General features: G+C 37.1%; 1 protein-coding gene across 2 annotated transcripts; it reads left to right on the top strand.

The window, feature by feature from the left end:
- Nucleotides 1-41,011: 41,011 nt before the first annotated feature.
- Nucleotides 41,012-98,982, top strand: MSR1 (macrophage scavenger receptor 1; the record flags this gene model as incomplete). 2 transcript variants are annotated; one of them, XM_082608758.1, is made up of 9 exons in its annotated part: nucleotides 41,012-41,114; nucleotides 42,659-42,772; nucleotides 48,505-48,917; nucleotides 53,233-53,419; nucleotides 63,052-63,132; nucleotides 66,017-66,106; nucleotides 71,484-71,537; nucleotides 88,513-88,701; nucleotides 98,774-98,982. In XM_082608758.1, 9 exons carry the CDS (start codon nucleotides 41,012-41,014, stop codon nucleotides 98,905-98,907), a joined length of 1,365 nt encoding a protein of 454 aa, XP_082464884.1. In that variant the 3' UTR covers nucleotides 98,908-98,982. The 2 variants fall into 2 exon arrangements, with proteins under 2 accessions (XP_082464884.1, XP_082464885.1); XM_082608759.1 differs by lacking the exons at nucleotides 88,513-88,701; nucleotides 98,774-98,982 and adding an exon at nucleotides 75,204-76,245.
- Nucleotides 98,983-144,179: the final 45,197 nt, after the last annotated feature.

Genomic DNA, 144,179 nt, shown 5'->3' with positions numbered 1-144,179 from the left:
GCTAAAAATTTGGATAAATACCCAATTTTGAATCAGTTGATAAAATAATAGAAAGTAAAATTATGCTGCAAATTTTCACTTTAATAAAAGTATGAAGGAGCAAATCCAGATTTCTTTTTTTTTTTTTTTTCATATTTTTATTTTTATTATTATTTTTTTTAATTTTATTTTTTTTATTTTTTGCTTTATAACAAATTTAATCAGTTATACATATACATATGTTTCCATATCCCCTCCCTTTTGCGTCTCCCTCCCACCCCTCCAGGCGGTCACAAAGCACCGAGCTGATCTCCCTGTGCTATGCGGCTGCTTCCCACTAGCTATCTACCTTACGTTTGGTAGTGTATATATGTCCATGCCGCTCTTTCACTTTGTCACAGCTTACCCTTCCCCCTCCCCATATCCTCAAGTCCATTCTCTAGTAGGTCTGTGTCTTTATTCCTGTCTTACCCCTATGTTCTTCATGACATTTTTTTTTCTTAAATTCCATATATATGTGTTAGCATACAGTATTTGTCTTTCTCTTTCTGACTTACTTCACTCTGTATGACAGACTCTAGGTCTATCCACCTCATTACAAATAGCTCAATTTCATTTCTTTTTATGGCTGAGTAATATTCCATTGTATATATGTGCCACATCTTCTTTATCCATTCATCCGATGATGGACACTTAGGTTGTTTCCATCTCCGGGCTATTGTAAATAGGGCTGCTATGAACATTTTGGTACATGTCTCTTTTTGAATTATGGTTTTCTCAGGGTATATGCCTAGTAGTGGGATTGCTGGGTCATATGGTAGTTCTATTTTTAGTTTTTTAAGGAACCTCCATACCGTTCTCCATAGCAGCTGTACCAATTCACATTCCCACCAGCAGTGCAAGAGTGTTCCCTTTTCTCCACACCCTCTCCAGCATTTATTGTTTCTAGATTTTTTGATGATGGCCATTCTGACTGGTGTGAGATGATATCTCATTGTAGTTTTGATTTGCATTTCTCTAATGAGTAAAGATGTTGAGCATCCTTTCATGTGTTTGTTGGCAGTCTGTATATCTTCTGTGGAGAAATGTCTGTTTAGGTCTTCTGCCCATTTTTGGATTGGGTTGTTTGTTTTTTTGTTATTGAGCTGCATGAGCTGCTTATAAATTTTGGAGATTAATCCTTTGTCAGTTGCTTCATTTGCAAATATTTTCTCCCATTCTGAGGGTTGTCTTTTGGTCTTGTTTATGGTTTCCTTTGCTGTGCAAAAGCTTTTAAGTTTCATTAGGTCCCATGTGTTTATTTTTGTCTTTATTTCCATTTCTCTAGGAGGTGGGTCAAAAAGGATCTTGCTGTGATTTATGTCATAGAGTGTTCTGCCTATGTTTTCCTCTAAGAGTTTGATAGTGTCTGGCCTTACATTTAGGTCTTTAATCCATTTTGAGCTTATTTTTGTGTATGGTGTTAGGGAGTGATCTAATCTCATACTTTTACATGTCCCTATCCAGTTTTCCCAGCACCACTTATTGAAGAGACTGTCCTTTCTCCACTGTACATTCCTGCCTCCTTTATCAAAGATAAGGTGACCATATGTCCGTGGGTTTATCTCTGGGCTTTCTATCCTGTTCCATTGATCTATCTTTCTGTTTTTGTGCCAGTACCATACTGTCTTGATTACTGTAGCTTTGTAGTATAGTCTGAAGTCAGGGAGCCTGATTCCTCCAGCTCCATTTTTCGTTCTCAAGATTGCTTTGGCTATTCGGGGTCTTTTGTGTTTCCATACAAATTGTGAAATTTTTTGTTCTAGTTCTGTGAAAAATGCCAGTGGTAGTTTGATAGGGATTGCATTGAATCTGTAGATTGCTTTGGGTAGTAGAGTCATTTTCACAATGTTGATTCTTCCAATCCAAGAACATGGTACATCTCTCCATCTATTTGTATCATCTTTAATTTCTTTCATCAGTGTCTTATAATTTTCTGCATACAGGTCTTTTGTCTCCTTAGGTAGGTTTATTCCTAGATATTTTATTCTTTTTGTTGCAATGGTAAATGGGAGTGTTTCCTTGATTTCACTTTCAGATTTTTCATCATTAGTATATAGGAATGCCAGAGATTTCTGTGCATTAATTTTGTATCCTGCAACTTTACCAAATTCATTGATTAGCTCTAGTAGTTTTCTGGTAGCATCTTTAGGATTCTCTATGTATAGTATCATGTCATCTGCAAACAGTGACAGCTTTACTTCTTCTTTTCCAATTTGGATTCCTTTTATTTCCTTTTCTTCTCTGATTGCTGTGGCTAAAACTTCCAAAACTAGGTTGAATAAGAGTGGTGAGAGTGGGCAACCTTGTCTTGTTCCTGATCTTAGTGGAAATGGTTTCAGTTTTTCACCATTGAGGACGATGCTGGCTGTGGGTTTGTCATATATGGCCTTTATTATGTTGAGGAAAGTTCCCTCTATGCCTACTTTCTGCAGGGTTTTTATCATAAATGGGTGTTGAATTTTGTCGAAAGCTTTCTCTGCATCTATTGAGATGATCATATGGTTTTTCTCCTTCAATTTGTTAATATGGTGTATCACGTTGATTGATTTGCGTATATTGAAGAATCCTTGCATTCCTGGAATAAACCCCACTTGATCATGGTGTATGATCCTTTTAATGTGCTGTTGGATTCTGTTTGCTAGTAGTTTGTTGAGGATTTGGCCTGTAGTTTTCTTTCTTTGTGACATCCTTGTCTGGTTTTGGTATCAAGGTGATGGTGGCCTCGTAGAATGAGTTTGGGAGTGTTCCTCCCTCTGCTATATTTTGGAAGAGTTTCAGAAGGATAGGTGTTAGCTCTTCTCTAAATGCTTGATAGAATTCGCCTGTGAAGCCATCTGGTCCTGGGCTTTTGTTTGTTGGAAGATTTTTTATCACAGTTTCAATTTCAGTGCTTGTGATTGGTCTGTTCATATTTTCTATTTCTTCCTGGTTCAGTCTCGGCAGGTTGTGCATTTCTAAGAATTTGTCCATTTCTTCCAGGTTGTCCATTTTATTGGCATAGAGTTGCTTATAGTAATCTCTCATGATCTTTTGTATTTCTGCAGTGTCAGTTGTTACTTCACCTTTTTCATTTCTAATTCTATTGATTTGAGTCTTCTCCCTTTTTTTCTTGATGAGTCTGGCTAATGGTTTATCAATTTTGTTTATTTTCTCAAAGAACCAGCTTTTAGTTTTATTGATCTTTGCTATCGTTTCCTTCATTTCTTTTTCATTTATTTCTGATCTGATTTTTATGATTTCTTTCCTTCTGCTAACTTTGGGATGTTTTTGTTCTTCTTTCTCTAATTGCTTTAGGTGCAAGGTTAGGTTGTTTATTCGAGATGTTTCCTGTTTCTTAAGGTGGGATTGTATTGCTATAAACTTCCCTCTTAGAACTGCTTTTGCTGCATCCCATAGGTTTTGGGTCGTCGTGTCTCCATTGTCATTTGTTTCTAGGTATTTTTTAATTTCCTCTTTGATTTCTTCAGTGATCACTTCGTTATTAAGTAGTGTATTGTTTAGCCTCCATATGTTTGTATTTTTTACAGCTCTTTTCCTGTAATTGATATCTAGTCTCATAGCATTGTGGTCAGAAAAGATACTTGATACAATTTCAATTTTCTTAAATTTACCAAGGCTTGATTTGTGACCCAAGATATGATCTATCCTGGAGAATGTTCCATGAGCACTTGAGAAAAATGTGTATTCTGTTGTTTTTGGATGGAATGTCCTATAAATATCAACTAAGTCCATCTTGTTTAATGTATCATTTAAAGCTTGTGTTTCCTTATTTATTTTCATTTTGGATGATCTGTCCATTGGTGAAAGTGGGGTGTTAAAGTCCCCTACTATGATTGTGTTACTGTCGATTTCTCCTTTTATGGCTGTTAGTATTTGCCTTATGTATTGAGGTGCTCCTATGTTGGGTGCATAAATATTTACAATTGTTATATCTTCTTCTTGGATCGATCCCTTGATCATTAGGTAGTGTCCTTCTTTGTCTCTTCTAGTAGTCTTTATTTTAAAGTCTATTTTGTCTGATATGAGAATTGCTACTCCAGCTTTCTTTTGATTTCCATTTGCATGGAATATCTTTTTCCATCCCCTTACTTTCAGTCTGTATGTGTCTCTAGGTCTGAAGTGGGTCTCTTGTAGACAGCATATATATGGGTCTTGTTTTTGTATCCATTCAGCCAATCTGTATCTTTTGGTGGGAGCATTTAGACCATTTACATTTAAGGTAATTATCGATATGTATGTTCCTATTCCCATTTTCTTAATTGTTTTGGGTTCGTTATTGTAGGTCTTTTACTTCTGTTGTGTTTCTTGCCTAGAGAAGTTCCTTTAGCATTTGTTGTAAAGCTGGTTTGGTGGTGCTGAACTCTCTCAGCTTTTGCTTGTCTGTAAACGTTTTAATTTCTCCATCAAATCTGAATGAGATCCTTGCTGGGTAGAGTAATCTTGGTTGCAGGTTTTTCTCCTTCATCACTTTAATTATGTCCTGCCACTCCCTTCTGGCTTGTAGAGTTTCTGCTGAGAGATCAGCTGTTATCCTGATGGGGATTCCCTTGTGTGTTATTTGTTGTTTTTGCCTTGCTGCTTTTAATATGATTTCTTTGTGTTTAATTTTTGACAGTTTGATTAATATGTGTCTTGGCGTATTTCTCCTTGGATTTATTCTGTATGGGACTCTCTGTGCCTCCTGGACTTGATTAACTATTTCCTTTCCCATATTAGGGAAGTTTTCAACTAGAATCTCTTCAAATATTTTCTCAGTCCCTTTCTTTTTCTCTTCTTCTTCTGGAACCCCTATAATTCGAATGTTGGTGCGTTTAATGTTGTCTCAGAGGTCTCTGAGACTGTCCTCTGTTCTTTTCATTCTTTTTTCTTTATTTTGCTCTGCAGCAGTTATTTCCACTATTTTATCTTCCACCTCACTTATCCGTTCTTCTGCCTCAGTTATTCTGCTATTGATCCCGTCTAGAGTATTTTTTATTTCATGTATTGTGTTTTTAATCGATGCTTGATTCATCTTTAGTTCTTCTAGGTCCTTGTTAACTGTTTCTTGCATTTTGTCTATTCCATTTCCAAGATTTTGGATCTGGGAAATAGAATCTTGGATCATCTTTACCATCATTATTCTGAATTCTTTTTCAGGTAGACTGCCTATTACCTCTTCATTTGTTAGATCTGGTGGGTTTTTATCTTGCTCCTTCTCCTGCTGTGTGTTTTTCTGTCTTCTCATTTTGCTTATGTTACTGTGTTTGGGGTCTCCTTTTTGCAGGCTGCCGGTTCGTAGTTCCCGTTGTTTTTGGTGTCTGTCCCCAGTGGCTAAGGTTGGTTTAGTGGGTTGTGTAGGCTTCCTGGTGGAGGGGACTAGTGCCTGTGTTCTGGTGGATGAGGCTGGATCTTGTCTTTCTGGTGGGCAGGTCCACGTCTGGTGGTGTGTTTTGGGGTGTCTGCGGACTTTTTATGAGTTTAGGCCACCTCTCTGCTAATGGGTGGCATTGTGTTCCTGTCTTGATAGTTGTTTGGCATAGGGTGTCCAGCACTGTAGCTTGCTGGTCGTTGAGTGAAGCTGGGTGCTGGTGTTGAGATGGAGATCTCTGGAAGATTTTTGCCGTTTGATATTATGTGGAGCTGGGAGGTCTCTTGTGGACCAGTGTCCTGAAGTTGGCTCTCCCACCTCAGAGGCACAGCACTGACTCCGGGCTCCTCAATTTGGGATGATGTGTTGTCTATTCATGTATTCCACAGATGCAGGGTACATCAAGTTGATTGTGGAGCTTTAATCCGCTGCTTCTGAGGCTGCTGGGAGAGGTTTCCCTTTCTCTTCTTTGTTCTCACAGCTCCTGGGTCTCAGCTTTGGATTTGGCCCCGCCTCTGCGTGTAGGCCGCCGGAGGGCGTCTGTTCTTCGCTCAGACAGGACAGGGTTAAAGGAGCAGCCGCTTCGGGGACTCTTGCTCACTCAGGCCGGGCGGGGGGGAGGGGCACGGAGTGCGGGGCAAGCCTGCAGCGGCAGAGGTCGGCGTGACGTTGCACCAGCCCGAGGCGTGCCGTGCGTTCTCCCAGGGAAGCCGCCCCTGGATCCCGGGACCCCGGCAGTGGCGGGCTGCACAGGCTCCCGGAAGGGCGGTGTGGGCAGTGACCTGCGCTCGCACACAGGCTTCTTGGCGGCGGCAGCAGCAGCCCCAGCGTCCCACGCCCGTCACTGGGCTCCGCGCTTTCAGTCGCGACTCGCGCCCGTCTGTGGAGCCCCTTTAAGCAGCGCTCTTAATCCCCTCTCCTCGCGCACCAGGAAACCAAGAGGGAAGAAAAAGTCTCTTGCCTCTTCGGCAGCTCCAGAGTTTTCCCGGACTCCCTGCCGGCTAGCTGTGGCACATTAGCCCCCTTCACGCTGAGTTTTCGCCGCCAGCCCCAGTCCTCTCTCTGCGCTCTGACCGAAGCCCGAGCCTCAGCTTCCAGCGCCGCCCGCCCCGGTGGGCGAGCAGACAAGCCTCTCGGGCTGGTGAGTGCCGCTCGGCACCGATCCTCTGTGTGGGGATCTCTCCGCTTTGCCCTACCCAGGTATGTGGGGAGTTTCTTGCCTTTTGGGAGGTCTGGTGTCTTATGCCAGCGTTCAGTAGGTGTTCTGTAGGAGTTGTTCCATGTGTAGCTGTATTTCTGGTGTATCCGTGGGGAGGAAGGTGATCTCCGCGTCTTACTTTTCCGCCATCTTCCACATTTCTTTACTTCCTGGGATCAGTTCACTTTTCCAAATCAGTCCTCTTAATCACCAGTTGCTTATTCTTGATGATAATGGGAAGGGAACATATAAAGTACATAATCCCATAAAAGATTGTCATTCTCTATGAACATGAAAGAAAATTACATTATGATTCACTTTTATCTGATTCTTTACATTTAAACCATCCCACTAATGGTTTTCACACAAAATCAATCAAAGAGCTAATAGGCACTCTAGCAACTATGTGAAGACATACTTTGGTCTAAATAACAGATTTTTATAAAAGTTTTGAAAGTTGCTTCTAGATTGATCTTTACAGAAACTTTCACAAGTAACTTTCACAAAAGCAGACACCCAAAAAAGGGAAGAGCGCCATTCAGCAAAAGTTGGAGGCAGGTTTGTGTGATTCTAGGCCAAAGAAATTTTTAAGAGGGAATGATTAACGGGTCAAGGATGTGACATTAAAGAGCAGGTCTCGGGCTTCCCTGGTGGCGCAGTGGTTGAGAGTCCCCCTGCCGATGCAGGAGACACGGGTTCATGCCCCTGTCTGGGAAGATCCCACATGCCACGGAGCAGCTGGGCACGTGAGCCATGGCCACTGGGCCTGCGCATCCGGAGCCTGTGCTCCGCAACGGGAGAGGCCACAACAGTGAGAGGCCCGTGTACCACACACACACACAAAAAAAGAGCAGGTCTCAACTATATTTAAATACAGAGGGAAGACTAAGCAACAGTAACAACTGCCTGGTCTCCTCACCCCACCTCAATTCCCTCCATCATCTGCTGAGTCCTTTACAGGTTCCACAATTTACAGGTTCTTCTGCTTTGGGTTAAATCACTTGTGCTCCTCCCTGCACTTCTGCCAGACAATAGGCCAGGGCAACTGGGCAACCAGGCGACCAGATTCCCCTCTCTCAGGGATCATTGTCTTGTGCTGCCTTGTGTCTATTATCTGAAAACTCTTTTCATGTATTTTATCTAGTTTTGCAGTTGTTTCAGGCAGGAGGAGAAATCTAGTCTCTATTACTCCATCATGACTGGAAGCAGAAGTTCTATTTATTTCCCATCTTAGGAAAAAAAGAAACAAGAGAAAATTAAAATTTACATCTGTGTTTTATATTCATATTGAAACTGGCAGTTTCATTTAGTCCTTCTGTCACATGCTGTATCAGGGGTTATCTTGAGATCAAAATGTTTCTTAATGCAGGGGCTTGGTGGTGGCCTTATTTCCTTTTCAGAGTATTGAAATTAATATAACATTTCTGATTAAGAATATCAGGAGTTTCTGTTCTCTAGTTTTAACTACCGTGAATGGCCGAGTATTCGAAAATATTCACCAAGACAAACCATATATTGAAGATCATTAAGGACAAGGGAATAATTTTAAAAAGTCTTTTGTTGTCATGTCTGCTCTAAGTATGAACTCTTCATCAGCCTCATTATGAGGCAAAAACCTTGATGACCTAACTGAATATGAGAAGTTACAAAAAAATAAATTATCGAGTGTTCTGAAATACAAAATTGCACTTATTATTGTGGAAAATAAATTGGATTGTGAATGGCTTCTGTGTTTGAGATATTTGCTAATAATACAATGAAAACTTCACGATTAGCAAGATATTTAAAGAGTATAACAAAAAGACCAATAAAACAGAACACTGTTTTAAATTATACATACACAGAGGGTCATTTGATCTGTGACACAGGTTACAATGCGGTGCTGTTGGGTAAAGAATATCTTTTAAATAAGTGGTACTAGGTTAATTAGATTTCTACATGGAAAAGACCAAATCAAATCTCTATTACACAAAATACAACAATCAGTTCCAGCTGTATTATACAGCTAATATTGAAATAAAATAATAAAGCTTTTAGGATAAAGCATAAGAGAATACCCTCAAGACCTTGATGCAGGCAAAGATTTCTTCCAAAAGCTACAAAGTTAAAGAAGAGTTAAGAGAAGAGTCAACTACTCTCCTGAAAGAAGATTATTTTCTATATATGTTTGACAAAGGACTTACATAAAACATAGAAAATTTCCAATAAATCAAAAAGGCAAAGTATCAACGCAGTAGAAAAACAGACTAAAAACTCAAATAACATTTCACAGATGAGGATATCTGAAAGCCAATAAACATATAAAATGGTGCTCAAATTGGTTAGTCATCAGAGAAAGGCAAGTTAAAGTCATACATATAACAGAGTGGCTAAAATGAAGGCAGAAAATACCAAATTAATAAGAATGAAAAGCATCTGAAAACTAACTTTCTGATAGCATGGGTGCAAATTGGTACTAATAGTTTGGAAAGTTGCTCATCATTACCTACTAAATCTGAATATTTGCATACTCTGTTATCTATAAATTTCACTCTTTCGTATTCACACACACAAAATATGTTAGTGTTTATAGATACTTTTTATCTCGAGATAACCCCTGATATAGCATGTGACAGAAGGACCAAATGACACTGCCAATTTCAATATGAATGTAGAATATAGATGTAAATTTTAATTTTCTCTTGTTTCTCTTTTTCCTAAAATGGAAAATAAATAGAACTTCTGCTTCCAGTCATGATGGTGGAACATACCAAAACACATATACAATAATCTTTATAGCAACATTATTTATATTAACCCCAAATGAAAAACAAAAACCTAAAAGTCAATTTAAAAAAATTATACAACAATTCAAATGATTTCATTCATTTAATGGAGAGATTAAGGACAATTTAAATTATGTCACAAATTTATAATCTGTAAGCCTCAGTAAGAAAGCCAATACAAATATCTATAGTAAAAAATGCATAAAATCAAGCTATTAACTTTGAATTCTAGCATTCTTTTGCAAGTCTTTGATTCATTTTATTTTTTTAATTTAATTTATTTTATTTTATTTTATTTGCTTTCTTCAAGCCAAGTGCTGAATAAACATTTATAAAAAACATCTCTAATAAAAACAAAACAGTAACCGTTGACACCGTAGCTATTTCAAAAGTAAGTAAAGTAGTAGAGAATTGTCTCTTACCCAACTTAATTGGACCATCTAGACAAGGCAGAGAAAAATCCAAACCCAAGGTCAATGTACTTTCTGAAGGCCTCAGGATGAATCTATACACACGTAGAATATGGATAGAGTGCATATTTATACGAACTATTCAAGTATATGTGTACTTTTGTTCTATTTTCTATTGAGTTATGGAAATAATATGCATTAGGACAGCATTTCACATGCTTATTGAGGGTCTGCTTTTTTTTAACGTATTCAATTGTGGTTCAGTCTGTAAAATGGACATAGGTATATGTTCTTAGGAAGAAATGCATAGATTGGAAGTGGAAGGCTATTAATGTTATTGAATTTGGTGTTCAGAATAGTAGAGGGAATCTTTCCATAGGTGGAGAGTTAGAGATCCTTCATGGGTACAACCAAGAAAAATAAGTATCAAGCAGGGGCATCTGAGCTGAAGTTGAAAAATGTTATATGACAATGTGGGCTTGAAACAAAATGTTTTAAGAGAACCATAATATTTTTAAATATTATAAATGTATTAGAATAGAAATGTGTAAGAAATAAAACTTTGTTTTTAACTTATATTGTAGTTAGTTAGAAATAGTTGTTTGCATGAAGAGATGAGAAAATGAAAAGGCAAAATTAATGGTACATTTTCTCTGACATGGGTTTCAAAAATAAAAATCTGACCCCTAACACCTGTGGATTATATCCTACATTGAGTTTGATCATATGTAAACATGGAGTGAATAGAAAAGGGACCAGGCAACAGCAATATGTCCAAATTTCTAGAGAAGAGCTAGATGGAAATGAGAAGTTTGGTACTTCAAGTGTTCTGGTTTCTTGAGCAAACTGCCTGCTGTTAGTTCTGTTTTGAGTCAGAAAATAAAACAGCCTGGAGATGGGACAATTTACATGGAACTGTGGAACAAACTAAATTATTAGACTCCAGTGCTAATCTTTCCAACTAATATATTTGCTGTGATTCTTGCTAATAGAGAAATGGTCTGAGACCAGTGTCCCCCTCAACCTTGCCTCCTTTTTTTCCATCTTCTGTACATGGGATGAGGAAGATTTGGGGAAGTTGTATAAAAATGAGAATCAGGAGATACAAATCAGGAGTGAAGCTAAAAGGAGGAGTTCTAAAGATTAATTTGGAGAAAAATGACCCAGAGGCATTTGATCCACTTAAAATACATCTATTTATATGTGTATAAAAATACCTGAAATACAGACAAAGTTCATTGCAATAGTATATTCTTAGTAGTTTTGTGGATAATTTAAATTCACTTGTTTATAACTTCTCTATTTTCCAAATTTTCATAAATGAAGAAAACAAGAAAGGTTACAAATGTTATTTTCTTTTCTCATCCATTCATTGTATATGAAACCATAAAGACTTGGAGTGAGTATTAATATATACTTTCTTCACGGTAAGGCGAGTCAAGACAATTGTCTTGGGAATAAAATCTTAGTGTAGATATAGATATCTTATACATTTTGTATGATTTAGCATAAAATTTTTATTTTTTCATATTCTTTTCCATTATGGTTTATTACAGAATACTGAATATGGTTCCCTGTGCTATATAGTAGGCCTTGTTGTTTATCCATTCTATATGTAATAATTTGCATCTACTAACCCCACACTCCCAATCCAACCCTCCCCCACCCCCACCTTGGCAACCACAAGTCTGTTCTCTATGTCTGTGAGTATTTCTATTTCATAGATAAGTTCGTTTGTGTCATTCCACATATAATTGATATCACATGGTATTTGTCTTTCTGACTTACTTCACTTAGTATCATAATCTCTGGGTGCAAAATAAATTTTTTATTGATTTTAATTTTTAAATTGTCACATTAAAGTGCAGTTATGGTGTTTTAGGAATATTGAACCATAATAAGCTACACATTAGCCAAAAGGTCAAGTGTTTTACTTCCATCCTAAATTTTTGTGTAGACTTGGCCTCATTGTTCAAGTTATTTTTTTTAATATTTATTATTTTATTTCTTTATTCATTTTGGTTATGCTGGGTTAGTTGTGGCTCTCGTGCTCCTTAGTTGCAGCTCACGGGCTCCTTAGTTGCAGCTCATGGGCTCCTTAGTTGCAGCCAGTCAGCTTCTTTAGTTGCAGCACATGTACTCCTTAGTTGTAGCACGTGTACTCCTTAGTTGCAGCTTGTGGGATCCTTAGTTGCAGCTTGCCGGCTCCTTTAGTTGTGGCACATGAGCTCCTTAGTTGTGGCAGGTGGGCTCCTTAGTTGCGGCTTGCAGGCTACTTAGTTGTGTTTCACAAGCTCCTTAGCTGTGGCATGTGAACTCTTAATTGTGGCATGCATGTGGAATCTAGTTCCCTGACCAGGGATCAAACCCAGGCCCCCTGCACTGGGAGCATGAGTCTTAACCACTGCACCACCAGGGAAGTCCCTGTTTAAGTTATTTTGAGATTAAAGATCCATCCCACTACATATACATATATATTTACATAAAGCTATATGTGAATATGCATAAACACTCTAATATGGTGACTAATTCTGCATAAAGTTAAAAACTTTAAAAATTTTCATGTAGTGATTCTTATTCATGATGTGGTAATGCTCATTCTTCATCAAGGTGGAAACTTTGTTATTTATACCTTGCAGTTGCCATATAAGAGTTCATAAATTTAATATGACAATTTTGTCTGTACTAATATTTTAAGATACAGTTTCCTAATTGCTTACAGTGTATTGCTGTCATGTTTCTAGAGTGACACTTAACCCCAAACAGTTATAGCCAATTACAGTAAAACCTATTGAAGCTCATCTTGCTATCTTCAATAAAGAAGGGGGGTAATGAGGGAAGAAGACACTCCATGTTCTTCTCAGAAATTTTCCTTCCACCTGGACTATCATTCAGTGGAGGAAGAAAACTTAATTTAGCTCCTTGCTGCCTGTGTGACTACCTAAGATCGAGTACAATTATTTTTTGATCCATTCATTCAAACATTTGTCATTAACATTTACTCTGGATTGTTCATAAAGAAAGGTGAAAGATTAAAAAGATATGGGCAGTATAGCTGATAGTCTACTGTTCACCTTGAGACAAAGGACTTCCCTAGCTCAGCAAGTGAAGAGCCAGTTGACACAGGCCAGATAAAAGTGCAGGGAGGATTTGAAACAGTGGGAGAGGAGGGCACAGCAGGAGTTGTCTGGTGAGGAAAGATTTCAACTTGATAAATAGCTTGTGATCATTCTCATTCATTCTTTAGTTTCAGCTTCACCTCAGGCAGAGGAATAAAATGTGCACACAGGGAGCAACTTAATGCCATTTACTTTATTTTAGCTGCCCTCCCCCACTCCCCATGCCCAAGGTAAACCTGATACAAATGCTCATGTGCAAGCAGTTTTTTGTTTGTGTTTGTTTTAGTTTTAGTTTTGGGCTGATCCTAGGAAGAGGCCTGGAAAGAGAAAAAAGGAAGGATTTAAAACAGTACAAGGATATTTTATCAAGTTGGCCAGTATTATAGCTATGTCTATGAGACTCAAGCCCAGACCTGAAGAGACTTAAATAATGTGTCTCAGAGTAGTCTACCTGAAGAAAGGAAGAAGACCATTTAACCACCAGTTTCTGTCCCTGTTGGTCAAAGCTAACCTTACTTCCTTAAAGAACCCTCCAAGGTTCCAGGTAGCCCTTGTATCAGAGTGACATCAGCAGCAAAACTCTGGGATAGAAAGCAAGAGGTACCTGGTAAGGGCTTTCGGCAAATCTGGAGGGGTGTCCAGTTTGTGGGTAAAGCCCACTGTGAGCTGGTTGCTTCAGTAGCAGCCAGAGCAAAAATTGCGGCCCAGACTGTGCACTGGTGCACAAGAGGTATCTAATGAAAATTTCAAATATTGTACATAAAGCATTACTTTTAAGAGCATACCTCTCTAGTAAAGAGAAGCCTAATAGAATATTATTTGAACTTAATATGAACTTAGTATGATTTTGTCAATGTGCACATTAGGGTGAAGGAAGAAATGGGAAGGGAACAAGCCCTATTTCCACCTCATAGTTTTCCAAAAATGTGCCTTATTATTTTCCAGAATGATTTCTAGACTAATTTAAATGTCCAAACTGGGGTTTAGAATTGAATAAGTCAGATGGTGCCACATGTCTTTGTTTTTCTTTAAATTTAGACAACATAATGTGCCATACACATTTAGAAATTGTAATAAATTTCAAAACAGAAATGCTAAACCAGTTATAATAAAGAAGCCTCAGATCTAGTCTATTCAAATTCATTTTCAAATTTTAATAGGAGTATAAGGAATGTGCAGTGAACCAGAGACTCAGATTACAGAAGTGCTAAAAAGAGCTTTACAATTCTATGACATAAAAGCAGGCTAGGGACAAAGCAATCTCATAAGCTAGGGAATTAAAACTCACTTGTCTTTTAACCTATGTGCACACATTTGCAAAATGCAGAGCAAATGCTATAGTGGTACCATGGGAAATTGTCAATATTGATACTGCTTATAGATAAAGGGAACTCACAATGTGAAAACAGCCTCAGCAAATCAACTTAACTATGTCAAAGAATTCCAATTAAATCATTTTTGAGAACTCCATTTGAATATTCACCATGCCTTTGATTAAATGTGTCATTAAATCTATATCAGTTTAATTTAATTATTTATAAATTGTTTGATTTTAAAAGTGATATGTTTGTATTTAGTTTCTTGATCACACTGTTTCAGATCACAACTTATAAAATGGTACCATCTTGCTGGCAGTGTTCAGTGAATCAGAGCAATGTGTTTAGAGGTTTTTTTTCTGTCATTATGTCTGATACTTTAGAAGGAAATTGTCTACAAATAACATTTTTCTTCATGTAGACTATCATTATCATATCTTAATTCTGTTATGTTTTCACAATATGTGCAAACTGTCAATTGGATAAAACACCATTTCACCATCTTATAAAAACACCCACTTAGGAATATAGACAGTGCTCACTTTGAATGGTAGTGTGGGACAGTGAAAGCACTGTGACAGTTGAAAATGTTATGAGCAAATTTAGTTAATGAGAAAAGATACAAGAGTTCCATTAACTTTATGCTTTATTTATTTTTTTTAAATTCTGAATGTCAGCTATAATACTTGTTAACATTTTTGGAACTATTTCTTTATGAATTTTTTAAAATTATTACCCTCCCCTTCACCCATTTCTACCATCACCCACCACCCACCTCTGGCAACCACCAATCCGTTCGATGTATCTACATGCTTGTTTCTTTTGTTTTTTGTTTTTAATAGATTCCGTATGTAAGAGACCACAGTATTTTTCTTTCTTTGTCTGACTTACTTCACTCAGTATAATGACTTTGAAGTCCAGCCATGTTGTCATAAATGGTAAGATTTCATTCTTTTTATGGCTATATAATATTCTATTCTGTATATATACCACATATTCTTTATCTGTTCATACATTAATGGACACTTAAGTTGCTTCCATGTCTTGAAAATTGTAAATAATGCTGCAGTTAAAGCAGGGGTGCATATGTCTTTTAAACTTAGTATTTTTGTTTTCTTTGGATAAAAACCTAGAAGTGGAATTGCTGGATGATATGGAAGTTCTATTTTTAATTTTTTTAAGAACTTCCATTTTGTTTTCCATAGTGGCTCCACCAATTTACATTCCCACTAACAGTGCATAAGGGTTCCCTTTTCTCCATATCCTCACCAACACTTGTTATTTCTTGTCTTTTTGATAATAGCCATTCTAACAGGTGTGAGTTGATATCATACTGTGGTTTTGTTTTGCATTTCCCTGGTTATAAACAATTAGCATCTTTTCATGTACCTGTTGGCCATCTGTACATCTTCTTTGGGAAAGTGTCTATCCAAATCACCTGCCCATTTTTTCATCAGATTGTTTTTTGCTGTTGAGTTGTATGAGTTCTTCATATATTTTTGGTTATTAGCCCCTTATCAGATATATGATTTGAAAATATTTTCACCATTCAGTAGGTTGCCTTTTAATTTTGCTGATGGTTTCCTTTGCTGTAAAGAAGTTTTTTTACTTTGTTGTAATCCCAACTCATTTATTTTTGCTCTTATTACTTTTGCTTTGGGGGTCAGATTTAAAAAATCATCTCAAAGACCTATGTCTAGGAGTTTACTGCCTATGTTTTCTTCTAGAAGTTTTATGGTTTCAGGCCTCATGTTTAAATCTTTAATCCATTTTGAGTTAATTTTTGTGTATGGTTTAAGAGAGTAGCCCAGTTTCATTCTTTTGTATGTAGCTGTAACTGTAGTACAGTTTTTCCAACACCACTTATTAAAAAGACTGTTCTTTCCCCATTGTATATTCTTAGCTCCTTTGTGGTAAATTAATTGACGATATATGTGTGAGTTTATTTCTGGGCTCTCTATTCTGTGGCATTGATCTATGTGTCTTTTTAATGCCAATACCATACTGTTTTGATTACTATAATTTTGAAGTATAGTTTGAAATCAGGGTGCATGTTGCCTCCAGCTTTGTTCTCCTTTCTCAAGACTGCTTTGGCTATGTGGACCTTTTTGTGGTTCCACACAAACTTTAGTATTATTGTTCTATTTCTGTGAAAAATGCCATTGCAATTTTTATAAGGATTGGATTGAATCTGTAGATTGCTTTGGGTAGTATGGACATTTTAACAGTATTGATTATTCCAATCCATGAGCATACAATATCTTTCCATTTATTTATTTCGTCTTTAATTTTTTTCATTACCATCTTATAGTTTTCAATGTATAGGTCTTTTACCTCCCTGATTAAATTTATCCCAAGGTATTTTATTCTTTTTGATGCAATTGAAATGGGATTGTTTTCTTAATTTCCCTTTCTAATAGTTTGCTATTAGTGTATAGAAATACAGCAGTGTTTTGTGTATTGATTCTGTATCCTGTAATTTTACTGAATTTGTTTATTATTTCTAATCATTTTTTGATGGAGTTTTTATAATACCATGTCATCTGCAAACAGTAGTAGTTTTTTTTTAATTCTTTATTTTATATTGGGGTATAGCCGATTAATAATGTTATGATGGTTACAGGTGTCAGCAAAGCAACTCAGGCATACATATATATGTATCCATTCTCCCCCAAACAGTAGTAGTTTTACTTCTTCCTTTTCAATTCAGATGCCTTTTTATTTTCTTGCCTAATTGCTCTAGCTAGGACTTCTTTTTTTTTTTTGCAATACGCAGGCCTCTCACTGCTGTGGCCTCTCCCGTTGCAGAGCACAGGCTCCAGACGCGCAGGCTCAGCGGCCATGGCTCACGGGCCTAGCCGCTCCGTGGCATGTGGGATCTTCCCAGACCGGGGCACAAACCCGTGTCCCCCGCATCAGCAGGCGGACTCTCAGCCACTGTGCCACCAGGGAAGCCCTAGGACTTCTAATGATATGTTAAACAAAATTAGTGGGCTTCCCTGGTGGCACAGTGGTTGAGAATCTGCCTACCAATGCAGGGGACATGGGTCGGAGCCCTGGTCTGGGAAGATCCCACATGCCGCAGAGCAACTAAGCCTGTACGCCACAACTACTGAGCCTGCACTCTAGAGCCCACGTGCCACAACCAGTGAAGCCCATGAGCCTAGAGCCTGTGCTCTGCAACAAGAGAAGCCACCGTGATGAGAAGCCTGTGCACCGAAATGAAGAGTAGTCCCTGCTCACCGCAACTAGAGAACAGCCCACACGCAGCAACGAAGACCCAATGCAGCCAAAAATAAAAATATATATACATTTAAAAAAACAAACAACAACAGCAAAAAAGTGGTGAGAGTGGACATCTTTGCCTCGTTTACTGGACATTTACCAGTTGATTAAAGCTGGATAACTTTCCTTACATGGAGCAAAGAGAAGTCTTGGAGCTGGGTTAGGTAACTTGTGCTGAGCAGGCAGTTGCTGATTGGTTGACATAGGACCTCCTTTTCTGCGAGAGCTGAGCATAGAAACTTGGTTAAATTTTGGTTTGCTAATGTGGGTCTTAGCATGAATGACTTCATCTTGTCCCAATCTGGTTACTTTAACAATGATAACTAGAAATCATATCAGAATCATTCAAAGTGAAGATGACCCATACAAAGACACTAGTAGGTTAAAAGTTAAGGGATAGACAACAATATTCCATGTCAATACACACAGACACACACACATGCACGCCTGCACATGGACACTGGATATAATAATATCAAAAAAAGTAAATTTTAAGAAATAGTAACAGGCTTAAGAGAGATTGTTCATAATAATGTCAATTCAGGACATAAAAAACATAAATATGTAAAATCTAAAAAATGCTACAAAATACATGAAGCAAAATCTCTTATATCTGGAAGAAGAAATAGATAAATCTATAAACATAGAGATTTGAACATCACTTTCTCAGTAATTCAAAAAAATAGAAAATTGGTAAGAACATTTGAACAACAGACCTAGTTGACATTTATAGAATAATTCACCAAACAGGAGAATACATATTCTTTTAAAATGCACACAGATTATGTACCCAGATAGATGATACTTGAAACTGTAAAACAAGTCTCAATAAATTTATAAGTATTGAAACCATAAAAATATGTTCTCTGAGAGCAATAGAATAAAAAACAAACAAAAAAGAATGTCACTAATATTCCCAATACTTGGAAATTAAACAGCATGCTGTTGCATAACTCGTGGGTCAAAGAGAATATTAATGGAAAATTAGGAAATATTTGGAACTGGATAAAAATGGAAATACTACCATCAACAATTTGTAGCATGCAGCTAGACAACATCATTAGAGATAAATTTGTAGCAGTCTACATTGTATTTAAAAAGAAGGGCAAACTTAACCTGAAAAATAGGAAAGAAAAGACTAGAAATTAATGAAATTGAAAACAGAAAAACAGTAGAGAAAAATCAGTCAAACTGAAAGTTTTTTCTTTGAGAAGATGAATAAAAGAATAATCCTCTCACCAGACTAATCAGTATAAAAATGGAAAACACATTAAAAAAATGGGTGAAGAGGGTTAAAGATACAAACTTCCACTTATAAAATAAATGTCATGGGGATGTAATGTACAGTATGATTAACAACACTGTATTGCATATTTGAAAGTTGCTAAGAAAGTAGATCTCAGAAGTACTCATTACAAGAAAAAGAAATTTGTCACTGTATGGGGATGCATGTTAATTAGACTTATTGTGATGATAATTTTGAAATATATAGAAGTACTGAATCACTATGTTGTATACCTGAAACTAATATACTGTTATATGTCAATTATACCTCAATTTGTTTTAAAAGTCACTGGATACCTAAAGAAAAGTACTTAATCCTAGTAACTTCGTCAATCTTCCTTACCAAAAAAAAAAAAAAAACCAAAAAGGGAAAACACAAATTATCAATATCTATCATGGTATCTAGCAGTCAAGGTCTAAAGACTTTAAAAAATAAGTGGGAAATAATATGAATATCATTAAGACAATATATTTGAAAACTTAGAAAGAATAAATAAATATCATAAATGACACAAACTAACAAGCTTCACAGTGGAGAAGATAGATAACCTGAAAAGCCCTATACCCTTTTTTAAAAAAAGCTGAATATAGTTGATGTACAATATTATATGTTACAGGTAAACAATATAGTGATTCACAATTTTTAAAGGTTATACCCCATTTATAGTTATTATAAAATATTGGCTATATTCTCTATGTTGTACAATATATCCTTATAGCTTATTTTATACCTAATAGTTTGTACCTCTTAATACCCTACCCCTACATTGCCCCTCCCCACTTTCCTCTCCCCACTGGTAACCACTAGTTTGTTCTCTCTATCTGTGAGTCTGCTTCTTTTTTGTTATCTTCACTTGTTTGCTGTATTTCATAGACTCCACATATGTGATAACAAACAGTATTTGTCTCTCTCTGTCTGACTTATTTCACTTAGCCTGTAATATTTATCTTCTAATCAACTAATTTTAATAAGCATAATTGTTGCTTTTATTACGTGATCAGGTGGATTCTCAATATTGGCTCACTGAAAGTCTGTCCATTCCGCCCTTCTTCTACATGAAGATATTGAAAGTAAAAAAAAACACAAAAAAACTACATTTCACATTTTCCAGATTCCCTTGCAGATTGAGCCTGAGTAAAAATTATCCAATTAGAATAACTCTTTTGCAAATTAGAAAGTACAATGAGATAGAGCCCATCTTCCTGGTGTCCTTGCCCTTTGCTTCTGAGAAGCAAACACATGGGGCTGTACAACTTTCCTGCAGCAAAGTTCTGGAGAATGGTATTCATTATTCAGCTCTTTGGATGAGAAGCAGTTGAAGAGGCAGTCCTGGGCCCTCTTCTTTGGGCCCAGATCCCTCCTTTGGATACCTCAGAGGTAGTAGGTACCCTGAGAGTTCACTCCTAAATTGTCTGCGAGACATTCCAAGAGCCCCAGCCTAGATTTGGCCCCTTCAAACCTTTCAACAATTTTGTAGATACCTTTTTCCCTGAATTCAATACCTTTCTGCTTAAAACTCCTAAATACTTTAAAGATCATTAGGTCTCTCTTTTGGTGCAGTGAACTCCTGAGTGAAATTCAAAATATTTAAAAATGAATAAATTAATAGAAATTCTTTATAAGCAGGGGGTTAGCAAACTTTCTCATAAAGGGTCAAATAGTAAATAATTTAGGCTTTGTGGGATATGCACTCGCTGTCATAAATGCCTAATTCTGAAGTTATAGCAAAAGCAGCCATAGACAATATGTAAACAAATGGACATGACTGCATTCCAATAAAACCTTATTTATAAAAACAGACCATAGTTTACTATAAGAATAAGATAACTCAGGTTTTAATAAATATTTGATTCAAATGTCTTGAAAAACAAGTCTGTTTTTTAAATGACATTATTTTATTCAATTCCATGACTCAAAATAGATGCACATACATTTCAACAATTTTCCTTTTGTTTTAGTAAATAACAGAAAATATGATTTGAGTTCTTGTGATTCATGAATAAAATGGCATTCTTTTTTGCAGAATCTGTGAATATCATGAAACTGATTCCATTCTAAAGATGTCAAAACATTTCTGAGAGTTCTATTAAATTCATTTTGTTTGGAATTTTATAAACTATTCTTAATTACATTTTGTGAAATTCTCTAAAATTAAGGTGTTTTATTTTCTTTGAAAAGAGACAAAGTTATTAATCTAACAAACAAATTATCATACTAAGAAATACTATTTTCAATACTAATTTAAGTATGTTATGTTTTATGCACGTTATGGCATGTTATTTTTGGTGTCATGTCATTTTCTCTATAATGTATAATTTGATATTGAATAATCTTTATGATTTTAAGATTCTATTATGCCTTTCTGCTTGAACTTGCACTTTTCATTGCCTTAGCCCCAAAGTGACTCATATTACTCTGTTCTATTTTTTCAGCCATAATAGTCACATGACCCCACAAGTGGGCTGGAAAGTTTGATCTCCCAAACACCCAGGAAGGAAAGGAGAACTCACTGTTGATGAGTCCTAGCAACGCCTTCCACATGCCCCTTCTAGATTCTAAACCCAAGCACAGTGAGTGTTTTATTGTTATATTTATTCCACCTACATGTCTGTCAAAGCAGCTAACTCATAACAGATCCTCAATAAACATTTTTTTGAAATATTGACAATGTCAAAGAAATTGACATCCACAAAAAATTACAGAAAGTATATATTTCACGGGTCCCAAAATGGACACAAAAATTAAAATATATCGATGTCACAAGAACTATTTTAACAATACCGATTATAACTGGTATTATAATAATACCAATGAATACTTATGATTATCTGCTCTGTGAAAGCACAGCTATATAAACTTATTCAATTTTCACCATAAATGTATGAGATAACGTTCTCCTTCATCCTGTTTTAGAGATGAGGAAGACTGTGGCACAGTGAGGTTAAAAAACTTGCCCCAAATCACGTAGCTAAATAGAGTAGATCTGGAATTTGAAGCCAGGTAGTTTGGCTGTGCAATGTGTGACTTTTTTCCCATGATGTCAAAATGCTAGAATTCATGAGCAAATCAACCATGATGGTATACATAACAAGAATCTTTCCAACCATTTTAAGGTTTAAATGCTTTAATTGCTTTAATGCTTTAATTTAAAAGCAATTTAAATTGCTTAATTATCAAGGACAAAAATAATTCAGGAGAGAAGTAAATAAGAATATAGAAAATATAACAATCCATCTTGTTGACATTGAAGTGTACTCCTCAGGTGAATTTACTAGGTAAAATAGCATGCCAGTATTAAAAATGAGTTATCAGAGATGAAAGAATTTTGCTAGTCAGTTAATGTTTCCTAAGAGATTGCTGTTTTAAGAAAAAGTATTGTAGTATTAATGAAGAAGATTCAATGTTGGTTTTACATTTTCCAATTTTAACCTTTAAATTTACTGTATACAATGTAACAATATACTCACAGAGGACACACCAGATACCAAGCACTGTTATACGTGCTTTACAACTATGAACTTATTCAATTCTAATAGATCTTTTTGACAATCAGCTTACTGATGAAAAACTGAGATAAAATAACATGGCTGATGTCACAGTTAGCAAGTTCCAGAGGCAGGATTCAGAATCTTGGCAGCCATTCTTAGTGTCCATACTTTACTTTCTATGCTCTTAAAATAAGAATCTCGTGTATAATAATAAGTAAATTATCATAAGAAATTAAAAATGTTTAGTTCATGTTCCCAGGGACAATGAGGATTCTATCATGGGTTTCTTAAATAAATAACACAGTGTTTCTTTGTTGAATAGCTTTTTACTAGCTGATTTATACTCTATCTTTGAAGACCTCATCTTGCTTGTTTTTTCCTATGTTGTATGAATATAGCAAGTGATTTGGATGCAAAGAGTTTATTTTGAGACATAATAATCTCAGTAACCGATTTTCTAACCATTCTCCTTAATCTGCCTCAGCTAAGTAGTATTTTGAAATGTAAGAAACACAGTGTTTTGAGTATAGGTTTTAAAGATAGGCTGGAATATTTGATACGCCAGTGTCTCACACAGTAAAAACAAAATGAAACGGACAAAGAAACAAAATCTTCCATCTGATGTAGAAACAACCGGGGAAGACTATTCCCTTTGGTGAAATCAGTGCAATGTGAAGTCTGTGTAAACTTGTAAGCATTATGACAGATGGGAAAGAACTCATTTAAATTTAAAAAACCTTGTGCCTTGCAAAGGAATTTTCTTAAGATAATTTGTATTCATATCTAAATAGTAGGAGCCTGAAGATTAAGCATTGCAATTGCCATTTATATTACAGAGAAAAATGCAGTCTTGAGCAGGTTATATGAATTCCATTTCTTCATTTTTCTGAATCATCCTCTTCTTTGAACTATTATTTGGAAGATGGTGTTGCTTTTTGTCTTTTATGGGGTTTCTTCACGTTGGTTGATGATAAAACGTTGCCATTTCCTTTCATCCTCATTATCATGTTCAGTGTTCTCCTTAGTTGGGTGCTTTTTGGATGATATTTTTGTCCTGCAGAGAGCTGCGGGACTCCCTCAGATCTGTTCAGGCATCAGAGCCCAATTAACAACGTTCTAACTATTCTTTTCATCTTAGATATGGGTAAATTAAGGTGTTTATCTCTAAGTAGCTAAGCATTGACTGCATATTTTTAAGTGAGTCTTTACTAAAAATCACAAAGCCTATCTCCATATTACATATCTAAAGAAGAGAAATAGAATATGACCAATTTTTATGTAAGAATTCATTTAATCATACTGCCCATTACTCAGTAGAGACAGCATTCCATTTATAAAGTTACCATTGGAATCATGTAAACTATTAAACTTTGAACTCTTAACAGCTGAATTGGGGAAAAGAAAAAAAATCCTGGACGATGGTGATTAGCCAGAGAAGAAGAATACATATTCTTGAGACCATCTGGTTTCTCTACATCGGCTTCTATTTGGTTATCATCATCATTGTAGTAGTAAGAACTCTGGCTAATGTAAGCAGCAAAAAAAAAGGACTTAAAGACTCTCTGGTCCCTCTGGTCCAATTAGTGGGAAGATGGGAGAGCCCAGCTTGAGAAGTAAAGTGGGCTAAGCATGCAGGCCCAAAGCCGCCTTCAGTTAAGGATGTTACTCAGAGCATCACCCACATGGGATCCTTGATAAGAACCTTTTCTCTGGACTCTCATTCCCACCATTGCTATGAATTGTTTCCTACCTATCCTAAAATCGTTGTCTTATTTTCTCAACCCTCAGAATTCAGGCAGGATTGAGTCACTGGCCTGGCCTCCAGTTTTCAAGGGGCAGGAAGAGAAACCTTCTTGAACTTGCAGCCTTGTGGACTCTGGCTCCCCAGAAGATATATACTCACAGTGGGGGATTTACTAGCAACCAAAAGTGTTTCTAATGCTCTTTAGTCAACCTTTTTGGACCCATTTCAGTCATCATTATCATATTCACAGGTAGTACAGTGTTGCAAAGAATGATCAGTTAACAAACAATTTGGATTCTAATTCAAACTCAGTCATTTACCATCCTGATGGTTTTGGCTAAGGAAGTTATCTTCTCTGAGCCTTTGTTTTCTCAGTTTTAAACTGGGATAATATTATTTTGTCTAGAATGTAAGGTCATTGTAAGGAATGACATGAGATAACCTGTGTAATATTTCTTTCCATGTTTGTCCATTAAAAAAAGTATTAAGGGCCTACTAGGTGTGAGACCGAAAAAAAAAAAAAAAAAGGAACAATATGTGTCCTAAAGAATGTATTATTGTGGGAACTCCCTGGCAGGCCAGAACTTAGGACTCCACACTTCCACTGCAGGGGCATGGGTTCGATCCCTGGTCAGGAAACTAACATCCCACATATCGTGCAGCACAGCCAAAAAATAATAATAATAATAAAATAAAACAAAATAAAATAAAAAGTTAATCAACATTAGAAAAAGAAAGTATTATTGTAAGGTATTTTAATTAACATTTTAATTAAAAATATATTGAGAATATGCATGTTCTTATTCTGTTTGAAAAATAAGACAAATAGGTGAAAAGTCAAACAACACTATGATAAATAAGAAATTTAAGAGAACAGAAAATTAATGCTAGGATATTCCTCCACCACCAATTCCTCTTCTGAGACATATTTCTTATCCTAACCCAACCACTTTTTTTGTGAGAGAGCTGGCATTCTTATAAAACCCCACCTCTAGGGGGAAATGAATGGTCAAATGTAACCAATCAGAACCCATTCCTGAAGCCTTTGAAGTTGGAACCATTTATAAAATATGTGCCTTGGTCAGAAAAAATCTTGTGTAGAATACATCAGTGTTGAATAAGGGATTCAGTGTATCTGTTAACTGGTGCTGGGGAAAGCACTGAAAGCAAGAAAGGCAAGTCCACATCCTAAGCAAGTGTTTATTCCAGTGAGGATTAAACATTCTTCCCTGGAAGAGGCCAGATTAGGTTTTAGCATTTGCCTCTGCTGTTGAAATAATGGAAACTCATTCGCAATATCCAGATCATCCTTGTTGAGAGGAAGCCCATGTTGTTCAGCTCAGGAGTCACTTTCATCTCTTTTGCAATATGACTTGACCATGTACTAACTGCGGGGGGCGGAAACTGGCTGGCTTTCACCAGAGAAAGTCATTTTGTCAGTCAGATTATTCGGTCTCCACAGTGGGTGCCCTCTAGTGGACATTTACACCGGAAATGAGTGTGTTCACACTCTTGCCCCTTCTGAAAGTTTCATTCATATATCATTTCCCCAGAATCACACTTTGTGACATTAATATTTGATTGTGCCCTGATCTCAAGAGTTTTCCTAGTGATGCAGGAAAGCTTTTAGATTACTATCCTGATAGGGAGGGGGAAGTTTCATTAGCTGCTATTTGACCCTTTCCACCATAAGAGTTTTTGCTCCATAGATCAAGGAACCAATGTGCATTTGTCCAATTGTTAAATATATCTATTCTCAATACACATTTGTGACTGGAGAAATAACCATACAATGGGTCTGTAGTCCCTTAGGCTCCACTGTGAAATTGACTTGGGCCAAGAATGGCATGAGCTCTGAGTCCCTAACAGACACCAGTAACTCACCTTGGTTTATTGCCTTAGGAACCTCTGGAGAGGGCATCAAGGGAGGTTTACGATATAGTCTTTGTTAATAAACAGAATCGTGTTCTCCCCAAATTCATATATTGAAGTCCTAACCCCTAGTACCTGAGAATGTGGCTGTATTTGGAAATAGGGCCTTGAAAATGGTGATTAAGGTAAAATGAGGCTTTAATCCAATATGACTAGTGTCCTTATAAGAAGAAACTTGAATGATAGACACCAGGGGAATGTGAGCATCAAGGGACAACCATGTAAAGGAGAAGCAAAAGGGCAGCCATGTGCAAGCCAAGGAGAGAAGCCTCAGGGGAAACCAAACCTACTGACACCCTGATCTTTGACCTCAGCCTCCAGAGCTGTGAAAAATAAATTTCTATTGTTTGAGCCACCCTGTCTATCTAACGCGGTGTTTTATTATGGCAGCTCAAACAGTCCTGGGTTAGTTTTCTACTGCTGCAATAACATATTAACAAATTTAGTGGCTAAAAAGAATACAAGTTTATTTTCTTACAGTCCTCTAGGTTCGATGTCCAAAATAGATCTCACTGGGCCAAAATTAAATTGTCATCAGGGCTGCATTACTTTCTCAACACTTTAAGGGAACATCTATGTTCTTGCCTTTTACAGCCTCTAGAGGGCACTCACAGGCTTTAGCCTGTGGCCTTTTTCCTCCATCATCAAAACTGGAAACTTTTTCCTCTGACCCTCTTCTGCCTCCCTCTTCTACTTTTATGGATCCTGCTTATTACCTTGGACCCACTCAGATAATTCCAGAATAATTTCCCTAAGTCAGCTGATTAGCAACCTTAAAATCCATGTACAAACTTAATTCCCCTTTGCCTTGTAACATAGCATTCTTCTGGGAATTAGGATGTGGGTAGCTTTCTGGGGGAGGATATTATTCTGCCAACCCTAAGTCCTATCACCAGCCATTGGTTATTCTTAAAAAGTGGTGGATATTTTAGCTATCACAGTTCTGGAAATGGGTATGATATTGAAATCTCCACAGTAATGAGAGTTAGGTTTCTGCCTAACAGACCCAGACATTTTCTGCTTATATAGGTCAAGTAGCCCTTAAGAGGCCACCAACATTCCCAGATAATAAGTATTTATTTCATTTCTAGACAATTAACATGAAGAACCAACTCTCCTTCCTTTCACAAATCTCCTGCTGGGCTGCCCATTTGCCAGACCTCATCAGAAGCCAGAGATCAAGAGAGCTATGTGTTTCAGTCCAAAAAGTCAACCTCTTGGGCAAAGTAGAAGGGTAGAGAAAGGTGGAGAGTGGATCTGGAGTAGTAAATGAGAAAAATTTAAGCCCACCATCTCTCACCATCAAATCCATTATCAAGTCCCATTAAATTTGCCTTTTAATATCTCTCTCCACTTCTCCCCTTTACCACTGACACCACCACCCAAGTCCAAGCTGCCATCCACTTTCCCAGACACCATTGCAGTAATTTCCTAACTAGTCGACTTGCGCTCAACCACACGCCCACATCCAATTTGTTCTCCACGTTGCACTCAGTCAACTTTTAAAACCCAAGTATGTCTCATTCATCCCACTTCAAAATCATTAATGTCTTTCCAGTGCTGTTTTTTTTTTAATTTATTTTTTTTTGGCTGCGTTGGGTCTTCGTTGCTGCGTGCGGGCTTTCTCTAGTTGCGGCGAGCGGGGGCTACACCTCGATGTGGTGCGCAGGCTTCTCATTGCGCTGGCTTCTCTTATTGCAGAGCATGGGCTCTAGGGCATGCGGGCCTCAGTAGTTGTGGCACGTGGGCTCAGTAGTTGTGGCTCACGGGCACTAGAGTGCAGGCTCAGTAGTTGTGGCACGTGGCTCAGTAGTTGTGACTCATGGGCTCTAGAGTGTAGGCTCAGTAGTTGTGGTGCATGGGCTTAGTTGCTCCGCGGCATGTGGGATCTTCCCAGACCAGGGCTCGAACCCATGTCCCCTGCATTGGCAGGCAGATTTTTAGCCACTACACCACCAGGGAAGTCCCTCCACTGCTCTTAAGATAAAGAAAAACTCCTCAGTTCATGGCCACCTACCCAACGCTCAGCCTTAGCTGGAACCTTGCTTGCCACTTCTTCCATTTTTACCCCGGCCACGTTGGCCTTGCTCTGGTCTTTGACACTCTTCATGTTCCTGTCTTTTTCATGCATTTGGATGCACTGTTTTCTGCACCCAAGGCAGTCTTTCCCCCTTTTCAGCAATTCAGTTTCCACTCCCTCTTTGCATGGTAAGTGTCCTTTTCCGAGTTGTCAGACTACATAGACACCCACTATTGCTTTTTGCCTCACTACACTTTTACTATCTTTCCTGAGCCCCACAGGAGATGCCAGGAACTACATTGCTCAGAATCACCTTCCCCATACGATTCCTGGTTAGAGTCGGCTAAAGAATAGTGTTTTCAAGAGATTTGGAAGTCAAAGAGAGAGCCCTTTATTCTCTGAAAGCTAATGGAGGCAGATCAAACAGCAAAAGACACATCTGAGCTTTGGAAGCACTCCTGGAAATCATCAGCCATAGCTTCTGAAGATATGGGAGAAAATGGAGATGTAGAGACGAGTAATTATGTGTGTTCATGAAAACTAAGGATCCAAGCGGCATAGTGGAAAGAACATCATAGAATATAGATTCTAGTTCATGCTCTGTCACTGGCCAGGTGTCCCTAGATAAATTTTTTGAAGAGTCTTTAAGTTCTCTCATTTTAAAATGAAGAAGTTTTTGCTATGAGTAGGAAAGAATATGGCACATGTGAAGTTGCTAGAAAGTGAATGATACTCAGTTTGCTGCAGTTCTCTTAGCTGTGGTAGAAAGTTCTGTTCTCTTTTGAGCCCCTAGCCTGACATCTCATAATGATTCCAGGAGACTTCTGGATACGAATTTGCTTAAGGAGGGAATTCCCTGGTGGTCCAGTGGTTAGGACTCCAGGCTCTCACTGCTGAGGGTCCAGGTTTTATCCCTGGTTCCTAAAATTCCACCAGCCGTGTGTTGTGGCAAAAAAAAAAAAAGAAAAAAAAAAAAAAAGAAAAAGAGGAAGAATTTGCTTAATGAATTTTGCTCAAGCTTAAATTGACACTTTTACCACATTTAAGCTTATTTAAACTACATGGGTCTGTCACTCTAAAGCCAAACTTCCCTAAATTCAGGGCATTCATGTTTTAAAAATAACACTTAAAAATATCACAATCACTTTTTTTCTTAACTGGCATTTTGTGTCTCTTTAATAAGACATGAATCACGAGGAAGGGGTGATTTGTTAATGTTGCTTGAGGGAAATTAGTCACTAGTATTTTGTACATACTCTACCCCCCGCTTACCCCTCACCACTTCCCTAACTATCCAAGGAACCTGTGACTTTTAGGGCTGGCACACACTTTCTTGACTTGCAGCATGTCTTTTGTTGAAAACTGGAGTTGATATGTATGTCAGGTCAGGTATAGGAACTGAGGTAAACAGCATGTTTGTGTGAAGTTGTATGGTAACCTCACTAGGAGTTGGGCTGTGTTTAATATTTGCTGGAGCTGGAGCTGTCAGAGGCTAAAATTTCCTCCAGTGTCTGTTTCTGTCTCCTCTGTAGTTTGGGGGTTTCCCTACAAACTTCCCTTAAAAAAGAACTTTGCAGATCTTTCAGCTGTAATCCACTCTTATCCTACTGGAGCCCAAGAGGCGGTAAGGTATGGGGGAGGGGAAGTGTTCTATAACTGATTAAATCCCAGTCTTTCACGGGACATTTAAAAATGCTTACTTTCCTCCCCCTCTGCCAGAGGCGCCAGTTGAGTTTTTGAGTTTTCTTGGCTCTTCGCTGTAAGAACCTGGTGGGGTTCCTGGGGATAAAGCCCAGGAAGTTTGGGGTCCCCCCGAGACTGCAGCCCCAGGAGACCCTTACTCTCACACTGGCCCTCACTCAGCCTCCAGCAATTCGTCCAAATTACAACTTAAGTGTTCTTGCTGGTTTAGGATTCTAGCGGTTCTGCTCCGGGTAAGCGGAACTCAGCTGTGAGTTTTTGTGTTTACCTCTCTAAAGTTTGCCCTGAGACCTCAGTTCTCTGGCAGCTCCAGGAAGAGTCACTGATTTTCAGTGTGTTCCGGTTTTTTTTCTTATTGTAGGGACTTACAGGCTCTTTAGATGTCTGCACTTTCTTTTAAAAACCATATGGTTTTTGAAACAGTATGGTAAAGTGCATTTCTCCAAGGAAAGTAAGTATTATAGTCCCTCTACCTCACTGAGTGTGGATTATATTAATTTATAATTATATGTGAAAACATAGAAACATAAATTTAGACCTAAATTCCATAGGTCTCTAGTTCTTAACCAACTTTTGGTTACAAATATATTTTACAAATTTAATGCATTTGTAAATTAAGTTAAAAAACCCTCCAAAAATACTAAAACTTTAATCAGTTGTATCACTTTAGGATCATGTGGGTGAACCAAAACATTTTTCATAGGCTTAACAGAGGGAAGATACACTTAGTTCTGATTCTGTACTTAGTCTGTTTATGTATTTTAACTTCAGCAATACTTTGGCAGGAAACTTCTGTTCATATAAAGTTATATAAAATGATACTGATAACATCAAGGTTTTTCTTATGATCATCAATCAAAAGCTCTGCTAGGATGCAATTTTTCAATACCAATTTTGATGAGGTATCTTTTGATAGTTGTGTAAAGGCTTTATATTCACATGGAGAGATGTGTCCAATGCAACATTATTAAAACTTTTAATTATTAAAACAGTAAGTAGATAGTAAGAATTACTATCTAACTATTATTTTGAGTCCAGAATAGGAAGAAATATTATCTTTGTGCAGATTTATCATGTAAATATATGGTATCATGTACCTTGTAACTAATGACCTGTTGCAATTTTAGACATTCAAAAGTATCACTTTATGAGTATAAAATGTATCTTCCTTTGAGTTCAGCTTGCATTCTTCTACCACAATGAGCGCTGTGAGACTCAAGTCAGTTCTTCCAGCCCATATCTTTATTTAACCGTGAAACTTTATTTGAACATTGGACATAATGTTATATAGTCTTTAATCTAGACAAATATGTCTGTAGGCAACAAAAACGAAGTCATGGAATCCCATAGCAGTAACTGATGATAAAGCAACTATTCTGATGATCTGGAATATGCCCATGTTTGTAGTTTGTTTTCAATATAACATTTGTGCTAACGGCCCCTGATAATACACACACTGATCTCAGACTGAGAAAAAAGTGTTTGGCCAAGTTTTGAAATCAGACTTAATTGGGTTTGAATACCAGCCCTGATGACTCATAGCTCTATGATCTTCACAAGTTTACTTAATATCTAAGCCTCAATTTCTTAATCAGGAAAATGACCTGACAAAGTTGCTGTGAATTCAAATGAATCAATGAATGTAAAAATCCATTCCCTCCCTCTGTTCTTTCCATGAATCATTAGCTTGACCTGAACATTTTCTACCTGTTTCCCTGGTAAGGTATCTTACAGAGAGTAAGACCTAATAGATAATATCTATTATATGATATTCTGTACACACTCACAGAGATTTGTTTGTTTTAAATGAACGATTAGGTTGAAGAATGTGGAAGTAACCAAATAGAGAAGTCATTAGCATTGTGGAAATAAAGATATATACATAACAATATTACAGAGACATCCTTGAAATATAGCCCACTCTGGCAGAAATGAACCTCATTAGGGTAGAAAGCTGGTGGCTTCGCTTGTTATTTCGAGTCTGACTTTTCTAATCATGTAATATTGACAGGGCTATCCAAATTTAGCAATATACCTAGGGATTCTTAAACTTCAGATTTTTTTTAAAGACCCCCAAAGGACCATAGTCTAATAAGATGTGTATAGAAACAGTTATAAAGGAAAGAGAGTGAGTTCTGATGTTAGTCTCCAGTTCCTCTTCATGAAGAATTTGGTGAACTAGTGTGATTAAGGAATAGCCTTCATGCAGGTCCAGCCTGGGTCCACGTCTGTGATCCTACACTTGTCTAAAGCTGCCTGACCAGCCTTTGTGCTGCCAGCTTCAACACCTCTGTTACTACTGTTGTTAGCCTTTGCAGTAATGAGAATGGCCGTGGGACACTGCTACTTTCTTTCTCTCCAGCGGTTTGCACTGTTCCTGCATTCTCTCTACCAGGCATGTTATCTCCTGGGGTGGGGGGGTTAGTGTTCTGTGGTGCCCATGGGCAAGGCAAGGTCATTTTGACCATCTTTTGGTAGAAAGTAGGATCCCTCCCTGTTTGGAGCACCAAGAAGTATCCATGGAATATAAATTAAACACATTCCCCCAAAAGAATGGATCTAAAAATTAGCTCATTCGTGTAATGTTGTTTTTTATTATACGTGTCCTACTGGAACTTGAATGTGATTAAATAAATGAGATTAAAAGTGTAAAACTCTGACGGGGTAGAAGATGAAGGTCACTCCTTTGCTCTTATTCCATGCCTGAGACCCCTTTCCTCTATTATACTCTTGGGGAAATAAGTAACTTTTTAGGTGCTCAAAAGAGATTGATAGTTAATGCTAACATCACTATAGACAGAGCTGAAGTGAGCAGTATGGGATTACTACTTTTACTTAGTAGGAATCCTTTCCTCCTGTGTTTTGTGTTTGAAGCTAGAGATAAGGGGTATAGGGAAAAGGATTAAGAAAAACAAATCACTTAAACATGGAGTCTTCCCTCAAGGTCATATAGTATGAAAGAGGTCATGAGAATTAGTGGAAGATAATGAGATTAATAGAAGATAAATAATAATAGGAATGTTATAGAAGGCAGACATATCTTATTAAAAGGAAAAGATCAGCCTGCCCTACATTATGTACACTGTTACATTAACTCTGTTTCTTTTTCATTTTACTTCTCTTTTTCTTTTGTAAAGTCCTAGATGGGAAGAGGAATGAGTTATCTGACCAATTTAGATTTTGCAAACTTGTGCACTGAGGAGAGTACTATGGAAATACATTGTTAAGAAAGATTTCCAACATACAGATGTGTCATTTCCTTTCTTCATGTGCCATGCTGAAATATTATGTGATAAACGTTTTAGGTTTCAATTGTTAAGAGAGGGAAGTGGATAAATCAGTGCTGCCGTCTTCAGGACACACGGTAAAAGAAGTTTACTTATGCTTTTCCCAAATTGCTTCTATTGAGTGTATGTGTGTACTCTGTGTGTTTGTGTGTGTCTAAACGTATGTGTGTGTGTGATATGTGAGAGATATATACATATGGGGTCAATAATTTGTGGTAGAATTTTTTTATCCTATCCCTAATTATTTGATTTGATTGTTTCAGTGATAGAGATTTCTGCTAGATTTTCTGTGGGTGAAAAATGTATATGTGTGCTGAAGTGGCAGGAGGTTTTTGGCGTATAATTGTGCATATTTTATTACAAATTATTGGCTTTATTCAAAATATGACTAAATACATTTTAATTAGTCTCATCTTCTTAGTTTTTACATAATACTTTTGACTTTGATACTTCATATTGTGTTTACTGCTCACATAGCAAATCTTGGTTGGGTATCTATTATGTGCACTTCCCTGAACTAGATATAGGGAATGGATATGAAAAATATAGTCTCTGTCTTCAAGAAGATCATGATCTAAGGCAAATTGGCATAATATAATTTGAGCACTGTAAGTGGTGTGAAAGTGCTCAGTATAACTACTGTGGGGGTACAGGAGAGGCCAAACCTATTTCAAGAGGAGAAAGAAAAATCTTCATGGAGGTGTTAGAATTTAAGTTCACCTTGAAGAATGATTAAGATTTACACGACATAAAAAATGGGGGTTAGGCGTCTCATTGGCAATGTGAGAATAGTGATAGAAAAGTCATAAAAGTGAGATTATAAATGTTTTACACAGGGTTTAGGGGCTGTTGTTCTGGTAGTACACTGCCTACCTTCAGGCCCCAGCTCCCCCTTTCCCTAGCTGTGTTACGTTAACTAGCTACTTCAGTGTTTTAGCTCTTGGTTCCCCAACCTGTAAAATAGAGAAAATACCTCATGGTGCTACTGTGAGGATAAAATAAGAAAAGTTCATGTTAAAAAAAAATGGTGTTTTAAAATAATGGTGATTCATTTATTGGTGGTTGTCTGTGTACTAGACAATTCACAAAAGTTATTTTTAATCCTCATAATAATTCTTTAAATTGGTATTATAACCATATATATGGTTATATATATAGTCATGTGTATGTATATATATATATGTATATATATAAAGAATCTGCAATCAAATAAATTAAAATATTTGCAAAATCACATAGCAAGGAAAGGACACAGCTAACGTTCAAATCTAGACCTCACATTAAAGAACTGATGCTCTTTCTCCTTCACTACAGAGGATGAATATGAGTAGCATCAGGGACAATATGGATGTTTCCAGGCCTTACCTTAATCCCTCTTACGGATGTGTTCTGTAAGTGTAGAGCTACTGGTTTCACAAACATGTTAATTTTATGTTCACTTCATGTGGGTTTTTAACTGTTCATAAAATCAGAGTTTTTTTTTTAATAATAAGATTACAAAGTTATTATTTACCCCAAATGTTAACAGTGAAATTAACATTGAGAGTTTGAAGATAAATTCAAATAAGACATAGTCTTACAAAAAAAAAGAATGTGCATTAAATTATATTACATAAAAAATGTATTTTTTCATATCTATGTAAAGAAAGATACCCTGGGGAATGTATGAGCAATTGATATGAATAAACAAAAACTCAAGAAGAAAAATAAATAGTAAAAAATTACATGGAAATAGCCTTTCCACACTAAAAGTAAAAAAAATGCAAAGGAAAGCCACCTTAAGGTATCATTTAACTCTTACTAAAACCTAAATAGCTCTAAAATAAACATTGTTACTGAATAGTGGTGAATTTGGTTTAAAACATAAGTGACTGGAATCTTTGTGTGTCCAATCTTTTTAAAGAGCAGTCAGACAGTAGATACTAAGAAGTTTGAGATAGTCTTCCTGTCACCTGGTAGTTCAACATATAGTGAATTATCCTAAAGAAACATTTCAAAAGAAGAAAGCTAAGTTATGAAAATATTTATAGCATCATCATCTATACTAGTTAAACATTGCCGGGCCTCCCTGGTGGCGCAGTGGTTGAGAGTCTGCCTGCCGATGCAGGGGACGCGGGTTCGTGCCCCGGTCTGGGAGGATCCCACATGCCGTGGAGCAGCTGGGCCCGTGAGCCATGGCCGCTGAGCCTGCGCGTCCGGAGCCTGTGCTCCGCAACGGGAGAGGCCACAACAGTGAGAGGCCCGTGTAACGCAAAAAAACAAAAACAAAAACATTGCCCTCCGAAGAACAGGGAACATTTTTTTAAAAGAATTATAGGAAGATGGCTACATAAATAAGATACCTATATTTGATGAATTATTATATAGCCCATCATTTTAAATTTGAAAAAATAGTTCAAAGTATAAAGATATTGATATGATTTTAAGGGAAATGCATAAGACCAAATGATAATGTACACTGTGGTATCAATTTGTAACGTGTATACACTCAATGTTTTTCTTCTATTAGGGTGATGGGATGATAGAAGTTTCGTCCCAACTTATCTTTAATAGTGTTACAATGTTTTTGTAATAAAAACAGGAAAAAAGAAGAGTGTGTTTTCAAACAGAAAAACACTGAAATTCTTTCCTTGTTTTTCCTGTTGTAGCTTCTCTAAACTTTTCACCCACTTCATGAAAAGCTGATATTGCAGAGACGTGTTTCACTTCTCATGAGAACATGCTTTCAGTAGATTATATGGACTCAAACGATTTCATAATTCTTTGTCAGTGCATTGACATTTGTTAGGAATAACTTTATGTGAAGTTACTTTTCTTCTTAACTTTGGAAAAGGCATTTAAAGGCACACTTGGATTATGTGAATTGTTCACTGGCTGATAACAAAACCTCACATGTGTATATTCTCTAACATTACTAAAAAATTTATACTGATGGAGTAAGGAACTGAAGGAATCTGGTAAGTCTCACGAATGTCTTTGAGGCAGAAGTGGGAACTTTGGGGGTGAGATTTTTTGTTTCAGTTTCCTATTTACACACAATTCAGAGAAAAAAACTTTTATTTCCCAAAGTGTAGCAGAAGAATATTTTATATTTCTGCATTAGTGAAATACAGACTTTTCTTGAGGCATAACCCCAGGTATAAAATCCAGTCATCTTGCAAAATATTTTGTCTTTCATTTATTTATGGAATTTCTCCTAGTGATGAACACATGCTAAGTGGCAGGAACTCTCTAGTCATTGAACCAAAGAGATAAAAACTCCTGAATCATGGATCTAACTTGTGCAAAAAGAGACAGACAATAGACAAGATAAACAAGGGAAATGTATTTCATGTTAGACGGTGGTAAGTTTGGGGCTGGAAATCAAGGCAGGAAGGAGAAGAGGAAGTGAAAGAGGTAGGTTGCCATTTTAAATCTGATGCTGGAGAATGGTCTCTCTGAGCTAGTGAGCTTTTAGTCAGGACCTACACGAGATGGGAGAGTGTTCACATGTTTTGAGCAGAGGAGTGATATGATCTGACTTACTTTTTTCAGAGGAACATTCTAGAGGCTGTGTGGAAAGTAAAATGGAAGGAACTGAATGAAGCTGAGAGACCACATAGGGAGCTATTAAAATCGTCCAGGTGAGAAAGGTGATGGGGCTTAAGCCAGGATGGCAGGAGGGGAGGTGATGAGAAGCAGTCAGTTTCTGCTTAGGGTTTGAAATCAGACCAGCAAGATCTGCTGGTAGATTGGAGGTGGAGGATGACAGAAAGTGGGTGACAAGGAGACCCCTAGGTTCGGGCCATATTAGAAATCCAGATAGTGGTGTTGTTAGGGAGATGCATATCCAGGTCTGGAGTTAAAAGGAGTGGCCTGGGTGGGAGATGAAGATGGAGAGTCATCAGCCATATAGATTGTATCTAAAGCAATGAGACTAGTGAACTCACCAAGGGAGTGAATAAAGATAAAAATAGGACAAGAACTGAGACCAGGGACACTCCAGTGTCAGTAGTTTGGGAGGTGAGAAGAGCAAGCAGGGAGAAATAGCCCTGTCCTCAGTGTACTACCTCAGTACTATCTTCAGCATCTCTTCTCAACAGAAAAGCATGAGCATGGCTAGATTTCCGGTATACACTCAAGGCATTTCATTTTTATACATTTACCGCTTCTTGATCTCTCAGCATCTGCTTCTGCCTCTACCATACGAGTAATACAGCTCAAATTCCATGTGGCAGGTTATGGGTGACCTGCATGTCTTGACATTCTTTTCTTTTTTCCCTGACTCTGACTTCCTGTTCTACAATAGTGTCAGAGTTTCTTCCGTATTTTTAGTACTGCCATTCTTTCTTTACTAGCCTACTAAATAGGTTTGTTTATATCGGCCATATTTTTTTCCTGAAAAATAATTCCTACTGTTTGATTTTTTTTCTCCTAGTCTTTGTTAAAGTGCTACATTTTGATACTTGTTCATCAACTCTTTTGAATTTCCTCCTCCTTCTTAATGCCTCTCGGATTTGCCTCTCAATTGCCTACCCCACTGCTACTATCTAAGATGCCTGGCTGGGTAGATAAAAATGAACTGAAATCTAAAAATTGGGATTGAGTAGAAGGAATGGCTTTGAGGAAGTCAGGAGTTGCTGTGCTACCAGATATGGGTCTTTGGGTGAGAGTGGTCTAGAAAAAAGTCCTGGCCTCTGGTTTGAATGACCATGCTTTTCTAGCACTGCCATATTAATTCTGTATTGCCATACACCTGATTATGTCATGTATGCCTTGCTACACAAAAAATAGTAAAAAAAATAGTAAAAAAAAAAAAGAATGATTATAATAATAAACAGATGATATAAATGGGTGGCATGTGAACATCAAAAATCCTGGAAAAAGAAAAGTTAGGTTGATGTGGAAAGTACACCATTGTAGCTAGCTGTATTATTAAAAAAAAAATCTGATTCTGAGACATGAGATCTGAGCTGGATATATTGGCCTGGTCAGGATGCAGATAGTGGTTCTGCCATGGAAATAGATGAGATTCTCAGCGAGTATGGAGGCAAAGAACAAAAGAAAGAAATAACAGAAAATGCCAACAGTCTTATGACAACGTCATCTATGATTAACTTAATCTATTTTTTAATGGAAAAAAGTATACTGATATTTCATACAGATCATGATTAACCCTTGTTATACACTGCTCCAGAAAACAAAACTCATGGTGCGCTCAGAGTAGCCAAAGGGAAATAGTTTTCATTCATCATGCCACTCAACAGATTTTAGTGTTCATCTCCCTTTCAGCCCTCTATACCTCTATAGCCCAGATATTTATTTATTTGTTGGCTGCACCACCCAGCATGTGGGATCTTAGTTCTCTAACCAGGGATCAAACCCATGCCCTCTGGAATGGAAGTGTGGAGTCCTAACCACTGGACAGCCAGGGAATTCCCAGATATGGTCATTTAGTCTAATCCACTTGTAGACATTTATTAGAGGGTTTTCTTTTTCAGTTTTAATAAATCTACCCAAAGAAATCACAGTTTGAAATACAGTAATGTAAAAGATGTATATTATCATCTAAAGCCCATAAAAGATAGATCAAAGGGTAGAGGCCTAAAGAAAAACAAAATTGAGGACTTCCCTGGTGGTGCAGTGGTTAAGAATCCGCCTGCCAATGCAGGGGACAAGGGTTCAATCCCTGGTCCAGGAAGATCCAACATGCCACGGAGCAACTAAGCCCATGTGCCACAACTACTGAGCCTGCACTCGAGAGCCTGCAAGCCACAACTACTGAGGCCCGTGCAAGCTAGAGCCCGGCTGCCGCAACTACTGAGCCCACGTGCTGCAACTACTGGAGCCTGCACTCCACAATAAGAGAAGCCACTGCAGTAAGAAGCCTGCTTAGTTGCCCTGCGGCATGTGGGATCTTAGTTCCCCGACCAGTGATCGAACCCACGTCCCCTGCATTGGAAGGCAGATTCTTAACCACTGGACCGCCAGGGAAGTCCCAAGAATGTTTCCTTTGTATATAGGTGAAAATGGAGTCATAACATCTCAACTATTAGAGGCAAAGCCATAGTCAAACACGTGGAGAAGGGGCTGGTAGACAGACTGACAGGAAAAGATTTCTAGGTACATAGCAGGGGTGTCTAAATGTATATACTTTGTGAGCCCATCCTTTATAAACTGAGTTCAAAGCTTAAAAGCTTTGCCACAGTCCTAATTGCTTTTTTTTTTTTTTTTTTTTTTTTTTTGGCTGCGTTGGGTCTTCATTGCTGCACTCGGGCTTTCTCTAGTTGTGGCGAGCGGGGGCTACTCTTCGTTGTGGTGCGTGGGCTTCACATTGCGGTGGCTTCTCTTGTTGCGGAGCACGGGCTGTAGGAGCGTGGGCTTCAGTAGTTGTGGCGCATGGGCTCTAGAGCGCAAGCTCAGTAGTTGTGGCTTGCGGGCTCTAGAACGCAGGCTCAGTAGTTGTGGCGCATGGGCTTAGCTGCTCCATGGCATGTGGGATCTTCCTGAACCAGGGCTCGAACCTGTGCCCCTGCATTGGCAGGTGGATTCTTAACCACTGCACCACCAGGGAGGTCCCCCAATTGCTTTGAACTGTAGTTAATAGTGAATGTTCCCAGATAATCATTTATTTAGCTTCACCTCTGCCTAAGAAAAGATAATGTAAGTTCTATAAATTCCCCCTCTGCCTGCTTCCTCCAGAGTGGCTGAAGCATTTAAAGCACACACTCCTTGGTCAGATCAATAGGATTTACGAAAAACTAAGACCAGGTTACAGAATGATACAGGTACAAACTGCAAAATAAAGAATCTCCTTGGTAATATTTAAAAAAATGTATTGACAGGAGTTGAGTCACATCCTTACTTGTCAATACCTCTTCCCAAAGTAGGATGAACGTTTGCATATGAATGATTGTCCTTGAGTTTCTGGAGGAGACATGAGTTTGATGTCCTGGAGCTGCCAGTGCACTCAGTTACAACTTCAGCTGTGCTAAATCCATAACTCAGCATTAGAGAAAATAAGTAATATCAGAAGATGTTGGCTTTAGGCTAAATTTATCAACCAAATGAACTGAACTCTTTCCAAGAAGAAGTCATACAATTTCTTTTCATGGCAAATGTTCTTAAAATGCAGTCCTCAGATGGACAGCAACAGCATCACTAGAAAACTTGTTGGGATTGCAAATTCTTTACCCCTACCCCAAGTATCAGAAACTCTGGGGGTGGGGCCCCTCAATGTGTTTTAAAGGAAGCCCTTCAAATGATTCTGATGCACCTTAAAGAGACATAGACATAGACTGGGTCATAAAATATAATAGATTGTGCTTAAAGAGATACAAGCACATATTTGAGATGCTGCCAACGTATATAGTGAAGGAAGCCCTGAAAGAAAAATATGTGAGAAAGAAAAGAAAAAAAAAAGGAAAAGAAAGGAAAGGAAGGGAAGAGGAAAGGGAAGGGGGGAGGGAAGCGAAGGGAAGGAAAGGAAGACAAAGGAAAAGAAACAAGCTGGCTCCTAATCTTGTGTCTAGACTTTGTTAAATCTTTCTAAAGGAATAAAGCTGTTGCCTTGGCAAAAGAAAACTTGGCTCATGAAGCTCTGATAAAAGATCACAGGAAACATTTGTTCCAAATTTTGCATAACTGTTTGCTCTATCTGGAACCTCTGATAAAAGATCACAGGAAATCTTTCCTTCAACTCTTCAGCTACTGTTTATTCTCAGGGAAATTCTTTTTTTCTTTTCGGCTAAATGGTTGTTTTCTGCCAGTTGGTTTTTTTGTTTGTTTGTTTGTTTGGTTTTTTTAGCTAAGAGAGCAAAGTTACCTCTCACTCTAAAAAAAACACACATCTACAATCACAGGTACACATTTGTACATAGAAAGATACATGAGTGGGTTCGTGTAAATCTGTCTTTTAATGTTAAAATTAAAACTTATGGGTAAGTATAATATGTTGCTATATAGGGCAGATATGTAAATTTAACTAACCAATTATACTTGTTCCCTTGCTAAAATTGGATTTTAATTATAAATTTCAATTTGAAACTTTTTGCCAAAGGGCCCTAGCAATTCCATGTGTAATTATCATATTTTTCCATGTGTTTGATAGAAGTATGGAACCATGGGAGAGCTTTCCCAATCAACAGGAGGACACTAATAGCTGTACAGAATCTGTGAAGTTTGATGCTCGCTCAATGACCGCTTTGCTTCCTCCGAGTAAGTAGAATAAGAGTGGGGTGCTCGTGGAGATTGGCCTTAGAGTTAGTGACACTGTGTAAAATTATGGTCTTGAGACTTACCCTAAATGTGTATATTCCATCTGCCAGGGTGGATTTCAAATTCAGTCACCTGACAGATGGAACATCCCATCTTGTTTATAGTGTGGTTGCTCCTTCTCTTTTTTAAAAAAGTATTTATTTATTTATTTATTTATCTATTTATTTATTCATCCATTTTTGGCTGTGTTGGGTCTTCCTTGTTGTGCGTGGGCTTTCTCCAGTTGTGGTGAGCAGGGGCCACTCTTTGATGTGGTGCGCAGGCTTCTCATTGTGGTGGCTTCTCTTGTTGTGGGGCATAGGCTCTAGGCATGCAGGCTTTAGTAGTTGTGGCTCGCAGGGTCAGTAGTTGTGGCCCACAGGCTTAGTAGCTCTGCGGCATGTGGGATCCTCCTGGACCAGGGCTTGAACCCATGTCCCCTGCATTGACAGGCACACTCTCAACCACTGCGCCACCAGGGAAGTCCTGCTGCTTCTCTCTTTTCCTTCGGTTTTCCCCCTTTTCTTTATTGTTTTCTTTTCTTTACTTAATTTTTTTCTCCTTTTTTGTTCAGTCCCTCATAGAACATTATTGAACAATGTCTAAACTTTTGTTTTAATTTAGGAGTTTACAACCTGAGAACAAAATTTCCTTTTTTATTTTTTTTAAATTTTATTTTAATTTTTTTTATTTTTTACATTCACATAACTTTTATACTTCTTTTTTATTAAACAATAAAAACAATAGCCATAGGGAAGAAATTTGTATTCACTTAATCAGAGAAATGTCTTTCTTTGCTAGTAAGATTCCCCTCTACAGTGAGTTATCTTTTCTACAATTAGCATCCCATTATGTGAATTGGTGTTCCATATAAACAAATAATACTAAAATATTACTATGTTCTGAAATATCCAGAGAATGGGCTTCATTGATCCATTCCAAAGTTTAGTCAAAATGTGAGTCGTTTTATTTCATTTTTTTCACATTATATTCAAATCGTAAGAAGCATCCAAATACAAAACTATTGAGATGGAATTAGGAGAGACAATTTGCATAATTATCATTGGCAATAATGTTTCTCTTATCTCACTTAAAATCTGAAAAAAAGGTATTATTATATAGTTGCCTGAAGAATTTTTTCTCCCAGAATATATTCCCATGTGAAATAGAAGAATGAAATTTAGGTTTGCATGTATGTTGGTATGGTATCAATACTAAAATTTTCCAGCTAGTGCCCCCAGATGAGACAAGTACAACTTGCAGAGAATAGTACCTTTGTCTTGGATGTTTAGTTAATGGATAAGAAAATCAAATGTCCATACTGATGCCTGTATTGGCTTCTTCTGTGACTGTCCCTTTTGCTTTCTACTGAATAAATAAGAACCTATTTTTTTGTTCCCTTTTTATTCCAGTAGGTTTGATACTAACAATATAATTGGAGATTTCAAAAATTTTAAGTAAGAAGAGTAAGTTTCCTAACAGTAGGTTGGGCTTTTGTTTTTCAGATCCTAAAAATGGCCCAACTCTTCAAGAGAAAATGAAGTCTTTCAAAGCAGCACTGATTGCCCTTTATCTCCTTGTGTTTGTAGTTCTTGTACCTATCATCGGAATAGTGGCAGGTACAGTATTCTAGAGTTCTGAAACTCAGCAACTCATCTTGTGAATTAATTATTGCAGGAGCAAAAAGAAGCATTCAGTCTTTTGTATATGGGAGATTCATAAGGGTGACTTCACATCACAAAGTGTTCCTCAGAGTTATTTCATGAAAAAATAGATTCTGCAAAGTTATTAAGTTAAAAAAATGTTTTTAAATAGCATAGAAAATGGAAGTTTGAGATAAAAATATAGATACGTAAAGGTAAGATGGAAAGAATTAGACCATTTCAAAAATGTTATCCCCTGAAGTCCTATATATTTCTAATGGTGCATCATAAATTTCATGGTAAGTATTCTAGTTGCCAATGTGAGGATATAAACATGATCATTTACATTAATGATGCCTAAAATCTAAAAATAAGCCAGTTTTTCAAGAAATACACTTCTACTTCTAGTATTGAGAGCAGAAAGTATTCCTGTGCATCTTCAAACAGAGGAAACCTCATACAATAATGGCCTATCCCTCAGTAATATTCGTACAGTTTATATGGCCACATATTTCATAAGGGTATTATTTAAAACATCTCTAAAAATAACCTGCTAGCATCCTTTCAAAGAAAAAGAAAAATAGAACACTTTGCTTGGGTTCTACGTGATGTTTTTCAGGTACTATTTTTTTTTTTTTTTTGGAGAGTTTGACCTGAATTGGGGATAAATTTGAGGATTTCTACGGAGGTGGATGGCTTGCATATAACTCAAGCAAATCTGTAAATATTATTTTCCTCAGGAGCATTTTTGAGGGATTTGATTGGCATTTGAATTTATATACTAATCAGATTAATAAGAAAATGCTCCTAATGAAGGCCAAACCTCCTCTGCCAAGAGACAACCTAAAGAATATTCCAAGACAAAGCCAAAATTCTACTAAGAAAGAAATGATAACGAAAACAACAATAACTGTAACATTTTTGTAATGTTTCTGAGCATGTACTATGTTCAGGCACTAGGCTATACATTTTCCACAGGTTATCTTAATACACCTTACAATGACCCTCGAGTAGATGTCTGCTTACCCTCATCATCCGCAAAAGGAAACTGTTCAGCAATGGAGTTGGAGTTCCCAACCATGGCTCCTGACTCCTAACTTCTGTGCTCTGTTATCTCCCAGTGCAATCGGGGTTTTAGAACAAAATATGGTTGGCCAATAAAAAAACAAAACAAAACAGAGTTGTCATAATTTTAGGCAGGAAAATATTTTCCATATGTAAACATCAACTCCTATTTTGAAACAAAAACATTAGCCAACCACAACAAGTGGAACCAATCAACCTGTCAAACCAACCACAGCCATCTAAGTAAAAGAACCTGATATGTTTGTCATTAAACAACTAACTTCCTGATGAACTGAGATTATCTGTGTGCTGTTTATGTATATTCTTATCTGTAGTTTGAAATGCATAACTGAAACATGTGTCATTGTTAGGGATCATTAGCTATCAGCCAGTTAGAACCTGGTACATTTCATCACTTTTATACAAACCGTGGCCTACAGAGCCAACCTCAGGGAGTGCAACTTCTTTCTACTAGGCCCAGGCAGAATACGAACTGAAGTCTGGAAAGACTTCAGGGTTCTAACCAAGTTCAAAAATCTCTGGGCTATTAGAAAATACTACCAAGTCAACACATTTTTTCTAGGGTTGACAATGATTGATTTGAAGTAGCTTTGTTTCCTAAAACTGTAGCATGTACCTATTACAACTGACAAAAAGCTAAAAATGTTCAAATCTTATAAGTTCACATTAGCACCCAAATTCACCAGAATTTGAAACAGATCTCCCTGTGTCTATCATACTTGAATGATAAACACTGACAATCCATTTACAGCTGTAAGTTGTAGGTCAGAATATTTTCCAAAAGAAAACTAAAATGCAATACATATCTCTACTTGATATCCAAAAATTTCAAATATAGACAAAATGTATCCCTGAAATGATAGAAATTACTCCGTTTTGGCAAATATAAATCAGTAGATAAAATAAAGTGTTATACATGAAAACTCTATTTAAAGTGTCTCATACATTGAAAGATATTTCTTAATTATAATATCTTCTCCACGTGCTACCTTTTCTTCAAGGAGTTACTAGATCACTATCACAGTACAGCGACATAGAATAATGTCTCTGAAGAATAAGATATAATCTAAGATTAATGTATATAAATTGTTACTGATACACTGAAGATCCTTTAGCTCAAAATACTATAAATTTTTGGTAAAAGAAGGTTTTGCCAACATGAAAGAGCAAATGTGATCTGTAAAATCAAACATAACTCTCTCCCTAGGTCTTTGCACAAGCCATAAAATTTGTCTCCTTTCAAATGTAAAATAGAAAAGTCACAAAATGGCATCTCTCTGATGATAATGAAAGAAATGAACATTTGAAAATATGAACTCTGGCATTCTTTACTTAGATTTCTGATACAGTATTAAATTTTTAAAAGAAAATAAGGATTAAATTAGTTTTCATTCAAGATCTGGGAAAATAAGCAATATTGTGTTTTTAAATCTATAAGCAAAAAATAACCTTTATTGTCAGTTCATGTTGAACTTGGTATTAAAGAAAAATCCTTGGTTACATGACATTTTGTTAAATCAAATCTTCCCTTTCTATACTGTGAAGAAGTTTTGCTTTACCCATATGAAATAAAAAGTATTTCCAGTGAAAGTAAAAATTATATGGTTGAGTAATTAGATCAATATGTCTGTTAAAGCACATACGTGCATTAATATATGATATTTGTTTTTCTCTTTTGGGATTGACGTATATATACTACTATGTATAAAATACATAACTAATGAGAACCTACTGTATAGCATAGGGAACTCCACTTAGTGCTCTATGGTGACCTAAATGGGAAGGAAATCCAAAAAAGAGGGGATATATGTATACGTATGGCTGATTCACTTTGCTGTACAGCAGAAACTGACACAGCAGTGTAAAGCAACTATACTCCAATAAAAAATAAATAAATAAATAAAGCACAGATACTACCTTTCTCATGGAACACTCAACCTCCTCCCAATTTTTTTTATATTACACAACATTAATTCCCCTTGTTATCAGTATTGGGCCTACAGATATTGAATCTGAAATTTTAATAATAATTAAAATATTGAAAAGTATCAAATGTGTATTATGTGCCAGGAAAAGATCTAAGCACTTTGCATATATCAGCTCATTTAATTATTTAAACACTGACTAGTAGTATCCCATTTATATAGATAGTGAAATGGAAGCATGGACCAATTAATTTGCTCAAAGGCACAGCTTATAAAGGAAAAAGCAAGAATCGCTAATCCAGGCAGTTCTGCTCCAGAACCTGGATTATTAACTGCTACCTAAAAAAGCAGTCATTGTCATAAAAGAAAATATTTTAAGGGACAAGCTTGAGATAATTTTGCAAATATTGTTAGTTTAGATTCCTTATTGTTGAAGTCAAAATCCATTCCCAGTCATTTTCTATTCCCAGAGTCACTCAAGCAGTGCTTTATATATAGTAGGTGCTTAATAAATAAATCATAGAATTGATGACTCCATGAATGAGGTTGTCAATCCAAAACTTGCTCCCTACATTTAATTTAATAAATGTGATGAGATCCAAGTAAGAAGTATACTGTTTTGTATAGTTTATTGATAAATTTAGAAATGTAAAATAATGTACATGCAATATGGTCTCGTTTGTGGATTATATCAAAATGTAGTTACATATTAATTCAAATAAACTAATTTTAAAGAGAATGTAACTAGGAAAATATGATATAATATGTTTTTTTAATTGGGATTTAATTGCATATGTAGTTTAATACTTAATATAATCATAGCCACAATGACAACCATCATCAAACAGCTTCTTTAAGTAAAGGTGGTGAAGACTCTGTAACTAAGATAAGATCTTTCAAGGATAAGGCACTTTAATTTGAGTAGAGTTTTCACACGTGCCATCTGTGTGCTACTTGATTTACATGCCCTATCACATTCATCCTCAGCACCACTGTAAGATAGTTATTACTTTTAGATCACTGGGGAAACCTAATCAAGGAAAAGATAAATAATTTTCTCAGAGTAATCCAGCTAGTAATGGAGGAATAGAACTAGATTCCAGAACCAGGCAGCTTGTTCCTGTGCAAATATCAAGCTCCCATTTGTGTAACAGGTGCCCTGAGCTCAGGTTGGAATATAATGTTTTTCATGTGTAATCTCATTTAAGTCTCAGAAACCTATAAAGCTGATACTATTGCCATATCATTTTATTAAGGAAACTGACAGATCAGATATCACTGTTTATGTAGATATACTTTTAAACAATATTAAGTTACTCTTTATTGCTCAGTAATGGTCAAATATGGAAAATCTTATGCCCTCAAATTAATATGGATCAGACTGATATATACATAGCTAAAAGGTATAAACAATATAGATATATAAAGAGATGAAAAAAAACAATAAAATCTTAACCGCCACTGATTATATAAAATGGTGTTTAACATTTTCTTCATTGTGTATAATTGTATATTATTTTTATCTGCAAAAGTCATGTTTATGCCTTTCATTTTTTGAAACTATAAACATATTTCTCTAGATCCTTTCAGAAGGATAATTAGCTTGTTTAGAGAACATATGCCCATTTGGAAATATATATCAGCACTGCCGTATGCCCCCAAATACCATTTAGTAGAATTTTTTTATTCAGGAAATAATTACTTATAAGATTGTCCATCAAAGTGTTCAGTATATTAGTAGAAACAGAGGCAAAGTAAATGTAGGAGTTTTGTTAAATAAATCTGGTAGAATCACACATAGAATGCAATGTAGTTATTCTAATTATTTTTGTGAAACAATATTAAAAATATGCAAAAGTCTATGATAGAGTACTAATTAAAAGCTAGTTTCCAGATTGTATATAAAATCTTGCTTTTGTGATGATAATATGATAGTGGGAACAGAAATTTGATAGGCATATACCAAAATGTTAGCACTTAATTCAGGATGGTGAGATTAATGGTAAATTATTTTTCCTTATTACTTGTCTTTTCTAAATGTTCTGCTATAAATATATGTTTTATGATAAGTAAAGAGGAGTCTTACATAAACAATATTTTTTGAAGTTAAAAAAACTTCTTTTATCCAGTTTCCTGCTCTACCAACAGTAAATTAGTTCTGTGGAAACTGAAAATGATAACTCTCTGCTAGCTTAGTGATAGGATAAGGGAGATGGGCCAAGACTTTATTCGTACAGTGGATAACACTCATGTTTCTACCTTTATTGATACTACGTATTGTTTCTGTCACATTATCATTTGTCTTCATAATAACTAACCTACTCAACATGTTTACGGCAGACACTGTGTTAAGCATTATCTCGTTTTACTCTAACAGCACACCTGAGGACCAGCATACAGTGTACTTCATGATCTCTAGAATTTACTCTTACTCTCAGACCCAGAAGATTCATCTAAGCAGCAGTTCAGAAAGAGTGACTTAACTGTGGGATAAACTCTAATGTAAAGTGGGAAAAGGAGACAGTTTCCCTCTCAGCAGTATGCCTACCTTGGTTCATACTTTGTATATTTAAAATACATGCCTGATTTAGGATAGCATTCAGAACGTTAGAATGGGATAAAGTGTTGTGGAATGGAATGGCGGATGCATTTAAGGTTATAGGGCATGACTCTGTTTATTTTTACTTAAATACGCAGCTCAACTCCTGAAATGGGAAATGAAGAATTGCACAGTTGGTTCAGTTAATGCAAATGATATATCTGCAAGTCTCGCAGGAAAAGGAAATGACAGTGAAGATGCAATGAGATTTCGAGAAGTCGTTACGGAACACATGAGCGACGTGGAGAAGAGAATCCAATATCTTTCAGATAATGAAGCCAATCTCATAGATGCCAAGAATTTCCAAAATTTCAGTGTAACAACCGATGAAAGGTTTAATGACGTTCTTCTCCAGCTAAGTTCCTTACTTTCCTTCATCCAGGGACATGGAAATGTAATAGGTGAAGTCTCCAAGTCATTAATAAGTCTGAACACCACACTGCTTGATTTGCAGCTCAGTGTTGCAACACTGAATGCCAGAGTCCAAGAGAATGCATTTAAACAGCAAGAGGTAAGAGGTTTGTATTGGAAGGTCATACGTGGGATTGAATCCATCTAGATCCTATCTCCTCAGGTAGTCCAGGGAAGAGAAGAAGTTGCAAACCCTGTTTCAACATCATTCTACTTAACCCTGATTCCTCTTGCAATCTTACCAGAAAGTTTCAAATGGATTTACCCACTGCATTCTCCAGATTCCCAGCAAAAGGGGAAATTTGTTTGTTTGTTTGTTTTTCATTGAATATAGACGCTCTTAAGGGTATTTTAATTTTATAAATACTGTTAGAATGCCTCTTGAGACTCTCGAAACCAATTATAGTTGTTAGATTATCTTAGCAGATTTGGACAGATAGATACTCTGCATTTGCAAATTTTATACGAAACCCAAACTTTCTTCATCATCAAAAGAATGAAACCCTTATTTACATGGGCGAAGTACAAAATCTAAATTTTAAAATAGTTTGTCACTCCCAAGAAGCATCCATAAGTTTTTATGTGTAAAGGTAACTATAATTAAAGAATTAAAGTTTGAATAATTTATACATCTTATTACCATCACAGGATCAAATACACAAGACAAGAGAGCAAGGCATATTCCAGACCAGTTGCTAGCAAAAGTTTCTTTGCAAAGGCCCAGATACAACCCTTAGGCTTTGGGGACCACATGGTCTCTTCTGCAACTTCTTAACTCTGCCACTGTAGCACAAAAGCAGTCATAGACAACACATGGACAAATGAGTGAAAATGTGATCCAATAAGTCTTTCTTTTCAGAAAAAGACTATGAATCATAATTTTCTCACCTTTGCTCTAAACTATTCTGTGGCCAACCCTCTGGGTCACTTTGTTTTGATGAGAAAGAAATTAAGAAGCAAGTTGTTTAGTTCAAAATTGAATTATTTTTTGTTGTTGGGTAATTATAATTGTTCCATTCCATGAAAAATAAGCATATGGATACAACTTCATTACTCATGTAAAAAAATAATATTCGTACTACAAATCTTCGTACTACTACAATCTTTGTCTAAAATCTATAAATTTTCCACCATTAGCTCAGCAAGGCTGGCCTCTTTGTAGTAGATTTTACTTGAATAGACCATTTCTGAATTAATGAGGTTGTTTTCTGTATAGATACAGTGTTATGCAGTAGTGGTTGTTAAAAATGGATGTCCCTTATAGAGAGCAAAGAGAAGCTCTGAAGTTGTAACATCAGTGGCAACCAACTAAATTATTGACTAGAGAATAGACTGAACAGGTTAAGAAAGGACACCCTACATGTTTAGTTTTTGTAAGATGCAATCACTGAGAAGACAGTGACATTGCTATTTAAATATGGAGCCTGTTGGTGAACCTCATCCTAACACCAACCTTGATATTCTGTCTCTGATCCTTGTCACATCTTCCAAAATCTGACTGTTAGTGTTTCCCACACGGTTAATAAGTACCCAAGCATATGCTATTGGAATATCAAGGACTCAAGCTATGGAGGAGTTAGAGAAAATTCTCAAAGAAGCAACTGTCCCTAGGGCTGAGGAACAGAGAAAAGTAAAATGTCAGCTATGGGAGTAGAAACTGATTACATTGGAGGGAAAGAGGAAGGGGGAAGAAATATTACTTTGTGTGGAAACAGGATCAGAGGAACAGTGAGACAGGGTGTGGAGAAAATGAAGATGGACATGATGAAAAAATAATATATTTGATATTAGTAATGTCCCCAACTCATTAGAGATTATAGAATATCTATGAACCCATGTAAATGAGGAATTGAAACCAAAGTGGAAACCATTTGGAAGGCAGTAGAAGTCCTGAACCTGTATGAAGTAATACTTAATAGAAATAACCAAAATCTGGTGACCAGTGAGCTGTTCGGACAGATTGCACTTACATTTTGGAAGGGGTCCCAGTATTAGATGTGGAGGTACAAGGGAAAGGAGGAACTTCCAAAGTTAATGATTTTTTCAAAGCTTTTTTTTTTTAAAGACAGCAGCCATCTGTGGAGATTTGGAATCTAGGTCAGTGCTAGTGTGTGTGTGTGCGCACGTGTGCTTGCTCACTGAAAACAATATTTGGAATCTCATTCTCATCACTTAAAACAATTGTATTCATCTTTGAATCTTTAGCCCAATGCAGGAATAAGTAAATTAAATGAATGCCTCAATCAGTAAATGCTGTTTGAGGAAAAGGTTTATAAGTAGTAGCCGCGTAATGTTTAGCAAGGACAGACCAAGCATTAATTTGAAAGAAAAGAGAACACTGACCCGAAATCAGAGAGAGACGGATTTATCCTCTCCATTGTACGTACAAAGGACTGTAAGGATGCAGAAATTAATGCCTGTTTCCAGCAGTGCCACTGGTGATAGACTGTGGACGGTGTGTGTAGGTGCTGTATAGCACTTTAAAAAATATATCAAATGCATTTTCTCTCTTCCTAGTAAAACTTATTTCAAGTGAAATATGGTTAATGTGAGCACCACATGCAGTTTTCAAAGGAAAAAGAAAGGCAGCTGCAGCTTTAGGTATGAAAAACATCAGCGGCTCCCAGGGCTTAGGTAGCAAAATCACCAGCTAGTCCCCTGACTTTTGCTCTGTGGATATCAGGAACTACCTGACAGCTGGAGCAATTTGCAGCCACCTAAATGACATCAAGCATATTTACCATGTTGCTGTACTCAGCAATCATCCACGTTCACTGTCCCACCTTTATACCATAGTGTACGGAAAATGCCAAATAGGGAGGGAGGTGGTAGAGGGTAGAGACATTCTAACCTAGAACAAGGTTTTGGATGGGGGAAGGCCATTTGGAGCAGTAAAAATGGATGTCTTTCTGCTTGAGTACACTGCTATTGTAGAGGCAGATCTGGTACATGTTCATTTCTTTCCAAAGGTTTTACTTGACTCTCTTGATCCTCTCACTTCAACTTGTCCAGTCCAGTGAAGGGAGGTGAAATTTTCTCTTCATACCTGGATTAATTAACAGTAACCCCCTGGTTTATTTCTTTGTGCAAATGGGAAATGAGAATCTATCAACAGTTAAACCTAGAAGTCCTTAGAAAAGTATAGAGCATACCATGGAAACAGAGGATGCAATAAAAGAACAGAGAGACAGAAAACATTACCAGGATAGATGAGGTTAGGTACACTGGAAAGAGAAAGCCCAGCGCCCAGAGGAAAACCAAGCAAAAGACTTGAAAGGAAAAGCAATAAAGAAAAACATGGTCAAAAACTTTATGACTAGATACTTAATTTGAAAAGCAAATTAAACAAGGTTTTATTATGTTTACTCTTACTCTACAAAGTTAAGTATGTTGATGATACCTAGGGTTTGAGTGCAAAAGTAAGCATTCATGTACACTGAGAAAGATTTAAAAAATGGTCCCATATATTTGGAGGGTGGCGTGGCAGTAGTGAACAAAAATTTTAATATTTAGTCCCTTTGATCAAATCCAGTTCCAGGAAGCTGTCCTATAGAAGTGCTTGTATAAATATGTAGATATATATAAAATGGTGTTCACTTCAGCATTATTTATGTGCAGCTCAAAACTCTATCAATAGGTATCAAATTATGAAAAATATACATAATACAATTCCACTAAATTATAGAAAATAAGGTAGTTTCTAAGTATTTTAATAGGTAAGTATTCTTATGTTATTGAGTGAAAAATAAAAGCATAACCCAGAAGGCAGTACAATCTGTCTTGCTCAGTCTCCGGATATGCATGCATATATGTAAATACACACAAAATATATATGCATTTGAAACAGTAAAATAATAATGAAATCTCAAATGCAAAGGCAATAAAAAAAACTGAACATAGGTATTGTTAATGCTAGTTGAGATTTTATTGAATCTGAAAAGCTATCCTTAATGTTCATTACCACTGAGAATTATGACATTAAACTTTGTTATTGCTATAAAACAATTTAATATACAAATCTGTTGAATTTAAGGAACTGTAATTACTCTAAGTACAGTGTAAAGAATTTCGCTTCGGATAAATTAAAAACCATATGACAAGTTTTTTTATTTTATTTTATTTTTAGCATTTTGACATGTATATATTTGGGAATAGAAGCATACCTTAGATATATATTTAACCAATTTTTTTCTAGCAGAGGGTGTGAAAATTCAGCCATTCAGTTAAAAGAGGAATGCTTCAAAACCAAAGAATTACTATTTTAAAATTGTTCTCTAATTTCTATATTCTTATTCCATAATATTACTGTAATATTTTATATTTTTTAAAAACTTGACTTGTAGGGCTTCTTAAACTTATATATTTGATAATTATGTGTGTAACAAAAATTGCGGATGTTTGCTTATGTTTCACAGGAGATGAGTAAATTAGAGGAGCGTGTGTACAATACATCAGCAGAAATTAAGTCTCTGGAAGAAAAACAAGTGCATTTGGAACAGGAAATAAAAGGAGAAGTGAAACTGTTGAATAACATCACTAATGATCTCAGGCTGAAGGATTGGGAACATTCTCAGACCCTGAAAAATATCACTTTAATTCAAGGTAAAATATCCTCTCATTCTCCAGAAAATGATATACTAAAATGCACTGATATATGTAAAAATTTGATATTGGAAATTCTCTGGTTTTAAAATAGTTTACTACAAATTTTACTACAAAGATCCAGAAGAAGGAGCCTTGAGATCATATCAAGACATGTTAAGATGACAGTATCTTGGTATCCTTTAAATGGTGATTTAAAAAAAAAATGAAATTGCTCTTACGGTTTAATGAATTATTGTTCGGAATTTCTCATATGTACAAATACAAGTTTTCTGTGAGGCACAAAGTTCTCTACCTGTCTGTAAATCAAGCTTGTTAATTCTATTTTTCTAAACTTACAGATTGTTTCTTCTTACCTGATCAATTGTATTATTAATTAGGTCTTTTGAATTCTCCAAAAAAACAATGAGTTTGTCAATTTCTTCTTTAGCTCCTGTGAGTAAAACAAGGTGAATTGAATCTTACTGACTTCTAAATTAGTATATATATCATATATATTTCTATACTAGGTTTTAGTCATTATTTACATTTTAACTTTTTTTTCATATTTTACTTTCAACCTTTGTTATCCTTTGTATTAGGCTTGTCTCTTGTAAAGAGTAGTTCTTAAAATTTACTATGCAATCTGGCCATCTCTTTTCACCATATTTATTTCTACTGTCATTTTGTGCTCCATTTCTATCCGGTCCCATGTTCCTTTCGCTTTCCTTCCATGTCAACTTTAGGATTATTTGAAATTTTTCTCATTAAACTTTTCTCTCTATCAAAGGCACCAAAAAGGTTTTGGAAACCTTATATTTATTTTTACTTTGCTGATAGTCATCCTTAAAATTTATCTTAAACTCACAAGTTGATCAGTATCTTCACCTTCATCCTCAAATATACAAGGAACTGAAAACACTCTGATGACCCTCTTCCCTGGTTTCCTGCTGTCTTTGAGTATAGCTCATTTCTATTTTATGTATTTTTTAAACCAAGAATTTAGTCAAGATTGTTTTTCTTACATGATACAGACAATACTTATATAGATTAGCCCATGAGTTTGCCAGTTTTTCTCCTCCTAAATGTATCTGTGACATCTCTTCTGGGATCATTTTTTTCTTCCTGAAGTATTTTTTGGAGATTTGTTTAGTGAAAGTCCATTGGTGGTGAGATGTTTTGATTTCATTTTTTCTATTTTGTCCTTGATCTTTAAAATTGTTTTACCACATACATATTTCTTAGGGTAACAGTTATTATTTTTATTCATATTTTCTTCTGGTTTATGGCCTTTCTTATTGTTTTTAAAATGATTATGACCAGATTGCTTGCCATTATCTTTGTCTTTAATACCTATAATTTCACTAGTCTGTGTTTTTTATATTGACAGTTTTTCCATGTGGCATTTGTTTTACTTCATTTTCTTCCTAAATCCACTTATATTTGTGGATTAAGTCTATCATAAATTTGGGAACATTATCAGCTTCAGTCTCTTTGAATATTGCCTCTTCACAATTCTCTCTATCCTTTCCTCTGTAACACTAGTTAAATTCATGTTGGATCTTCTTATTCTAGCTACCATGTCTGTTAAGCTCTACTTTAGACTTTCAATTGTTAATTCTTATTAGAACAAGAGAAACAGAAATCCATGTGATTTCATCTTACATAACACTAGTTTAGGATAATTAAGAAGTCTTAATATCCAAATTTTTACAAGAAAAGAAAAATTAAAAAAATAAGTCCCAGACTATTTACAGTACGATTTTTGTTTCTAATACTCATGATTTAGCAAAAGTAAATAATGTATATTTACAGACACATACACATTTAATGAGAATGGTTGTTTTTAAAATGCAAGAAAATGAGAAACACAAAGTTCAGGTTAATGATTGTTTTTGAAAAGGAAGATGAGTGAGATGGGAAAGTGGCTAAATAGATAGCTGTTTGTTGGGTTATAATGTTGCAGGTATATTTATTATTATGTTTATAGCTAACTTGTATAGAATATATGGCATGTATTCTTCTTTTTTATAAATTTCTTTCTTTCTTTCTTTCTTTCTTTCTTTCTTTCTTTCTTTCTTTCTTTCAGTTGGGTCTTTGTTGCTGTGTGCAGGCTTTCTCTAGTTGCGGCGAGTGGGGCTACTCTTCTTTGTGGTGCATGGGCTTCTCATTGCAGTGGCTTCTCTTGTTGTGGAGCACGGGCTCTATGCATGCGGGCTTCAGTAGTTGTGGCACACGGGCTCAGTAGTTGTGGCTCGCAGGCTCTAGAGTGCAGGCTCAGTAGTTGTGGCTCATGGGCTTAGTTGCTGTGCAGCATGTGGGATCTTCCTGGACCAGGGCTTGAACCCGTGTCCCCTGCATTGGCAGTCGGATTCTTAACCACTGCACCACCAGGGAAGCCCCTATTGCATGTTTTCTTTAAGTATTACATTGAAACCAATGATAAAGAAAAATTGAATTAATCAGCTTTCACTCTAACAATTAGACATTCCACTTGGGATTTCGAATTCCACTTGGGATTTCAATTAAATATCCCCAACTTTACAAATCCACACCCAAACCCTTAGTTCTGTTTCTCTCTCTCTCTCTCTCTCTCTCTCTCTCTCTCTCTCTCTCTCTCTCTCTCTCTTTTTTTTTTTTTTGGCCATGCCACATGGCACGTGGGATCTTAGTTCCCTGACCAGGGATCGAACCTGCGCCAAACCCTTAGTTCTTTAGAGCACCTACCCTCATCCACCCCTCAAATCTGTTGCTTTCCTAGTCTTATCTGTCAATTGAGTCATTGTCCAACTAGTAACTCACTCCAAGATCTTGGAAGCAAGCTTTGATTCCTTTCTCTCACTCCCTGTATCCAATCCATATATGAGTCCCGTTAACTCTTCTTCCATATGATAAAACTCTTTCTCACTGTCTCCTCTGCTATGACTCTAATTCAAGCAACTGTATTACAGCCTGGTGTACTACATCAGCTTCCCAATTGTTCTCCCTGATTCTACTCTATCCATTCTACAGAGAGCAAAAGAGTGTTATTGAAATAATAATAATAATAACATATAATTAGATCTTTTATTTCTTAAGACCCTCCAATATCTTCCCATTGGACTTGAATAAAATCTGAACTCCTACTTGATCTGGCACCCATCTACTTATCTGCCCTCTTTTCTGATTTTCCCTCTGTCTAGCTTGGAGAGCTGGAAGAATGAAAGTGCCATTGAACAGTATAAGTTAACAAGGAGGAAGTGCTGGTTTCACTTCTTGCTGTCATAATGTGCACTAGACAGCTCTCTCTCCCTTTAAATGTTCTCTTAGCTTTCCATTCTCCTTAGATCCACTCAAAGTTACCTTTTTAGTGATAATTTCTCCCTCCCCATTCTTATTATCTCTCTGTATCATGGTGTACTTTAACTTCCTTATAGTATTTAAAACTACATGATACTGTTTCATACATACATTTGCTTATTTGTTTATCACAGATCTTCTCGAATAAAATGCGAGTTCCATGAGGTTGGGTCTTGTCTCTCTTGTCTATTTCTCCATACACAGCACCTGTTAGAGTGCCTGGTATATGGTGGGTGAGCAAATGTGTATGCCTTAAAGGAATAAGTGAAAGTAACACTTCCTTTTTATGAAGTTACACTTTGTAATGGCAATGTCATTCTTCCAGATTCCAAAGTAGAAATTTTAATTGTTGTTGTTATTTTCTCCCAAGAATACCATTAGTTCTTATGTTCCACATTCTCTAACCCCTTGTCACTCCTTTATATTCTGTGTAAACTATTCTTATCACTACTCTGCCAGACTATTGAAATAGTCTCACAATCATTTCCTGCCTCAGTCTTTCAGACTACAATCCTTTCTACGCTCTTGTTAGAATGCAGCCTTCCTAGAGGGACACCCTAGATTGCAGAGACTCTCTATCACCTCCTTATTACACATACACTTTTCTCTGCAGTGCTCAAGTGCTTCTATAGTGCTTCTCTTAACTACAGGGAATGAATGCCTCATTCCCTGTCTTTTCCCTTTTTGACACCAAATATTTCAGTTGATTTTACTGTGATTCTGACGCACCCAATACTTTTTACATCCTGCCTCATGGCTTTTCCTTCACTTGAAAGAATATCTTTCCTCTTCTATTTGTATCTGAAAATATCTTATCTATCATTAATGTCCATAGATGACATACATGCAACCTCTTCCATGAAGCTTTCTCTGGTCCCACCGTAGTAATACTCTTGCTGACATTTATATCTTGCTTCCTTTTGAACATTAAGTATTCTTTCACAAGAGAATTCCTAATATGATTGTCATATCTAAAGATATCTCATACTGTCTTCTATCAAAATGTTGTCTCTTACTGGAAACAGTAAGTTCATTAAAATTACAGCTATTTTTTATATTCTCTACAGCAGCTAGTCATAATTTTTAATAAATATTTATTAAACTATAACCCAAGAGAGACATTGTATTAATTAATGAGTGCTTTATCTAATGTTGATTGTAGGATCAGTGTCATTACTTTGTGTCCCTCCTCTTTTATGTTAGCAATTACTAAATATTTATGAAGATTAAAGAGGTAAAGATATTTGAATATATTTCTCAAGTAATTATAGCAATTAAAGTCTAAAGGACTAAATGAAATTTCATTGTTGAAGTGGTGAAGCAGAATTTGGTGGGGAGTGGGGGATGACATGATTTAAAAAGACAAAGTTGTTAAACATTTGAGGAAGGAAGTTAAGAGAAGTTAAGAGAAATAAAATATGACTCATTGCTGAAAATAATGGTTATGTGGGAAAATTTTAAGCATATTTTTTCCAGAAACTAAAAGCACCAAAAAAGAAAAAAGGTATCAATTGATCAATTGTCATGATAAAGAAGAAGAAGTGATTGATAGAATTTGAATTTGGAGATTTGTGCAATTAATCATTGGGATTTAAGAAATGAATTGTGTCTTTAACCACTATGTAAAAGAAAAATTCATCTCAGGAATAATGAAAGAACAGATGCCAAAAATGAAATCAATTAATTTTGGAAAAGTATAGCCTAGAACATCAGGAAAGAAGTATTCTAGTTCTGATTTTACCCAACTGGCTTTAAGACCTTGGGAATTCACTCTCTCACACCTCTCTAATTATGTTTGACTAAGCAAGCTTTAAGGCCTCTTCCAGATCAAACATCTCTAAGTCAGTGAGCATGAAAACTGGAAGGAAAAAAAAAAAAAGAGGTTTAAATAGCAACAGCCTAGAAGACTTGCCAGATTTTTATGGTGATCTAAATGTGAGGCAAGATTGAGAACAAAGTAGGAAATTTATGATCATAATGAACATGACAAGGAGAAGCACAGCTCTGGAAATTTTGGCAGATATTATTAGTGCTATGTTATCATTTGAGGATTTTATTTTTTTTTTTTTTTTTTTTTTTTTTTTGCGGTATGCGGGCCTCTCACTGTTGTGGCCTCCCCCGTTGCGGAGCACAGGCTCCGGACGCGCAGGCCCAGCGGCCATGGCTCACGGGCCCAGCCGCTCCGCGGCATATGGGATCCTCCCAGACCGGGGCACGAACCCGTATCCCCTGCATCGGCAGGCGGACTCTCAACCACTGCGCCACCAGGGAGGCCCTGAGGATTTTAAATGATGTGATGTTCCTGGGTTTTCTTTCCCAGTAAATTGGGTAATTTTGATCTATGATATTTTTTAATTACTGAGTATTTTATTTTATTTTATTTTATTTTATTTTTTATTTATTTATTTTTTTTGCGTTACGCGGGCCTCTCACCGCTGTGGCCTCTCCCGTTGCGGAGCACAGGCTCCGGACGCGCAGGCTCAGCGGCCATGGCTCACGGGCCCAGCCACTCTGCGGCATGTGGGATCCTCCCAGACCGAGGCACGAACCTGTGTCCCCTGCATCGGCAGGCGGACTCCCAACCACTGCGCCACCAGGGAAGCCCTACTGAGTATTTTAAATCAGTACATCTCTGTGGCTCAGTAGATATCTTAGTTTACCTTAAAAAAAATCATAGGGAGACAGCTAATAACGGATTTGATGGTGTGTTTTATAGAGGGAATTGTTCATGGCAAATTACTACAATAGCGTTTTTAAATTATCCCTGTAACTTTGCAGTTAGATGGTACTGAAGATGATGAAAAATAGTGGAATTCTTATGGCTTCTTGAACTAGGGCAAATCAGATGTTTTGAACAATATTAATCTAGTGTCCTTTGACATATGTTAGCAAGAGAGCTGCCAGGAAGCATTATGTCCATTATTGATGCACAGAGGTGGCTGTTGATGTGATTATGGGATAGAATTTTGAAAGGTTAAATAGTAACTCAGAACCAAGAAGGTGACTACAATAGACTCGAAGTCTCAGACTTAAAGTTCTTCATTCTTTTTTTCCATAATGTGGCAGAATAAATGGCTACATTTCTTTACAGTTGATGCAGACATTTGTTTTTAAACTGAAATAAATGAATGAATGAGGGTGGAATAGACAAAATATATTCAGACCAGATTTTAATAAAAACCCTCTAGATTAGTCCAACTTCAGTGTGATAAGGATGTGAGCAACAGCAGGATTGGAGAGACCAGTTTTGGAAGGTAGATGAGAGCATTATGTTGATAATGTTCTCGAAAGTTCTACATAAGAAGCTAAGAGAAAGTAGTATATGATCTGTGTACTTCCATCCCTCCAAAATATCGAAAAGACACTTAAACCATTGAGATACTTTCCACATTTTGTTCTAGGCAGTAGAAGACACATAACAAATTATAGAATTTAAACAGAATGTAATGGGTGAGACTAATGTTACATGAAGACTAAGATAACAATAAAAATGTAACATCCAACACACTCAGAACTCTTGAAGGAAAGACTTTACCTCATTTTCTTACTCTGGGATTCAGGCACCTGGTATCAGCATCTTTATATAGAAATAGACAAAGAGGGATCTTTAACTCTGAATTTTATAAAATAGCATAGATGTATTTGTTATGATTGAGTTAATGCTCCAACATTTGAGCTGTGTATAGTTACTATACATAGTTACATGCAAAATAATTGAAAAGATAGTGAGTTCCATTTCTTATTTATTAAAGAAATGGTGAAAACTCTTGATCTCAGAGGCTAAGAGCCCAGAGCTAATCTGTGTCCCTTGTTTCTTGTCTCACACCATCTAGTTTTTCCTGGAATGTCTGTCTTGCTTTAGAGCCCTAATCACTGAATCAAAGTCTTCTCGTGTGCAATTTTTTTTCAAAATGCGATCCTGGAGTACTGTGGATTTGCTTCCCTTCAGTTTGCTCAGCAAAATTCAAGCTGCAAACTGAGTCTTTCTGTCCTGCTTGCCCCCTCCATTGTCACTGTGCAGAGATGAATGAACTGCAGCTGTGTTCATGGTTGTGGGAATTAAAACCCCTTTGTTGGGAAAAACTACATTCTGCAGGGATAGAAGATGCGTGGATTCCCATTGATGTAGAACCATGACATCTCTTGTGGACACCTTAATATATGTTTCCAACATTAAGCTATAGCTTAGGAGAATTTGCTAGTTGTTACTAAAACTACTTAATGCTCAGTAGTATGCAGTTTGCATGATGATTATGTAAAAAAAAAAATACACACACAACACAAACAGAAAGTAAATATTAGTGATTATTCTCTTAAGATGATAGAATTATGTATTGTCTTTTCCTCATTTTTTCTAGGCTTTTATATTTCCTATAATATATAGAGTTACTATTGTAATGAAAATGCAATAAAATCTTACAGCCCAATGGTGTGTATGAAGGGAAATGGATGATGTGCCATTGAGAAGAGCAATGATATCTGGAAAATTAAGTCACCAGGGAAGGAAGGTGCTAAAACCCAAGTTGGACCTTGAAAAATCAGAAACAGCTCAGAAAAATGGAGAGAGGCAAGGGACAAGGATTTCAAAAGAAGCAAAGAAAATGGACAGAATATACTTACTCATAAGATTAGCATTATTTATGGAGCCCCTTCTTAGAATTTTTCAAGTATCATATCTCCCCACCTGATTAAAATTTGTAAACAAGTGCTCTCTAACCAGTGATGCTAAACATAGCTGTGTGTTATCCTTGCTGTCCTTGAACCACGGAAATTGACAATGACTCTTTTAAAACATCACTATTTGATTATTCTATGGTATGTCCCGGTTCATTTCTTCCTTTTGGAATTGAGAAGAAATTGCTAAGTGTTCTGCTTTAAATGAAAGGAATAACCCTTGTCCTGTGGCACTCCATGTAGAAGAGGGGCATACTCAGTGCCATCATTCTAAAGAGGTGACCACTAGATATCTGTTTTGCTGGGCACAGAAAATTCAAATGACTAAATCAGTGTTGATCAAACTCAGTACTAGGGGGGCACCTTGGTAACTGCCATGCCAGGTGGTCAAAATTTTCCCTGCAACCTCTCCAACTTATTTTATAAAGTCTGTATCTATCTAGGGATTCTACCTAATATTTTACTTGAAAAGTCAGTCCTTTATTCATTTTCACTTTCCTGCCTTTCCCCGCGTCTCTCCCACTTACCCAGCGTTCTCTTTCTTCTCATTCTACCCATTCTTCAAAACCCCCTTCACATCCTACCTCCTCCATTAAGTCTTCAACCACTGCTCCTCTTGCTGATCTGCATTTTTCTAATATCCGAGGGTATCATTTTCAATGATAGGGCTTTTGGTTGTCTACTTTGTGTGCATTTTTGTTTCCCTTGAGGGTATCACACATGACTTGACTTATACATTTTCCACAGAGCATCTAAATGAATATAGTGAAACCTGCCTGGTGGTGAGGTAACAGGGTGATGTTCCCAGAAACGTAATCATCAACCTTCTGGTTCCAACCAGTGTGGGGTCTACATACTAGTGGTCGGCACGTAGTCACCATCCTCCACATGGGTGAAGGGCTTAGTTTCTACAGATCAACTCAAGGGTATGTGTCAGATTGTTATGTATACCCATTGAGGAGGAGCTAGGACTCCGAACTATCATTCCAGCTACCTTGCTTGACTGCTTCTCCTTTGGTTCTGCGTCCCCTCACTTCCCTCATTGTTAACTCCTTGTGCCTGCTCTCTGGGGCTCAGGGAAGGCCTAGGAAACTAAAGCCTTTTTCTCTGCAAACAAGAAACAGGGGACCTGGAGGGGTTTTGTACCCAGGAAGGCCCTGCAGGGTCCTGCTTGGTTTCAATCCCCCTTGTCTTTGATATTCCTCAATCCTGAGGGGAACAGGGGTAGGACAAAAAGGGGAATAAAATTCTGGATAGAGAGGTTAATCGTAAACTTGGCAAGGGAGCTCCATTTTAGGGGCACTGGGTTTCATACCCAGTAGGTACACAATACTAATGTGGATTTGTGCCATCATTGACTCACTGTCTTGCTCTGCCCCCAGGATCTGAGAACCTAGAACACTGCTTGGCACACCGAAGTATTTAGTCCATTATTAGGTTGTCTAATTTAGAGCTATCTCATTGCACTACTCAGTAGCAGGGTAGGCTTCCATTCAGGAAGGTTAGTCTCATTCATTCTGTGTAATTGTGCAACAAATAAAAGGCTTTGGATTGGCCTATGTCACTGTCTTGACAAATGACAAATCTATTTTACCTATGCTTTAAGCCTATGATCAGTAATTGTCATTTATTTTTTAAAGGTCCTCCTGGACCTCCAGGTGAAAAAGGAGATAGAGGTTCCACTGGAGAAGTTGGCCCACCAGGCATTCCAGGTCCAGTAGGTATGGTAACTACTCCATCATATACTGCAGGGCTAGGTAATGTACAGCTGTGTATGTGTGTAGGGGGAATGAGTTATTTGACTGATTCTCTGTGTGGCGTGTGTGTGTGTGTGTCTGCGTGTGTATGTGTGTGTGTGTTGAGGGGATATCAAATGTTTTGGTAGCCTAATCACTATCATGTTCTGAATGGTAAGCAGTGACTCTTGAATTTTAAAGAAAGTTAAGTGTTTTAACAACATGGGGTTGTTCATAAGTCTAGAGAGTGCTGTCCATATCACTGACTGCAAACAGTATTTGGCCGACCTAGTTTTAGGTCACATGTGAAGGAAAATATGAAAACCATCTTCACATTGAATATATTTGGAGGTTACCTGGTTTTTAAGATACAAAAAAAAAAAACAACTAATGTAAATCAAAGACAAATTGGATTATACTCCTTATATAGTCCTTAACTGGAATTTATCTGCTTAAACCTATGCAATCTCAATGTAAATATTGACTGGAATACAGATGACTTTTCCCTTTGCTGTCAGCCACTCTCTGTATCTTACTTAGAGCAAAGTTGTTTCAAATTATTTTCTTCTGTAATCTTGAAAGCAATATTTTGAAAGACAATAATAGAAGACAGAAAAAGAGAAAGAGCATGAACTTTCTTTGCTTTCAAAAAAATAAAGATAATAACAGTAACATGATCATCATGTTATTCATGGCTAGAAATCAAATACCTGCGTGCTTGTTGAAAGTGGGGAGTATACTGCTCCGTCTAATGATAACTAGAATAGTTTGTGCTGCCAAAAAAATGTCTAAATACCAGGGACCTCTTATTTTTCTGTGTTTTGATTATATAAACTGTTCTTCTTTCTGATCAATGCATCAACCAGCCCAGGTTACATCAGAAAAACAATTTTTAAAAATGAAAAGCATGAATTTGACACATGCCAGCCCTTTACATCATAGTGCTTAAAAAGCCAATATATAAAGTTTACCTTAAAAAGAAAATCTTTTAGAATTCTTTATATATATATATATATATATATATAAATTGTTGGTTTGCCTTTGAAGTAATACCAGGTAAGATTCTTTGTTCAGAAAAGTCTTTCTACTTGACTGGCACCCAGCAGATCTTAGCAATGGTGCATTAATGTCATAAGCAGGGGAAGTAACCAGTGTTATATTATCTGCCAGAGTGGCTATTGTCAAAGGTCTGTCAACTCCTCCATTACAAATTGCAATTGTCAAAGCTTTATAAGTCAACCATAAAAGTTCAGTCTGGGCTACAACTTGCCTTCCGAAGCTTCATCTTGGGAACATCTTTTGTAGCTGTTTCGGAATCAAATAGAAAGAGGGATTTAAAAGTTTCAGCTTTTGTTACTACCATAGAAAGATACCGTTGCAAAGCTGCTTTGATTCTTTAAGTGAGGGTTTAGCCTGCTGCTGTTGGTATTGCTCATATACACAAATAGGCATTATCTGGCCCCTCAAAAAAGAGAGGTAGATTTCATTGTTGGGGTGATAAATTGACTCTTTTAGATTATTGGGTTGTTATTTGATTTGGTGCACTGCAGCAAAAATATTCAATTTACTAGGCATCTCTCCTACCTAATTGCTGCATTCTGTTTTGTTCTTCGCCAGATTGCCTATTTGCCCCATGTTTGGTAGGGAATCGGGAAGTTAAAAGTATATGATGGACTGTCTTGATAATTCTACTTCCTGATTTAAGCAGGTTTACTAAAATCCCACCTATAGGGACTTCCCTGGTGGTCCAGTGGCTAAGGCTCCGTGCTCCCAATGCAGGGGGCCCAGGTTTGATCACTGGTCATGGAACTAGATCCCACATGCTGCAACTAAGAGTTCACATGCCTCAACTAAAGATCCCACATGCCACAACTAAAAGGTCCCATGTGCCACAACTAAGACCTGGTGCAGCCAAACAAATAAATAAATAAATATTACAATGGGAGTGTTTAAAGAAAAGACAAAAGAAACCCTGTACCAACAAAACAAAACAAAAACAAACAAACAAAAAATACCTATACGTGCAATTGAGCCCACTAAACTCAGCTTGACTCGAAACCATGATATGAAAATCTGAGAAGATATAAGTGCTTAGTAGTATTAAATAGTCAGTACATTAAATATATTACAATTGTTACTCATGTCCTGGGGTGGATATTATGTTAAACTGTGCTTTATCTCAAGATAATATAATAGAAATTCATTTCAGCGTGCCATTTCCTTGGAAGCATGCCAAGGAGAATTACCTATGACCTTTTACTTTAAAAAATGTTTACTGAATACTTTCCCTGTGCCTGGGACACACACACACACACACACACACATGGCTACATTATTGTTTGGGATTACAATGGAGTATGTAAAAACAAGAGCATGAGAGATAGAGTAATATATTCCTGCACTAGGGCCTCAGTATTTTTTTAATAAATATTCTTTGATACTTCTCATTGCTTGACTTGTGATTTTCCTGGGACAAATCTTAAAAATCCAATTTTTAGCTTAAATTTCAAAGTTATCATTTCAGCTATAGCAAATTTTTGCCATTTGAAGATTCCTGATTAGACTATTTAAGGCTTCCAGTTAAAACTCTAAGATTTTTTTTCTTGTGTGTTTTTATTTGTAGTGACAATCTGTTACATATTGAATATCTACAGTGTACTAAATGCACTAATGTTTCTACTTACTGTTACTGTTATCTATCAATTTTTACACGTGAAATTTTAGGAAAGACATTGTTCCTCCATTTGGAGATTCACCTCTTTCATATCTATTAGTGAAATTAGATTGTTTCATTATTCTCTCAAATCTTCATGCAAAATGAATTATTACCACTGTTTTTTTGGGGGGGGTTTCTTCATTTACCATGTAGGTCCTCCAGGTCTTAAAGGTGATCGGGGAGCCATTGGTTTTCCTGGAAGTCGAGGATTCCCAGGATCAGTGGGGAAGACCGGGAGGCCAGGTATTATGACAATGCATATTTTCTTCACAGAATATGTAAAATAAACACCAGATCATAGATATTCCTTTCAACTTCTTAGATAACAAAAACAATGGTCATCATAGTATGAATAGCAGCACTCACATGCAATTTATTTTGTGATCTGAAACATTTTGAAACTGATTTCTGTCTACCTGAGGAAAGTTTCTATGTCCAGAAGGAAAATAGTTCCATATAAAATCACAACAGAGGATCTGTCAACTAACACACCACTATAAATCATCATGAAGAATGGTATCTATCTTAGAATAAAGAGAGTGGAAAGACTGGTAGAGAAAAACAAACAAGCAAAGTATAAACACCCCTTTAACCAAAACCACCAAACCCTGTTAAGTTACAGTTAGCAAAATACAGGCAGACCTGAAATCCTATCCTTTGCAAGATAACCTGCCTGCTACTGTATATTAGTACTTAATAATCACCGTGTTCGGGCCCTTTACAATTGACATACATGATGATATTATTTCTACTCCTTATGCCGCTAGCCTAAGCTTGAATTGTGAACTGTACACAGAAATTTTAGAAGAGAGCAGGGGACAGAAAGATGCAGAACCATTTAGCTGTATTACCAAGTGGTAAGTAATAAAACATTTGTAAAGTGGGGCAAAAGTAATGGAAGCTGGAAGCTGTGGAAGTAGAAAGTAGAGTGATTAACTCTGTACAGCAAGACAAGATGTCACAAAGAAAGTCGTGTTAGAGCTGGCCTAAAGATGCACAGGATTTCTTTACATCTGTGGTTCTCAAACTTGAGCAGACATTACCTGTAGGGCCTGTTAAAACAGCTTACTGGGCTCCACCCCCGGAGGACTTTCTGATACAGTAGGTTAGGGATTGGGCTCCCTGGGGAATGTTTACTCCTCCCAAGTTTCCAGGTGACAGTGATGATGCTGATCAGGGACCACACTTTGAGAACCACATCTTCAGGTGAAGAAAACTGGAGAAAGAGAGACTGTAAAAATGAAAGCAGGGGTAGAGGTAATAAATCCCTTGACAAAAGATATTCTCAGGAGATTACTTCCTTATTAAAAGACTCAAATGTGGTAGAAACATGAGCAGCAGTGCCTGGTACTAGTTTAGTTATACTGCAGATTAAAACAGTGAATGCATTCTTCCTCTACAAGAGTCCAAAGAGGGTAATAAAATTAGAAATAAAATCTACTAATTGTCATTTTCTAGTTAATGACACAGCCTGGACTATCTGAGTGATATCAAAGCAAAGTGATTTCAAAGCAAAAAGATTAAGAAGGAGCAGCCCTATTTATTTTCTACTTTCTCTCCTGCTCCCCTTTTCTTCCCCACCCTGCCCTCTTCCTTTCACATGTATTAAGTACTCTATATATATATATATATATATATATATACAAGGGACAGTGCTTGGTGCAGGGAAATGAGAAGTAAATAAGACACAGTCCTTAACTGATAAAGTATACAAATATAAGAAGAGAAAGAGAAGACTTTCTTCTTGATCCATGGCAGATCTATAGAGCATTTACCATCAGACAGATTTACTGCAGAGAGCTTGGAGGATTTAATTGAAGTGTAACCTTACATATCTTCAAAACCCCTAGAGTACTCCGAATAGAACCTCATTAAATGAACTAGGTTTTCCAGCAGTGTAAATAATGTGCTTCTCTCCAGTTAGACTCTTGGAGTCCATTCAAAGTCTGATTCTAAGGGTGAGTTATGGTCTTTCTTAGGAATGTCTAAAATTATAGACCACAACGAATTCCTTTATTTATTTGACAAACAGCTATTGAACACTCTGGGCCATTCATGGAGATATTTATAGTCGAATATATGGGTTTGGAACTCAGAGGGGAAGCCAGAGGTAGAAAGACAAAGTTGTAGCTATGCTCATATAAATGTTCACTGAAGTCCATGAATTTTAATAATTATTGATTTTAGTAATATTTTATGAGTAGGCAACAGTGAGAAGAGAAAGGGCCTAAGATAAAGCCTTGAGTGGTTCCAGAAGTACAGACTGAGCAGAAAGAGCAAAGCAGCCAGAGTGAGGAAGAAAACCCAGAGAAGGCGGTGTGAAAAAAACCAAAGGAGTTTCAAAAGTTGGTCAAGTAAGATGCAGTCTACAGAAAGCTCTCCATTTGTTGCTGTGAGGATGTTGCCTTTATCGAGAGCAGTTGTGGTGGGGCTGGGTGGAGTGGGGTGGAAGCCAGATTGGGGAATGCCCAGGGGTGCCTGGCGATGAGGCTGGTAGACATCGGGGTAGAGCAGTCTGGCTCTTCAGAGGGGGAGGAAGAGATCGGTTTTTTCATTTGTTTTTGTTTTTTCTTTGAAAGTGAATTGGAATACTATTTAAATGCTGACAGCAAGGTAAAATAGAGATGTTGTTGAAGGTACAGAGGAAGGAATGGTTAAAAAGATTGTGGAAGGTTAAGAAGGTTGAAGGTGAATCATTCAGGAAATAGAAAGAAGCATTAGGCAGAGGAGGGAAGGTGTCACATCTGAATTGAAGTAGGTGAAAAGAATTGGGCTGGGCTAAGTGTGCCTGTGTGTGAAAATGAGGAACCCAGTGCCTGGCTCATGGCAGGGGCTCTGAAAATGCTTGAAGTCACAATGATGCTATTGAAAATACCTCCTCTTATATTGATATCTAAAGTTAGAGTGGCGGTATATTACATACCGTCTACCTCTTACTTTTCAGTGGCTTTCAGAAATATTAGTTCTTTATTTTTGACAGAAGAGTGACATATCTGACAGGAGGTGGTTAACTCCAGGTTTTGACAAAGCCCTTGGGCTCGTTTTTAGCCTAAGGTGTCATTATAAAGGAGGGAAGAATCCCTGTTCTCTAGAAAGGATGTTTTTAGTGTGTTCAAGTGTGAGAAAAGATTTCCAAGTGTCATCTGTGAGGAAATCTCTGAATTATGCTAAAATGACATAAAACATTTTTTTTTTATTTATAAGAAGAATGGGTCATTTGTTCAGATCTCTGGCTTGAACAGAGATCAAGGTATCATTAAAATACCTAAGACAGGGACTTCCCTGGTGGCGCAGTGGTTAAGAATCCGCCTGCCAATGAAGGGGACACGGGTTCGAGCCCTGGTCCGGGAAGATCCCACATGCTGCGGAGCAACTAAGCCCGTGCACCACAACTACTGAGCCTGTGCTCTAGAGCCCGAGAGCCACAACTACCGAGCCCACGTGCCACAACTACTGAAGCCCGCACGCCTAGAGCCCGTGCACCGCAACAAGAGAAGCCACCACGATGAGAAGTCCGCGCACCGCAACAAAGAGTAGACCCCGCTTGCTGCAACTAGAGGAAGCCCGCACACAGCAACAAAGACCCAACTCAGCCAAAAAATAAATAAATAAATTTATTTAAAAAATAAAATACCCAAGACAAACTACAACATGAAAAGACTTCCCAGAGTAATTTTACAATTATTTTCTAATTCTGAAAATAATGCTAGAATGATCAAATTAAGCTTGTTTATTATATTATCTTCTCTGAAAAGAATTTGAACCGATCAGTTACACCATTTTAACCCCCCTACCCCAATTTTTGTTTAATATCTTAGATTTTTCCTCTTGAGGAAATCTAAAACTTTGGTATTATATCTCATAAAAGCCATCCATCACATAAAACAAAAAAGAAAAGGTTTTAGGTACTTTGTGCTAAATTAATGATTCTTGTCAGTTTAATATTACCTGAAATGACTGAATCACCATTAAAAAATGAATTTAATGATGTACAGTGTAATCATATATGCAGAGCAATTAAAGACTATTATACTGTGATAAGGAATGGTTGGCATTTCAAAATTAAATTTTAATTGGAAATAGTTTCTATTTTTAAGTGCTAAATCTCAATTTTCATGTTACTCATCTCACGTTATTTTGTATTTTTTTTAATCTGGTAAATTGGAGATCAAAAAAATCTTCTCTAAGTGTGAATAAGGACAAGTGTTCGAAAACAAAGCATGGATGAGGCAAAGTAAGCTAGAGAAACAGACCAAAAACAACAACAAACTAATGATTAAAACTGCAAAATAAAATATAAAATAATTGTGCCATAAAAAAGTGAAATGAAATGAAAAAATCCTCTCATTCACTGAAAATAAAATCACAGACAGTTCTAGCTAAGTGATGTTGTAAAACAAATAAGAGCTACCATCTCTTACATGCATCTCTTAAGAGCAAGGCCCTTTATAAACATTGTTGCTAATTTTCAAGGTAGGTTTGCAATGGAGGGTACTATTTTTTCATTTGAAAGAAGAATAAACTCAGCTCAGAAAGGTTTAAAGACTTGTTTTGAGCCACATACCTAATAAGCGGCAGAGCAAAATAATTCAACACAAGAGAATTTAAAATGATTGTTATTATTCCAGAGCTCATGATCTTTGAACTATGCCCTTTGACCTCTTGGATGAAAGGAGAACAGTCCTTGATTTTGCTGGAGGAAATCAAGAACATTAATGAAGATTTTGACTTAGAGATAGATGGCGCTATGATCAGTCCTGCATTTATGCCAGGAAGGTGATTACTTACAAGACATCTGTCGACTCTTGGAAGAAGAATCGATATTTGAGAACAGCACCCCTCTAGTGAGATGCAGTTGTCATCGTTGAATTCTCTTGTTGGTACTAAGGGCTTAACCTCTGGATATAGCTTTAGGAACCTTAGGTGAAATAGCAACCCATTAGCAAAGAGCAGGGTCTTAACAATGTTTCCATATAAGGTCCTGACCCTTATTAGCACAGGGTCTGTAGCACACATCTCAAGTATGTGAATGAGGTTTCTCGAAGCCAAAAGTAACTATCTAGAGGTTTAGACACCCCTCAGACCTTCCCAGCTTCCCCCAAGACTGAGGTAATTGGGATCTCACCACTCCCAGAAATTCATTCACAGCTCCATCTTTGCTAGGCTTCACACAAAAGAAATAGAAAACAAGACAGACAAATTGTAATGGGAACGGAAAAACAAGGTTTGGGATGAGATGGAGGATACCAGGCTTTCTGGGAGAGGGAGGAAGACCCAAAGAAGGAGGAGAAAAAGGAGCGTGAATAATTGCAAGCAAACTGCTACACCTCAGTTTTGCCTACTTTAGGAAAATGGAACATTTAATGTCCTGGTAAGTAATCTGAGATAATGTATGTAAAGAACCTACCCATAAAATGCTAAGTTCATAAGAGTGTTTCTAAAATGATAGCTGTTATTATCATCATCATCATCATCATCATTATTACGTCTGGAAATCTGCAGGTTGTTATACATTGTTATTCTAGATGACCTTGTGTTGCTCTGTCTGCATTTCAAGCACTGTGAATTGCCTAAATTAAAAAAAGTTTTTTTCCTTTTATTTATTTTTATTTTTTTAAAGGATATTCTGGACAAAAAGGCCAGAAGGGGGAAAAAGGGAGTGGAAGCATGCTAAGTAAGTTTATGGTTTCTTGGTTTTTTTTGTGTGTGCCTTTGTAATAAACAAGCTTGTGATAGTGGTGGTCTGGGCTTGAGGCAAAGGTTGAGAACTTCAGTGTTGATCCATGGGGATTCTCTGGAAGTCAGCCACAGCTTTCTACAAATAAACTGTGCTAACTGGTGTAAAACAAATAGGTTAAATTATACTACTCTAAATCTCATTACCCATTTGTATTTAGTTTTTGTGATGAGTGTAATTTTCTAAAAATTTCACATAGAAAATTGTTCAATTTTCAAGCCAATTTCAATCTGCTGAAAGAAAATCAAGCTTATGAATAGAAACAATACAGCCTCCCTACCTACTAACTGAAATAACTGAAATGTTACATATAGGAATTTGAACAATATAAGAATAGGCTAATTCTCTGACAGCTGGGGTATTTTTGTGTGTTTTGTTTTGTTTTGATAAAAACTTGAAAATGGTATTCGATATCCCAGACCTTCAAAACTGCAACAGAATAGATTTCACAACAGGGATCTCTGTGAGTGGAATGCTGACCTCATGTTCCAATGTAGAGAATCTGTAAATTGGATCTTGAAAACTAAATATTAGATAAGATATCTTCAGTAGTCGAAGTGCCGTAAGTCAATGGTTGTGTGTCTAGGCCAAATCTACCAGATAAAATGAAAGGATTTTGAAAGGGAATGAGGAATCCACACTTGATTTCTCAGAAACCAAGTGTTCCTCCTCTGTGTTCCCAGTTGGAGCTGCACGTAGTGTGTGTGTGTGTGTGTGTGTGTGTGTGTGTGTGTGTGAGAGAGAGAGAGAGAGAGAGAGAGAATAAGTGATACACACACAGCTATCATAATCTTTACCCATCAAGGGTCTGTTTTAGACAGATTTTCACAAATCCTTTAATGGATCCCCAAATCTAGCAGTTTTCAGTTGTAATTATTGTTTAAAAACTGCAGTCCCAGTTTCTCTGTCTTAGTAAAAATAATTATTTTTACCTCATACACTGTGTTGATGCCACATTTAGGCAACTTAGGGTCACTATTGTGAATGCCAGCCATTTAAGTATGGTGTAACCACATGATGCTTTCTACAGTTGTTTTCATAATTGTTGCATTGTTGAAGTGTGTTTTCCCCTAAATTGAACAACACTGAGTATTGTGTGTCTCCTCAAAATGCCTTAGTGTTAGTCAATGATTATTATTGTTGTTATTATTATATTAAGATAATAGAAACAATAGGAAAAATTCTCCTTTGTGTCCATTGATTCTTTGATGTGATCACTTTGATCTGCTGTTTTACTTTTTATTCCATTTCTTCTCCTTTCTCCTTGTCACTCCATTTATTTTCACTGAGCTCCTGTGTAACTCTTCCCTATCTGCATGTTTATTTCTATCTTTATCTCTACCTTTATCTTTATCTTTGGTTCTTCTTTATCTCCTTTTCTCCTTTTCCTGAGACTTTCTCTGAGCTTCTTAACCTTGACTCTGGTTAAGCTTGGCAAATAAGGGACACCTTTATTTTGTAGCCTGGTAATCTAACACCCACACTGCCTTTTGTTACCTGAGGTTATCAAATGCTTTGAATTTTTTTTTCAGATACATTCAGATATGTTTTCAGTTACAGATATTTTCATGGCTGTTTTGAAGTTTACGTGCTTGCTTTCTTTGAGGAAGTATTAAGAGAGATTTCTGTGTATAAATGTGTGTGTGTGTACATAGCCTCCAGATTCCTCTCCATGTACCCAGCCCCTCATGGAGAGTATATAATTCCATAATGTTTCAAAAAGACAGAAATAATCAAATACAGAAACATCTATACAGTGTGTTCTGTTTTCTCCTTATTTAAGTTAAAATGCCAATCATCTGCTATGGCAGTATATGTGGCTCTTTTCTCTCAGTGGCTACACACTATTCCATTATATATCACTACCATAATTAGCATAATGTATCATTCAGTTCCCTAGTCATGAACACTTGATGATTTTTCTTTGCTTTAGCTTGGCTTTAAGAAACAATGCTACATTCAGCACTCTTTTACATGATCTTGTGGGAATATTTTTTAATAGAGAATTTGCTAGCAGTAGAAGCAGTAGTTCAAAGGTGACATGCATTTTACAATTTGATGGATTCTTGCAAATGGCTCCCAAAAGGTTGTACCAATTTGTTCCCTGTGAAAGTGACTGATTCCCCACATATTCAATTAATTCTGGTATATGAAAATTTATATTGAATTATTTTGCTATACTTCTAAAAATATTTTTCAAGCATGATTTAAATATAACAAAAATAATCATTGATTTCCTCTTTTATTTTTTTTTGGTTCAGCTTTTTAAAATTAATTTTTATTAGAGTGTAGTTGATTTACAATGTTGTATTGGTTTCTGCTGTATAGCAAAGTGAACTAGTTATACATATACATATATCCACTCTTTTTTAGATTCTATTCCCATATAGGTCATTACAGAGTACTGAGTAGAGTTCCCTGTGCTATACAGTAAGTTATTATTAGTTATCTATTTTATATATAATAGTGTGTATATGTCAATCCCAATCTTGAAATTTATACCCCACCTTCCCCCTTGGTAACCACAACTTTGTTTTCTACATCTCTGACTCTATTTCTGTTTTGTAAATAGGTTCATTTGTACCATTTTTTAAGATTCCACATATAAGCGATATCATATGATCTTTGTCTTTCTCTGTCTGACTTACTTCACTCAGTATGACAATCTCTAGGTCAATCCATGTCACTGCAAATGGCATTATTTCGTTCTTTTTTATGGCTGACTAATATTTTATTGTATATATATACCACATCTTCTTTATCCATTCCTCTGTCGCTGGACATTTAGGTTGCTTCCATGTCCTGGCTATTGTAAATAGTGCTGCGGTGAACATCGGGGTACATGTATCTTTTCGAATTATGGTTTTCTCTGGATATATGCCCAGGAGTGGGATTGCTGGATCATATGGCAGCTCTATTCTTAGTTTTTAAAGGAACCTCCATACTGTTCTCCATAGTGGCTGTACAAATTTACACTCCTACCAACAGTGTAGGAGGGTTCCCTTTTCTCCACACCCTCTACAGCATTTATTGTTTGTAGATTTTTTAATGATGGCCATTCTGACTGGTATGAGGTGATACCTCATTGTAGTTTTGATTTGCATTTCTCTAATAATTAGCAATGTTGAGCATCTTTTCATATGCCTCTTGGCCATCTGTATGTCCTCTTTGGAGAAATGTTTATTTAGATCTTCCACCCATTTTTTGATTGGGTTGTTTGTTTTTTTGATATTGAGCTGTATGAGCTGTTGGAGATTAATCCCTTGTCGGTCACTTCGTTTGCAAATATTTTCTCCCATTCTGTGGGTTTTCTTTTCATTTTGTTTATGGGTACCTTTGCTGTGCAAAAGCTTTTAAGTTTAATTAGGCCCCATTTGTTTATTTTTGTTTTTATTTCCATTACTCTGGGAGATAGATCAGAAAAGATCTATCACATCTTGCTGTGATTTATGTCAGAGCGTGTTCTCCCTATGATTTCCTCTAAGAGTTTTATAGTATCTAGTCTTACATGTAGGTCTTTAATCCATTTTGAGTTTATTTTTGTGTGTGGTGTTAGAGGATGTTCTAATTTCATTCTTATTTCCTCTTTTATATATGTGTCAGGACCAGCATAACTCCCTGATCATATTAGGGCAGGCCCCTTTGAAGATCAGGTGGGTTGGGCGGGACACCCTGTGCTACCATCTCACTAAAAGGACCATCACCTCTGGACAAGTCACAGCACAACTGATTCCAAGATCCCTTTGTGGCTCCTCCAAACAACCTTGGTTCCCGAATGGTGCCTGGCTTCCGCATGCCTTCCTCTCCTGGTCCTCGGTACTGTTTGGGTCTCTGCTCCCTTGCTCATACCTCTACCCACTCCAGCACCCCACCATCACCACCGTCCTGAGCTGGGACACCTCCCATGTACTGACTGGCGGGCTCTTCCTACCTTCCTCAGAGCCAGGCCAGGAGCCCTCTGCCACCCACCCATCTAGTGTCTCCTGAACCCATCGGGTTCCAGGAGAAATCTCATGGATACCGATTATCTGTGCATTCTTTACCCTCAAAAATACCAGTCTCAGCCAGAGATAGGGATGCCCTAAAAGAATCCATTTGTTCATTCAGCATATGTTTATTGTGTACCTCCTGGAGCTGGACTAAATAACGTATAAGATAGCTATTGTCCCTGGAATTCCTGCACTGATTGTCCCAGAAAGACATAGACATGGAAACAGGCAGTTATATAATAGAGCAGAGGTATATGGGGGGGAGGAACAGGGCTCCACAGGTGTTCAGAGTAGGTCAAGATTTTTAAATCCCTTAGAATTTTACAAAGGTAAATTGACTTTGATTTGCTTAGTTTCATTCATGTCTTCTTATTCTCCAGTTTATGGCATATTTTTTTTCAAGTTTTATAGTGAGGTCAAGTGGAGCTGGGGCAGTTCATTCAACATTTTTGAACCAAAAAACAAAACTTGTTTCCTTAAAATACCTAGCTGTTTCAAGCAAGAATATTTTGATCATAAAAAAAAAATGCTGAAAAAAAATGATGAAATTGTTTTAGTCTAAAAAGCTCTTTTCACCAGCCTGCTGCATTTAGTATCCTTGGTAAAAGCACATGTAAAAAACAAAGTTCCTAAGTGTGCTAGTTATGTTATTGAATAAAAACTGTAAAAAAAAATTTTTTTAACACAACTCATTGTACTTTATGCTTTAAATATCCAGTATAGATCCTGGAGAAAAATAAATACTTCAGTAGAACTGGAGACATTTTGTGTAGGTGAAGAAAGGGCTGACAGTGAGAAAGGAGAAAACGTAAGAAAAGGCAAACTAAGAAAAGGAAAAATGTGGGATTCCATGTTAGTTTTGAACGTCTCTCTGTTAATCAACAGATTGAATTCTCTCAACTCTCCTTTCCTTCAAGGTTTAACACATAGTCCCAGGATTCACAACATTAAGGTTCTAGTAGAATTCTCAGTAGTGTCCCTAGGTGTGTCTCCCCACTTCCATTCATTCCCCAGTGAAATGGGCATCGTATTGCCTACCCCACTGGATTGTTGTGAGGGTCACATAAGATATTGTGTGTATGCAGATGCTCTGTAATACTATAAAGTGCTTTACACTCATAAGGCATAGTTCTCAGTGGTCGTGGTCTCTCTGAACTGGAGCTGCTCTTCCTCGCTGGTATAATGCAGACATTTAAAATCTGTAATCTGGACAGGAGTGAGAGCCAAATGAGAATGCAAGAAGCTAAATAAATGCCATGGACAAAAAGAGGTGCTGGAGAATCAGATAAGATTTTACATTAGATAGAGCAGCACAAGTGTGACCAGATCACAAATCAATGAGTCTGAGCCAAGCAAAAGAGCATAAGTTATAAATAAAAGGAGTGACTAAACAGAGTGCACGCCAGAGGCCAGAAGCTGTCAACAGAGGTCAGGACAAAATATCAGGCTAATAAAACGGGAGTTCCAGGCTCTGAGGAGCAAAGTGTGAGCCCAAGACGCTGCTGATGAAAAAGCTCTGAGAAGTGTTGAAACAAATTAGAGTTGTCAGTGGTACTCTGGGTCTGTGCCGGCTTGACACCAAAGTCTCCAGGAAAAAAAGGGGCAGAGAGGAATCAGATCATCCTCAGTAGTAGCAAACTGGCCAGTAGCAAACTGGCCAGTTAAAGCAAACATCTGAAGAGGAGTTGGATCTCTTTGCCTGTGGTTTAATTGGATAGGACTTCCTACCCCATTCTGTACGGGGGGACAGGCTCCCATTCTGTACCTGGGAGCCCTCTTCTTCTCCAGCAGTACTTGGTCCACACTTGCCACTGATGGCCCTGATCCCAGGGACCCTGGGAGACAATGCCAGGGGATTCGGTTCACCAGTTTTCTGGCACCCCAGACTGCAAAGGGATTCTTAAGTGTGTCAAATACGAACCTAAACTTTCCAAATTAGGGGAGAAAGGGTTTTTTCTTCAGACAAAAGTAGAGGCTGAAATGCCCAGTTCAGATGCACAAATTACACCAAATTTAATAACGTATAATAAAGAGAAAACCAGTCTGCACCAAGTTCTAAATCTTGTCCTAATAGTTTGCTGTGTTCTCACCCTAACTTGAAAGTGTTTGTGTTTCAAGCAGACAGACTTCTGGCCATACAATGAAACACTCTGTGTTAGGTTATGTCCTCAACATGCCAATTACTAATGTGTCATTTGTTAGTGTTTTCTACTGTGCTTTTTACCCAATAAGATTGTAATTAGGATGTGAATTTAGAGGAAATGTCTTATTTTGAAACTCATACAATGATACGAAATATCTGTATGTCTTTCATTTGATTTCTGCTGAGGGCTCAGCCCAACCTTAAATGAATTCTGGTCTTTCTCCAAGCATTCAGTTGACCAAAGTAAAGGCTTCTCTTCCAAACATGAAATAAGTATAATAATGAGCTTTTAGAAAATATTTACTCTCTAATGCAGGGGCTTTAGTGTGTTATCTCATCTGATCTTCAGAAGAGCCTTTGAGGTAAGTCCTATCATCATTTCCATTTTATGGATTAGAAACTGAAGCTCACCACTGAGTGGTAGAACAGAATCACAGAGCCTGGTGTATTGATTTCCAAAGTCCCTATTTGTAGCTGTGACTCCATTCAACACTCCCACAACTAGCTTTATATTTTTTTATATATATAAATACCACAAATATGTCATACGGAAGGTGTGGAGAGAGAAAGAAGGAAGGGAGAGAAAGAGATTTGTAAAGAGCAATTTGGTTTTCTAGAATGAGCCTCATCATTGAAAGGCCTTAACGTAAGAGTTCTTACAATATGAACTCCATTAGGTCAAATTCCCAAAAAATATTCCCAATTAATCTCTGTTAGTTTATGTTTCTTCCTTCCTATCCCATTCCAGCCATTGCCTCCAGTCTCTTCCCCCAAGTATATTAACTCAGAAACATAGTCTTTCTAGAATGCTTACCTAGCCTCCATTATTGTATTGAGAATTACTCATATGCATAAGGGGAAGAAGCTACCTGCTAATATTCTATCTCTATTTCAGTAACTGACTCAATTTGAACTTTTTTTTTCAGTATAATGTGGTTACTTTGATGTCCTCTTCTTTTATTGTGTCTCTTGTTTAACTGCACTGTCCTTTTCTCAGTAGCCCACCTGGGCTTCAGCAGAGCAGAGTGTACCTGAGCAGTGATGTCTCCAGCTAACTTAGATGCTCATTCTTGACACTTATGTGCTGTTTCAAGCTTTATATGATTCCATAAATGGGCACTAAAAACATATAGTATTCCATTAACACAATGCATGTGTTCCCTTGTAGTATGTGTAACTAATATGTCTTGTAAATTGAAATAGAGATTTAAATCAGCAATGAATCCAGTGGTTAGCACTGGTCCTGTTTAGGAGTTATCCCAGCTGACTTACAGCCTGACTCTCACCAGAGCTAATGAGATGGAAGAAAAAAAAAAAACATCAATACGGTTCCAGCTAGGTCCTTTGCATTAGCAAAATTTGAAATTCCTTCAGTTATGTGCTGGAGTTCAGATAGAGTAGAGAGACCCAACAGGCCACTTCCACACCTCCACGACCTCAGAGGACCAAATGGCTTTCTTCTTCAGAGAAGCAGGTCCTGGCTTCCTGTTCTGCAGTACATGTAGTCTTACACTAATACAAGATTGTTTCTTTTGTTCCAATTCAAGCACTTTCCAAATATAGGTTATAGGTTCCAGCCTTTTTTTTTGGCCGCACCAGGTGACTTGTGGGATCTTAGTTCCCTGACCAGGGATTGAACCCGGGCCCTCGGCAGTGAGTGCATGGAGTCCTAACCACTGGACCACCAAAGTATTCCCAGTTCACAACCTATCATTTGCTCCCTTAACCTGGCTTCTCTGGCCATGCATTGCCCTACAATGTGAGTCTCAAGACGAGATTCCCTAGAACAACACAGTTACTTGCGCATGAAGTGTCCCAGAAATATCTCCCACTGTGGCTTAACCTACAGATCCTGACCCTTTCCTGGGGTACTGCAGTTATTCTCATCCCCTGCTTCACCTGAATTGTCACTCATATCCTGCTTAATCCACTGCGAAGTAAGAACTTTTAAGTTATAATTGATTCACTCAATATCATCTGAGGTTTAGTACAGTTTTTTTTGATGCAGCACATTCTCAGTCTTTTAGTTATTCAGTCGCTGAACTACAGGTGTTCAGTGTCATCATTGTTAGCTTTGCTAAGTCACTAATTTCCAGTGTAACCAAATGTCTACTACCCAGCTATTCTGCAGTCCTCAAATCTTGGGGGTCAGTTCTTTAATACTGAAATAAAATTGTTTGAGCACCAACCTCACATTCTAAGGCAATTCCAGTGCCTCCTGTCTGAAGTAGATTGATGAAAATACAGAAAAATTATATTCCCCATGTCTCCTCATTCAAATCCCTGCCACGGCTGTGATAGTGGGTTTAATAGGGTTTCTAGAAATTCAGGTGCTCTTGAAACCTCAGGATGCGACCTTATTTGGAAGTAGGGTCTTTGCAGGTGTAGTTAGGCTAAGATGAGGTCATGTTGGATTCAGGTGGGCCCTAAAGCTAACAACTGGTGTTTTTATAAGAGGAGGCCACAGAGACATGGTGAAAAGCTGGAGACAGAGGCAGGGATTAGAGGGATTCGGTTACAAGCCAAAGAACACTGAGACTGGCTGGAGTCATGAGAACCTAAGACAAGGCAAGGAAGGATTTCTCCCCAGAGCCTTTGAAGAGAAAACAGCCCTGCGGACATCTTGATTTCAGACTTCTGACCTCCAGAACTGTGAGAATAAACTTCTGTTGTTTTAAGCTGCACAAATTGTGACCATTTAATATCGTAGCCCTAGGAAACTCACACGCCTATGCATCTGTGATCGCTCCTTTACCCCCATGTCACTCATTCCAACACTGAGCACCACACCTCTCCCTTCATTTGAGAATGTTCCCTAGCTCCACCTGGGGATCTAAGAGAATTTTACTGACAGCTTATTCGTAACAGGAAAATGTGAGCAGAAGAGTCTACAACTTTCAAGTTGAACCTTAGACTTTACTGTGTCGAAACTCCTGGCTAGATTAGACTCCATATTTTCCTCACTGGCCACCCTCAGTCTCTCCCCTGCCATCAAAATACTTTGCACACATGCTCCACTGAAATCTTCTCCCTCTGGTTTCTCCTCTTTACCCCGTTTGGGGACTTCCAGAATACTTGTTTTCTTTGACTTCTGGAGTAAGATTCAAAATCTGTTAAATTATTTTTCCAAGAAATTCAACCTATTTCTCCAAACATCTGATATCCAGTGTAAAAAAATAATAATCAGTCAATCTAAAAAAGAAATGGAAAAGTTTATTCGGGCCAAATTTGAGGATTATAACTCAGCAACAACATCTCAGGTCTGAGAACTGTTCCGCCCATTAGAAGTCAAGGCATAGTTATATAAGTTTTCTGAGGCGGAGGGCTGTACATCAAATGATGTATTATTGACAGTTTACATAATCCAGATCTAAGGGTCATCGTGGTAAGTCATTTGATCCCGTACAAGATCAAGAAGGAATGTTATCTTTGAAGGAGTTGTCTTGCTAATGCTAGGAGAATGTTGTTCTTTATGGTTGAGCAGGTATTTCTGCTGATGGGGGAGGTCTGGTCGATGCATAAGGCAGATACACAATGCACAGTAGAAGGGAGAGTGGAATCCAAAGGGCAGAGGAAATTTTTGTGTGTTTAAATTTTTCTTGTCTTGCCATAAAATGAGTTTTATTTCACACCAGGATGTGCCTTTCATAGCTAAATACCTCATTAAGCTAATTATCTTAAATTAAAAAATCAGTTCCCTTTCTAGAGGAATTTTGCCATATTGCAAGGACTTCTGGGTCAACTTACAACCAGACTTTTTAAAAAAAAAATGTTTGTTACATTTGAAACTCAAATATAATAATTACTATTGAGTAGTAAATTTAACCCTAAATCCTAATTCCAATAAATGATACAAAAAAAAGAAAGCATGACCATGAGGTAAACAATGTGATAGTAATTGAAATGAAATGGCTACACTCCTCAAAAGTCATTTTACATTTTAACCACAGTTCTTTACTTCCACTCAAGTAGCAGTGATGGACACAATGCAAAGACACCCCATAGTCCACATTCTTCCTGACTTCGCTTTTCAAATTAAAATTTTGTCTACTAGAGCTTGTTGCAAGAAAGAAAGTGGGGCACGAGAGGATGGTCACGTCCCAGGTCTCGCGTGAGTCCCTGGGACTACCACCAAGTGTGGGTTCTTGGCTTTGTGCAGGAAAGAATGCAAGAGCGAGCCATAGTAAAGTAAAAGAAGTTTTATTCAGGGAGATACACACTGCATAGACAGGGTATGGGGCATCTCAGAAGTCAAGAGTCCCCAAAATATGGGTGGTTAGTTTTTATAGGCTGGGCAATTTCATAGGCTAATGAGTGGGAGGATTATTCCAACTGTTTTGGGGACGGAGTGGAGATTTCCAGGAATTGGGTCATTGCCTACTTTTTGGCCTTTTATGGTTGGCCTTTTATGGTTGGCCTCAGAACCGTCATGGTGCCTGTGGGTATGTCATTTAGTATGCTGATGTATTACAATGAGCGTATAATGAGGCTCAAGGTCTAGTGGAAGTCAACTTGTCTGCCATCTTGGACCTAGTTCTAACCAGTTTGTTGTGTCTTCAATGGCTATGTCATTCTTTTAAGGGTTGTGCCCCGACCCCTTCCTGTCTCAAGCATCTTAGATTCATAATATTTTTTCCTAACTTTCAAGAAAAGACTTGTATATGAAGCACTTTTATAATTTATTTTGGGCTCATAGATGGCTCCATCAGTGTCCCCGTGAATATGGGACTTTAAATAAAATAGATTTCTCCTTTAAATAAAATAGATTTCAAATATAAAGAAAAGAAGGAAGAACATTTACAACAAATAGCTAATACATAGTCATGTACACACCACCCGCATTTTAGAGGTGTTGTCCTTTTACCATACGGACTACACATATTTCTCTTTTAAGAAATATCATGTTAACTAGCACAGATGAAGCCCCATTTATGCCTGTCTCCCTTGCTTTTCCAGGTTAAACTTCTATCATGGAGTTTACATGTTTCTTTCTATTCATGTTTTTATATATTTACTACATATGTATGTTTGCATAGATGATAGATGGTATTATTTTCTGTGTTTTATATAAATGACATTATACTATATCTCTCATTCTGAGCTTGTTCTTTCCCTCAATTTTATGAATTTCAGCTTAACTTGAATCAGAGACCCTTTAAAACAGGAAGGACATTAGTGACTATCTGGCCACCACTTATTTTAATTAAATTAATCTTAGTTTTAAAAATAATATAATTTCAGAAAATAAGAAAAACATTTTATATTCAATTTCTGTCCCCTGTACAAAATTACTGTCAATATGCTTGGATACTTCCTTCTAATCTTTGTATATATCAATATTTTTGGCACATTAAAACGAAACATTAATGTTAATTTAGTCACTTAAATTTTATGTTATCATTTTTCTCTATTTTCTGTATGATTCTTTTGACAGGAATGTTTAATGAGTATAAAACTATCCATCTAATGTATACTATAATTAATTTAGCTATTCCTCTATTCCAAGATATTTAATATATGTTTTACTTCCTCCTTTCAAAATAAGCCTTCAATAAACAAAACAATAATAACTAGTGAACTTGTTAACTTTCACTATATTTGAAGTTATTTTCTCAGATTAGATTAGAAAACCTTTGTAAATTATCTATTATTTATTTTTTGTCTGGTATCTCATAAAAATATGAATGAGCTATTTGTGTAATAAATATTTTATATATTTTAATATTACACACAGACTTTTAAAAATATATAGAAATTATCAGTACTCTACTCTTTCCTCCAAATCTAGGGAATAAGAATAGTAAGATTGCCTTTAGAAAGTTAAACTGCAGTGAATCAAAGCAGAGATATGTCAAACCACCTAACCTGATGGAATATATTAACATATATAAAGAAAATTGTGTTAAGCAAAGAGCACTGGCCAAACCCAGAGGCAAAATCTCATAGCTATGTCTCATTGTAAATTAATAAATTAATTAAACGAATAATTCACTGATTGTGATTTGACTTCTTGTGCAGATTGCCCACAGAGAGAAAATGGCCTTGTCGAGTAGTTAAAAATATTCCCGTTTTTGAGGCAGTTACCTTTCTGGTTGTAAATTGAATTGACATTTAGTCCCGAGAGTCTGTTTAACATTAGTCTGCCACTAAGAGAGAAATCCTCTAAACCTACAAATAATCAGGTTTTGGAATATGTGAGGTTTCTGATCAGACCCGTCCACCTTGGGGGGCTCTTCGTGGACAGCCACATAGTTTTTTCCTATAATAGGACTCATGTTTAAATCCACCTTTCCTTCGCAATTTCCTTTACTGCTTCTACACATAGAAACTATATTCTCTCTAGAGACTGGTGACATACTAAATTCTACTTCTTTTCAGTGTTTGATAGTTTAAGCATTCGCCAATTTAATCCACTCAGGTAATAGAGATGGCATATCAAGAAGAGGTCAAAATTCATTCACTCATACCATAACTCTTCATCAAGTGACTTCGTCAAGTGATATTTGGTCAGGTATTGAAAAGATAACTGAAAGGACCTCAGTCTGGGAGAGAAAATTACCTAGTTTACGATGCTTTGTAGGGCAGTAGTGCTGTGTGAGCCTGAGAAGGGATACCAATCCAAACTGGGGGCTGAGGGTGAAGAAATGGGAGGTGCTGGTGGTGGGGAGGGGAGGAAAGGGTAGGGGGGATTGAGGAATGAAAGCCTCAGAAATAAAGGAGAGCAAGGCTTATTTGGGAATGTGAGTAATTATATAATTGAACTAAAGGGAGCAAGGAGAGGGGGCGGAGAGATTTTCAAAGGGTTAAACTGGAGAGGTAAGTAGAGATTAATCATGACCTTATTTGTTCCAGGGGTCACACGGCAGGATTTTCCCTACTGAAATCCTCTATTATACTAGTCTTGTGTTTTCAGTTATATCAGGGGTTGGCAAGCTTTTTCAGAAAAGGACCAGCCAGTAAATATTTTTGGTTTGCATGCCAGAAGGTCTCTGTCACACTATTCAACTCTGCTGTGTAGCCTGAAAGCAGCCCTACACAGTATGTAAACTAATGGGCATGGCTGCATTCCACCAAAACTTTATTTACAAAATAGACAGCAAGCTGAGGTTGGCTTAAGGCCATAGTTTACTCATTACTGGTCTCCAAGAGTCTCTTCAAGATTTATCATGTTTGGAAATAACAAAGGTCAAATACACTCACATCTAAAAACAATAGGGTAGGTTTTGTCTATCTGTAACATGTCATCCTACTTGGTTAAGATCTCCTGTTTGAGAAGGATAAGTATTAAATGGGAAAGTAGTTAAAAAAATTAATAAGGTGATTAATATCAAGATAATATATTCATTCTAATGCTTTCTCCACAAAATGGAAACCTCAAAATTTTCAAAACTTGTAAAAGTAAAACCTTTACATTTGTACTTCATTTTAAAGAATGAACTATTTAACCTTCAGAATAACCTCAGAAATACTTGAATCTTGAGGGCAGGATACATGCTTTATTCAAATAATTTCTGAAACCAAGGAAAATGCCTAGGACAGAGAAGTTGTGTTTAGATGCTTTAACTAAGAGCAAATATCATTTTCTCTTTTTAACAGTTGGAAAATTTGGTCCTAGAAAGGTTGAATAGTTTAATAAGCTCACATAAACAGTGTCAGAGGAATAAGTAAAATCCAGATTATCTAACTCGTGGATTTTTAATTTCAGTTATATTCTACAGTCAGGGATATTAAAAGAACACCAGGCTAAACATATAGTATAATGAATATTCATAAATACACGAAGATTATTAAAATGTCTGATGAACCGGGCTTACTGTCTTTGCTCAAAACTCACCTTTGACAAGGAAATGCCTCTCCCCTCCCCCCATTCCAGGAATGGCATGTGAATGTAACTGACCCTGTCTTTGGCCCAAGCTGTTTAGTCCATAGATGGGCATCTCGCTCAAACTAGGTCATAGGAGGACTTCCTTGGATATTTTAGAACTGTCTCTGAGAAAGAGACTGTAAAATATAAATTTAGGAGTTGTTAACAGACATGTTCACTGGGGAACAAAGATGTCCAGCTTGCAATCAAAGGAAAGAATGAAGCAACTTAACAGAGAGGCTCTTGGATAAAATTTGGAGAGAGAATCCTGAGCAGATTCAAGTGTTGATTCAGCTGTTCCAGGTGCCTAACTTAAACCCTGTATCTCAGATTGGGACTTGAACCCACAGTCTTTTAACTGATACCACACACCCGGTCTCATAACTTAATGAAGCTCAGGTTCTTGATGTCTCATCACAGAAAGAATTCCGTGAGAGACAAAGTGATAGGTAAGAAGTGGATTTATTTAGAGAGAAACGCACTCCACAGACAGAGTGTGGGCCATCTCAGAACGTGAGAGCAGCACCAGGGTACGGGGGTTGTCAGTTTTTATGGGGGGGGGTGTAATTTCTTAGGCTAATGAGTGGGAGGAGTATTCCAGCTATTTTGGGGAAGGGGTGGGGATTTCCAGGAACTGGGCCACCACCCACTTGTTGACCTTTTATGGTCAGCCTTGGAACTGTCATGGAGCCTGTGGGTGTGTCATTTAGCATGCTGATGTGTTACAGTGAGCGTATACAGAGGCTCAAGGTCCAGTGGAAGTCTCGTCCGCCATCTCAGACCTAGTTGGTTCTAACCAGTTTATGTCATGTCCTATGGCTATGTCATTCTTTTAAAGGTCGTGTCCTCTGTTTACGATAGCCAGGACATGGAACCAACCTAAATGTCCATCAACAGATGAATGCATAAAGAAGATGTGGCACATATATACAATGGAATATTACTCAGCCATAAAAAGAAACGAAATTGAGTTATTTGTAATGAGGTGGATGGACCTAGAGTCTGTCATACAGAGTAAAGTAAGTCAGAAAGAGAAAAATAAATACTGTATGCTAATGCATATATATGGAATCTAAAAAAGAAATAAATGGTTCTGAAGAACCTAGGGGCAGGACAGGAATAAAGAGGTAGGCATAGAAAATGGACTTGAGGACATGGGGTGGGAGGGCGAAGCTGGGGCAAAGTGAGAGTAGCATCCACATATATACACTACTGAATGTAAAATAGTTGGCTGATGGGAAGTAGCAGCATAGCACAGGGAGATTTATTTTTGACTTCTGTAAAAATAAACATTTGGGAGTGGCACTAGTTACTATTACATGACTCTAATGTTTTAAAACTACACAATCTATTCCTGGATTATTATTTCCTATTTTCTTAGGCATTTACAGTGAATGATTGGGTCACCCTGTATTTTACTTAGTAACTGGAAGTTTGAATACTGCAATAGCAAATTATTTTCCTTCTTAAAAATGTTTTTAATGTTTGTAACTCATGTTTATTAAGTGAGGAAGGGCTTATGCACCTGGACATTATTACATTAATTCAGTATTGAGCACTGAATTATATTTTGGACGAATCAAGAAAATAATTATAATTGTAATACTACATGTTAATACATGTTTGCTTTTCATGTTTCTTAGTTGCTCAGTCAGGCTTGTAGGAAATTGTTTATTTTTTTTACATGTTGTTGGATTACTGTTCCAACAAAATTTACTCAAATTAGAAAACAAAAGTTACTATTTCTTTAGTTAACTGAGTTCTGAAAACCCATACACTAAAACTCCATTTTCACATTACAGAGATATTTCTGTTGTAAGAATTACATCTTGCTTTTTTATATTATGGTGTTCTTCAAACTCATATTTGAAAAGATATTTAAATAGAACTGTGTTTATTCATTGGCTTTTCTAATTATTAGAGAATATTTTTATTTTATTTAGCACTAAGTAAATTTTAAAAATTATTTTCTGTCTTTGCCTTTTTCTGTTCTTCAGCCAAATGATTTTTTAACAAATAACTAGAATCGTTCAGGCTGTTTAAAGAAATTTTCTAAGTGAAATTTTTTGTGATACTATTTACACACTTTATCTGTTCTTAGGTTCAAAATGTGTATGTTGGTTTTAAAACTGGGAAAGAAACATTTCATATTTATGTAAATCATTGCACATGATCAAAGTTTTATAAAAGTTTACTGTATATATGGCAATTTTGATTACTTGGGCATTGCAGAACAAAATCACTTTGTTGTAAACATGGTATATTTCTTCCCAAAGTTTACTGCTTTAGCGATTTCTCAAAATAAATGAAAATTGTCTGATTTCTATCTCATTAATCCTTTTTCAAAACAAGAAAAACACTTTGGGACAAAATCCAGGGGGCTTATATCAAGGAATATCTTTGCTATTTCTAAATTGATTTTGTCATTATAGTTACCTTGTTTTTCTTGGTAAAGAACAGGATGTTTGGTCTATTTTTATGTTTATGATATTATAAAATATCTTCTCCTCAACCTCCTGTATCACTGAAAGTCACTGGATGTATGTTCCAGTTTGTGTGTTAGTGTGTCAAGAAAGCAATCACTTTGTTAAAATTTTTAAAAATAGTATGAAAAATCTCTATAACATTCACAGACTTGTAGCTGTAAAATTTTAAAGTCACTGGAACAAAATCATTGCAGTGTTTTCATAGATGTAACTTATAAAAAAGAAAGAGTAGATTTACTCTTCAGATCTGACCAATATGTACAATGTTTGCAATTAAACTCTTTACCAGTAGGTGGTGCTAGAAAGTTTAATATTTATTCCAATAATTGAACTTGCTGGAAAAATGTGCTCAAATGCTTTTTTTTTTAAAAAAAGCATACAGCAATATGTACATATATGTAAAATTAAGCCCTGCTTGTTTCTGTGACAGCACCGTCTAAGAAAGTTCGACTGGTTGGTGGTAGCGGCCCTCACGAAGGCAGAGTGGAAATTTTCCATGATGGCCAGTGGGGTACAGTTTGTGACGACCGCTGGGAATTGCGTGGAGGACAGGTCATCTGTAGGAGTTTGGGATACCAAGGTGCTCGAAATGTGCATAAGGGAGCTTATTTTGGACAAGGTAATTTCTTTTTTCTTTAATGAAATGTAGGCATTCTCCAGTATGTACAGTCAAGTAGAGACAGGAACATATAGAATAGGAAGTAGGATTCTTTTTTTAAGGCCTTTCCTAGAAAGTAGAAATGAAAAGATAGAGATTTTAAAAAAGATGCTCTCAGACAACATTTAATGTCTAAATTTCATTTAGACTCAATCGGTTAGTTGGACAATAGAGGAAAATATGGAAAATTACTGGTAAAGCAGAACAACAGGAACCAGTGAATTATATAGACAAGGCATGACTTCCTGGGAAACTCATTTACATATCTGGGTCTTGTGGGCAGCTGGGCAATTCCACGTGCTCCCTCATTCTCTCTTCTGCGGAACTGAAGGGTGGGTGGTGGGTACCAGCTTCTGCATTTACTTCCCAAACCTTAGTCCATGATGGAGCACCTGTATTCTGAAAGGACAGTGAAAAACCATGAAAGAGAAAGAGGCGATTTTACGGGTTCTCTATGCCTCCTAATTGTGACTTCTACTTTAAGAAACTTGATGAGAAATAAGGTTACTTTCCCCTCCATTTGAGGTCGAATTGAATAATTTTTTTGCTGCATGTATGTCTGTGTATTTTCATCTGGATGACTCAGTAACTTGTTCTATGAATGTATTGAAAGAGCTAGGAAGAAAATTTGCTGGGGACAAAATGTTTGAATGTTTACCCATGATATTTTTATTACCTCATTTTTTTTCTAAATTGGCACCTAATAATAGGTTTTATGTATAATTAAACATATATAAGTGCTTCAATTCTGAAGGACAGATTAGAAAGAAATAGCCATATATAGGTAAACTAGAACTTTAAAGTCAGTATTTCCTCTTTATTTATTCTACTGTCCATATGTGATAGATAATTGGTATCTCTGAAGTTCATGTTGACCAAAAAAAAAAAGATTTGACCATCTTGATTTTGTGTTATTCTTCTAGATAGATATGGGCAATAGGAAATTGTATGCAAAATAATAGAGATAAAATAGCAGTATTACCAGATAATCTTGTGTATGATGATAAAATAGTGGAGTATGTCAAATTATCATGCCAAAAGACTAAACAAGATAAGACAGACTTCTTAAATTCATAAAATAGATTGTTAAGTACTATTATGCTACAGTTTATTGGGTAATAACTATGTGTCAGGCATTGTGCTAAACACGTAAATAGTATTAATAATAGATCACAATTATATCCTTTATTCCTTTACAAAAAGAATTCATTTTATCAAATTTAAGAGATGAATTTTAGCAGGGATCCAGGTTTTAAAGTCTTTAGAGACCAGAAACTTGATTTAATTCATAAAGAGGCTAAGCACAAGACAGAAGAGAGTGATGATGTTGAAAGTTTCTGCACCCACGTTCAAGCCCCCGGCTGTCAGTTTTTAATTTGTGCCTTAGAGTTTTGAATAGAAGAAACAAAGGGAATAGAAAATATCCATAATTTGCCATCATCCAATAGATCTTTGGAATTTCCAAATTTTCCATTTCCACTACACTTTCAGAACTTCTTCCCCATCTTGAAAAGTGTCGGACCAAAATCATCCTTGCACCTGTAAAATTTACCTCCTAAATGAATTGTTTTAACCAGCAATAAGCTGGATTTTTTTTCCCCCCACAGAAGGGGAAAAGAAAAAAATCCCTAACTCTTAGTCACTAGAAAATCAAATGAATCAGTGAATTGCTTAGGAAGACTAAACTGCCAATCTGAGTTTCTACAATGTTCTATGAGGAAAGAATCCATTTCTATGGTAACTAAGATCCATAGCATGAAAGGCCATTTATTTAAAATACATAATTGTATAAAACATTTCAAATACTATCTGTGGTGGGAAAGTGAATAAGACATTATATGCCAGCTCTGTTCTTTTTACGAATATGAAGCCTTGCCATAGATTTCAAAGCTGTTCTTCCATTGAGGTTCTAAACCTAGATGGTAAACACACAATTGGAGACTATTATCTTAAGATTCCATTAACTTGCAGGCCTAGTCTCACAAGTAAAATATTCTTTTCCCCACAGCTTTTATTCATTCTTGCTTATACCTCTAGGGATTTCTAGTCTAAAGCACTGGTAAGAAAGGAATAAAATACATATTCTGAAATACTGGCCAAAAAAAAAAGAAAGCTCATTATTTATATAAGAAACAATAGAGTTTAGTCTCATGTGAAATGAGTCATTTGGCTATATGGAGACGATTCTCTCAAGTTTTCTTCAGGTAACTGACTACTTCTCTAAGATGAGCATCCATTTTCAGTGAGACTGTGTATTTATGGTAGCTGGTGGTCCTATACATTAGACTAGAGTTTTATTATAATAAAACAATGAGGTATATCAGAATTTTGTTTTTCCTCTCACATTCTCAAATACCTACCAAAGTGAACTGGAAAGACTAAACGTTTTATAATGTAAACTAAGGAGATAGGAGTTGAAACCTTAGCTCTGATACATCTCAGACTTTCAGTTTCCTTTCCAATAAAATGAGAATAATAATAACCCAGCAGATTTATTTTAATCTGAAATGAGCTGCGTATAGAAAGTGCCCATTATGAAGCCGGACTCATAGCATTGCTCAAGAGTGACAGAGGTCACTGGTAGCAGCACTGCCAACTGTATAATTACAAGTTTATTTGCCATCCTTGTTGAGTGGTAGAAAAGTCAGATCCGTGTTATACTGTAGAGCGATATTCACGATGTTCCAAGGGTGGTAAAGTTGAATGTGGTTTTTCCCGCAGTACGGAGGTGTGATTTAAGAAGCGCTCTGTGTAACCTTCTCTTCTAATCTTCCCACTCCACTCCACACACATCCAGCTCTGTGTTAGCTCTCTGCATAGAGTTCAGTCCCCCAAAATTGAAGAATGATGATGAGAATTTTAAAATAATAAAGCAAGATGAGCTGGGAGAAAGAATAGAACTGAGGTGATTTGTTCTGGAGAAAAAGAATCTAAAAAATAAATTTCATGATCTGCTTCATTGTACACTGTATTTTAAGAAACAGGCTTGCATCATAAACTGATGTTGGATTAGTCATGGTAAACCACCTTTTCATGTAAAGCTGTTTCAACGCCTCCTTTTTCCACTCCTCCACCTTAAATTTGCAGTTTTACTCAGGAGGAAAAGAAAAAGTAATTTTGAATGCAGACCAGAGACTGGAAAGGAAACTTAGAAATATGATTGGAGGGGTAGAGAGAGGAGGAGGAATGCACTAGAGTTTATGTGTCATTCTCATAGGAAAGTAAGAAGAACCAGATTAATACTATATTTTGCATTATTATCAGAATTGAAACAAGAAGAAAAAAGTTTAAATTTATCTCCTTTGTATCTCTCCTCCCATTAAGGAAAGAATATAATTTTCTGGACACAGTTTCCCCCTCTCCTTTTTTTTTTCTTTCTTCTCATTTTAAAATAGCAAACCTGGCTTACCAGAGATAATCCTTATTAGCTTTAAGAACAGTGAGTTTTGCAGTTACAAAGAAAATGATTTATAGGAACAAAGCTTAAAGCACACTCCTTTAAATGGGTTCTTTCATCTGGTTGCACCATATGCATAAAGTGGAATGTTCTTTCTTTTTCCTGTGTAGACAAAAAGGTTAAATTAAGGAAGCACTGAGAAGCTTCTGGTGCTTGCTATTGCACGGGGCAGGGAAAGGGGAGGGAGCCTCTTCTCTCCCTATGCAAGCTTCCCAATCTCTCATCCTGGTGGTCTCCCTGTAGCAAACTTGGATGAACTTTGTCAGAGGACAGTGGTAGTCCGGGAATTTGTTCCAGGCATATCTGAGCCTGTCGGCTGATGCTGGAAGTAAGAGCTGGATCTGGAGCAGCTATCTCGTCTTCTCCTAAATTTAAAGGAGTTGGTGCTGAAGCTCTAAACTTAAAAGCAGAAACAAAAGAAAATTCTAAACATAAATGCTATCTTTTATTCATTACCCCTTTCACATTCCATAATCTATTTTCTGAGTGGGGTTTTTAAAAAATTACAAGAATAAACTGAAGGAGATCAAAAATATAACTCTGCATCTCTGAACTATCCATTAGTGATTGGAAGTAAAAACAATCTCAAAGATGAATAAAATATATCAATAGGTCAGAACTCTAATTCTTAGGTACTGCTCCCTGCACACTGCAAGTTTTGAAACATAAATGTTTAGATGTTGGGTATTATGGAACCTGATATAGAGCCGTTATAATAGGGTTCTTAACGTGTCTGCTCTGTTACTTATGGTAATAAAGGCAATAAATACTAAGTATGGAATAATACTGTTTATCAGGTGTTTACTACATGCTCTCATTCAGTGCTTACAGTGCCTGTGAGAAATAGATATTACAGCCCCACTTTTCATATAAAATTAAGTAAAGCTGACAGAAGTGTCACAAAACATGCCCCATTTACATAGCTATTGTGGCAGTCGTGGGGAGAGCGCTCCACATCCATCCCTCACCCTGTCTCTCCACTAGGCAGACTGTCCTAAGTTCTTTAAGCTTAAGAATTTCATTTCTAAAGAGCTTGCTTCTTCAGAATCTTAGGATCGCAGAATTTTAAAGGGAAATGAAATCTTAGAGCTCTTTCGACCCTCCACCTCTCTATTCTGCATATATAATAAAACAGGGAATATAAGTGGCTTCTCCAGAACCACAAAACTAGAATCCAGAACTATAGTCTAAGTTTACCCATTCTCTACTCTGATTCCCACTTCATTTTTTTTTTTTTTCCGGTACGCGGGCTTCTCACTGTTGTGGCCTCTCCCATTGCGGAGCATAGGCTCCGGACATGCAGGCTCAGCGGCTATGGCTCACGGGCCCAGCCGCTCCGTGGCACGTGGGATCTTCCCGGACCGGGGCACGAACCCGCGTCCCCTGCATCGGCAGGCGGACTCTCAACCACTGCGCCACCAGGGAAGCCCCCCATTTCATTTTTAACATTGATCCAAAAACAAAAACCCAGAATGCTTTTCTCTAAGAAGAAACTGTTGACAAAGCACTTCCCAACTAGATGTCTTAAAGTGATATAAATGCATGTCACCCAACCTTGACTGGATGTAATTAAAATTCATTCAGAGGGCTTCCCTGGTGGCGCAGTGGTTGAGAGTCCGCCTGCCGATGCAGGGGACACGGGTTTGTGCCCCGGTCCGGGAAGATCCCACATGCCACGGAGCGGCTGGGCCCGTGAGCCATGGCCGCTGAGCCTGCGCGTCTGGAGCCTGTGCTCTGCAACAGGAGAGGCCACACAGTGGCCACAACAGTGAGAGGCCCGCGTACTGCAAAAAAAAAAAAAAAAAAAAAAAAAAAAAAAAAAAAAAAAATTCATTCGGAGACTTTAACCATTAGTGATTTTTGCTTCTCCACTTATCCATTCAGGAGCTAATCTCAAATCTCATCGTGTCATTGTATATTCCGCTAATGTTTGAAATATGATTACTTTTTTAAATAAAAGCAGTGTTACTGAAAATTAAGGAAACTCAAATCCCTCAAAGAAATATCAATATTTGTCTTTTTAAAAGAGAGATTAAGAGGAAATGGTATCATCTGTCAAGCATACTCTTAAGCATCACAAACCAAGCTCATAAAATTCCAGAAGGCATGGCCAACACGGTTATTGTTGTCTGCTTTTGGAAACACAAAATTGGTCAATCTGTCCTCCTTATGCAGCCTTCAAATTGTAAAGGGAATTGTAGATATATAGATGGTTAGGTAGATAGATAAATAGATGATAAACAGGACTAGAGAATAAAAACATTTCTAAAATATATACATCGATTTTGCATAGGTTTCCACTAGTAGAAAGGATAACTCAGAGGCAAAAAATAACAATGACAGCAGCAAGAATAAATATCCTTGAGTAACAGTTATTACCTAAAGAAATAAAAACATCTCTTTTTTAATCTTTGAGGTGCACATGAAGATAAAATTTTAGGCATTTTATGCTACCTTGGCATTAATTTTTAATGCAGAAAACAATTTGGAAGGAGATGGGACATGAGTATTAAATAATTTTTTTCCTTAGGCTTGATAGTCCCAAATATATTAATATAAAAATAAAACAGCAAATCCTTGAAAATTATTTTTATAACTATCTGGGCTTCTTTGTAGTCAATGAATAGCTCTAAGTTTTAAATGTCATCATGTTCTGTTGCTTGGCCCTATTCTCTGTTGTTTTGAGCAAGTCATGCATCCTTTCTGAGTCTCAGTTTATTTACCTGTGAAATGGAAATAAATACCAATATTTTACAAAGTTATTAGAAGTAAATTTTTTAAATTATATGTGAAAAGACCTAACGTGTTCACTGTGTCTGAATCTTTTCCACATAGCATAAGACCAGAGTTACTGAAAAATACAATATATTTATCATATCCTTATGTTCTTAGTGAGAAAAGCACTGAAATATGAGTTAGGGGTTCTAAATACAAGAATCAGCTTTGCCACTAATTACATATGTGACCTCAGTTGCTGCATTTACCTAAAACAGAAGCCTTCACTAGAAGGTCAGTCCAAGAGAGAATGGATTCTGATTTTTGTTCACGCACATAGGCACTCAAAAGAGATTTGTTAAATGACCAAATCTAATAATGCAGGGGATTGCAGTAAATCTTTGATTAAAGGCACTGACACTAGGCAGACCCAGGGTGGGAATGCTGGCTCCATTAGGCATTAGCTATGTGACCTTGGGTGGAGTTACTTTTTCTCCCTGATTTTCACTTTCCTCAACAGTAAAACTATTATAGCATTTATTAACTTTTTAAGGTTGTTTGAGAATTCAGTGAGATAACAACTCAAAAGTACTTTGAATATTTTCTGCCCCATAGTAAATTCTTTAAAAAGTGGGCTTAAATGTTCATTGTTATTACTACAGCTTTGGTATTCTAATATTCATGACTTCCTCTATTATGGTTTCTAAAAACTTGTGCTCACATGTAAGCACATTGACTGAATAATATCTATCTTGTGCTTCCCCTGTGGGGATGCCCTCTGGATACTTCAGACATTGAGAGGATTGTCACCTTTAATTACCTTTTCCTGGATTGTAAAAATTCTGTGCTGCTGAGACATAAATCTGGTGACTAGATCTATAAAATGTAGAGTGAAAGCATCACTGTCCCCTGGGTACAGAAGCCATGGAACCATACTGTTCTCATGCTCCCAAACACAACAGAGCCATGGCTTTCACCAGAAGTTTTACTTATGTTTATTTATACAAGTTATAAGTGTTCATAAATGCAATAAATATAATACATAAATGTCCCACTGTTTTGGTTCCTTTACATGTTAAAATGGAAGTAGTTTTATTATTTGTGCAATTGTTATTATTTGCCTATGTTTTTTTAATGAAGGTTTTATTTATTTATTTATTTATTTATTTATTTATTTAGCTGTGTTGGGTCTTCATTGCTGTGCACAGGCTTTCTCTAGTTGTGGTGAGTGGGGACTGCTCTTCACTGTGGTACACAGGCTTCTCACTGTGGTGGCTTCTCTTGTTGTGGAGCACAGGCTCTAGGCACACAGGCTTCAGTAGTTGTGGTGCATGGACTCAGTAGTTTTGATTCGTGGGCTCTAGAGTGCAGAGTCAGTAGGTGTGGCACACAGGCTTAGTTGCTCTGCAGCATGTGGGATTTTCCCGGACCAGGGCTCGAGCCCATGTCCCCTGCATTGGCAGGCGGATTCTTAACCACTGAGCCACCAGGGAAGTCCTTGCCTATGTTTTTGAATAGCCCTTTGGAGCAACTTCCAAAAAGTTCAGATAGACTTTATATATTTAAAATAAACACACATACACAAACATGCTCATACATACATTCACAAACATGCTCATACATACAGACACAAACAGAAAAGGGACCATGATATGCCTAGTAAGAGCAATTTGGAAACCAAAAAGTATTCCTGGCAAGGTTTCTGACTTTGAGATCATATTCTCCTAATCTTTTCCTTTTTATCTGCCTTAAAATTTCAAGTTGAAAAGTCTTAATACTCTTATAAACATTTCAGAAAACACTTGAGCTGTCCAGGTTACTACTCTTATAATTGGTCAGCCCAAGAAAACCTTTGCTTGTCTAATAGAAACATTGTTTGGATTCTATTTATTTAATTACTATTATATGAAATGAAAAATACAATATTTCCAGTTACCTTGATAATGTAAACCTAAATATAACTTATCTTGTATTTGGATACTTCTGGTGAAGGTACAAATTATTCAAAAACTAAGTGAATGAACCTATTTATTTTCTATGTGGAAATCAAAATTTCCTAGTTCTAAGGGTAAATAAAAACATGTCTTCACAGAAAATATCTATATAAACATCCTATTAACTGTTCTTTTAGCTTATAGATTTTTTCTTCTTCAATCCAGCTTCCACATTTCTGCCAAACATACAATTCTAAAGTATAGTTCTGATGATATTTCATTTGGTGACTCACAACATAAAATTCAAAAATGTTTATAGCATGGTCCCAGCTTTCTATCCAACCTTCCCAAAGAATCCTCCTCCCCTCATTAATATACTTTGTGTTTTAGATGCCAGGAGACCATTAACAGTTCTAATACATCAAGCATTTTCATGCTGCCCCCACTATATGGAATGACTTCTTTTCCATACACGGAAAACCTCCGTTTTTTAAGGTTCAGTCAAACGTTATCCACGTTGTGATTACAAAATTTCCAATATCTTGGAAATTTATTCATATATTATAGGCACATACTGCTATACAATTATGCACATTATTAACCATGCACATGTTAATTTTTATTTCTTGAACTGACATAATATTTGAAAAATCAGTTAAGAGTAATGGAATTATATGTGCCATTATTTATGCCTCTGTGAAAAACAGGTCTTCATTTAACTTTTAGAACTACATAAAGGTATGTTTCTAAGTCTTGAAGACATTTCTAAATATGCTTTATATAGCTCTTGTGACTGAAAGAGAACCTTTTAACATCATATTGATTCAAATGGAAAAAATGCATTGTTGATTATGCTTACAGTATTAAGATATTTATTTACCATCCACCAGTTTTGCAAAGGTGTTTATTGAAATTTTGCTGCTAAATCATCAGTTTCTTGACAACATGAAATGTTCTTGAAAATTCATTAGGAGGTTTGCAATATTATATGTTTAACAAAACCCAATGAAATCATTCATTTAGAAGTTTTTCAAAGGTTCTGCTCCCAAATGTCTTAAGTATAAAAGAACAAACTTTTATAGTGATACACTTAAAAAATCTTTAGAGAATATCAGAAAAACATTTCCAAACTTTCGTTTTAAAGTTATCTTTTCCTGCCATGAATTCCTTTCAAAAAAACAGTTGTTTTCTTATTGATTGATAAAATAATGTCCTTATCTTGAAAGTGGCGATTACATTCATTTAGTTAATTGTCTTCTAGGTAGCCTATGCTGACAGGCCGTTTTTCCTTCTAATGTGTCTGAGGAAGAATTCGGACAAAAAGAATAAGTGTTAGCTGTGCCATTTTCTTGTTGTTTGCTTGTGTTTGCACTTAATAATCTATGGTATTCTTGCAGAATATTTTATAAGCCCTTTACTGATCATATTACTCTTGGTTTAATTAAAAATAGATAACATGTCTGGTAAACCAGACACATGCAAACTGAAATACACTGGAACCTAAGAAAAGAACTCAAGGATTGCTTATGTTCTAGATATGCCTTGTACAGATACATATAGATCATTAAATCATTGCATATATCCATTATTATTAAAGTTTATTTCCTTCCTTATTTTTAAAAATAAAACTATTAAATCAGTAGAGGAAACCAATAGTTCTTTAATCTATGATTTCATAGAACTCTGTATGCACCTTTGTTACACCTCTTACTACTTAGTATTTTAGTCGTTTACAGAGTGACAGAAAATAAAATTTTCTGGGGCAGAGGGTTAATTTTTGATTCTTAATACAGAGCACAGAACTGGTATATGGATAATGATCAACACATTTTTTTTGTTAAATTGGTGAATAAATTAATGGCTCTGTCCCACTCAAACATAAACACTAAACTATACTTATTAATACAGTTGTATCTGATTTTTGCAGGTACTGGTCCAATATGGCTGAATGAAGTATTTTGTTTTGGGAGAGAATCATCTATTGAAGAGTGTAAAATTAGACAATGGGGTGTGAGAGTCTGTTCACATGCTGAAGATGCCGGGGTCACTTGCAATACATAATGCACCATATTTTCATTCACATTTATGAAATTGCTGAAAAATGATTTTTATTACTTTGCTTCATTAAAATCAGCTTAATGAATATTTAAGAGATTAAGAATTTTGTCCACAGAAAAGGAATATTTAAAAATCAGTGGATAAACATATAAAATACCTTCATAATTACTATATGTCTATATCTGAACCATTCTAACTTCTCTAAGTTTTCAAATGGAATTTTCTAATATAATGACTTATGTATCGAATATATTGAAGTTTAAAACTTCTAGATTACAAATGCTAGTGATAATGGAAACACGTCCCAATCACTGGCTGCAATTTATATCTTCACAAGATTACAATTTTTTCTTCTTTGTAATCTATTTAGTTCATTTTAATGTAATTACTTTCTGAATAATGAGAGGGTTGGAAAGTTTTCTTTTGTGCCAAGTTGGCAAAATCTCCAATCCATACACATTTCTAAAGAAAGAATCTTATCCAGCTCTCAAGATCTCTGTGCAATAACTTAGCTGTTAGATAGCAATGTTCATGATATGTTTTGGCCATGATGAAAAACTCATCATGTTTTACATGCTCATATATTGAGATGGTCATTAATAACGTGGCTAATAGCATGGTCATTAACAATAACATGTTTATATGACATGGTCATGTATTGACTTTTTTTTTTTAACTGCACTATAAAGTTAGTTGAAAGCAGGACATATGAGAAAAGGCACAGGCACACCATCGCTATATGTGTCCAGCTAATTAGTGGATCAAAAATGTCATTTTCAGCATGGAGCTCAGCTTGCTATGCATTTTAAATTAATATGAGTAATTACTTTGTTACAATTTAGGACACTGCGTTTAAAAAGTAAATATATCTACTTACTTCATTTTAACTAACAGCATGCAATGTCTTGAGTGCAGAAGGAAGTTTCAACAACCCTCCTCTGTAGTCTTTCATGAAGTGAGTCAATATTTACAACCAGAGAGAGAGAGGCATCTTCAACCCTAAAGGGTTGATGACCCTGAGCATGCCAAAATAATGCCAAGTTCACCCTGGAACCTGGTGATTGTGCCCTGCTGTCTAGGTGTACAGGCAGAAACACCAGTGATTACTATTGAAATTCAACTAAATCTAATCTCAGCCCTGAAAAACATGATTTTCAAGTTTCCTAAGCCCAACTCAGAGAAACTTGTGATTAGAAAATAGTACTAGTACAGAATGGCTCTACTGTTCTTTCTTTAATGGTGATAAGAAAAAGCGTGGGCTTAAGCATTTTTTCATAACCTGAAGTCTCAGCTCACAGATAGTAACCGGATAATAGACTCCCTGCCCTCTCACTTGCAAAGGCAAAATTGTTACCTTGGAATTGGGACTATTGGAAATGGTCTGCTGAAAATGCATTTATTGTGGTACATTCTTCTACTTGCTGAACGTAGGTGATTTTCTCCAGTGGTGTATTTTTGCGATTAAGTGTTGAAGGAGTGCCTCAGCACAGAACCAATCTGCCAATGCTGGGAGAGGTGGGTTTTGTTGTTATTTTTGTTTGGGTATGTTTGGTTTTTTTGTAGGGTTCTGTTTGTTTGTTGTTTTAGCTCCTAACATTCAAAAACACTAGCTGAACACAGCTAAAGAACAGAGACTTCAGTGACTACCCACAACAAGGAACATAGTCTTTGCAAAATTGTTCAGGGAAGTAACTTTACAAATAGACTCTACAGCCTTCAGCAAACAAATAAACAGAAAAATCCCCAGCAAATCTTTGGGAAGGGGGAGAATCTGCTTTTCAGACTTACTGCATTATAATATTCTTAGGTCCAGTGTCCAACAACAGCAGTTAAAAAAAAATGACAAGGCATATAAAGAAACAGGGAAGTATGACCCATTGAAAGGAACAATATAACTTGACAGAAAGTCACTGAGGAAGTTTAGGTGTTGGGCTTACTTGACAAAGTCTTTAAAACAACTGCTAAAGTATGCTAAAAAAAAAAAGACAAAGGAAACTGAGAACAGTGTACTAACAAAATCAGAATATCATTAAAGAGAAATTTTTTTACAAAGCCAAACGGAAGTTCTGGATCTGAAAATTACAATTACAAAAATGAAAACTTCACGTGAGGGATTTAACAGTACATTTAAACAAAAAGAAGAATTAGCTAATTTGAAGATTGGACAATTGAAATTATTGAGTCTGAGGATGAAGAAAACATGAAGAAAAGTAAAGTAAGGTACCTGTAGGTTGCCCAAAAAATGCATTATAGGAGTCCCAGAAATAGCAGAGAATGAGAGAGAGAGAAAGGAGAAGAAGGAGAAGGAGGAGGAGAAAAGGAAGGGAGGGAGGGAGGGAGGGAGGAAGGAAGAAAAGAAAGGTGGGAGAGAGGGAGGAAGGAGAATATCTGAAGAAATAACATGCAAAACTTCTCAAATTTGATGGAAGATCCAAATATACATATCCAAGAAATTCAACAATATCCAAGTAGGATAGATTCAAAGTACCCACAGCAAGATATATCATAATAGACTGTTGAAAGATAAAGAGAGAACCTTGAAAGCAGCAAGAGAGTAGCAACTTGTCATGTACAAGGGATCCTCAATAAGATTCACAGCCAATTTCTCATTAGAAACCATGAGGCCAGGAGACAAGGTTTAAAGTGCTGAAAGGAAAAACCCATTAACCAAGAATTCTATATCTGGCAAAACTGTCTTCAGAAATGAAGGAGAAATTAAGACATTCCCACATAAACAAAAACTAAGGTAGTTTCTTACTTCTGAACCTGCCCTATAAGAAAAACTAAAGAGGTGTCCTTCAGGTTGAAATGAAAGAACACTAGAAATTAACTCAAAGCATAAGAAATAAAGCAGCAGGAGTAGGAAAGTGGCTCTTTTTTTTTTTTTTTTTTCCCTAACCAGGAGATGCTCTAATAATCACTGATAATTGTGCTAGGAACTTTGAATTTCTTATACTAAACAAGTATTATTTATATATCCAGACTTTTTAAAATTGAAAACTAATAATTTTAGAAATTATCTTGTGTATTATTTTCCCTTTTTTCAGATAGAACAATTGCAGCTCAGTAAGACAGATTAATTGCCAGAGATTACCCAGTTTTTACAGAGAAGTCACGCCAGGTTTCCCTATTCTCAAGTCATTGTTTTTTCAACTAAGCAGGAATGCTCTGACTCTCCCATAGATTTGTAGGGGAGATACTGGGCAAATCACCTTCTACATAGATTTTGTTTCTTAAGTGCAATTCTACAGATCAGAAATTACAATGGTTGTATAAAAGGGGAAGAAAATAATCTCTATCTCTTTCACAAGAATGCTATAGTAAAAAGAAAAAAAGACTTTAAAACAAAATACAAAACAGTGTCAAATCAAAGATATATGACAACAATAATTGGTGTGGTAGTATTACCCAACTTTCTCCTCCAACCTACTAAAAAACAAACAGACAAAAAACCCTATACTAACTAGGCCAAATCCTCCCTGCCTTCTCCACTATGCTGCTGGATTTATATTGTGTCGATGTAGCTATGGAAGAACTGCACTTTCCATGATTCTTTCTCTCCTATGTTGTTCTGGTTTATCATGGCCCACCAAGGACATTTTTGCATGGGATTGAGAAACTGAGAGTTTAGTAGCAGCCGTGGTCCTTTTTATGCTCAGAAAGTCGCTGAGGGGCAGCAAGGCATGGACACAGCATACACAGATGGTACTGTGCTGATGGCTGACTGGGTTTGCAGGACAGCAGAGCCTGTAGCTCCTGAACTTCCCCGTGGAGCCTCCTGCAGTTTCTCTCCCACCTGAGCCAGGTGCACGTTGAGCTCTGTGATGAATTTACTACCTTCTCCTGCATGCCACCTGGGTCATCAAAGTTGGAGGAGTGAGAAACTAATGCAGGTTCCAGCTCATCAATAGGGGTTCCATTTTGTCCTCACTCTCTTTCCCAGTTCACACCCATCCTCCCTTCTAAACAGCCACCACCTGACTTCAGACCCAAGACCAGGCACAAACACAACACACTTGCCTTGAAAACTTAATCATCAGCCACAATCCACAATTGCATAAGATTGAATCTCTTGAAGGAACAAAGGAACAGTTGTTCTGGATTTTGAGACTGGGCTTAGGCAGAAAAGGGGACCAGATAATAAAGGACATTTAATCATTGCAATGGGACTTCACCGGCAGTCCAGTGGTTAAGACTTCACCTTCCAATGCATGGGGTGTGAGTTCGATCCCTGGTCAGGGAGCTAAGACCCCACATGCCTCATGGCCAAAAAACCAAAACATAAAACAGAAGCAATATCGTAACAAATTCAATATAGGCTTTTAAAAAATGGTCACATCAAAAAAGAAATTTAGATTCTCTTCCGGTTTATAAAGCATACAAGTAAAACATGGAATTATTTTGAACTACTTTGGCTGTTGAACAAGCTTTCTGAAAGCAACACTATGTTGAAACTGAAACACATGGGCTCAGGTTTTAAAAGTGTTACATAACGTATGAAACTATTGTGCTGTAGGTTTTTCTACAAAAACGTCAAGCACCCAAAGAATATTTAAAAGGGAAATTACTATATTATTTTTAATAACTCTAGAATTGACTGTAACCGTAAAGCTCTTTGGGGTTCCCTGAATGAAAAACTTTAGAATTACATGCCTCGAGTAATTTTAGGTTAGGGAGAAAAGAAGAAAAAAAGATTGAAATACATTTGTTAATCATCCATTAAGAACCTCCCTAGGGCCAAGTCAGTTCAATCGAACCTACTGGAAGACGTTTGAATTGTTTCAAAAAATGTCTTTGATGTTTCATGCTTACATCATTTCCCTAAAAAGACTGATAAAATTAATGACATAAATTGCTCATTTATTTTCTTTTATTAAATGGCATAACATTGTCCTGCTGTAAAGATTCAATGGCAGAATAAAGTGAAAACAGCTGTTATTCTGAATAAGGGCCTCTTCAAGAAGGCAAGGCTTGCTGACATAGAGAACTAATATCTTATATTCAAGTCAGCTGCCAGAGTGATTATGAGGTAAAAGGAATAACCTGAGAGTTCAGTATAAAAGGAAGGAAAGGCGGGAGGAGGGGCGAGCAGAGTGAAGGGTGGGCGGAGTGAACGGAGGGAGGGAAGAAGGAAGGAAGAAAAAGAAGGGAGGAAAGAGGAAAAGAGATCCAAGGAATAGCAAGTCTGCTAATCACCCCTTCATTATACACCAAAGCTTCTGAATTAGAAGGTAAGTCGGTTTGTGATCTTTTTAAACTTCTTATGCTGAAGAAATGAGGTAACAATTTAATTGGAGGAAAAAGGCTCTTGGGACTATGGTAATATTAGACAATGATTTTTATCTTAATATTCAGATTCTAAAGTTGACTTCCCACCTAAAGACAGAGCTTCACTCCACATTGCAGGTAGTAAGGGAACCAAGAAATTCAGGGGAGCAAATTTAACATATAAAAACTTCCCACCAGTGGCCGTGGACTCCAATTACAGTTGGGAGAAATCTCCACCCATAAACTTAGGTTCACAGTGTGACAACAGAACGAACATTTCCTGTGCTAGAACACCATTTGTTGTATGTTTCATTTTTAAATAGAATTACAATATATTGTCTTTTAGTCCTTAACACTGAGGAAACATATGACATTAAGATGAAGCACAAACGCCTAATGTTCTCTGTGGATTACGCGCTTCTCATAGGGGTGAAAAACTTAAGCAATTTGTTGTAATCTACCAAGTGTTTTCTCCACCAACAAGGCATTTCATTTTCGTCGTTTCACGAAAAGGCCAGCGTTTATTAGGAAGCCCTGTGATACGGTCAGTGTACTGGGCTAGAAGGGAAAAACCGGTCTTTCTCTCCTGGCTCTTGCCTCCTGCTGGCTGTACGTTCCTTAGGGAAGTCACTTAACCTCTAAATTCTCAAACCTTAGTGCATAAATGGGAGTAATTGCATGCGATTTACCTAAAACTCGGCGTGCTTGTGAGGAGTAGGTGTGAACATGAATTACTGACAAGTGATTCAAGTACCCCTAAGAATTACTAGCCCTCGCGCGTTTGATGGTGTGAATACTAGTAAGGAAATGGGATGATTTTGAAGTTTGTTTTCTAGACTGTGCTCTTTTCATTGGGACATGACCCTGAGACCCCCCCACACACAGTATCATTGGGGTTCAAAATGTGCCAGAGTTCTGTAAATTCGAATAGAAAGTTTACTGTGTATCTGGAACTTTGAATTGACTCAGATCTTTTGGGAGGAGAAATGTGGGAATAAGTTTAGTTTAACCTGGTAAAGGAATTACCTGGTAAACTGAAAAACATAATAAGGGGGACGTTTCCAAGGCTGCCTGGGGGTACGCACCTTGTCCTCTATAGAAGCAGCTTCAGGCCTGCACAAGAGTCCAGAGAGAGAAGACAGGAGAGAGACAAAGAAATTTGCAGACTGATCCTGAGCCACAGCAGAAATCTCAGATGAAGAAGCCAAAACACTCCCCAGGTGAATCTCCTTCCCTCTGCCTTCCATGAGGTCAATCCCTTTACTGAGTAGTTTTCTCTCGATATCATTTCTCTCTTATCTCTGCTGTTCCTTTCCTTTCCTCTCTCACCCTTGAAAAGGCCTGGGGTTTTATTGAAAAGCCACTAGACAAACACTGGCCTGTCCTAGAAGAGGTCTGCCAAGTTCTCCATCCAAACCACTTACTAAATTGAGTCAGCCAGCATCTGATACAGCACACAACCATCCGAATCAGGTTGGGGAAAGTTACAGAGACTTAGGAAAACAAGAAAGAAAGAAGGAAGAAACTTGGGCCCTTCTTGGGAAGTGGTTATGGTCTAAAGAAGAAAAATGTGGTTTGGTACACAAGAGGTTCTTACAAGCAGGGCCACGAAGGGGTAAAACCTTAACAACCTGAGAAGAACGCTAACAGCTGAAGGAAATTCCTAGAAGGAAAACAACTCCAGCTCAGGTGTTTTTAATTGGATTTAAGAAGCATCTGGGACCCATTGTAAAGCTGTGGAAAGCAAAGTCGTGTCTAATGATGATTGTGGCTAGAGAGAAGCTGGTTATCTGCAGGCTTGATGGGCTGGTGATGCAAAATACCAAGCATCTGTTTAGCTCAATAATGGGCTCGTTCAAACTGAAAGTGATCCTGCTCTCTGCTACTCCACAGTCCCTGAGAGCAGCTCCCAAAATCTGGATTGAGGTGCACAAACCCCCTAACGAGCAGCGTGAAATTAAACAGGGTGATGCACTTGTTATGCTTCACATTTATTCATCTTTAAAATAAGATACGTACACCTGCTGCTACTTTACGGTGCCACTGCCGCAGTAATACTAGACTCATACGAAAGTATGGGTATGTTGTGTAAATGTTTTAATTAATATTGAAATTAGCTTTATTATTATTGCTGTCTAGGAGGAGGAGGTGAGAGAGGCAGAGAAAATGTGCTTCTGTTTTACTCCCAAGGAGTGAGTCTGGCTTGGGATAATTCCAAGTATAGAATTATACGTGTGTGTAGGATGAATTTTTAATACATGATAATATAAGTTTCTTAGTAGTTCTGATTAATCATTTTGGCATAATTGCCTTGCTTTATTGTATAATTCATGTTATGACTGCCAGGTGCCAGCATCATTAGTAACAGCGATTCTGCTTTCATTTCCATATTTTTCTTAAATGGTTTAAGCAAGGCCCACCTTGGGCCTATATAAGGCACAGTGCTATGTGGAAAGTTTTGGGGACAGACCATGGTGGTTGGGCTCCTACCTCACGTACCGGCGCCTCCTGTTCTCTGATGGTCAGATGTGAGTTTGGTGCTGGTTCCCATATACAAGTTTAAATGACACAAACGTCAACCCATGACTGTCAGTTTTCTCATATGTGTATATGGTGAAAATAAAAGTACTTACAGACTTGTTAAAATCAGTAAAATAATGTGAGGAGAAACTGAGGGTAATTTTTAAAGATTGGTATTATTTAAGAAGTCATTTAGAAAGAAGGATTTCTCAATGTCAAAAGACAGTGCTGAAGAGGACTTAATTAAAAGTAATGAGGGCAAGCGACAGGGTTCTACAGATCCACTGTAATTCCTGGGTGTTGCAGTTGTAGCTCCCCACCCCTAGAGTCTCAGATAGACTTTTAGGATATGACAGTATACAGGAGGATGCTAATTTTATTTTTTTATTTTATTTTATTTTATTTTTTTTTCTTTTTGCGGTATGCGGGCCTCTCACTGTTGTGGCCTCTCCCGTTGCGGAGCACAGGCTCCGGATGCGCAGGCCCAGCGGCCATGGCTCACGGGCCCAGCCGCTCCGCGGCATATGGGATCCTCCCAGACCGGGGCACGAACCCGTATCCCCTGCATCGGCAGGCGGACTCTCAACCACTGCGCCACCAGGGAGGCCCGAGGATGCTAATTTTAGAAATGCATTCTCTTGAAGGATTGTAAACGTGTTTTTATAGCGATCGAAGTTCTTTTAGATCCGAATATATGTATTTTTTTCGAATGTATGTATTTTTAAATGCCAAATGCATACTGAATTACAAACTGGAAAGATGAGTAGAGAATTTCTTTTCGCTTTTGTTGTCTGGAACTGAAAACTCCTGTAAAATTAAATCCAAACATTAAACAAATTGATTTCCCTCCCAACCAGCAAAGGGAGACTTAGGTCCCTCTCAGATTTACTGGAGGGAACCAATTAGAACTGATGCTTCATCTGGTCAACCTGGGATTCCCATGCCTGCTTCTTCTAAGTTAAATTTCGGGTTCAGCTTAGTGTTTCAAGAGTACGTTTCTTTTTCTGCATTGCCTTATATGGACACCATTCGAATTCCTCTGTGTCCAAAATAAAACATACAAAAAGCCTGAGGATTCAAAGAATCAGATAAAATTCCCAATAATGTTAACAATACAGGACCAAATATTAAGCAACCCTGTTGTTGACGCCCCTATCATCGGGAATGTCTCATCGAACAATCTTACTTCCCCTTTGCTTCTTAGATACCTACCTGTTTCCTCAATTCTTTCTCATTCTTCTTAGACTCTAACCCAGCATCCAATGCCTATTAATTGCTTGTGCATCACAGATCTTCATCTTACTTTTTCTCATTATATATGTCCTTGACTAAGGAGTCTTACTTCCCCCGCCAAATCTACCGACAAACGTTGACCTAATAGTTTTTCTTCTCTCTAAGAGGACCTGTTACAAGCTACTGAAACAATTCTCTTCCTTACAGGTTAGTTTCAAAGAGAAAGCACAACCATGCATTTTCTAAGAACTCAAACTAGGCAAGCATTTATCTAGTTACTATGGGGCCAAAAAATGAGTGAAATATAATTGGTAAATAAGAGGTGGACAGGAAGAATTACCACATAGATGTACTGAGTTTATTATTCATAATCTGTAGAAGGCTGTAACAAATAAACAGGCTCTGTTATTCAATGCTTAATGACTCAGTCTGGCCGGTTCTTGCAATAATACTGAACACATTGGAAACCCAGTTCCCACCAGCAGGTGTGATCTCCGATGACACGCGTAGTCATAATCCTGGTATCCATCCTGTTTCCTGAGAATGCTGAGTGTCCTTGTACCTCCAACAAGAGGCTTTTTTATTACTTCTACTACATAAGTTGGCCAAATGACTGGATGTCTTTCTCAGTGCCTGATTATCACAGGGGTCCCCCACTGGCCTGGAGGACTACAGGGTCTCTGCTCTGCTTGCTGGGGTCTTATGGTCCCATTTAGTCCATGTCAGCACACTCTCCCTTTCAGTCAGCTGGGTTTTCTTGTCCTATAAACCCTAATGTACCCCTGTGTATGTTAAGAGAGTCCATGAAAATCACAATCCCATCCATCCTGATTTCTTGTTCTGTGACTTATTATTTGGACCCAACCAAAATATCAACCCTCTACATATCCTAGTCAGCATTCGAAAGGGATGGAGCTCCCCACCCAACTCCCTGTGTTTCCTATACACCAAACTCATTGATCCTGTAGTATCTCTTCAGCTATCATTTGAAAATAGTTCAAAACTTTAATTACTTTATTCGACTGACGACATCATAAGATCACAGTCCAGTGCTTCTCAACAATGTTCCATTTAGAAGCTAATGGGAGTAACTACTAGTTCAAGCACAGAACTGTTAATAGACCATAGAAAGGTATTTGTTCATGTAAAGTGTCACTCATTGCTTTCCCATCATATCCTTTATCTAAGCACTGTGTTGATGGCTCTGCAGTAATAATTTTATTTTTGAACTTTGAAATAAGCCTTTAAATGACTTAAACATCTCCTTAACTGAGGCATAACCTTCCCTGAGTGTTGGTGCCAGTGCATATTCAACAGTTTCTGACTTCTCATGGCATATTTTCATAAATTAAAGCTAATGGAAAGCAATTTACAACTTAGAAAATATAAATTAGTTTAAAACATTTTCTTTAGCTGAGTACTCTCTCAGATAATAAATCTGGCATCTGAGAATCAGTAGTTTTTATCAATGGAAATAGATAGAAGGGATTAGAAATAACAAAATTTTGTAATAGAAAAAAACATGATTTCTCAACATTTATAATTTCTGAGGATTTATCAATAAAGTAGAGTAGTAGGAGATGGTGAGGGATAACACCCCCGTTTTCCCTGGACACAGTGAGACCTAGGGGTGACCGAACTGAGAGAGTTGTCAGGTTGAATTACACACTTTGCACTGAGGCATCTAAAGAGATGCAATAAGATGACCCAGTCTGGATATTGAACACAGAGATGGGGAACTGAAGTGCATAGCACGGTAGGTGAAAATGCACCATGGAAAGTGCACAGAATCCGAAGTCCAGGAATCCTGGGTTCAAATCCTAACTCTGCATTTTACAAGTTTATGTGTAACCTTAGGCAAAGTACTCAACCTTCCTTAGACTCGCTGTCTTATCTCTTATAGTCATGTAATAAGAATTATAAAGAACAATGGTCATCTTCTAGCTCACTGGAAGCTTCACTTAATGTTATCACTGGTCTGACTCAGTCCTTGGAAAAGCAGACCAGTGAGTGCCGTATTTGCTGGTAAATAATAGGATTGAGGCTTCCGGACCAAAAGGGAAACAAAAGGATAGGGTCTATTGAAACTCAAACTGATGTTAACAATGGAATGAAAACAGATGACTCTCCACCTAGGAGCCTGCAAAGCTGGGGCAGCATCCAAGTGGGATGAGCTTAATCACCCCAAGGAGGGCACGCAATTTGGGGTCCTAGCATTCAGCTTTGGGACATGATGAGCTGCTGAACTCTGCAGCAAGAAGCACTGTAGGCAAAGTGCCCAAAGCAGCCAAGGATGTGGCATTGCTGCCGTGTCCCAGCCTCACCTAACAGAGGAGCAGCTGAATTCTAAAAGAATTTTCTATTCTGCCTGTAGGTTGTTTCAGAACATCCTGCCTCAAGGTTAGATTGGTTTTCAAACTAAAGGGTGTTTTGTCGGAAGAGGAGATGACTCATTCTTGACTTCTCTCCTGGATTTATGGATAAACTCTTCCACTATTTATCAAGCCCTTAGCAAGTGGTCTTCATTACTTAGGGGTCCATTGATTGGAGGTGCCTCCTGGGCTGTGTTACCCAGCAATGGTTTCTTGTCTAGGCAGCTGGGTATTGTTGAAGTACCACCTCCCAAATCTCAGAGGTGGAAGCCATAGGACCTGTCTCACTATAACAACATCCCCAAACAGAGGCTGAGAGGTTGAGAAGCCAAGACTGGGTCTAGAACTCTGTTTTTCAGTTTCAGGTTTACAGAACCGGGTTCATGTGCCGTCCCTGAGCTCTGCTGCTCTGCGATTCCTTGTTCCTTAGTCTCTTTTTGCAGGCAGGGGTCAAGAATTCTGCTCTTTTCCCTTTATTATCCCTGCAACCTCAGTCTTAGCTATGAGGTAGAAGATGGCCAATGTGGTTCCACATATCTACGGGTTGGTGAACATGGTGTACTCTTTCTGCTGCTTTTCTACATCTTTTAGCTAGGGAATAGCATGAATTAGGCAAGTCCTCAAAGATATATGCTAGTCTCTATGTTCAATCTCTCTACCCCCAATAGCAATCAAGAAGTATGATTTTTAAATCTTAAATGTTTATTTAAAAAATCTCATAAAAGTATGGAAATAACTCTGAAAATCACTGTGTTTTGGGTGATTTGCAAGAGGTAGGCACCTAGATGTAATTAGCAATGAAATAGATTGATTAGAGGGAACATCTGGAGGATAAAGGGGAAAGAGTAAGCCTTAGACTGTGATGTAGGTTTGATACTTGGGGAAGAAATGAGGGAAGGAAGGAGGCTTGGGTAGGAGAGGACCACAAAGCAGTTATAAGAAAGTTTCTGCCAAGCCAATGGGGAGTCCCTGAGTCAAAGTTACCTGTCAGAGGAGACTTGAATTAAGCAGGACTGGGCCTGAATTTAGTACCCTGTGTGCTCCATCACTGGCTGGGAGCAACTTTGAACAAGTGCAATGTCACCTGCCTGAACTTGATGATAGATCCAGAGAGATGTCAACCAGGGCCTTCATCCATCCACTATGCTTTCTACACTAAGAGATCAGAGAAGTACATTTCCATAGTCACTACAACATTAAGAAAGCTACAAACAAGGAGCAAGAGATTCTATCTTCATGAATAGAAAGTTTGGATATCATTTTTTAAATCCCCATTCTTCCCCAAATGACCTAGAGTCAACATAGTTCCAATTAAAATGGCAAAGGGATTTTAAATTTTGTTTCTTGTTTGTTTTTGTTGGTTTGTTTTTTCAGTAGAGCTTGATAGGTGACTCCACAATTCTGTGGAAGAGGAAAAGTGGGGGGAAAGACACCCCTGAAGAAAAGAGAACTGGATAGGAAAATTTGCTTCTCCAAGTCTCAAATATCTTCACACTACACCAAGAAAAGATGGTATTGGTTCTGGAATAGACAAATAGCACAGTGGAATAGAATTTAGAGCCTGGAGTAGACCAACCCATATTTGGAAGTTTGATATGTGATAGAAAGTTGAAAAAGATGTTCTCTTATTATGCTGTGAAAACGAGTCATCCATGTATAGTAAAAAATGAAATTCGTTTCTGACTAACACCAAGTACAAAAGTTAATTCCTGGTTAATTAAAGATGTAAATGTTTAAAGCCAACCTACAAAACGAGGAGAAAAAAACACAGGAAGACATCTTGATGACTTCCTAGCAGGGAAATATATTTTGAATGGGACAAAAATTATAAACTATAATGAAAAGATTGATGAATCTTACTACATTAAAAAAAAATCTTTATAGGAAACTAAATATATAAAATTGAGAAAGAAGAGGCAAGCCAAAAACTGAGGTAAAATATTTGCAATGCATATAATCATTTAAAAAAATGGTTTACATGAAACTCCAGAGCATCTAAAGTCAATATAGAAAAATACAGACTCAACAGAAAAGTGGATAAAAGATAGGAAAACAACTGACAGAAAGCAAACCAAGTAGTGACTTCAAAAAGCAAACTGAACCATGGTATCATTTAAATTTGGGGAAATTTTTAAAAATCTAATAGTTGTAAGTACTGGCAAGAGTGTGGACAAAGAATTCTCATAAGGTTCTGGTGGGAATTTAACTTACAAGAGTGTATTTGTGGAGCAAAGTTTCATTGTCTAGTAAATTCTAAAATGCACATTCCTTATAACCATCTATTACACTTTAGGTTTTTTAATATTAAAAAGGGGTATTATAGCATCGTTCATAGTAGCATTGAAAACAGTTGATAGAGAAAATGGATTTTTAAAAATTGTGGGGGGAATTTAAACACAATTCCATCATGTTGTGTTAAACAATCCTTTTCTGCCCCATAGTTAAATAAAACTGAGCCATGTTAACAATGGTCCTATGTTAAGCAATATTGAGAAAAAGCAAAATAAGTTAGCTTGTTCCAAGAAATACTTGCTCCTGGAAATAAGCCTATACACCATCTAAAATAGCCTACTTTACAAACTAATAATTCTCTTATCATCTCAAGACTATCAGACTGAGCAACATGCTCTTCAAAACCCTTATTCCAAAGACTAATGCCATAAATCCTGTTCAGTCTCAAACTGTTTCCTTCCTTGTAAGGCCCACCTTAAAATCACCTAACCCAGTACTTCAAACTGCATAAATATTCTCCCTGGTTTGTCCCTTCTGAAATACTTTTAAAATTGTCAATGTTGTTTCTGCCTTACTAGAGTAAGTCTAATAAACTTTACTTGATTAGCAAGTTTTCCTGGTGGTCTTTTGGGCATTCAGCAGTAGTAGATTTAAACAATGAGTGTACTATAAAAAGAAGTGGTCTCTAGCTATACAAAGCAATATGAATAAATCTGACAACATTTAATTTAAGAAACAGTAACAATAAGACAAAAACTGCTATAGATATAGTTTAGCTCCATTTATATAAAATTTAAATAAATGCAAATCAACAGTATAAATTATTTAAGGATACATACAAATGTGATTCAAGTTGAGAAAATGAAGATAGATGATATTGACCATATTGAGGGTTTGCGAAATGGAGAGGGAGAGGGGGAGAGAGAGAGGCAGGCAGGCTTGCAGTCAGGAAATGCCTGGGAAGTTTGAACTGTATTTGTTATGTTTTAACTTTCTTGAGTTAAGGTGGTGGCCTCATAGGTGTTCATCATAGTGTCATTTAAACTTTTTTTGCAATTTTCATTATTTCACAATTTTAAAGGAAAAAGTATTGTAGGGCACAATATTTGATGGTGATTGTTTTCAGAAAGAGGGGATGATAGTATCATGCTGTAGAGCATTTTAAAATGAAAAGCAGAAAGTGTCTTTTGGATTTAAGAACCTAGCAAATTCTTGTTGACTTGGGGGCAGGGGAGAGGGGTGGTAGCAATAGAGGTTGAGAAGAGGTTGGAATTTGTGGAGGTGGAGACAGGGAGTATGGACAACTTTTATGAAAGAGATATTTACTCCAGTTGAACTGTTGTAAGGTGGTCTGGGCACAGTTCAAAAGCAAACCTACCATGAAGAGATTTACCATGTGTTCTTTTCTTTGCATATACCCTTGTCACACTTTAAACCGACAGACACTGTCATTAGTTCCTCTACTGAGAAGCAGCAAATGCACAGCAAGTGTTTATAGTCATGCATTTTCCGAGAACTTAATCGCTTTGAGTGTAGGCCACTTTTGAAATGAGAAAGAGCCAGAAAAGGTCAACAGGACGGGGGCACTGGAGTAAAGTTACCTGAGTTTCCAGTTGTTGGCGCAGCTGTCAGGGGAGAGCTGGAGACAGACAGATCCAGGAATCGGGAAGAGACGAGAAAAACAGGAGAAATAAAATAGCATGAGAAGAGGGGATTAGGGAAAGCCTTCCTCAATTTGCAATTACTGACCCATGAGAACACAGTTAATACTTCCTTTGCCTCCAATAAGTATATTCACAATTAAAAACGCATTATCTGCGCCTAACACATTGTGAAACTATGTGCTCACTTCTTGAAGCAGCCAAGCTCAAGTATTTAACGAAATGCTTACAAAGATGTTAATCCTGTGGCAATAATGTCCAGAAAATTTGTAAACCAAGTGAAGTCAGAAACAAGTGATCACAAATGAAGGTTAGACCAGAACATCATACTCAAATGTGAAGAATACTCAATGTGATGTGTACCTCCAAGGAGTGGTTAGAATCTGGACTCATAGCACCATAATGAAAGAACAATAAATTTGTAAAGAAGTGACAAGGCAAAGGGAAAGGACTTCAAGTTTCTAAGGGTAGAATGTATTTTAATACATTGGATTTTTCTAAAACTTTCCTTGTTTTGTTATTGTACTTGAATATTTCTATTTCCTCAAAATAAACTATACTTGTAATCAGTACTTTGATTTTTACTGAATACAACCTATTAAAATTTTTAATGTTTCTTTCTTAAGGCAAATAGCTTTCTTCTGATAAATAACAGTCTCTTCTTTTCCCAATGAGGTGTGTATCATATTATTGATTATATTAAAGTACGATAGCTTCAGGTTTCCCAATATCACCAGAAGAAGTACAAGGTTTTGCAGTAAAACTAACATGGGACTTAGTCCTAGCTTCAGTACTTTCTGCTGTGTGATGTTATACAAGCCACTTTAGTTCTGAATTTCAATTTTAATTTTTGTAGGAGTGATCTAAATAAAACTACAGTATTTCATAAGGTTGTTGTGAAAGTTAAAAAGCACTAATACAAGCAAAGCACTTAACAGTGTCTGGCTCATTCTAAGTGCTTCTGGTAGCTCTTGTCAGTGGCGAGTCTTAAATCTGATCCTTTTTCTCAATTTTAGGAAGCATTGACTTTTATCACACAGGCGTTCACCATCATTTGGGATTCTTACACCTTCTCTGTAGAAGGGAGAGCACAGAGCACGTAGCTAAGTGGAAACAGTTGTCCTCAGGAAAACTTCCTGTGCCTGTCTCCATTCTTCCTCTTTGATTTTGCCATCTTCTTCCTCTGTCTTAGCTGTTCGTTATCTTTATGTTGTTCCCCACTAGATGTGTCATAGGAGGATGGGGAAATGTTTTTCTTGGTAGAAGATCACTTTCCCAAGTATCCTACAAAACTTCTATCTTCAGACATACTTTCTTGCAAACCCTACCTCTGGTAGCATTTGTGTGAACGAATCTCTTACCTTTTCCATTGTGGCAGAGAAAAATAACATGTATCCAACCTATTTGCCTTCCTCCTGGGAATGCAGTTGCGGAAGTTATGGCCATGCTACTGAGTTCTGACTAAAGGAATATAGGAAGAAACTATATCTACGGCTCACAGGCCTTGGCCATAATATCTCCTCCTCTCTTCTCTCTCTTCTCTCTCTCCCTCCCTCCCTCCATTTGCAGTCTGGGACACACCCCAAAGATAACCTTCAAAACCATATTATAAAGATAAGAACATCTGCCAACCTGGGTCCTACTCGATTGTGGGAAACTTACCAACCAGTAACATATCAGGGACTCTTATACAAGCGAGGAATGAACAGTTATCATTTATAAGTTGTTAGTGTTGAGCCACTAATATTTGGGGGGTTTATCTGTTAGAGTACTTAGCATTTCCTTAACTAATACACCCATACAGCACATGATTTAACATGAGCTTTAAATTAACCACGCAGAAAAGACACCAATAAAATTTGGGACAAAACGATGGGATTTTGAGGTAAAGGATACTTTTAGATGACCTCCTTTGGTCATATCATCTAGTTAGATCTTTAATTCCATATTAGGCATATCTAGCCTGGCGGGGGGTGGGGGAATTACAGTTTTTCCTCCACACCACAATCTAGCTGATATACTCATTGACATTTACACTATGCCCATGAACAGATACATATTATCTCTGGGGAGGAGGTAAGATCCAGGATGTTGTTGGTGGATCAGGAGTGAAAGATGATAAATTACTGTACTCTATAGCATCTCTCCCCCCCCACCAATTAGATTTAGGATGGGAGCCTAAAACTTAGAGGAACGGTTTATTAAAATCCTTATAAGCATCAAAGTTTGTATGAATAAAATAAAATGAAGACTTGTATGAATAAAGTAATATGATTGTAGATCATATGAAGCAAGAGGACAGTTGACCTAATGAGTCAGGGACATCTCTGGGGTGTTTTCTCTGGGATCTGTGTCTATAGAAACAATCTGATTAAAAATGCATTAAAAATAACTGTGAGGTATAGTCTTTTATTGATAAGATTGAGAATAATATGTAGAAAAGAGGGACCCATTTACTTACTGTCCAATCTGTACATGTGACGACTCTTTCTAGAAGTCACCGTTCCCATCCCATCTTCCTCTCTGAGCAGAATCACAGTCCTTCCGTGTCGTCATAAGTGGGTTTGGGTGCATTCTGTTTTTCCATCTGTCCCCTTCCAAGGACGTCTTTCTTATTCCATGTGTCCAAAGTAGAAAATAGCTTCACGCTCTACAGAACTTTAGAAGCTCTGTTAAACTTTTCAGTATATATCTCTGCAAATGGAAATGATAAAGTAAAAAGTTAAACACATATACATGTATATAGCCGTAAGTTCACCTCTGTAAGAAGTCTAAGTTGATAGTAAAGAAAGGAATGAGTTTAAATAGTTACAGATAGGGTAAGGGCTGAAATAGTGATGAGAAAAAATTATATTTAATACTATGGTAGAGCCATTTGTCACAGCGTAGGGCTCAGAATCCTGAGACGATGGGTAGGAATATTCTTCCAAGAGATTTGGAAGCGAGGATGATCTGATAGCTGGGACTGATAGGCCAGGCTTCTAGCATTCATTTCTTTTGTCACAGCTGCCTTCAAATGAATGGGGAGAACTTTAATCAGGCCACCCAGGATAAATCAGTCTCTCAGACCACTGCCACCTCAATATTTCCTGAGGAGACCTCATACTATCTTTCATCTGCCTACAAGTCAGGAAAGTGCTTGGACCCAACTGTAATCCATATGGGGCACATCTTTTGTCACCCAAGAGCAATCAAAAAGCCCTTGTGGCCTCTTTCCTTTCCATTACCTTCTTGTTCTCCAGGTACAATTTGGTGAGAAGATAGGGGAAAGAATGATATTTTTTGTAGAAGTCCTCTGCCTTGGGTTTAGGATCATTCTTAGGAATATGTCAGGACAAAATTATCTTTTGTTGACAGACAATTTAATAGAAGATGAAAAAACTAAACAGGATAAATGTCACCCAAAAAAGGATGATGATTTTCTTTTGAGTTTCAGAATTAGATTTTAAAAAAATAAGTCAAAGCCTAGGCTACATGCTATCAAAAATGTGGAGGTGTGAAGCATGGTGAAAAAGCGCCCTTCTCTGCAGACTCCTTCTTAGGCGTGTGGTGCCCCCTTAAACTGCCTGCAAGGAGCATACAGACCTCAGGGAGGAAAAAAGAAAGCTCTATTGAGTGGCTGCTGCAGGAGTGATTATGTGTGGACTGTAAACTCTGCTGACTCTGCTTGGTAGAATGGAAGTGAGAATACTAGTCAAATGGCTACAACATCTCTGTTCCAGGGGACAAAGCAGGACCCATAGGGAAAGAAAAAAACATTCCTGTTTAGCTGAAAGTACAAAAGAACAGGAGAGTAGCCAAACATGGTAACTTCCTAGGGCTGCTATGTGCCAAGTGCTTTCTCAGGAGAACATCATCCTCAGGAGATGGGAATAATTTTTTTTTCCATAACGTTGTTAGCTATTTTCTTCCAGGAGGCAATTTATGGTTAAAAACTTTGAAATGGTTGATACTTTTTTATTTAATTACAAATTTTTATTGAGATCTTATCAACCTATAACATTATATTGATTTTATATATACAACAAAATGATTTGATATTTGCCTGTATATCTAAATCATCACCACAAGTCATTTACCTCCATCACCACACATAGTTAAAATTTTTTCTTTTGATGGGAACTTTTCAGATCTATTGTCTTAGCAACTTTCAAATATACACTAGAGTATTATTAACTAGAATAGAATCGCCATGCTATACATTACATTCCTATGACTTACTTATTCTATAACTGGCAGTTTGTACCTTTTGACTCCCTTCACCCATTTTGCCCACCCACACCCCACACCCCTGGCAACCACCAATCCATTCTCTGATTCTGTGAATTGCTTTTTTTTCTTTAGATTCCACATATGAGTGAGATCATATAGTATTTATCTTTCTCTGTCTGACATATTTTACTTAGCATAATACCCTAAATGTCCAACCATAAATGGCAAGAGTTCCTCCTTTTTATGACTGAATAATATTCCATTGTATATATTTATACCACATCTCCTTTATTCATCCATTGATGGACACATGGGTTGCTTACATGTCTTGCCTATTGTAAATAATGCTGCAGTGGACATTGGGCTGCAGATAGCTATCTTTTCAACTTAGTGTTTTTGTTTTCTGTGAATATGTACCCAGAAGTGGAATTTCTGGTTTGTATGGTAGTATTTTTGTTTTTGGAACTTCCACACTGTTTTCCATAGTGGCTGTACCAATTTACTTTCCCACCAGCAGTGCACGACAGTTCCCTTTTCTCCAACACTTGTTAACTCTTGTCTTTTTGATAATAGCTATTCTGACAGGCGTGAGGTGATATCTCATTGTGGTTTTGATTTGCATTTCCTTGATGATTAGTGATGTTGAGCATCTTTTTATGTGTCCGTTGGCCATCTGAATGTCTTCTTTGGAAAAATGGCCATTCAGATCCTCTGCCCAATTTTTAATTGAATTTTTTTTGGTCTTGAGTTGTGTGAGTTTGTTATATATTTTAGATATTAACCCCTTATCAGATATATGATTTGCAAATATTTTCTCCCATTCAGTAGGTTGCCTTTTCATTTTGTTGATGGTTTCCTTTGGTGTGCAGAAACTTTTTAGTTTGTTGTATTTCCACTTGCAAACTTGGCTGTTGATAGATTTAATTGACTCTTCTCTACATATCATATTTTTAATTGAGAAATTGTCTCTCTATAGGGGCAAATTCTGCTGGACAGAAAGTATCTTCAATTCTATTTTTTGCATTAAAATGTATAAATATTTTAGCTAAAATATTTTCACAGGTACTTTTTTTTTTGCTTCTTTCAGAGGACCTTTCTACTATAAACATTTTTGTAAGATAAAAATAGTCCCTATTTGATACTTTTGAATGTTTTATGAACTTTAGGTACTGTACAATCATAGGGCTTCTTATTTCATACCAGTACAGAACTAAATATAAATATATCCAATTATTTAAAAAGAAAAGCACCTTCAAAATACTCTTCCCACATGTTAAGATATCCCTAAGCATACATATAATTTCAAAATTATATCTTTTGCACTAAGCTTACATCAATTAATTTGTTCACTTCCACCCTTGCTCTTGTTGGGATAACATTCAACATATTATTTGCAACCATTGGCTTCAAGACATTTTGGCATTTGTTGATATCTTTAGCCAATTGTTACAACAGCCTTGTTACAACAGCCTTCACAAAATCAGATATTTCACCTTTGACAAGGAAAATCCTGAGTTATTGACATAAATGGTTATGGGAAGTACATCTTGAGAATACAGAATCATTCAAAATTATGAGGAAACAGCTGAAAAGAATAGCTATAAAACCTTCCCAGAGATCAGAAAAAGATACATAATTTCCTATCCACCTATTTTCCATATAAATTTAATATAGATGCAGAAAAGAATTACTGACTTATTCATTCAAACTCAAATCATCTTCTCATTGAAGGCTTCTCATTGCGGTGGCTTCTCTTGTTGTAGAGCACAGGCTCTAGGTGCATGGGTCTTCAGTAGTTGTGGCACGCAGGCTCAGTAGTTGTGGCGCACGGGCTTAGTTGCTTCCCGGCATGTGGGATCTTCCTGGACCAGGGCTCAAATGCGTGCCCCCTGCACTGGCAGGCAGATTCTTAACCACCGCGCCACCAGTGAAGTCCCTGTTTTTTGTTGTTGTTTTGACTTTTCTCTCAGGAGTAACATCAGCTCCTTTTCAATATATATTTTGTTTCACCTGTATAGTTCTCTTAGTTCTCTAATATCCCTGACTGATTTATAAGTCATTATTCATAATTTATTAGTTCTAGTTTTTTAGCTCTAGGGTTAAGGTGATGAATTTTTCCTTACTATGACTACTTCCAACATTTTGTCGGCATCTACTCTCTAAATGATCAAAGATCACTTTCAATTTCCTCCAGTTTGTTTATAAACTTACTCCTTTCCTATAAAAGTCAGCCTTGAAGTCATTTCTTGCCAGAATGAATTATTTTCCGTTCTCTCTTTTCTTCTCTTTCTAGGCTCTTTTACTCCATTTTTAATAATAACCTTCATATCATTTCTCACTTACCTATGTTTCTGCCTATTTTTTAATGTTTTATTTATTTTTAATTTATTTTTTTAAATTTTTTATTGGCATATAGCTAATTTACAATGTTGTGTTAGTTTCAGGTGCACAGCAATGTGACTCAGTCATACATATACACTTATCCACCGTTTTTTAGATTCTTTTCCCATATAGGTCATTACAGAGTATTGAGTAGAGTTCCCTGTGCTATACAGCAGGTTCTTATGAGTTATTATTTTTATATATAGTAGTGTGTATATGTCAATCCTAATCTCCCAATTTATTCCTCCCCCCCTTACCCCTGGTAACCATATTTGTTTTCTACATCTGTAACTCTATTTCTATTTTGTAACTAAGTTCATTTGTACCCTTTTTTTTAGATTCCACATATAAGCAATAGTATATGATATTTGTCTTTCTCTGACTTACTTCACTCAGTATGACAATCTCTAGGTCCATCCATGTTGCTGCAAATTCTGTCTATTTTTCTACACTTCATTATATCAATTATTTAAAATTCGTTATAGGTAACTCTTTAAGGCAGATGACCCCCATTTATATATTGGAAATTTTAATTTTTCCCCTCAGTCTACTTTCCCATTATTTGCGGGAGTAATTGGGCTCCTCCTCTCTCACACAAAGTTGAAAAGTCTCAAAGCAAATGAGAATATGAACTACAAGAGAAAGAAAGGTAATAAGCAAATCTACTTTCTTGAGTTGTGTATTAAATGTACTAAAAGAGTAGAGGTAAATTTCTCCTCAAAATATTTAATCCTGATGGAACATTTTTAACGTAGAATATGCCAAGTAACATATGAGGTTTTCTGGGGGTTTGGGGAGCTAGAAAAAAATAGTGTACATTTCATACTTTCTGGGAGCTTACAGTTTACTTGTGGTAAGAATACTTATGACACAATAATTGGACAGGTAGACAAGAAAATAAGAAGTAATGCAAGGTCATATTTGATTGAGGCAAATAAGTGGACAAACCATTACAATTCTAAGTCCAGAGAGGAGAAAGGAGTTTTGTTACAAAAATCACAGCCTTGATTCTATTGCATTATTATTTTTAAAAACTCTCAAATAATAGTTCAAATTTTCCTATAGGTTAAGAAGGTTGTTTTGTATACAAATATTGAAGCTAATAGTTCTTATTGATTAGTATAAAACAAACCTCTGTAGTTAGTTTAAAAAGGAGGTCAGATTGTCAGCAATAAAAAGTTTGGAATGTTTTCAGTTTAATCAAAGGAGAATAATCATAAAATACGTGCATAAAATGGCAGTCTTTAATAAGCCCTCATCCCCATTTAGAGCTGGATACCTGAATATGTAACTGCCCAGGTACCTGGTAATCAGGAATGAGTATATGCTCACTGCTGGGATGCCAGATGCAGGAGGCAAGGGAGTTTTAACACAAGGGAGAAAAATCGAAAGTGAAATTTAAACTAGTAGCTAAAATCATAGATTAAATTAAATAAATGATAAATAGCAGGGTTTGAGATAGAGGTTGTCAGTAAGTGTGAGCCATTTTAACTGCATTTTATTTTTATTTTTATTTTTTTACAATTTTCTGCAATTTCCCACTCTTTCTGCTAAAGCTGTCAAAGAAGATGACCGCAGTTTTGTAAGAGATGTTCCACAATTTTCTTATGGCATTGATCAGCACTCAATAGCAATGTTTTGAGCTGCCCCCTTGTGCACTTGAAAATGGATCACAATCACAACAAAATAACCAAAATCTTTCTCAAGAAGCAACGGCATTTTGGGTGAATGGAATAATGCATTGAATGAATACCTTTATTCTGATACTATGGTGGATCCCGTCTCCTCCTGCCATTTTAGATTTTGATCAATAGGATGCTCTCAAATTATATGCTGAAGGGAGTGGACTTGAGCTTTGAGAAACTCCTAGCTAGAGGTTCCAGAACAGCTGTGAGTGAATCTGCACAGACCGTGCATCTCCTCCTTGAGCAGCGCTGGGTGTTGCAGCCTGACTTGGGAGGGTCCAGTGAAACCATCGGCACTCCCCCGGCAGGAGATGCTCCTGGGTTCACAGTTCCAGGCTATTTGTTTATAAAATTACTTGGGAAGGGATCACAGATAAGAGATTTTTTGTTTGTTTATAAATTTATTTGCAGAGTCTGTAATCCACTATATGAAAAAATGATTTTTTAAAGTAGAATAAGTCACTCTATTTACTATCTTGAAAACCCTTAAAGGAGTGAATTGCCTACAAGATCAAATTCACAGTGCCTACCACAAATTTAAAGAAGATGTGGTATATATAAAAAATGGAATTTAAAAAAGAATGAAATAATGCCATTTTCAGTAACGTGGATGGACCAGAGATTATCAAACTAAGTGAAGCAAGTCAGACAAAGACAAATATCATATGATATTGATTATAGGTGGAGTCTAAAAAAATAATACAAATGAACTTATTTACAAACATAAATAGACTCACAGACATAGAAAAGAAACACGATTACCAAAGAGGAAGGAGGGGGGGGGATAAATTAGGAGTTTGGGATTAAAATATACACACTACTATATATAAGATAGATAACCAACAGGGACCTACTGTATAGCACAGGGAACTATACTCAGTATCTTATAATAACCTATAGCAGAAAAGAATCTGAAAAAAAATATATATAGCTGAATCACTTTGCTGTACACCTGAAACTAACACATTATAAATTAACTATTTCAATAAAAAATTTTAAAAAAACAAAATCTTGCCTTACAACTAATGCTCCCCTTACTGCAAACACTACCACTTCTTCTCTGGCATGAGCTTGCCATGGCTACTCACAATTCCATAAACATCCCTTGCATTTTTATATCTTTGTACACTTGTTTATTTTTCCTTCTGCTTAAAATGTCCTCATTTCTTTGATAGACTCTTAAAAATTAGAAATTGAAAACGTCTTCAATCATTCCACTCTATCCTTTGCCCCTTCAAGGAACTGCCCCTTCCTTTCTCTGGGGTTTCCCACAGTACCCGGGACATAGTCCCTTCCATAATCCCATGTTGCAACACTGTTTTAGCTTGAGCTCCTCAAGGATGGAACTGTGCTTGAATCAAGCATAGTGGCGGCCACATAGTAGAAAGTCATCACATAATTATAGAAAGAAAAAACCAAAAAAAAAAAAAAAAAGGATAATGGAAGAGTGGGAAAGACAGAAGAGGTAGAGAACTGAAGAAAGGAGGGAAGAAAGAGAGGGAGGGGGGCAGAGAGGTGAAGAAAAAGAATTAAAAGTAGAGGATGGAAGCATTAAATAATTAGAAAATAAGTCTCCAACCAGCTGAGTAAAATAAAGATGTCACTACTCATCAAAAATGAAAAATCTAAATTCAAAATGTGTTAACTTATGATATACAGAACTAAGAAAGTAGTTAGCAAATCCCTATAAGAAATATCAGGGTAGGTGACACCTAGCCAATAGATATAAGATTGATTTTATAAAATTTTATTCCAAATTGTCCTGTACTTGAAGAGACTAATTAGTTAAGCTTTTGTCAACATTGGTCTACTTTTATTAGAATAAAAAGAAAAAGAAAGTCAGCTGTCATTATGTAGAGGTAAAGAGAAAAGGTCAATTTATCTGACCCTGAAATAAATATTTTTTGAGAAACATCCTAACAACTTGTATCTCTGACCATCATGTAAGGACTAATGACATTTATTCTAAGCTAGCTACTTTTTAGAACTTACTGGCAAGAGTAGAGTGATGATGATGGAAATGATAGGGTATGGAAAAGAGAGGGAGAAGAGAAAAAAAAGACAAAGATACTTTACCCTAACAGATACACTTCTATACCTTAAGTCTATTTAAAATACTTTATATGACAAACATGTATTGACCCATCAGGAATGAAAAATATGTCGAGTGGAACACCGATTTGAAGAGATGCAAACAATTTGGGGTGGTGTGGTAGATCCCAAAGTTCTCTTGTATTTCAGTAGCTTTTATTTTAATTGTCTTGGTGAGGAGTTTATTGTGTCACATTAATGGAGGAAATCTATTTCTGTCTATCAATACAGATGGTTACTTATAGATTAATTTTGTTAAATTGGCTGTACTTTTTATCTCTTTCTAACCTGCAGCCCCCTTCTCAGTATTTACCTAATATGTCAAGGAGACACACTGCATAATCTTGATTTTTCCAGACTGTGCACTTCTTTATTTAACTTTCAGTCTGTGATGAATAGCATATCTTAGTCCACACCCCTGTAATGCGTCTAGTCGTGTTTGCCCACTACACCGAAGTGTAATGACATTTTGCTCAACTGAGATTGGACTTAAGAGAGGAAGAAAGTGAGAGAGGAGTGATGTGCCTATTTTCTTTCCATGGTTCATCTCTTTCTTCAGTCTTTCAGTAGATTGGGTTGAGAACAGGAACGACAGAGCCAGCAGGATAAAAGATAGAAGAGAAGCTTGACAGGCAGTCTGAATTATATGAGGGGAGGGAATTACTTGCTGCAATTTTCTGCCTGGCAAACATGAACTTCTGTTTAGAAGCACAGTTGGGGAAACCACAGTTTCTTCCCAACATTTTCAAACAGTTGCCTTCTTCTTTAAAGACACCAGTAGTTAACAACTGGTTCTGGAAACTGTAATCGCTTATGGCTGTCATTGGAATCACTGTTAGTGGAACACTGGTGGAAGGTTCCAGACAGTTTCCAGAGACCAAAGAAAGCATTAGCTTCACTATTTTTTATAAAGCTTTTGTGGATGTCTCTAAATTCAGTTGTCTACTATTTGTGACACAGGTTCCAAATATTTCTATCAAATTATACTGTGAAAAAAACTTGTTCAACACTGACAAGGTCTCCTTGGGAATTCATTATTTTAACAACAAACTCATTTTGAAAGTTATGATCTGAAGTGAACTTGCAGACTCTTCCATTAGAATCCAGTTACAAGCAGTGTGTACTTGAAATTGTTTTAATTTCATTCCTTCCTACATTTACAGTTTAAAAAAATCTACTCATTCAATCCCGATGATAGTTTCTCTGTTCTTCTCCCATCTTAAACAAAAATATGGCTTAGTAGACCTTAGTCCTCCGATTGACTGCATTTCCAGAATTTCTGATTTGCCTGTACCCACTCACTGTCCCATGAACTTAAAGCAAAGCAAACAAACAAATAATGATTTTAACATGAAAACAGTTCTGTATATTGGAGAAGGCTTTTGCAATCTTTAATATAAAAGAATAGAAAAACATAAGATCCAAGGCCAATCAGCACGTGGCTGTGAGAAAGCTCCAACTTTATTATTCATGGCAGTGAGGGGAGAGGGGAAGTTAGGCTGAATAGTTTATATCATCAGATAATCCAAGCTTCTCATCTTGTCATTAGTCCCAATTGCCTCCTCACCATTCTTATTTATGGGCAACTAACAAATAGAAAAATGGATGGATTTGAATTCCATCTTTTTCATTTCCATATGCTCTCCTTCACGATACTAATATCCTGTGAAATGGTTCTCAGAGCACAGAGGTAGTGTAGGTGAGGGAGTGTTATCAAACCACAAGACTAGATAATTAGACCCTGAATAAATGGGCTTTCTGGCCTCCCATGGAGATCTTGAAACCCCCTGGAGTTGAATTTAATGGGTTGATTGCACATTTCTTCTTGCCAGTAGTACAATTAAAGACACAAAGAAGGGCTTCCCTGGTGGCGCAGTGGTTGAGAGTCCGCCTGCCAATGCAGGGGACGCAGGTTCGTGTCCCGGTCTGGGAGGATCCCACATGCCGCGGAGTGGCTGGGCCCGTGAGCCATGGCCGCTGAGCCTGCGCGTCCGGAGCCTGTGCTCCGCAACGGGAGAGGCCACAACAGTGAGAGGCCCGCGTACCGCAAAAAAAAAAAAAAAAAAAAGACACGAAGAAGAAAATTCCTTTTGGATACAGCATTAGCACAAAGAGGACCTCGTGGTATGGTGGGCTGCTCAGGGGGAAACGTTGCTTCTTGTTAAGAAGTGCCTGACTTACTAGGGACTCGAAATGAGTGATGAATAAATTAATGACAGAGGCAACAAGCAGGAATAAGAATTGTATTCATTCTTTGCACAGCCTCTTACTAGCTATGAACATGAGCATGCCATTTCACTTTTTCGAAAATCAGTTTTCTCATCTAAGAAGTGGTAACAGAAATAGGAGTCCTGGCTGTTTGAGTTATTCTGAGCTTCACATGACAGAATGAATGTGAAAGCACTTTTTAACTTAACCTATTACTATTAGAACTTGAAAAATGATGTACCATTTTCCTCAAGACCTGCTTACATGATTTATACATACGACTTCCTCCCTTCATGATCCTTTCATTTATCTTGAGCCCACCAGCCAAGCTGGATTGGTTTGGTCCTTAATGGACCCATATTAAAGCTCTAGTAAAGCCAGATTTGGAACATCCTCACCTGCTCCTGATTTGCATATAGGTCTGTTAGACTTTGCTCGATGCACCAATTTCTCAGAATGTTGATGCAACTGTCTCATCTCCCTCTGCTCTGTTCTTTAAAGCCTCCACATTAAGTGGGCTCTAAACTTTTGGCAAATCTTTGACAAATAGCTTTTGGTTCCTGCCCTGGAGCTGGTCTATCTGTGGATCTTCCCTCAATCCTTGCCCTCAACTCTGATTCAAGTGTCAGACTTCTTTTCATCATATAATCTTCGACCAGCCCCTACATACTGCATTAGTGCCCACAAATAGGCACTCCTGACCCTGGGTCTCAGCGTCTGCTAATCCTATTACAGTAGAGAATATCAAATCACAGAATCCATTCCCCCTTGGATCTGAGGTGGCTGACTTGGAAAGCCCTGGACTTCTGTTTCTTTTTTAAAATACATATCTACAAAATCAAAACTTTAAAATATATAATTAGATTTTTTGGTATATTTTTTGTGTATACTTTACTTCCCCATCCTCTAATATTTTTATTTATGTCTTTACCTGTCCAGTGTTTCTCTTCAAATAGAAGCAAATAAAAAACTACACACGCATATTATTTCTCCCACATTCTTACATGAAAGTCACATACTACACACTTATCTTCCCCAAGAGTTTTTACTCAATAATACATACCTATTAGTGTATAACAGTATATAGATATCCTCCAAAATATTTTTCAACTGCTTGATCTGCAGGTCCTGGAAAGCATAAGTTAAAATCTCAGAATCCCTTTTGATCCATTTATTTTCCCCTGGGATTCTGTCAGGTGTTGCCTTTTATATCACGACTATATTTTTCTGGCCCAAATGTTTCTGATCAATTGTTTTTTTGATGGAGTATCACATTTATCTGTATATAACTTCCTCTTCATTCCTTATGATTTTTTCCCCTTAATTCTATTTGATTGGCTATTTAATTACCTACCATAGCTGCTGCTTGTTTCCATGTTTGCCTTTCATATAAATGTCCACTTACATTTATATGGACCCCAAGGAATCAGGACAGACATCAGCCCTGGTGCTAGAACAGGGTCCTGAGTATCATCTCTGTGTCAGGAATTTGAGGAGCTCCCCAACGAGAGAACAGGGTGGCCAGAATAGTGGTCAGTTATGTTATTTTCCTTTTTCACATCTGCTTTTAAATAATGTATGTATCGTTTGGTTGGAAGTCTTTCTCTTATGGTATTATGCTTCTCAGATATTTAGATATTTAGCCCCTTAAACTCATATTCCCTTGGAAGAATTGGCTAATGTGTTGTTGGGGGAAGGGTAACTGAGGCGAAGTGAAAATCCGGGTCCTAGCGTTTGCCCTTTCTGTCTATGTGGAGATTGCGGTGGAATTTGCTTTAGGGTAGAGTTTATGACATTCAATATAGTTCGAACACTTCCCCATCACACTTTCCCTCCTACCAACCAATCTTATCTTTCGGGGAACCTCTTAATATCTCAAGTGTAGGTCCTGCTCTTTTCGAAAAACGACCCTGGGTGGATTCACCCACATACGGTAGATAAGGAAGAATCCATTCGCGGCCACCCTATTCACACAATGTAGAATTTTATAGTCCCCTCATTAGCCAGCATGTCCTTCATGCTATTCCAGTCAGCACTGAACTGCTCCTGATGCTTTTCTGCCACCAGATAGAGCTGGAACAAGAAATGATCCAACCAGGGCATAATCAGAAGAGCTGCCAAGGGGGTCTATCCATTCCTTTCTACCCAGACTATTATTTTCTGAACTTATATTAGGACCCAATCACCACCTAACTGGTCAGAATATTTAAATATTAGGTTCTGGGATAAACCAAATGTTCTCTTTCTTCTGTGACATCTGCAGGGTGGTTTTGAGGGGTGGGAATCAGTAGCTATTCATTCACTATCTTATGAATTAGACCTTTCATCACCCCTGGCCCCCAGTAAATGCATATTGCACAATTTACAATTAATTTCAGAGTATCAATCCTGGGATCATTGTAGAACATATATGTTTTTTTAAAATTCTCTAAGCCTTTATTGCATCTCTATTTTATAAAGAATGCAGACACATAGGCTTCTTGAAAATTGAGATATATGATTGATTATTGTATTTTTCCAAATATCTGCCAAAGTTCTTTGAGCATAATAAGTACACCATAAAAGTTATCTGATTTAAGGGACATCTTCATCATAACTGAAATTCAGAAAGACAGCTTTCACACAAGGACAAAATGTATGGAAATTCATGCCATCTCAGATATGCCACCTAGGTTTTTTTGCCTATGAGAAAGATATTCTCTATCATGCAGTTTCTGAATAAAATGTTTCCATGTCTATTATAGCTTGAATTATCTCCATTTTATTAGTTTTAAAAGCCCAGTGTGGAAATCTAGTGTAAACTTCCTTCACTGCAATGTTGGAGAGCTATACTCTCCGATTCCTTTACTATCTAAAACAACCTCACCACATACTTAGCCCAGAAAATGCAGTCATAAACTCAGTTTTTTGGAGAAGAGGTAATATTATCTAGGGTTTAGGGTTTTAAGACACAGTTATTCTGTAATCACATTTTTGCTTTAAGAAAAACCAGTAGGGGAATTTCAAGATGTCAACCCAAGATAATGGACTAAAAACGGGATGTGAGAGAAAAAGTAGAGTCTAGGATAATTCAAAGATTTGGGCCATTTGTAAAATTAAATTAAAATTAATGATCACCCACATGCCTGGTGGAAAACTTCCAGATTTTATACTATACTGTATCAAATCAACTGTATGTATTTTTGTTGCTAGGATCTAGGTAGCTAAATACAACTAGAGACAATTATACAAGATAAGTGGCTTTCATCATGAATGCACAATTATTGACTCTGAAAACTGCTTATTATATTTCTTTAGTTAAATCAGTTTTACGCTTCCTGCTGTGACAATTAGGGCTAAGCATAGTGGGGTATCTAGCCCCAGTTTGGGTCTTAGCTGTCGTGTAATCAGGATATGCTAAAGTCACTTTCATAGTCTATTTTTACTTTAATTATGGCTTTTTACAGCTTAATTAAGATTTAACTTTATTTTTTTATTTCTCTTTAACACACTTTACGCCGTATTTCTGTTAACTTGGGTCAATCGTATGACCACGTTGGCTGGCACAAAATTTACCAACCCTAATTAATATGGCTTAGTCGAACTTTCGTTTATGGCTTAATTTTTATCACTGCTCTCTCCCATGGGGGTGTGGTTGGTCAAGGTGTTGTGAGCTACTGGCATAGTGTGCTTGATACCTGCTCCTTTTAATCTTAGTGATTTAGAGGGCGTTCTCAGCAGAGTGCGGAAACTTGCATGTGTAATTCTATTAAAAATTAATAGAAAGGCTGGGACCAAACCTGTGTGTTTATGGGGCTAGTAATCCCATCTAGGCATTTTCAGTGCCTTGCTTTAGAGGTTGTTTAAGCTACATCAACTTACTGTGTACAGATGGTATTTATATGGCTGTGTTGTGCAGTTTGTGTCGGATTTAGTATTAAATTTTTGATAAAATGGTTAATGAATCTAGGGGAGATGTCAGTCTATATGGCTAGTGAATATCTAAGTAGTTTATTGGTATGATGGGGGTGTTTTTGAGGTTAATCTGTTTTGATGGGGGTGTTTGTTTTAGATGGGAGAGGGAAGACTGGAATGTTATGTCTATTGTATGTGTATACACATATAATATTGTTATATCCTGTAACCACTGACTGAATTACACACCATGAATTTTTGATGCTGGTAAATAATTTTCAATTGAAGTCCAGCTACAATTTGGTTGACTGTGTTAAGAACTTCTAAGGTCATAGCTGTGTTCAAGTATCCCCCCTAAAAATTAAAAAATACCAAATGCATGAAATCACAGTTATGTGTGAGCCTGGGCTGATTAGTCATTAGTCCATCGAGATGTCTTATTTAAGGGGAAAGAGTGGGCAATTTTAGGTGAGATGGCCCTGAAGTAAGAACCAAGTGTCTGATAAAGTTCATTGATAGAAACCTCCACAAGTTATGGGCCCGGAGCGAGAAGAGGGGTACCTGCCAAGCAGGTTGATGCTTTTACGTGAACTGGTGATTAAGCTCATGGTCTAATAGACAGGATATGCATGTTGACTAGAATTGATTTAACTTAATGTACCATGTACGATTGATAATCTATATGTACTATGTAATACTAATAATAAGATGTACATGCTTATAAGCATGGGGTAGATAGTGTAATGTACAATTATACATATAATGTAATATGTACGTATAAGATGTATGTACTTATTAATGTGGTAATAGAAGTATGCACGATGTACATAGTAGTTTGTGATAAAATGGGCTGTTTTGATACTGATATAGTACTTAACAATTCTGTAAACGTCTTATAATTTCAGGGAATAGTTTAAGTAGAATTTCAGCTTTGGGTGCTGGCAGCGAAGCTTGGGGCTTCTTCCTTGAGTCTTAGGGAGGTGTGTTGTTCTCCTCTTCCAGTTTACAAGACCAGGGTAATATGATATACTACAAAGACTCTTCATTTCAGGAGATTGTTTTCAATGATGCTAGTTACTGGTATTAGTACTAGAATTAAAAGAAGTATAAAATAGATGTGAGTTGGCCGACAATGATGAAGGGGTGTTCTACAGGTTGTCCTCCAATCCATGTTAGTGTGAGTAGGTCTGCCACTAGCACTCAAAATATGAATTGGCTAAGGGGTTGGAATGTTATGCTTCATTGTATGGATGTGTGGAGTATCGGGATAAATGCTAGAATTAGGATTGAGAGTAATAGGGCTAAGACTCCTCCTAGTTTGTTGGGGATTGATCGTAGAAGTACATATGCGAATAGAAAATATCACTCTGGTTTAATATGCAGTGGTGTGTTGAGTGGCTTTGCTGAGGTGTAGTTGTCAGGGTCTCCTAGCAAGTCGGGTAAAAATAGGACCAGTATTAGTGAGGCTAGGATTAGTAGTAGAATGCCTAGGATGTCTTTGATTGTGTGATAGGGGTGGAATGGAATTTTGTCTGTGTCAGATGGGATTCCTGTGGGGTTGTTGGATCCTGTTTCATGGAGAAATAGTAGGTGGATAGCTGCTAGCACTGTGATGATGAAGGGGAGGATAAAATGAAAAGCAAAGAATGGCGTGAGTGTTGCTTTGTCTACGGAAAAGCCACCTCAGATCCATTCGACAAGAGTGGTGCCAATATATGGGATTGCTGACAGCAGGTTTGTAATGACTGTTGCCCCTCAGAATGACATTTGTCCTCATGGTAGTACACAGCCTATAAATGTAGTAGTTATAACTATAAGTAGTAGAATAATTCCGATGTTTCATGTTTCTAGAAAGGCACAGGACCCATAATACAGGCCACATCCTACGTGAATGTAAAGGCAGATGAAGAATACGGAAGCTCCATTTGCATGTATATATCGAATGATTCACCCGTAGTTAACAACTCGATAGATGTGTGCTACTGATGAGAAGGCAGTTGCTGTGTCTGGTGTGTAATGTGTTGCTAGGAGTAAGCCTGTTAGGATTTGCAGGATCAGGCAAATTCCTAGTAGGGAGCCAAAAATTCATCATGATGAAATTTTTTTAATTAATTAATTAATTTAGTTTTGACTGTGCTGGGTCTTCATTGCTGTGCGCAGGCTTTCTCTAGTTGTGGCGAGTGGGGGCTACTCTTCATTGCTGTGCATGGGCTTCTCATTGTGGTGGCTTCTCTTGTTACAGAGCACAGGCTCTAGGTGCATGGGCTTCAGTAGTTTTGGCACACAGGCTCAGTAGTTGTGGCCCACGGGCTCTAGAGCACAGGCTCAGTAGTTGTGGCACACAGGCTTAGTTGCTCCATGGCATGTGGGATCTTCCTGGATCAGGGATTGAACCCGTGTCCCCTGCATTGGCAGGCGGATTCTTAACCACTTGTACCAACAGGGAAGGCCCATGATGAAATGTTTGATGGGGCTGGGAGTTCAATAAATGCATTATTATTAGTGGGTGTGTTTTTGGGATGTTGGTCATTGGTGTTCTTATAGTTGAATGACAACGATGATTTTTCATGTCATTGGTCATGGCTGAGATCCATGTGAGAAAGATGATGACATATTTTGTATTTATTTTAAGTGTTATTTTTGTGATCACTTTTGCGGGGGTTTCTTCAAAACCTTCACCTATTTATGGGGGCTCTGGGTTGATTGTGAGTGGTGGTGTTTGGTATGGGATCGTGTTGAACTTTGGTGGTTCATTTTTAGGTCTGATAGTGTTTATGATTCATTTTGGGGGGGATATTAGTTGTGTTTGGCTATATGATGGCTATGGCCACTGAGCAGTATCCTGAGGTTTGGGTTTCTAATAAGACTGTCTTGGGGGCGTTTCTTTCAGGGTTGATAATACAGTTTTTGATGGTATTATATATTTTAAAGGATGAGGAGGTGGAAGTTGTGTTTAAGTTCAATGGGTTGGGAGACTGAGTTATTTATAATACTAGTGACTGGCTTTTTTAGTGAGGAAGCTATGGGGATTATGGAATTATATAGTTATGGTACCTGGTTGGAGAGTGTTACTGGCTGGTCGCTGCTTATTGGTGTTGTGGTTATATGGAGATTACTCATGATAATTAAATAAAAGCATGCTAAGCGTGAGAGTGATAAGGAATGATAGGAAGTATAGTTTGATAAGGCCTGTTTGGCTTGAGATTGGTATGGAGAACTTTAGTTGAATAAGGGATGTGGTTTTTGGTAAAATGTTTTCTAGGGCTTCCCTGGTGGCACAGTGGTTGAGTCTGCCTGCCGATGCAGGGGACACAGGTTCGTGCCCCAGTCCGGGAGGATCCCACATGCTGCGGAGTGGCTGGGCCCGTGAGCCATGGCCGCTGAGCCTGTGCGTCTGGAGCCTTGCTCCGCAACGGGAGAGGCCACAGCAGTGAGAGGCCTGCATACTGCAAAAAAAAAAAAAAAAAAAAAGTTTTCTAGTCAGATTAAGCCCAAAAGAGAGGATGCTGAATTTTGGCTTATTGATAGGTTTAGGTAAGGAGGTAGATGATGCATGATGGTGGGGAAATATCCTAAGAGACTAGAGAACTTAAGGGTATTTGAGGGGTGGATAAATTTTAAGTTTTGTGTGTTAAGGTTAATTTTGAGTGCCAATGCGAAGCCTAGCATGGTTACTGCAGGGCAGTTAGTTCTAGATGTAAGGGTATGGTTAGTAGGGGGACTGTGGCTGGGGGGATGTTGTTGGAGATAATGAATCCAGCAGACACTTCCAATCAGTAGGTGTTTGATGGAGTTAATTAAGAGGGGGTTGTTTTCACTGATAGAGGTTAGGGGGGAGAACCCAGGTTGTCCTAATAGAGCAAAGAAGATAATGTGGGCACTATAGGCAGCTGTGAGGGAGGCGGCAATTAGATTTATTAACAGGGCTCAGGCGTTGGTATAAGACGTGTTAGCAGCTCCAGTGATCAAGTCTTTAGAATAGTAGTGAGGAAGTAGTAGTGAGGAAAGGCATTCCTGTCAATGCTAAACACCCGATAATAAGGGGTGTTGTGGTGAAGGGTAAAGCCTTGAAAAGGCCTCCTGTGTTTCGAATATCTGGTTCGTCGTTCAGGCTGTGACTAATGGATCTGGAGCATGGCCTTAAAAAAAGCATGTGTGCAGATGTGTAAGAATGCTACATAGAGTTGGTTGATTCCAATTGTTACCATTATTCGGCCTAATTGGCTTGAAGTGAAGAAAACGATCATTTTTTAAATGTCATTTTGGGTGAGAGTGCATATAGCTGTGAATAGGGTGGTGAGGGCTCCTAAGCACAGAGCTATTGCTGGAATAAGTTTGTTGTTTTCTCTTAAAGGGTAAATCGAATAGGTAGGAAGACTCCTGCCACAACTATTGTGCTTGAGTGGAGCAGGGCTGATACAGGGGTGAGGCCCTCTGTTGCTGAGGGGAGTCAAGGGTGGAGTCCAAATTGGGCTGATTTTCCGGCTGCGGCTAGTACAAATCCTATAAGGGGGAGGTTTGAGGGATTTAGGTCGAGTATAAAAATTTGTTGCAGGCCTCCTGTGTTTGAGTTAAACAAGAATCATGCTGTTGATATAATGAACCCTATATCCCCAATGAGGTTATATAGGATTGCTTGGAGAGCAGCTGTGTTTGTGTCTGCTCGCCCAATCACCACCCAATAAGCAGGAAGGATATAATTCCAACCCCCTCCCATCCAATAAATAGTTGGAAGAGGTTATTGGCAGTAACAAGGATTAGCATGGTGATGAGGAAGAAGGGTAGGTACTTGAAGAACTGGTTAAGGTAAGGGTCTAAGTGTAGGTACCATATTGAGAACTCCATAATGGACCACGTAACAGATAATGCTACTGGTACAAATATTATTGAGACGTAATCTATTTTGAAGCTAAGTGTTAATTTAATGGTTTGGACAGTGATTCAATGTCAGTTTGAAATAACTATTTCTTGGCCTGTGTGGAGGAATATTACTGTTGGAACTAGGCTGGTAATAAAAGCATATGAGACTGTATTTTTTTTATAAATGATGGCTATTTGTCACTTTTGTAGAAATCTGTGTCAGTTATTATAATTGGGATGATTAGTATAAGTAGTGTGACCAGAGCAAAAGAGGAAAATAGGTTTATTACTTTTACTTGGAGATGCACCAATTTTTTGGCTCCTAAGACCAATGGATAACTACTATCCTTTAAAAGCCTGAAAAAGCCATACTGTTAGGCATGGGGACATGAATTAGCAGTTCTTGCAATACTTTCTCAGTAAATAAGAAGTCTCAGTCTTTTGCTACTAGATTCACAATCTATTGTGTTTTTTAAACTGTATTTACAATACAGGGGGCCTAGGATAATTTGGGGATTTAGTGACAGGAGTAGGAGGGGTTGAATGGGGAGGGCTATAAGGGCATTTTCTCATGTAAAAAAAGGGTGTAGTGGGCCTCCCTGGTGGCGCAGTGGTTGAGAGTCCGCCTGCCGATGCAGGGGATACGGGTTCGTGCCCCGGTCTGGGAGGATCCCATATGCCGCGGAGCGGCTGGGCCCGTGAGCCATGGCCACTGAGCCTGCGCATCCGGAGCCTGTGCTCCGCAACGGGAGAGGCCACAACAGTGAGAGGCCCGCATACCACAAAAAAAAAAAAAAAAAAAAAAAAAAGGGTGTAGTGTTTTTAATATGGTGTGTGTATTTACCACGTTGTGTCATAATTAGTATACATATAGAATATAGGGCTGCCATTACAATGTTAGTTCCTGTTAAGATAATGGTAAAATTTGATCATGAGAAGGTTGATATAACTACGAACAGTTCTCCGATTAGATTAATAGTTGGGGGTAGGGCTAAGTTTGCTAGGCTTGCCGGTAGTCCTCAAGTGGCTACTAGTGGGAGGAGGGTTTGTAGGCCTCGGGCTAAGACTCTGGTTCAGCTGTGGACTCGCTCACAGTTCCAATGTACTAGGCAGAATAATATAGATGATGTGAGGCTGTGGGCCGATTATTAAAGCGGTGGCTCCTATGTAACTTCAAGGGGTCTGGATGAGAATAGCTGCAATAAGAAGTGCTATGTGGCTGACGGAAGAATATGCGGTAAGTGATTGTAGGGCTGTTAGGCGTAGAGAGATTGAACTGGTTATGCCTATCCCTCATAAGGAGAGCCTAAGAAAAGGGTATGCTATGAATTCTGTCAGGGGTTTGAGTATTGCTGTAATTTGTAGCATGCCGTAGCCCCCGAGTTTTAGCAATACGGCTGCAAGGACTATAGAGCCTGCGATGGGGGCTTCTATGTGTGCTTTGGGTAGTCAAACGTGGAGGCCATAGAGGGGTATTTTTACCATAAAGGCTATTGTGCAGGCTAGTCATATAAAGACGTTGGATCAGGAGTTGGGTAATGCTTGGGTTCAAAATTGGACTACTAGGAAATTCGGAGAACCTGTGGTGTTTTGCGTATATACTAATGCCACTAGCAGCGGGAGTGATCCGATTAGTGTATAGAACAGAAAATAGAGCCCTGCATTGAGGCGTTCTGTTTGGTTACCTCATCGAGTAATGACGATGGGAGTAGGAACTAGTGTGACCTCGAATGTAATGTAAAATAGAATTAATTCTGTGGTGGTAAATGTTATGATTAAAAATATTTGTAATATGATTAGTATGGTGATGTATAGTTTTTTTCGGGTCAGCGATTCTTTGAGCAGGTGAGATTGGCTATTAATATCAGAGGTAGGAGTCATAGTCAAGATCAGTAGTGGTGCAGATAGGGAGTCGGAAAAGAATATTAATGAGAAATTAAGGCTATTATCATTAAACTGGTTAAGAAGAAGGCTTGTGAGGCTAATTAGCAGGCTATGGGTTGTAGCGTTAATTCAAATTATATTATTTTTTGATAATCAAGTCAGGGGTATTAGTATAATCATAGGGATAATAAATTTTAGCATTGGAGTAAGTTAAGATTTTGTACATAGTCGGTACCTATAATTTCTTCTTCCAACAGGGCTACCATCATCTCTTGCCAGGACGATGCCCTCCTAACTGGTCTTCCCAATTCTACGGTTGCTTCTCTCAAGTGAACTCTTTGTGTACAGCTACGGTAAGCTTTATTTTTTTAACTTTTTATTAAAGTATACCATACATGCACAAAAGTTCACATATTATGTGTGTCATTTCATAAATTTTCATAAACCAAAAACACCCACTTAGTCATTACCAAGTCAAGAAAGAGAACATTCCTGGCCCACAGAAGCTTGCCCTGTTCTCTCTTCCAGTCACCAGCCAGCCGCCGCCAAGAGCAAATACTTTTGTGACATCCACCAGCTTATATAGTTTTGTCTGTTTGTGCTTTATATAAATGGATTCTTGGAGAAGCATTCTTTGTTCACTGGGATTTTTTCACTGAGCATTATGGTTGTAAAATTAATCCATGTTGTTGTGTGTAGTTGTTGTATAGTCCATTATTGTGTGAATATACTAATATACACATATTAACCTATAAATACCCATTTATGTGGTGGGCATTTAGTTAGTTTCCAATTTAGGTCTATCACAATTGTGCTGCCATCAACATTTCTGTTGATAACTTTTCATGAACATGTGTATGCCTTGCTATTGCATAAGTACCTAAAAGTGAACTAGGTAACGGATTTGTTCAGTTTTACTATATACTTCCAAATAATTTACCAAACTTTTGTACCAATTTACACTAACAAACAGTATATAAATGAGAGCTACATTTGCTTCAAGTATTTGTCAGCACTGTATATGGTCAGTCTTTTTTTAAACCTTTTTTAAAATTCCAGAGGATGCGGAGTTGAATTGCATTGTGATTTAAATTTGCATTTCCCTGAAAACTAATGAAGTTGAGCACATTTTCATATGGTTATTGGATGCCTGAATATCTTATTTTGTGAACTTCTCATTTTTCTATTGGGTTGACTGGCTTTCCTTATTGATTTGGAGGAGTTCTGTATGAGTATGCATTCTTTGTCAGACATATGTACTACAAATATCTGCTCCCACTCTGTGCATTGCCTTTTCAATCTCTTAATGGTGACTTTCTAGAAACAAAATTGCTAAATTTTAATATAGTCCCATGTACCATTTTTTAAAATTTATAGTAAATATTTTATGTTTTTTAAAAGAAATATGGGCCTACTCCAAAGTCACATTTTTCTTTTTCCTCTAAATGCTTTGTTGTTTTACCTATTACACTTAGATCTATCTAAGAATTGATTTTTATGTTTGGTGTGAGGAAGGGATCAAGATAAATTTGTTTTACGTATGGATATCAAATTATTCAACACTATTTATTGAAAAGACAGACTTTTCGCCACTGCATTGAAATGTTACCTTTTTCATTAATCAGATCAGCCTATATGTGGAGGTCATTTCTATAGTCAGCTTATCTGTCTGAGATCCAATACTACATTGTCTTAATCACCATACTTTATAATAAATCTGATTCTTGATATTTGGTACTATTCATATTCCATCTGTTAATCCTTCTTCAGTATTGCAGGACTATTTTTGTACCTTTGCATTCTATATAAATTTTAGAATTAATCAATCTCTTTAGAAAAAACACTGGAATTTTTATGGGGATTGCACTGAATCTATTAAGTAGTTTTTGGAAAAATAGTATTAAATCTTTCACTACAAGAATATGGTATAATCTTTCATTTATTTACTTATACTTTAATTTTTCTCAGCAATATTTTGCCATGTTAACTAAAGATGTCTTGCACATCCTTTGCTGGATTTATTCCTAAATATTTGATTTTGTAAACTGAAGTATAGTTGACTTACAATATTATATTAGTTTCAGGTAAACAACATAGTAATTTGGTATTTTTATAGATTATACTTTATAGAAAGTTATTTTTAAATATTGACTATATTTCCTACACTGTACATTACATCCTTGTAACTTATTTATTTTATACCTAGTGGTTTGTATCTCCTAATCCCCTTCACCTATTTTGCCCCTCTCCCCTCTGGTAACCACAAGTAATAAGTTTTTTCTCTGTATCTGTGAGTCTGTTTCTGTTTTGTTACATTTGTTCCTTTGTTATATTTTTTAGATTCCACATATAAGTGAAAACATACAGTATTTGTCTTTCTCTGCCTGACTTATTTCACTAAGCATAATACCCTCCAGGCCCATCCATGTTGTTGCATATGGCAAAATTTTATTCTTTTTTATGGATGAGTAATGTTCCACTATATTTATATATGCCACATCTTTTTTATCCATTCCTCTGTTGATGGACAGTTAGGTTGCTTCCATATCTTAGCTATTATAAATATTGCTGCTATGAATATTGGGATATATATATCTTTTCAAATTAGTGTTTTCATTTTCTTCAGATAAATACCAAGGAGTGGAATTTAAATCATATAGTAGTTCTATTTTTAATTTTTTGAGAAACCTCCATACTGTTTTCCATAGTGGCTGCACCAATTTACATTTCCACCAACAGTTCATGAGGGTTCCCTTTTCTCCACAACTGTTGTTATGTCTTGGTTTTTTTGATGATTTCTGACAGGTGTGGGATGATATCTCATTGTGGTCCTGACTTGCATTTCCCTGGTGGTCAGTGACGTTGAGTTTCTTTTCCTGTGCCTGTTGGCCATCCACATGTCTTCTTGGAAAAATGCCTATTCAGTTCCTCTGCCCATTTTTAAATCATTTTTTTAGAGTTGTATGAGTTCTTTATATATTTTGGATATTAACCCCTTACCAGACATATCATTTGCAAATAACTTCTCCCAATCAGTAGGTTGCCTTTTCATTTTGTTGATAGTTTCCTTTGCTGTACAAAAGGTGTTAAATTTGATTAGGTCTCATTTGTTTATTATTGCTTTTGTTTCCCTTGCCTGAAGAGACGGATTCAAAAAAAATATTGCTAAGACCATCATCAAAGAGCATATTGACTAAGTTTTCTTCTAGGAGTTTCATGGTTTCAGTTCTTTCATTTATGTCTTTAATCCATTTTGAGTTTATTTTTGTATATAGTGTGAGAAATTTTTCTAGTTTCAGTCTTTTACATGCAGCTGTCCAGTTTCCCCAACACTGCTTATTGAAGAGACTGTCCTTTCCCCATTATATATTCTTGCCTCCTTTGCCATAGATTAATTGGCTGTATATGCATGGGTTTATTTCTGGGCTTTCCATTCTGTTTCATTGATCCATGTGTCTGTTTTTGTGCCAGTACCATACTGTAGCATTGTAGTATAGTTTGAAATCAGGGAGCATGATAGCTCCAGCTTTGTTCTTCTTTCTCAACAAGATGTTTTGGCTGTTTGGGGTCTTTTGTGGTTCCACATGTAGTATAGGATTATTTATTCTAGTTCTGTGAAAAATGTCATGGGTATTTTTATAAGGATTGCATTAAATCTATTGATTGCTTTGGGTAATTTTAACAACATTTAACAACATTAATTCCTCCAATCCATAAACAACATTTTAACAACATTAATTCCTCCAATCCATAAACACAGATATCTTTGCATTTAATGGTATCAGCTTCAGTTTTCTTCATCAGTGTCTTATAGTTTTCAGAATACAGGTTTTCACCTCCTTGGTTAAATTTATTCCCACGTATTTTATTTTATATTTTTGGATTTCATTGTAAATGAGATTGTTTAACTAGTATTGGAAGTCCTAGTCACAACAATCAGGCAAGAAAAATAAATACAAGGCATCCAAATTGGAAGGGAAGTTGTAAAACTGTCACTATTTGCAAATAACGTGATTTGTTATAGAGAAAACCTTAAAGATTCCACCTGAAGGCTATTAGAACTAATACATAAATTCAATAAATTTGCTGGGTACAATATTAATATACAGAAATTTGTTACATTTCTGTACACTAATAGTTAACTCAGAGAAATCAAGAAATATTTGATTTTTTAGTGTTGTCATTCCTGGTTTCTTTTTATAGTTTCCTTTTCTTTGTGGCTGGCATATAGAAATACAATTGAGTTTTTATATTGACTTATATCCTGTAACCTTGATAAATTCATTTGTTCTAATATTGTGTCTGTATATTCTTTTGAATTTCTCAAGTACTCTGTCAAGTCATCTGTGAATAGTTACATATGCATTTCTTCCTTTCCAAAATAATACCTGTTGTTTTATTTTTTTTTGCCTTATTGTGCTATGATCTTCAGTATAATGTTAAGTAGAAGTGGTGGTAGTGGGTATTCTTGTCTCATTCCTGATCTCAGGAAAAAATTTTTTATGTTCACCACTGATTATGTTGCTCACTGAAGATTTTTATGGATAGTTTTATTAAATTAAGGATATTTTTCTATTGCAAGTTTATTAAAAGTTTTATCATGAATCGGTGGTAAATTTTGTCAAATGTGTTTTCTGAATCAATCAAGATACTCAGTTTTTTTCCTTATTGTGTACGTTTGATTAACATATATTGCTTGGTTTTTATAATCTTTAGTGACCTTTACATACTTTAAGTAAACCCCACTTGGTCATGATATCTTATCCTTTTAATACTGCTAGGACTTCCCTGGTGGTCCAGTGGTTAAGACTGTGCTTCCACTGAAGGGGGCATGGGTTTGATCCCTGGTTGGGGAAGTTTCACATGCTGTGCAGTGTGGCCAAAAAAAAAAAAAAAAAAAATACTGCTAGATTCTGTTGGTAATAATTAAAGGCTTTTATGAGATAGAGTGGTCAGTAATTTGCCTTTATTAAGATATCTTTTCTAAATTCTTGAATTACAGTTATGCTGGTCTAATAAGATAATTAAAAATTGTTCATTTTTTTCTGTTCAATGGAAGAGTTTGTGACATTGTTATTGTGTGATATTCTGTGATATTACTTTCTAATATATGTGGAAGAATTCATCAGGAAAGCCACTTGGGCCTGGAGTTTTCTTTACAGGAAGTATTTTTAAACAATATATTCAAGTCTTTAATGAACTATTCAGATTTCCTACTTCTTTTTGTCACCTACAGTAACTTGAAATTTAACAATTTTGTTTAAACTTAAATAATCAACGTGAAGTATTTGTAATACTTATAACTGTGGGATATAGATGAGGGAGTTTTTAAAAATAAAACTATGATTATGTTATTTCTCTGCTTAAATATTTCAGTGATATTTCTGGCTCTTAGTTAAAGATCACACTGTTATCTTGTCCGAAAGGCTATGCTTAATACGACCCTAATTCCTTTGTTGGTCTTTTCTGGTGCTACTCTCTTGCCTCTGCTCATGGATTTCTAGTCAAAATGAGCATTTGTCAGTCTTTTAAACATTACATTCTTCATCTTTTCATGTTGTCCTGGAACATGCTTTTTTTCCTACCAGCATGTTTTTTCTTATGCCACTCCCTTTATGTAGTCAACACTCATAGTTATCTTTCAGGGTTCATCTCAAGCATCACTTTCTCAAATAGATATTCTTAACACTCATATAGTTCCCTCTCCCAGTGAATCAGAAAATCTGGTGATGGTTTCTAGAATTTGCACTTTTAAGAGTTCCTCAGGTACTTCTTCTGTATTCTGAAGTTTGAGGGTCTCTGGTTTAGTACTTGAATCGGGAAAAGCATATCCACATAAAAGTGTCTGATTACTAATATTGGACATGGAGCAAAATAAGGTACCATTTGGAGGGTGAAGAAACATCTCATACACGCTTTCTGGGCTTTCTGTTCATCCTTTGAGTGATTCCTTTTACCTTTTGCTAACGAACACTGGGTCATAAGGGGCTTAATACAAGGGACAGCAACATGTACAACCCGTGTAGGTCTCTGAGAGGTATATAATGTACCAGAAAGAGCACGACCTTTAGATTAATGAGAAAAACGCAGCACTAGTAAGCCCTACTCTGCCAGTCTTACAGGGTCATTGTTAGAATCAAATGAAAGAAAATGTGAAAAAGCTTTGTAAACTACAAAGGGGAAGGTCAACCACAGATGAATAAACAGTAAAAATCTAACTTCTCTTGAAGCCATTAGAGAGCTGAGATTGCAGAACAGTCAAATTGCCTGTAATCTAAGGAAAGACAGACACCTTCAAGGAGGCTGAGTGAAGACCAGCCTCAGAAACAGAGAAATCAGCTGAATTTATAGGCTCTTCTCCATGGTCCCAATAAGATACTAATAACAAAGATTGGGGTGAGAGTGAGAGTCAAAGGGTCTCCCTTCGGGTATGCATCTAGAGAGGTGAAGCAGCCTCTATAGGAAAGGCTTGAAGGCCTCACTGGATCCTTCTTACCTACCTGCCTCCCCAGGGGCAAAGCTTCCAATGGGCTCAGTTTAGATCAGCTCACCTCCTGCTGGCTGGGCTCTGTGGCCAGGGGGTGATTAATTTTAACATTGTAACTATGATATAATAAAGTATATTTGATCTTTGTCCCTGGTTTCTGGCACAGAGCTACAAAAATCATTGCAATATCCTGTGTGCTCTTTCTTTGTTTCTCTCTCTCCCCTCTCTCCCCTCATTATGTACATAGTGAGAAGGTGGCCAGAAAGAGAGTTCTTAATAGTAGCCA

Source organism: Mesoplodon mirus (genome assembly GCF_964341445.2).
Source record: "Mesoplodon mirus genome assembly, chromosome: 20".
Classification (NCBI taxonomy): Eukaryota; Metazoa; Chordata; class Mammalia; order Artiodactyla; family Ziphiidae; genus Mesoplodon; species Mesoplodon mirus.
Note: the sequence above shows the minus strand (reverse complement) of the source record. Positions and strands in the feature narration are given on the sequence as shown.